General features: G+C 39.4%; 1 protein-coding gene across 4 annotated transcripts; it reads left to right on the forward strand.

Annotated features, from left to right (window-relative positions):
- Positions 1–28,104: 28,104 nt before the first annotated feature.
- Positions 28,105–115,082, forward strand: OSBPL3 (oxysterol binding protein like 3). Of its 4 annotated transcripts, none has more exons than XM_039711621.1 (24): positions 28,105–28,294; positions 47,091–47,210; positions 69,357–69,599; positions 75,912–76,031; positions 76,228–76,281; positions 76,481–76,594; positions 77,335–77,505; positions 81,176–81,302; positions 82,152–82,255; positions 82,400–82,492; positions 83,104–83,260; positions 85,635–85,765; positions 88,441–88,548; positions 91,315–91,449; positions 92,120–92,213; positions 95,221–95,471; positions 97,300–97,437; positions 100,149–100,212; positions 103,207–103,285; positions 105,405–105,549; positions 106,827–106,971; positions 107,644–107,770; positions 108,306–108,428; positions 109,622–115,082. In XM_039711621.1, exons 3-24 carry the CDS (start codon positions 69,507–69,509, stop codon positions 109,716–109,718), a joined length of 2,670 nt encoding a protein of 889 aa, XP_039567555.1. In that variant the 5' UTR covers positions 28,105–28,294; positions 47,091–47,210; positions 69,357–69,506; the 3' UTR covers positions 109,719–115,082. The 4 variants fall into 4 exon arrangements, with proteins under 4 accessions (XP_039567555.1, XP_039567565.1, XP_039567573.1 ...); XM_039711631.1 differs by having other exon boundaries at positions 75,915–76,031; XM_039711639.1 differs by lacking the exon at positions 88,441–88,548.
- The last annotated feature ends 9,009 nt before the right edge of the window (positions 115,083–124,091 follow it).

The raw sequence follows: 124,091 nt of genomic DNA on the forward strand, positions 1-124,091 counted from the left end.
TTAGCAGCATTAAAAATTATTATTTACCGGAAGGCAAGCTCTACTTTGGCAAATATTTCAGTGAATGACAACAGCTTCTTCAATATTTCAAATAAAATGCATTGACAGCTGGTTTAGGGCAGCAGGTCTAAAAGCATTTAAAATTACAGGAGTGTTCCTTAGTATAAAGAATTGTTATTGCACAAATTTTCTTCATTTTAAAAAGACATTTTCTTGAGTGTTAGTGTATACTAATGTTAATATGTAAGTAAAGGCACCAATGTGTCTCCTAGCTAATTATGTTGCTCGGTATCTTTCTAAAATACAGGTTTTGGGTGGGGGGCAGGGCTGGGGGACTGTTTTGCTTTGAGTTTTTTGGTGTGTTGGGTTTTGGATGGGTAGGGTTGAGTTTTTTGTGTCACCATAAAAAAGGAAACTTATTCTACATTTTGCTACTTTGTGACTTAAAATTTTGCTTACAGTTGCCTAAACTTTGGGACTGGGGAGGGTTGTACTTTTTCCTTCTGCTTCTCCTCCATCTTCATCTCTATACATGAGACCTGAAAATGCTCATAATTCCTTCCTTCAGCCCTGGCAGGATTTGTTGATGATCTCTTGTTTCTATGTAGCCTGCAGTGAGTCCTGTCCTAGGCTGCTGCCACTGCCACTGCCATGCTGAGGTTTAGCTTTTTTGACATTATCCTTCTGGGAACAGTAGGATAGATTTCTTGGATTGCTGCAAGCCACCTATCTGAATAAGAATATACCACTCTGCAGTTCAAAGACTGGTATTGTTTTCTGAGCCAGGAAACCAATATTGATAATATTTTTTTAGCTGTTTTGACAGTTATTTTCTTTCTCTTCAATCTCATGATTGTTAAAAAGATAGCTGCTATAATTTTGATTTAGGGCAGCATCATTCAATGTTTCAGAAAATCAAGATCAATTTTAATTAGTCTTTTTGAATTATCTTTTACTTACAAGAAAAGAAAATCAGAGTGGGTAGAAATGCTATTGTTTCTCTGAGGATTTCTTGCTTACACATTTAAGGCTTGATTCTCTTCTGTTTTATAGTGAAACAAATGAGGCATAAATGTTAGGCTCAATGTAAATGTAGATTGGTGTAAAGCAGGGGGGAGGAGAAAGAATTTGGGCTTAAGATGGGCAAAACAGAGGATATTTAGATGCAGGTAAAGTGCATGATCTTCAAAGCAGAGAAGGCAAAGACAGAAAGTCCATGAATCTGAAGTGGACAGGAATCTGAACTCAAATCCTGCAGGGAAGTATAAGAGGTAGCTGGTTTGATGCCCCTTCCCAGTCCTGTAGCAATTATTTGTTTCCAAATTGGCCTCTTCAGACAACAAGATGTACAGGTAAGACATTTGACAGACAGAATGGGCACATAACCATACCATGCAAGCCTTCCCTGCAGCTTCAGGGGCTGGGAAATGAGAGGAAAGGCAGACACGCTCTTTCCATGTCTTATTTAGTTCTGCCTGTCTGCAGAGACCAAAGGCACCTTGCCATACCTAAGAGAACCCAGGGGGTTTCTGGAAAACAGGAGAGCCTCTCAGCAGCTGCAATGGCTGAGGTGCTGCAGAGACACCAGGACCTGCCTTTGCTGTGACCAGGCCTGGGAGCAAGTGGCATAAGGGAAATTTCTCTCCCAGGCAATTAGAGAAGTCATGCAAGCCTCATTTGCTGTCACCAGATCTCAACAGAGCCACCAGCCTTTTCTGTAATGGAGCTGGACACTCTTGCTGTCATATTAAAGAGGACTAAAAAAATGAAGTTTAAAGAAATTTGAGAAGAAAGAAGGAAAGTGAGCAAAGTCAGGGTAAAAATCAAACCTGCTTCTCTGTACATTACAGAGAGAAGAGTGGGGATAAGAAATCAGGAGTTTCTGGAGGGAAGACAGAGGGCACTATGCCAGTTAACAGTGGGAACTGGAAGTGCATGGAATATTCACTTGTTTGCTCACATCTAAATTTCTACTAATGTTTTCAAGAAAAATGACCATTAAGCAGCAACACATATAATACACAAAAGCTGTATTGTGGGAATGGTCACTACAGACCACCCTGTGGCACTAAAGAACTGCCTGAGCAATACAAGGAGCTGCTTCCTCTGGCCACCTACTGGCACTGGATGCATGTGTCTGTCCTGGCTGCCACTTACTAACAGAGGCTTTGGCATCCCTGACCCAGCTGCAATGTCACCAAAACAAGCAAAGTTTCCTTGAGTCACTGAAAAATTGACTACATAATTCTCATTTAGGAAGTGTATGGAGGGGAAAGAACAACTTATGCAAGTGTTTTTGGTATGTTCCATATCCAGAGCCTAGATGGAGAAATGCATGGGCACTTATATAAATGGATGAAAATTCAGTTGCAGAAAGGAGTAAGGGAAATGTGGAAGGGACTGAGGAGCTGGTGAAGAGGCTTTGTGGTGGAAAGAAGGTCCCCAAGATTCCTGTTCTTCAGGAAGAAGGGAACAAAAGACTGGAGATAATCAAGGGAAAGGAAAGCTGCTGAAGTGCTCACACAAAAATTAGGGAATCAGACATGATTACATTCATCAGGGAGACAGCACTGAAGGGAGGACAGTCATAGGAAAAGCAGGCAGCTTTAAGAAGGAGCAAAGCAAATCCAATTTAAAAGAATGAAAGAATTTCCATTAAAAGAGTGAGACATGAAGAAGACTACAGAAAGCTTATCTAGACATAAAAGAATGGTGGTGGAGAAAAAGAAGGTAAGAATCAGAGTAGGACTAGGATGTTATTGACTCTGATTTATTGGGTGTTTGGCCCATCAAGCATTCTGCCCTGTAAGTGACTAACAGCTTGCTTCTCTCCCTAGATTCTACTTCTTTCTATACAGCCTACACCATCCTCTTTTTTCTTCCTTCTGAAAAGCTGCCTGATCTTGCACTCATACAGCTGAAAGTCCATAAAAATTCAAAAAAAGTAATCTTACAGCAAAAAGCAATATTACAATAGTGAATTGCTGTGCCTCCACAGGCAGCAGCTGCAGGAATGGGGTCTAATTTTCACTCTGATCAGCTCTTCAGCTGAGCATTTTCACATGCCTATGGTCTCATTCTGTGCAATAACTGAGAGGTAACAACTGAAAACTGTGGAGAAGCTTCATATTATTAATTATGTAGTTACTTCATTAGTAATAGAATATACATAACAGGACTACATATACACTGAAACAATTGTAAATTATTCAGTTGAAACCATACTTACCAAAATGCCTAGGCAAACCATGTCCTATTTCATATGATTTTATCTTATTTGCCCATAAAGATATGAATCCTCTAATTTCTTTAATTTGTTCTTATACAGAAGAAAAAGAGCACCCATGATTCCCCTTTCTTTGGAGGAATTTCAGAGCATAGAATAGTACTGGTAGCACTAAATAGCTCATTTAGCTAAGACTTATTTGCAAACTGATAAAATAATAGCAATTTGTGGAAGCATCTTTCATTGCTGAAATTGATAGTCCTGTAGTGTCATCTTCTGATTAAAGTTGTTTTGGAAATATGGAGGAGGAAAATTACTACCCAAGTTCTGTTTGTGTTTCTTTTAATAATATTGGCCTACATTTCAGTAATAACCAAAATGTTGACTATACATAAATACACAGAAAGTTTCTATCCTCTGATAATAAATAAAAGTCTAGGACTATCTGAAGCACAGGTTTAATTTCAACTGGAAATGAAGTTTTAAAGAGGTTTTTGTGCCTGACAGGCCAAGAATATTACTTGGTCTTTGACTAGAGTATCTTCATTTCTGATCAGCTTCCTCTGTTCTTAAATGTGTGCTTAGGAAATGGCCTGGTTATAAAGGATGTTTAGCAGTCAAGTAAAAGCTCCTTTAGGAAGCAACGTTTCTGTACTCCCAGGTGGCAGCAGAAATGGGGCTTCTCTTCTGCTATTCTCTTCCATTCTAAGCCTGCTCATCTTTTCACTCTCAGAGGTAGGTGCACCTGTGCTGTACAAACATTTTGTTTGCTGTACAGATTTTCAGGCTAATTCTTACTGAGCTATCATTGGCAGCAAAGAGAGAAGAGCTGCATTAGCAGACAACTGCATCAGAGCCAAGTCCTTCAGCTGAGAAACTGCCCTGGATGCCTCCCCTCGTTTGGCACTTAGCATCACAGGCAGGCACTGTGTCCAGGCATGGAAACACAGGCAGTGTTTCTGAGGGGGAGAGCACTGACCGCTTCCCCTGGTGATTCACCAGCTCAGCCTGCCTCTTAACAATCCGTGCCTGGTGTTCCATGGCCTTCCAAAGGACGTGTTCAGCCATGGGTGACACACTGAGGCCAAGAGACCTTTGCATCTTTGACCCCCCACCAACTCCTCCAGGAGAGAAGAGGCGGCGGCTGCCTGGGAACATTGATCTGAGTATTGACTGGTTTTTTCCCTATTGACTGGTTTCTTTCTTTTGCCTAAGCAGAGCAGGATCCCTCCTTTCTAAGGGAACTGCCTGTGTGAGGTCCTGAAGCAGCAGCATGTGTCAAGTGCTCCTGGGAATGCCTGGGAGGCTCTGAAGTCATTATAGTCAGTGTTTTGTCCAGCACCAGGAACAGTGCTATTGATTTTGCTCTGTTCTCTCAACTTCAAGCTGAGTCTAGGTTCCGTTCTTCAAAAAGCTGCATTAGAAAAGTGTCAGCAAAGGCTCTCCTGCACCTCCACACGCTGTTCAGGGAGCTCATGGGTTTAGCTAGGCCTGATGTGGTAGGACAGTGTATCACCTTTCTGATTGATTGCTGGAAATCTGTTGTTATGCCAGGCTCTGACTGTCCTGAGAAAGAAGGACTATTGTGCCAAGTTTCATACTGTGTGAGTGCAATTCTATAAATCAGCTTTAGTGCTTGGCTTATTAGAACCAGAGGCAAATGAGAGGCTAAATGAGCAATCCTGGTATTTAACTATGCATGAGATATGATTCAAGCAGCACAAGGCCTGCTTGTTGGATGTACTGTCAGTGGACTCAATATTGAAGCTCTTTACAGGGAACACTCACCTTCCTTTAGCCAAATGACAAGAAATGCTTTTTAGCATCATATGACTGCGGTACTGCAAGTTTTGCAGTGCAGAAATAAACTTGAGAATCTAATTTAACACTGAGCTGATAACTTGCTGGTCACAGGCTGTTAGATTTATCTTTAGGTAAATCACCTTCCTCTAGACAACAGCAATTGATGTTTAGACATAGTGATATAATGGGCAGTTAAAAAAAAAAAAAAAGAGTAATGTCTTCATCTCCGTGTCTCATAAACTCATTGTCCAAAATAATGTAGCTCTACTTAACCTTCACCAATGTCCTCTGCAGGACTTACTGCAAGTTCCAGACATTTGCTGCTTAAAGAATTATCAGAAATATGAGATAAAAATGGTTGTGATTTATTCTTGAAGCTGTTTGTTGCAAGATTTGGACCCAGATTCAGCCCTCCTTAGGGCAGTTTTGTGCTGCACCCTGGGCAGAGTGCCCTTGAAAAGGGCAGAGCTAGTGTTGTGTTTGTGGACTACACTCCAAGGTGTATTAAGCAGCAAAGGTCGAATTCTGCTTGCTCTGTGAACTTATTTTTTAAAAGTCAGAAAAAGCTAAAGGCAAAAAAAGAAAAGTACTTAGTCTGTAAAGAAAATGCTGTCTAAAACCTGTGTTGAGATCATGTTTGTTAAACAGTGCCTTAACAAGAAATCAATGTGATTCCTCCAGTAAATCTGAAATCAGACCTTATTGTTGAAAAAGAAAAAAAACCCAAACCAATAAAAGAGGCAATAAGCCATTCTAGCTATGTTTGCACTTCAGTACTGATGCCAGAAGTGCCAAGCTGCCAAGCTGTCACTCAGAGTCCAGCTTTACAAACAAAACTCTACCTTTTACCTTTTGCTGAAGTGCTCTGTTACATAACAGCATTCTCTTTTTCTTTTTCTTTTTCTTTTTCTCTTTCTTTTTCTTTTTCTTTTCTTTTTTTTTCCTGAGAGATGGAATTTTGTCATCCTAGTTTTGCTAAGAAAAAGAAAGACTCATAGGAAACACCATTATGTCCACTGGCTTTAGCTCATACCTGAAACTCATTTTTCTTCTGCCAGTCTGTCCTGTCTGCATTCTCCTTGCTCCCATCCCACTTCCATTTGTCTTCTTCACCCTTCTCCATCTCCTTGAGCAGGTATGACCGTACACCCCCATGACAGCTGGATTAGAAAGCTCTGCTTTAAAGAGGCTGAATGCTAATGCCAGCTCACCAGATTTCGCAGGCTGTGGATTTAACCTAGCTGCAAGGGTGCAAGGAGGGCTGCAGCAGCACAAGCCTCATTTTATCTCCTGCGTTTTCACATTGCTGTCTCTACATTATTTTGTTTACGCAAAAACACAGTTAATTTCTCATTGACTCTGACAGTTCTTCTTTTCTAGAGACTCTTTTCAGACCTGCTGGGATGCAGCCACTGGATGATCAGGTAAGTGCATCAGTAAGGATTTCTGTCTCACTGCTGCTAGACCAGACAAATTCACCTTGAAACATAGCAAACAAAGTCTTCTTTCCTTTTTTGTGTCTTACATACACAGACATTAATACCTGTATAGCCTCCTACCTGATGTTTCTTATCCCTTTGGTCCTGATTATCACACCAGCAGGCTACAGCATGATGGAATGAAGTTTCCATTCCCATATGATTACCTTGGCCCAGTGACATCCCACCCCATGAAAAACAGACCAGATCCAGAGCATCCCTCACAATTTGTGGCTGAGAAGCCCCACTGTGCATTGGGACTGCCAGCAAATGTTTTATTCCCCTGTCTGTAAAGAACCTGTACATCAGTGTTTTGCCTGAATTATCTCACTATCTGTCTTAAGGACTGAGAAGACTGTGGTTGTTGAACTCAGCACTCCAAACTGTGTGTCACTGGTACTGTCGTTCAGAGATATTTTTATGCTAGACCTGTGCATTCACCTGGCCTCCTTTACCACCAAAGTTTGCCCAGCACTTGCCAGACAAATATCTTTTACTTAGAAATCATTATATAGTTACATAAGAGCACTGATAGGACACTTTTGCTTGTCTATTAGAGGAGGCCAGCACAGCTGATCTGCAGAGCCTGGGGCCTAATTCTTCAACATTAATGAAGCTGAGATGGAAATATCTTCCCACACTTCAGCTCATGCAGAAGTCAGAATGCAGAAAAGCTTTGCTGTGACTGATAGCACAAGTAGACCATAGACAACCCCAAGCTGCAGAAAATGCATGTTACAAGATTGGGTAAGCATGCCAAAAGAGTCAAAGACTGAGGCAGACTATATGGTTTCTATCTGTGTCAGAATTTTTGCTTTGCTCATTGGAAAATAAATGCTTTTGTATTTTCTTCAATGGAAGATTTTAAAATGAAACTGAAGCAGGTGTGCACGTGTCAGGAATAATCCCCATGTTCTCCTTTCTGCCAGTGTCCTTGGAAACTGAGATTGGATTGAGATTTTCCTCCCTTAATTATGTCAATTTTAATTTGCTGGCTGTTCATAAGAAGCCACTGGCCTGGAACAGCTGCTGGGGCTGTGTAAAATTACACAGGCATGTCCAGGGTCTAGCAGACGGGTGCTGCTCTGCACAAGCTGACGCATTTGGTGCTGACATCCCATCCCATCTTGAAGCTGAATGCAGAAGGCTGAAAGCTGGATATGCCCTGGAGATCCACATGTCCTGCCTTCCTCTGGCTTTATCTTCTTAGGCCTTGCAGAGATGGATTTGTGGGGGGAAATCAGGAGGAATGTAATTCTCCTCATCTCTAAGTATTGCAGTGTGTTTTGTGTCAGATGGGGAAGTGCCCATGGCAGGGATTGCTTTTTCCCTCAAAGCATTATCGTGATTCTCTTACAACTAAACTAACCCTGAGTGGTGAAATACCTTCGGGAAACCCTAACTCTCTCCTTTCCACCCTAAAGGACATAACAAAATTTCTTGAACTAAGGGCAAATCTGCCCTGGCTGGCTTACTGCAGATAAAACACAAGGTGATTCCTAGGTGGTGAAGGTGGCTTACCCTGGGATCAGTGTCTTGCATGCTGCTGGCCCAGAGTGGCTACCTCTGGGCTTTTGCCTAGAAATTTTTATCTCATGGCAAGTCAGGTTTTTGCCCTGGTTTTACCTGTTCTCTGAATTATATTATTCAGCCTCCAGTGCTCCCAATAGAGTCCTTAGCTGCAATTTTCCCAAGACTAGTTCTGTCCTGTCACTCTAAATGTTCATGTTTCAAATTAAGGTTGTGTTTCATGGGGAAAATCAGCAACATCATGGTGAGTCAAGGAGAAGTATGAAGTCAGTTGACATAACTTGAAAAGGGAGAAACCTGCACATTTAGATTTTATTCTACAAAATGCCTTTGAATCAATTCAGAGCACTCTTTCATCAAGGAATAAATCCTCAAGGATTGAGGACCACTTTAGTCACATTAGGACCACTTTAATCCCAAACAAGGACAGCCATTTGGGGCTTTAATGCATGTTGATTTTCCACGGACAGATAAATTGGCTTAACTTATTAAAGTGTGTCCCTTTGCTTACAAACTCCAGGTCTCCTTTGTTTTGCACTTCTGCCGTGTCCTACAGGAAAGGACTGCTGCGTCACGGCCGCTAGCCCACGTGTGCACAATCCTCTTTCCTTCTCTAAGTCACTGACTCATCCCTTCCGGCAACTCTTGACTCTCTTTGCAAAGTTTTGTATGCTGCAAGCTATATAAAGAAACAGATTTTTTTCAACTGTATTAGCAAGTAGCCTGGAGGAGTTTTTATTTTGGGAGGGGTGAAGGGGGTTCTGTACAGAAACCAGTTTTCCCAAATCTCCATACTTTCCGATACACTTGACTCACATTCCTGAGTTGTCAGGACTACTTTGTGGTTGTGTTTTACTTCTTCATTCACTGTGTTCTTTATTCAGAGCTGATAATTTTTCCAAAATTATTTAAATTATGCTACAATTACCATATTTCACATAGAAATAACAAGTCCATCTATTCCCTCACTGTAATTAGAGAGTAACATAATGCATTTGAAAATAAATAGCCCAGGCATGAGGTGGTTTTATGGAACAATGCAGAACAAGTGGGTGAACAGGAATGTGGAAATAAAGCCAGGATTTGAGTGGTAAAAATTGGCTCCTCTCCATTAGCTTTCCAGAGCTACAATAGCTTGAACTCTTGCATTTGGCAATGAGTGGTAAAATTATAAAAATATGTAGTATCAGGAGAAACATGTCCTTTTAAGCTTTCTTTCAGTGAATTTCTGCTGGCAGCAGTACAGCTTCAGAACAAATGATCTAAAGTTAGATTTCTGTAGTTGCACTCTTGGCTATAACTCGTGGAGTTACAGCAGAGAAGCTGTGTAGAATGGGGGGTGTCTCTGTTATAGTTGGAATGACTGATAATATGAGATTGCTCCATATTGTAGAGAACTGAATGACCAGAAAATACAACAACACAGACCAACACTTTATGATTTGTAATTTTATGTCACTGACCAATGGAGAAAAAGAAACATTGAAAAATTTCTTTGATTTTCCCCCCTTCTTGCTAGCATTGCAGCTTCTTTTCCTGGAGGGTTGTTTTTGAACACAGAAAAAAAAAGGCTATATACCTTTAATAAAAATCAGGGTACAGGTTTCAAATTCAAGGTGCTGCTGGATGTTGTATTCCCACCCTGCCAGTCATCCCTAACTTCATATCACGAGTCTCCTACAGCACAGCTTCTGTTTATAGTTCCTTACAGGCAGATTTGTGTAGATTTGGTTCATCTCCCTTGGCATCTTTCAGGAGATCATAGCCAGTGCTCAAAAAAGAATGCAGCACCTAAAATCTGCTTCAGCCATCATATTGCTAGCATTAGGAGGAGAAAATCAGATCTTTGTGGCCCAGCTTTCTGGTGCAGAATCTATGGATTGAAATGTGCATTGAAACAAGACCTTATCTACTTGTTTGTTGCTGCTTAAGGAAGTCAGGTCATTAAATCCAGTTATTCATATCAATCTTTACTTGAGAATTTTGTTTGTCTATTCTATTTTTCTGTAAGTTAAAATATGACAGCTTAGAAACATGTGGTCATAGCTGTGCTATATTTATTAGTTAGGAGTCTTGATAAGATGTGGCCTTATGACTCTCCAAATATATTCTTCCAATCTTATTTATTTGCTGCTTCTGAATGAAAGCATCCCTTCAAATGACTTAACATAGCACATAAATATAATGAATTTGCAAAATATGGAGCATCAAAGAGAAGAATTACATCATACTCTGTCCTCCCTTATTTCTCAGGCTAATATAAAATGTCATATGCTTATGTTACTGAACTGGAAACAAGTTGTTGCTTTTCTTAAAATTTAGGTTATGATAAAAGGCTGAACTCCTACACACTTCCATGGGAAATATCATATATATGAATCAACATCACTGCATTTTCCTCCTCCCTGATGCTAGCTGTGGGATTTCTGATGTCTCCCAACAATGATATTGTGTTTGCTGTCCCACGCCTGGTCTGATGGCTGGGGTTGTGATCAGTAAGTGGCTTTTACAGTTGTTGCCTGAGTTTCACACCTACACTACTCCTATCCTGAAATTAGCAAAAGTATTTGTGTAGAGCTCTTAGAGCTGTTTGTTTTGTGTGGCTGTCTCAGGTTCCCTACAATGACTGATCCAACGCTCCTCTGTATTGCTACCCATCATGCTGAGGTAGATTGCAGGAGTATTGGAGGACCAAAATTTGCCCAGATTTGTTAATACTGATAACAGCTGAGATATCTGTAGCCTTTTAGATGACATCTGCAGCTCCTGGAAGGCTGTGTATGGAGAAGTCAGAATTGAGACTCTGAGAACTTGCACGGTGCCTCCCTCCTCAGATGATAGCTGCCAGGGCCTGCCATCATCACTTGTCTGCAGACAGAAGGACGTGAGTAGTGCTCTGGATGTCACCCCACACCTCCCCCGCTGCAGAGCAGTGCTGCTGCTGCTGCAGCTGAGCCACAATCGCCCCCTGGAATCCAGGCTGGCAGCAGGAATGCAGTCCCACTCACATTTTGTATCACTGGGCATGAATGACACTTTGGCCTTGCTAGAAAGAAATACAGAGCTGAATCTGAGTGTTCTTCCCTAGATTTTTGGTAGTTCTTCTCTTACTTGGAGCAGCACACACCTCCTATCCTTCACCAGGTTCTCACTTCTGTAGGTTCTCCCTGTCCAGTGTATAAGGATGCCAAGTGTGCACATGCTTTGTGGGTTGTTTTTCTTATAGAGAGAAAGAAAGTTGGTTTGTATTTTTCACTGACTCATCTTAAGGAATAAAGTGTGTGTCAAAGAGGGATGGCTGAGCAGCCACCTCTGAGATGTGAAGATCTGACAGATGACTGGATGGAGCAGGAGAGAGAGAGCAGCAGGGGGAACTCAGATGAGGTTTCTCTCTGACAGCAGCTGGTTAACCAGTGACTGTGCCCATAGCTCTTCATACCATGTGTTCATTTATACTCATTTGTGCCCAGCAGAAAGCCCAAAGACTGTAAATAATGGATATAAGTAGATCTTTTGGTGCTGTACCAATAGCATGAGGGACTGCAAGAAGCGTTTGAGGTGAGGAGAATTTAGGAGAGACAAAGACTGGGGACATGGTGATGGCAGTACTGCATGAAACGCGGGTGAGAGATGGATTACTAATACATGTTAGGGCTCAGGAGACACATAACACACATCTGTAGCTTGTTAGATTTAGTTTGCTTTCCTGCTAGTGGAATAAGTTATTTCCCTCTTTAGTCCCAATTGCCATAGCTTTGTCATTGTATCAGCTCCCCCATCAACAATGACTAGGAATGCAGACACAAACCTCCACAGCAGCTTGAAATTTTTGCGTGGCAAAAAAGAGTGTTTCCTAGCCAGGGAACATCTTCTGAATAACCACAGTTAGCAGATGGAAGAGCCACAGCTCTGAAGTGTGTGTATGCTTGTGTCAGCACTGGTTCTCTTTTTTTGGTGCAGCAATTTCTACAAATTAGAGGCAGAAGTCACTACAGAGCCAGCTCATGAAAGCAGAGCTTACCCAAAGTGTAGTGTTCAGCACCTTTTCCTACTCTTGGATTTCTGATGTGTTTAGTGTGGGTGTTCTGCAAACATGGATAGGACTTATCAAGCTGTGACCTTGAAAGAGCTGCTGCTATGCAAGAAACCAGATTCTGTTGTACAATGCTTGTGGAAAAGTCACTAGCAGTCTACAACGGAGTAATCTGCCATTTCCTTGGTGACTAGAGTTTTTTCACTTGGCAGCATGCCTAGTTCAGAGTTAGTACCAAATAGAGACCAAGTCTTGATCTTTTACCTACTTCCAAGAATACCACTTGCAATACATCTTATCACTGTTCCCTTTGTCAAGGTAGTGGTATCACCCTTTTGCAGTTCACTATTATGTTGTTATATGACTTGAGTTTTCTTGAAGTCCTAAGGCAAAATACAACAGCAATAATATTTTTGTGGGCCTCCGGGGAAATAGTGGGATACAAAAAAGTGAAAAGACCTGGGGTAATTACCCCCAGATTTCCAGGATCTGTGTTACTCCTCATATATGCGATTTGATGTAAAGCATTGTGGAATTTTGCAGGACCTGTAAAAGAAAGTGTCATTCCTTGTCAGGAAACCAGTGGCCACTGGAAAGCCTGGTGTCAGACAGTAAATCAGAGGCTTTGCATGGTATTTTTTTCACTAGGCTGAAAGATGCTGCAAGAGTATTCTTTGTAGATAGAAAATGGGCCCGGTCTGCAAACAAAAATGGAATAGAACATAAAAAGACCACAAGTTTACTCTGCAAAAAACAAGACAGACAGGATTTTTTATTTTCCTAATCTAGGACTGTGAAGATCTAGCAGTAAAAAGTGAAATGGAAATTGCATGCCAAACTGATGACACCATCTTTTTTTCTTCCAAGAGTTCTATCACAGTCAGAGTTCTCACTACTTTGCCTTGCTGCCCTCACTGCCCTCACTAGTAAGTTTCAGAAACTCTAAGAAGATAATTTTTTGCAGCTTTTATGATTGCATCACTGGAATGCTGTCAGAAGAAAATGCCTGCCCTGAGCAAGGTATTGAGCTGCCAAAGAAGGTGGCTTTTTGTAATCAAGGAACAAGAGATCTCTGACTTTTCTCAGCTCTGCTTACATGACTTGGTTGAAAGCAGTGAAAAAAACTGCTGCATCCACATGAGCAGCTTAACATGCCCTTAAAGCAGATATCTGACCTTCAGAAAGAGTTATCAAGAACTTGTTGTGGAGACAGAGGAGAAAAGAGAAGCAGATTGCTAATACAAGGCTAGTGCTTATTATCTAGATGAGCATTAAACAAGGGAAGACGTAGGATGTCATTGCAGATCTCCACTGCTTCACTTCACACCACAAAAAGGACTTGGGCATAGTCACTCAAGAATATTCACTGTTAGATGTGGGCAATTTCTTTGAAAAATAAATATTACTATGACTCAGCCACACACCAGTCAATTTTATTGCACTGTAAATCAATTATATTCCTGATAATTTAATTTTACGTGCACAAATTTTAACACTTTACAGACTCCTTAATATTGATGAGTTTCCATATTAGATTTTTTTAATTGCATCCAAAAAAGACCCTTTCCATGCACACATACTTAAAATACCAGCATTTTTTTTAATCAGACCAGTGTCTACTTTTCATGCTGCATTACTTTGGTTCAGGTGCCTGCTTTCAAGGTTAAAAGTGTCAGTGTTCCTTTCCCACTGAGAGGTGTGCTTTGGAGTGCTTTTGTACCAGCTGAGAAATCTTTGGAGGAAAACAGTAATTATATGACAATGTTCTTTTTTTGTCTTTTGTATTACAATAGCAAAGAAATGCACAAGAGTCACAAGACCTGACATCATCACTAGCCCTGGAAATTCAGACTGCTTTAAATAAGGCAATGTCATAGATGAGACAGAGCAAATGACAACCCACCATTGATCCAGGAACTAAGCATTACTTAAAACCTGACAAGATTCAAATTTTTACCCTTTTTAATTATTTCATATACTCAGTCCTACTGTCACCTCTGTGTTGTGTCCTCTAAGTCTCAACTTCACTTCCCAGCAGGATCATCACTATTCAACCAGCAAGGCCATCCCCTGGCATTCACCTACACACAGCTCCCAGGTCTCTAGGATTTTCCTCCATGTTCAGGATCTTTCCTCCAGCCAAGATTTCCTCCTTTCTTTTTGCAGACCACCTTATTTTTATTGAGACTTCTTCTTATTGGGAACATGTCCTTTTATCACCAGCTCTTTACAAAATTCGAGGATCCCATTTTCCCTGGTCTCAGTAGTCTGAAGCACAGTGCATATGATCAGCCTTGTAACTGGTGGTTCTGTCTCATGTCTCTTCATTAATTGCATTAATTGATTCAGAATGTACCACTTCTGTTTAATCCAGGTATTACCAAAATTTGCTATTAGCCTGGACCAGTTGCAGTTTGTAGCTGGCTTCTAGGCTGAGCTTGATGGTGCAGAAGTTCAGCTTTAGACATTCTCCCCCATACACATACACCCAAATATCTCTCCCCTATAACTTTCAAAATTTGCCATTTTTTCACCTAGAGCAGACAGGACAGAGATTTTCTACCTTCCTCACCCAGTGTTAGCTTGGACTAGGATTAAATTCTTGGGGCAGATGCTTGAGGACAAACAGATACTGAAGTGTATTCTGGCTGGGGAAACACTGCTGAATCCTGCCTGGATTCTACTGGAAGAAAGAGACTACTTGAGAATAACTTGTACATTTCTATCTTTTCTGGCAGTCCTTGAAGGTCACCCTTAGGTTGCCAAACCAGATTCAGCAGCACAATCCTGCAAAGTTAGTCAGCATAATCCTGCAAATTTAGTCATTTGGGAGGTGTTAGGAGGAGCTAGACTAGACAATACCAGAGTTAATAAAAACACTGGTAAAAATTGACATCAGCACACGCCAAGAGTAGACAACTCTGCATTACAAGGCTTTTCCAACTAGCCTAAGCTCATTGCAGTAAGTCCTAGAGTGCATCCTCACGAGATCATGGCTGTATTTCTTCAAGACTCAGCCCAGCTCACATGGAGCCCCTGGGGACATCTCCACACTGTGAGCAGAGTTACCATGCCACCTAGTTAATTCTCCACCAGCTGACTAGGAAACTGTCATTATTTTGGGTTTGGATGGGTTAATATAAACTAAAGCCCACTTCCCTGTATTTCATACAAGCTAAAAAAGACAAAGACTGTCATTATTTTGGGTTAGGATGGGTTTAGTTTATATTAAAACTAAAGCCCACTTCCCTGTATTTCATACAAGCTAAAAAAGACAAAAATTAATCTGGTGTCTAGGATGATATTATTTTACTGCAAATTTGCTCCATATTTGTAGTACTTCAATGTAGATTTTATTAGAGATTCTTCTGCCTTTTTCTTCTTCTGCATTTCCAGTAGCTAATTTCTATTTGCAAAGTTATTTCAGCTGGATCAGATAGCTAAGCTTCACTTCATTTAATATGGCTGAAAATTATTTAAGTCTGTTCATTGTGAAAAGAGGTCCAAGAGTGTTGGGCATTTACAACAAAAAACTATTTTTAGTCTGTTTTCTTAAGGAAGCAATGCCTGCTCAGCCAAGTTGTTTGTTCACCCATCTATCAATTTAGCTCTAATAACTGTGAACATCAGACTGATTTCAGGCAGATTTGGCAAATTTGCAACATTCCTGCAAATTGCATAAAAACCCTGTAGTTATGTAGGAAAAGCCTATTATTTCCTTCATGATGGAGGAAAAGGAGGCACTCAGGCACTGTTCTTTTGGGTGAGAGCAGGCTGACCTGTTCATCTTGTTACTGATTGACTAGATGCTGAGCTTGAATTCAGCTGCAGCACATCTGGCCTCTTCCCTGCCTGGTAATTAGAGGACCTGGAGTGAGGTGAAACTATTGTAGGAAAGCTGAGGGACATGTAGGTAAACTTTTCAAGATGAAGGGAAATCCATAGTTATTGAGTAGAGCTTTGTGAGAAATTTCTTTGTGAGAAATGTAGAGAAACAAATCTGTAAGACAGCAAACTTCTTTTGTTCTGCTGCCCATATCATACTGTCTTCCCTTTCCCCCTGATGTTCCTTACTCTGATTTTTTTTCTTCCATTTTTATTCTGAAATCTCACCTGAGTGATTCAGATCTTTTCAGCTGCCAGTTTGATGATGTCTGTCATTGCCATTGAATCTACATTTGCTGAATAAAAAGACAGTCACCTTTCTGGGGACCTCCTCCCTGAGCTGCTCAGGCTCACAGAAGCTCGAGCAGCACATCCATTCTTTGCCCAACACTTTGTGTCACTTTCCTTCCTTTTATTTTTTGGGGAGCAGATACTGAATATGCAATTCACATTGACACTGAGGACCTTATATGATGACAGTTATGATTTGTCATGCTGGTTATGTCTGGGTAATTTTCTTTTAGGTGGGAGATTTCAAGAATTGAAAGCATAGAGATTTTTAGCAAAAAGGGCTTTTCAAATTCACCCTCAAATATGGAAGTGGTAGGATGGCCACCTGAGGAGGTGAGAGGGGGGGAAAAAAAAAGGAAAAATAGCAGAAGAATTGTTTGGGTGTGCACTTAAGGTATGTGTGAGTCTGGTGAAGGAACAAAAGAGAAAAGAGAGTTGTGAAGTGAGGGAGTGGAAATGCAAAAAGCCATACAAAAAAAGCAATGTAGGATGTCTTTGAAAAATGCCTTTAAGTTTCAAGGGCTCTGATGCAGCCTGTTGTTAATTGACAAAGTGAAGACCAAAAGAAGGCTGCATGATATATTGGTTTGTCTATTACCTTTCATTTTCTTCTTAAAAATGTTAATACTTCACTCACTTCTTGACAATTGCTGAACACTCAGCAGATGTCTTCGATGAACTGACAGCATGCATTTGCATCCTGAGCACCACAAATTGATTTGACAGCTAAACTGGACAATTTAAACAAAAAGTGGTTACAATCAAAATTACAGTCTAACTTCTTGTCAAAAGAAACCCTGGAAAACACTGGTTCATTTGACACAAATATTCCGTTCAGCCTCCAAGAAATACTTTGCTTAGAAGAAAAATAGAAGAAAATTTAGTCTAACCCTTCAATTTTATTGTTCCTGCTTCTTCAGTGAGTAAGCATGTGGTGGGAACCCTAACCTCCTGTCTAAAGCATTTTCTGAGAATTAAGCATTTCCTGACAGGAATCAAGGCTTTTTTTTGTGGGGGAATACCACTAATTAAACACACTGGATTGGTAGAGGCATTAAAGCACTGCATCTTCTTAGGAACAGCTTAATCACTGCCAAGGTCAGGGATTCATTCTTTTCCTTTTTATTCTTCAAGGAAATGAAACAATTCAATCTGCACCCTTTGGCACAGCTCACGCTGTGGTAGCCCTGTGGCATTCCCCCATGACGTGTGGACTTCCCTTACAGGAAGGAAGGGAAACTGGTTCTCATGCATCTTTTCCCAGTGCTCCAGTTACTACTTCACTTTTTTGAATCTGGCCCTTGACATTTTTTGGGTCTTTTCTTGCTGAAACTATTTGGCTAGTCAGTTCATATTTGCAACAGTCTCAAGATGATAGCAACCACACTGGCAGTTCTACTGGTGCTGTTTCAATGGTCTTCCTGCCTGTTGTGCTCAGGGCTGTCCTTGGAGCTTGCAGTTCAACCAGAGCCCACTGCACACAAGTAGATTACAATTTACACTGCTTCCAGCAAGCCTTATCTTGAACTTTCTTTGTTGGTGTCCTGATTTTGGCTGAGACAGGGTTAATTTTCTTCCTAGTAGCTGGTGCAACGCTGTGTTTTGGATTAAGTGTGAGCATAATGTTGACAACACACTGGTGTTTAGTTGTTGCTAAGTAGTGCTTTCTCTAAACCAAGGACTTTTCACTTTTCCATGCTTTGCCAGTGAGGAGGCACAACCAAGTTGTGAGGGAGCAGCACAGCCAGGACAGTTTATCCAAACTGACCAAAGGGACATTCCCCACCACGGAACATCATGCTCAGTATATAAACTGGGGGGAGATGGCTGGGAGGGGCAATCTCTGCTCAGGGATGGGTTGGGCATCATTCAGTGGATGGTGAGTGACTGTACTGTGCATCACTGGGGTTTTTCCCTTGAGTTTTATTTCTCTCTCTCTCTCCCTTTTCATTATTATTATCACTAGTAGTATTAGTATTATACTTGACTTTATTTCAATTATGAAATGTTACTATTTTAAACCACAAGTTTTACCCCTTCCCAATTCTTCTCCCTGTCCCACTGGGGTGGGGAGTGTGTGAGTGGCAGTGTGGTACTTAGTTGCTGCTAGGGTTAAACCATGACAGTTGGTATTTCATTTACAATTATATTGCTTCCAAACGTTTATAGTAGCTTTATTAGATCCATCTGGTATTCTTCATAATCCTCCCGAACTGTGCCAACCCCAAATAATCTGTATCAGAAGCAAATTTTACCACCAGACCATTCATCCTTTCAGACTCTGAATACTGCACAGAACAGCGGCTCCAGCCAAGGTCCTTGGGGCCTCCTGCTATTAACCTTTTTCCATTTTAAGAGGCAGTAATTTACTCTGTCTCTCAGATAGTTTTTAACTCGTGATATGACTTTACCTTTACATCTGATTCTCAAGTTCCTTTACAGCCTCTTGGAAAAATACTTTATTGACAGTGTTTCAAGGCTCTCAATTAATTTCATCTCTTCCTCCTTCACTAGCCAGTATTTTAATACTGAAATAATGTTTACATCTCAGAAAATAAATTCTCTTCCTGCCATTAGTAAGTGACTTCATTTTGGCTTATCTAAACCAGTGCATGGGAGGAATATTTGCTAGTGTTTCTTCCCCTATTGTTATGACTGTTTGCTTCCAGTCTATAATAGTCCCCCAGCAGCCTCAGAAATACACCTTTCATTCTTTACCTCAACACTGATTAAAAATCTATAACCTGTGTGATTCCTAAAATCAACATGAGTTCCACTTTAGAGAGTGAATACTGTTTTTTCATTTTCTCCTTGCAAAGTAAATGTTTGTCATGACACATTGTCTTAGCATTTTGAGGTCAGTTTAACAGCCCATTTAATTCAAAGGCCATTTTTCATTTTGTGGGATGGATTTTTTGAATTCAGATGCTTCTTATTTTAGTTCTTTCTACACATTCTTATGTCACCTGCTCCCAGTTATGTAATGTGATTTAATTCACCTTTCCAAAGATGTCTCCAGGAGTCTTTTGCCTTTATTACTTGTAAAAACCAAGAAAACCTTGAATTCCCCACACACAGTTATTTCCTGCCATTTGATTTTACTAATTACTGTGATAATCATAGAATCTATAGGCAGGAGAAGGCTTTTAAGATCAACCATTAACCCAGCACTGCCAGATTCACTAAACCATGTCCCAAAGTGCCATATCTACATGTTTTTGAAATACCTCCAGGAGTGGTGATTCCACCACCTCCCTGGGCAGCCTGTTACAATGCCTCACAACCCTTCTGGTGAAGACATTTTTTCTAATGTCCTATCTAAACCTCCCCTGGTGCAACTTGAAGGTGTTTCGTCTCATTCTGTAGTTTGTTACTTGGGGGAAGGGGCTGACCCCCACCTGGCTACACCCTCCTTTCAGGCAATTGTAGAGAGTACTTCAAGATGGAAAGTTTTGCCCACTGCAGGCCTTGGAAAAAGAAAAAGTTTTCTGGCACTTTTATAGTTGATGCCCTTCATAGCCTTAGAAATAGATTGCACATTCTGTCTGCAATTTGTCCATGTCCTCGCCCAGGTCATTGATAAACATACTGAACAGGACTGGCCCCAGTACTGAACCCTGGGGGATGATAAGTGTGCATAAACAGATCTGTGTCTTTGCCAAGTGTTTTCCTTCTTCAGTTATGAATGGAGGACTTGGTGTTTTTAAAGATTATACAAAGTATAAAAGGTATAAAATATACAGATGTATACTTTTAAAGTTCACCCTCAGTTCCTTCAAATGTATACAGACCAATCACCTCAACATTTTTGGTATAATATTTGCTGAACTTTTGAAAGGGTTTGTTTTTACTTGGTTTTGTTGTTTTGTTTTTTGTTTTATTCTATTTTAAAAATAACTGTTTATTAAAATAAAAATCTTAACAGCTGGTAAATATTTGTATTCAAAAAGAGATTTTAGAAGTGGCTGACTTTACACAGATATCTCTTTCCAACACCCCTTCTGGAGGCAGAAAAGTGGAAAGGCAGCTGCATATCTCTGTCATGGCTGAGACTGAACTTGTGCTAAGTAACTGAGCAGCAACTGAGTGGACTGAGATGACTGAAGAACTGGCTAGACCTGGGCTGCAGGTGAGTAAACTTCCTTTCATACCTTTTGCTCATGACCTCTATATTTGTATTTGCCCAAGGTGGACTGTGTGGGAGGTTTGCTTTTCCTCTATTTTACTTTGTCAGCCGGTTGTGTCAAAGTGTGGCTTTAGTGCCATGAATACTCTTGTTCTTCTCTTTCTCAGCAATCACCTTTGAGTTCAATTAAAGGCTCTCATTGCTTTATTATTGTCAAAACTTTCTTAACCACAGAGACCAATTCTCAGCAGCAAACTCTTAGAAGAACAGCATGGATGAAAGGATGCATTGAGCCTGTGTGGCCCTTCTTGCCTCAATTATCATGAGGTGATAATGGGGGGGAGTATTTTTCTTCCCACAGCTGCCTGGATTCTCATCAATATCTTGAGATGCAAGGGAAAAATCACAGCCACTCAACATTTTGACCCACTAGGTGAGGCATCTGACACAAAACTCATTGAACTTAAAGGATGATTTTTCCACTGATTTCAACAGCTCTAGATATGATCTGATGCTGCTGCCTGGAACAGTAATGGTTCTTCAAATAAAGCAGAAGATTTAATTTCTTGGATGTTCCTTCTGCCTGGAACCATTGCTGACCTCTAGCAAATAAAAAAATAAAGTCTACCTGGACTTATTGACTTGTTTTATGTGGAGCTAGGGTTATGGTGTCTGTGAAGACATATTTTTCTGTCAAATAAGTCTACTAGCAGCAGTAAAAGTGGGAAGTAAGCTTACTAGTATGCATCTGAACTGTTTTAAAACTCAGACCATGACACCAATGGCTGCAGTACAGAAAGAGGAGAGGCTGCCACTGTACTCCAGCAGAACTCAAACCATCTGGCTTAGTTTTTCCTTCAGTAACTTAGCTGTCAGACTGAACAGTTTTCCTGATGGAAATCTCCAGTGCACGTGAGCAGTTCATTCACAGCAGAAACAGACATACTTTCTACAGTCATCTGGTGAAATTCTGACCCAAGTACATGTGTCTAACAGCTGCGACAGTGGATAGTTTTGCTACATTAAGCGTTAATGAGGTGCAGGTCTGGGGGGTTGTGTTTGTTTTAGCTGGGGTAGTGCTAATTTTCTTCACAGTAGCTAGACTTGGGCTGTCTTTTGAATTTGTGAACACAGTGATGATAGAGAAGATACATTTTTGTTATTGCTGAGCAGGGCTCACACACAGCCAAGGCCTTTTATGCTTTTTATACTGAATGCTGGTGAAGGGACTGAGGGTGCATGAGAGGTTGGGAGGAAACACAGATGGGTGACTCCAGTTGTCCAAAGGGATATTCCAGACCATGTGACATCATGCTCTGTATGTAAAGTGGGGGGAAGAAGGAAGAAGAGGGGGACATTTGGAGTTTGTCTTCCCAAGTGTGTGTTGGGCATGATGGGGCCCTGCTCTCCTGAAGATCATACTGAATGCTGGTGAGGGGACTGAGGTGCGTGAGAGGTTGGGAGGAAACACAGACAGGAGACTCCAGTTGTCCAAAGGGATATTCCAGACCATGTGACATCATGCTCTGTATGTAAAGTGGGGGGAAGAAGGAAGAAGAGGGGGACATTTGGAGTTTGTCTTCCCAAGTGTGTGTTGGGCATGATGGGGCCCTGCTCTCCTGAAGATGGCTGTGAAAGGCACCTGCCTGCCTTGTGAAAGAGCAAATTCCTGTTTTTCTTTGCTTGCGTGTGCAGCTTTTTCCTTGCCTATTGAACTGTCTCTCTCTCAACCCATGACCCTTCTGGCTTTTATCCTTCTGATTCTCCCCCTGATCTCACTGGTGGGGCAGTGAGGGAGTGACTGTGTGGGGCTTGGCTGCTGGCTGGGGTTAAACCATGACAGGGTGAGAAGTACCAACAGGCACAAACTGGGTGTAACAGTCTGAGAATCAGGAGACTGTCTGATCACTGGAGCAGGAACAGCTCCTTGGTTGGAGGCCAGAAGCGTAACTTTCAAGTGAGTATGAGGAGAGTTGGTTCTCTGTTCTTCTGTTCTGACGCCGGTCAGGAATAACTGTTTGCTAAGTTTAATGTCTGTAAAGCTGGGCTTGCACACATTGTCGAGGTCATGCTTGTTACTGCCATTATTGACACTTGCTGAGTATCACATGCACTTAAATTAAGTACTAGCAATTTCAGGGAGTTCACACAATGGAAAACTTTGTTAATGCTGGCAGGAAATGTACCTTGTAGGTTCAATTTACAAGGTTTGAGCAATATAATTTATTTTCCTTTGAAGCTAAATGCAAAGATATCTATCCCATGGTCTTCTAGATAATAACTCAGTGTCTTATCTTACCTTCTCTGTTCATGGTCCCAAAAGAATAAAATAACTTGCCATCAGCAGGTTTTGTGCACTAGTTTTTCTGCATTTTTTTCTTCCTGTATGTATGCAAAGGAAAGGAACAGCAAAGCTAATACTAATAAGAGAAACTGGAATCCTACTCTCAGAGCAGAAAGCATGACAGTCATCAAAGATTAAAGAATCTGTGTACAGATCCTCTGAGAAAAGAACAGAGACCTAAACTGTGGATTTGAAGTGCTCCATGCTGTGTGCAATACTTGAAGGAGAAAGAAGAACACAAGAGGTGTGCCTGGGCCTCAACCAGAGCCCAGAAAGTAAGGAGAAACTTTGGTTGCAATAGACAGTATATTAAGTCTTCCATCTGCATCTAGGTGAGACTCTAAAAACCTGAAGGACCCATGGGTGTGGAGTATCTGTGCTAGTCCTTTGTGCTCCACAGGAGGTTTCTGTCTCTCCTACTCCAGGCAGAACCTCTCAATAGCAATCTGAATAACCAGGCCTGCATCATCAGGGAGGGGTAATCTGGCCTGCAGTGCACTGAATTCCACTGTTGCCCAGTGGCTGCATTGCCCTCTGCCAGCTGAACAGCGTCTGGCTGCCAGATTCTGCAGAGACCTGTATCACATCTCTGTAAACATGCTTTCTAAATATGGTAAACCTCCATGTGCTCTGATGGTTTTTGCCTTAAGTAATACAAAAAAAAATTAGGACTAATTTTTTTTTTCCATCTGACTGCCTTTTAGATAAATACTAAAATCCCAGAACACTGGGACAAATGAGTAATAGTCACCAATGAGGGGGAGGAGGATAAATGTTATAAAACAGCATCTGGTATGTATGAAACCATCACAAGACTGAGAAATCCAGAATCTCCAATTGCCAGTTTGTTTAACTTCTCTTCTTAAGGGAAAATGCTGCTATAAAAAAATCAGAATTACTTTCTCTTGAAAACCTTGAAGTTTCCTCTCATTTCCAAGGCAGTATTAAGTTACTGCTTGAAAAATGTCCTCGTCTTTGTGAAGAAGAAACTCAGCGATTCTTTATTCCCTGTTTCTCTAGAGGTCTCAGTGTTAATTTTACTCATCTACCACACAGTGACCACTTGACATTTGAAATTGGCTCTCAAATGCAGTAAGCCAGGGAGCCAGAGCAAATGCAAGTGGGCCTTCACAGTTTCCCTGGAGCTAAGTAAAATAGACAAATAACACTCAAATCAACAGCAAGAAAAGTACTTTTAATACTCATGATGAATGTTACTATTTGGAATTCAGTGATTGCCAAGTCCACAGATCGTACTGTGGCTGGTAATGCACAAAAACACACACGCTCACAAAATACAGGGTTCTTGAGAGTCTGAATTTTTGGCTTTTGGGTCTTTTCTGAGCAACATATGTTGCATGCCTTCTCTATTTCTTTGGTGTGCACTGGTGCCTTGTGGGACAGATCAGCAGTGTTGTGGAAAGAGGCTGTGAAGCCATGTTATGTTATCATGTCATGCTATGTATGTCATGTCATGTTGTGTATATCATGTCATGTTACACAGGTACACACTATGCATGGTCATGGCAGCCACAGGAAATCTGTGTATCTTTTTAATATTTGCTGCCTGGTTCATCCTGTCCAGCTTTGCAAATTTTAGACCAGGTCAAACTTCTTTGACCATTTGGCACAGGAACTCTCTTCCTGAGTGCCCAGCTGGTGGATATTAATTCCTTTTCAGTTTTTCATCTTCCCATTTTGACTTCCTTCTGCCCACCCACCTGCTTTGCCAACATGGAATGATTACAAGCCTTCCTGCTCTCTCTCTGCCCTCATCTGAATAAGTAAACAAAAATCAATATAGCAGTTTGTAAGAAGAAAAAGAGTAAAGGATGCTGTGACAGCAGGACTGCTTTCCCCCACAGTTGTAGAGCTTTTATCACCATACAAATGGTAAGGCACAGTCAAGATTGCTAAAAGTATTGCAAAAATTAATTAATTTTGCAACACATATGATATGCTTTTTACCTCAATTTATCTCAGAAGGGCTCTGAAGGGAATCTAACGAGGCTAATTCTAGCTGGGAAACCAGACAAGTCATGGAAGACCCAGTAACCATGGCCATGTGAAAAAAGGCCTGGGCAGCCCAGGGAGATAAGCATTTAGAATTACCAGCAAGAAAGACACATGAAAGGTGCTGCCAATAGGTTCCATAATACCAGCCAGTAAGTGCAACAGGACAACAGCAATGTTTGCCAAAGCACTGTCAGTGGGATAGAGGCTCCTCTTGTGACCAAGAATAACATAGAAGGTACTGGCATAAGGACAGAAATTACATCACAGGGCGGGCTGGTGGAAAGAAGAAAACTCTCAAGGACAGATTTATTTTTGTGCATGAAGAAAGATGTTTCTGAATTTCAAGATAGATGAATCCTGCCCAGGACTGAAGATATATGTGCATAGTCATCAGAAGAGTTAGACAGATGAATCCAATAACTTTGCAATGTGCACAACTTGTGCTGCTCACACCTCAGCCACACAAATACTGATAAATATATCCATCTGTTGTAAATGTAGAAGCTTTTTGCAAAACTTATTTGTCTGTTTAGCTCAAACTGCAGGACAAAATTTGTGTCTCATAATGAGCATTTCTCTTTGTGGTCCATATGCATGGAATGGAAGCTGGCTCACTCACCAGACTAAGATTGCTTAAACATGAAACATCACTGCTTGTCTTTGAGTTCAATAGGGATGCAATAATTATTCTTACCTAATAATTAAAGGAAAAAAAGTCAAGCTGGAAATCAAAAGACAATCCTTTTCATTGCACCACTGGAAACATTATTATGAAATGTCTACAAAACCATAGGAAAGAGCAAGCTGAAAGAACACACATTTTGGTAGAGTTTTAATTCAGACCATGTAATTTAATTCTGAATTACAATAGATCAAAGGGAAACTGAATTAAAAAAATACCTGTTGGATTATGCAGAATGGAGTTCCTCTTCTTAATAGCTCTGAAAAGATTACTGTGTCATGAGGCTGCATCAATCAGAAAACCCAAAGAGCAAGGATAAATCGAAGGTTAAGTGCATGTTGCTGGGGAACACCCTAACCACCTTCCTTTTATGATTATAAACCGGATGAGTTTGTGTTGATGGATCTATTAAGAACAAAAAACCAACAATCTATATTCACACAGAGGCTTTCTGCTCATACATTTCCCCCAATGTGTACAACCACATTGTATCTTGCCATCTCAGATAATGAACTGTCACAATTTCTCTGTGTGTTGCTTTTCTAACAGAAAGAATGACCTTGCTCTCAAAAGGCTGGTTATTACTTTGTTTCTAAACTTTTCTTTAGCACAGGAAAACAGAGCACTCCAATATTTTTTCATTGTTTCTGTGTGACAGAAGGGAAGAACAAAAGGAAAGGAAATGAAGCTCTAAATCCATAAGAAGATCAAACTCCTTCCTCATGTAACTCCAGTGAAATAATGTAATATAGCCCATGGATGCACCCAGTCCATATTTTTTTACACAGGAACCATAGAAGTTCTAAATATTTCAGGAATCTCAAACAGGGCAACATCTGTACAGCAGGACTCAAGATGGAGATTTTGGTCTGGAAGAGAATTTTATTTTTGCAGTTTGTGTCTTTTTTATTGCAGGATCTGGAGATTGTACATTTTCAGGTAGACACACAGTTACTTTCTAAATAAAGAGATGGTCTGAGCTTGATTTCAGTGGAAGTTGGAAGAGGCCACGCATGCATAGGAAACATGCTGTTGCCTAACAATGTGCTATTACATCATGGGTACACACTAGAAAGGTATACCATCAACATATTCCAGGTTTCTAATTTTTCCTTAACTGATTGGATGCTGCAGGCTGTTTGGTGCCTTTAGTTCAAAAATTGTGCTCTTTAAAATGACAGGCACTGCTAATTTTGTCCTAAACCCGGGATTTATAAAATCAAACTTTTATAAAATCTGAAGCCCAAGGTCTTGCTAAATGTTATTGTTAAACTCCACTTGCTTGCAAGCTGATATATACCCTCTGACAATGCCTGAACTCCCATACAGCAGCGACTTGGAGCTACATTAAACAATACTATGAAAACTAAAACTACTTCTGTTGCTTTTCATTGAGTTTGGTGCTTGATGCTGACTAAAAAGTCATTCCTTGAGCTTTCATTTTGTAGGCAGCATCTCCTTAAGCCATCGTCAGTCTGTCCAGCTGCAGTCAACAGCAGGAGCCCTCCCTGCTGTAGCATCACACAGGGCAGCTCTGAAAGCAGCTTTCAGGGTGTTTGGGTCACGCTGCTGCTGATGGTTTGGGAAGCCTACAGTGGATACTGTCCTTACTAAGAGTGATATTCTGCAGCCTCTCTCAGGCCCTTACAAGATTTTGTTCAAGGTGCTATGTACTACTGTGCTCGGTTATGCTACCTCAAGTTCCAATCTGTGAATAGCATTGCTAACTTTCAGGATGTCATTAAGCTTGCTCTTTTTTAATGCTGTATGAATGGTATTAATGAAGAAGAAGGTTTCTGTTTCCCTCCAGTCGAGAAAAGCAACGAGTTCTGAATGGAATTGAGAAGCAGCTGATCAGTTTTGGGCATGTGAGTCTGAGTAAAGAAACCGGGGTGGTTCTTCCCGCCTCCCTCCATTTCCCCTAAGTGTGGATTAAATCGCGCTTTGTAAGTAAAGACAGTGTGAATGGTGTGCCAGGTCACATCCCGTCTATCTCCTCCCAAGCAGTAACAATTTCTGAAAGATTTAGTGCACACATTAAGGGCTCATGGAAGCCGTCCAGCGCACTTCTAACGGCTTGGATCTAATTAGTCATTCAAGATGTTTATTTTTAAATAAGGTACAGAGAAACACGATAATTTTAGGATGCCGGTTCAGGGAAGGGGTAGCGGGGGAAGCGGGGAGGGGTGGTTCTCCCACTTCCCGAGGCGGATGGCGAGGTGGGGCGCGGGAAGCGCTCGCCGTGAGCGGGAAGTGATGCCCGCAGGCTGCTGTGGATGCGGCGATCCCCCGACAAACCGCGGGGAGCGGCGCCCTGGGGACCAGGCTGCTCAGGGAGCCATCGCTCCCGAGGCTCCCTCCGGGTCGCTGCGGGATTAGCTCCGCGCCTGCCCTGCCCTGCCCTGCCCTGCCCTGCCGTGCCCGCACCCTCCCCGCCCCAACTGCTTAAGGCGGGCTCGGGGGCTCAGCTCCGGCTTAGCTTAGCCGGGGGCTCCTGTCCCCGCGTCCCCCGGGGGACCGCTCCCCACCTGTCGGCGGGCGCTGCCCGTGACATCATGGAAACATGGAAACACCCCTTCCCCCGCCCGCCGGCCGGGAAGGCGGGCGGCTCCGGGCGGCTCCGGGGCGGGGCAGCCGCGGCTCCTCCCGCTGGCCGGCGCGGCCGTCACTCGAGCGCGGCGGTCCCGCCGCCGGCCCCGCTGCCGGGTGTTCCCTGCCGGGTGTTCCCTGCCGGCCGGAGCGAGCGCTCCCCGGACCGGCCCTTTATGCTGGCTGCCGCTGCTGCCAGGCTCTTTCCTTCCTTCCTCGCTGCTGCCTGCGGGGCGCCGCTGCGCGGGGCCATGGCGGGGGCGCCCGGCGGGCCGTAGGTGTGGAGCTCAGGTGGGTGTCCGCCCCAGGGATGGGATGGGACGGGATGGGACGGGGTGGCCGCTCCCTCGCCGGGGCTCGGCGGGACGAGGGGCGGCAGCCGAGGAACTCGCACGCGAGGAAAGTGCGGCTTTGGCGCCCTGCAAGCGCCTTTCGCGCCCGGCTGGCAGCGAGGGCGCCCACGCTGCCGGGGCAGCGCCTTATCCCGAGACCCTCCAGCCTCCCGCTGCGGCCCTCGGGTCTCCGCCCGCTGTCACAGCCCCCCGGGGCTGTTCCGGAGCGACAGCCAGGTCAGACACCTTCCGTGCTCCGGGAGGGTGCTGTGAGGGGTTTGTTTTCCTGCCGGTGCGCTCCGTGTGGCACCGAGCCGGAGCGAGTTCCAGGTGAGCCGGGACGCACCGGGCAGCCGCTGCCCCGGGGATGGGCTGCAGCAGCTCGGGGGAATCGCCCGGCAGCCGGCTGGCTGTGAAATCCGTGGAACTTCAGAAATGTTGGGCGTGTTTGCAAAGCCATCGATCCCTGCTCAATCTGTGGTTCTCTGTGCTCATGTAAAATAAAGGGGGGAAAAAAATCAACCATTATTATTATTATTATTTCTTGCCTCTATCCTAAATAGGTTAATTAAATCCAGCTTGTTTCTAGGTTGATTTAATTTCCATTGGAGGACCAATTAGGCAGTATGAGCTTTTAAATACTCCATTATTTGAAAGCTGTCTGGTGTACAGTACTTCACAATTCAGTGACAGTGAAGTACTCTTCATTGAGACTATTTTGTTTTTACTAGGAGGATATTTAGAACAGCTAGAGAAAAGGACATTTAATAAGTGTAAGGTAATTTTCTGCCATATGTTTTTGTCCTAGGCCGCTAATGATGGTAACCAAGTTTTTCTTTCTCTGTTTTCTTGAGAAGGGACAAAGGGAACAGTTGCTTCATCCCTTGACTTTCATCGATTAATCATAGAGTTCAGAGTGTTTCACTCATAGAGTTCAGAGTGTTTCACTCTACTTAATTTCAACAGAGCTTGTAAGTCCGGTTTGGGTATTTAAAGCGTGTGTTTTCATGGACATTTTCTGTAAAGCCCTGAGCAGTGACAGTTTGTGAGATGTGGTTTTTTTTTTGTTTGTTTTTTTTGGTTTTTTTTGGTTTTTTTTTTAAATGTTTTTTAAAAAGATATCTTTAAATTATACTCCCCAGTCTGCACTCCCAATACCATTGTGGCTCCATTTTCAAAGCAACAGCACTCACAAGTCTTGATTCTCTTTCTCTTTGCTCTTATATTGCTTTTCCCACACATTGCATTAGGCCCACTTATGTCATCTCTTTTATAATTTTGTATAGTATCCGGGTTTGCATGCAGGAAAGGTGGGAGGGGACTTTTAGGTGTTGGAGATGTTCTCTGTGTGTGCACTGAAGAGTTGTGGTTGTGCTGAAATTATTAGTGTGTTCACCAAGGACAGGAAATGATGGTAAGGCTCTGCTGGAGTCTGCCTGTTGCAACACTCTGTGTGTGGCTAGCTCATTCACTGTTGCAAATGTAAGTGTGCTGTATTTTATACAAAACCTTATTTGGGTTCTTTAAGTAGATGTGTGTACATTGTTGCAAAGAATTGGGTCTTGTTCAAACCACATCTATTATAAACAGATGCGTGTCAGCTTAATTCCCACGTTTGTTGCATTCTCTAGATCTTGTTACATACTGAGGAGAAAATAGAGTCAAATGTGGCATTTCCCAGACCTTATGGTTTCTAATTGTAAAGCTCAGTTTTCAGTTTCTGCAAATGGTGCTCTTAGCTACCAAATGAGAAAAGCCTCACTATAGAAAAGTTAATTCATATCTAAAGTACTAATATGTTTTAGGTTTAAATTGGATTTGCTGCAAAGTGCATTTCAAAAGCATGCAGTGATGAACGAGGCCACAGAAGGAGTATATTACTGTGCATGGGGTACTTTTACTTGTCAGAAGCAGTGTACTATCTGTGTCAGCATATTTTGATCTCATTAAACTTAATCTACTTTAGTACAGGTAAGATTTGACTTACCGAAGTAGCAAAGTTTGCTGGTAAAAGGCTGCGGTATAGATACTGTGATGCACTGCTACTAAGGTACCAAATAAACTTCTAGGAGAATCTAATTGCTTTTTTTCTGTATCAAGTTTCAGATAATAGGATGCAGATACACTGAGATCTGACAAACAACTCTCTGGACCGGGACTAATATGTTTCCAAATTTACCCTGCTCTGCTGTTTGAGATGCTGGATTTGCATGTCTGTCTTCTGCATTAGTGATTATGTTCAAACATTATACTTTGGGGGACAGACGCTGTTTTTGGGCTCCTGCAGCTGTCACTTGTGCAACGTCCTTGAATAGTGTGCCTTGAAATACATATTTCATTGCTTAAGTTTGTCATTTATCTGAAGGACAAGGAGGTTTTGGATATTGTAACATTCTGTCCTGTTGTGGGTACTTGTCTTTATTCTACTAACATAAAATGTATCTCCTCCATGTTAATTTCTGATTACCTTAGAGGGAAGTTTTCTGTCTGCCTTCAAGGTTGAGTGATGTGGGTGTTGATGCTAATGACTATGATAGCCTAGGTAAAGCTGTAGGCATGATAGTTAAGGAAAGCACAGCTCTGGGTCTGACCCTGGGAGGCAGGATATCTGCAACTCCTTTAAATCTGTTTTAGCATGTTACTTACTGGTGCAGAGTTCTTGAAGATGCTTGTGGCTTTCACATAGGGTGTATGTTCAGAAATAGATTCAATCATATATGAAGTTATGACATGAATGAACAGCGTTGGGGTTTTGGAACTCTGTCAGCATGAAGCTCATGCACGTTGTTGCAAGTCACTTGAAACATTTAAAAATAAAGTTGAGGACAGCCTCAGCTGGGGAAGAAAACTGAGAACTTGAACAAATTATTTCTGATTTTCTGTATATAGCTGTTGCAACTGAGATAATTTTTAAATGATTAGAGCTGTTGTGGCTGCTGAGTTTGTTTGTTTGTTCGGGTGGTTCGGTTTTGTTTTGTTTGTTGTTTTTTTTTTCCTAAAATACAAATTCAATAGCAAGTCTGGTACCTGCCTTGCTACTGAAAGCAGCGAGGACTCTAGGAATGCTGGCTGAAACTGGGAAATGTACTTGGCCATTGCAGCTCAGCCTCTACTGTCCTGCCTGTCTGGTGTGCCTGGCTCAGTGCAAGCTCCATAGGGTAGAGGTCACGTGTTGGTGTGAGGCACTGAGCACAGCAGGGCCTAATCCTATTTCAGTGTCTGGGCACTCCATGATGTTAACCATGAAAGTAAAGAAATAGAGTTGAGCTGCTTTCAATCTGGCAGGTGCTGAGCAGTTTTTGCAATGTCTGTTTGCTATTTGCTAATGATTCTCAGTCTTTGAATGCAGCTATTCTAGACATGCCTCTTGAATTGTGGAAAATACGTACTGATAAGCAAGACTTGACAGGAATCCCTGTCATGTGCAACAGGAGGAACAAATAGAGAGAACTGACTTTCACTGACATCTAAGCCCTAAGCTTAGGGAGTACACAGGGAATTGCTGTGTGCATCTAGCTCTTAGAGATATCTCTAAACTAAATAATTGTACATCTGGCTGTGACACAGACATCCTGACATAAAGATAGTGGCTGTCTAATAGCATCTGGTAAGTCACAGGAGAAAGGCTGCAGATAGGATGTTTTATGTGTCTCTGTTGTTTGTCAATGTTGTAACTGCTTAGACTGAATATGAAAACTTGTCCTTTGAAGTCATTGAAAAGCATACTAGACAAGCTCTGCATTCCTTGTGGAGCCATGAGGTGTGTGTGTATATATCTGTGGTTTTAGATTTGTCATTTTTAGGTGCAGTTGTTAAACTACAAGTACCTGAACCGAACATTTCCTCTAGTCTTTAAGTTGTGGGGATTTGATACCTGAATCATACTTAGTTTGGCAAACACAGCTGCTGCCATGTCAACACTTAATTATTTCCTTCTGAACATTTTCTTTGGCAATTATATTAACATGAATGTGCAAACAAATCTCCCTTTCCTCTGCTTTCCAATGTAACACACAGGCTGAGAATTAATGACATTTTTCTTTTTATTCATCTTTACATATTAGCAACTTTTAAATTGAATCTTCAATTCAGAATCTTCAGATTCTGCCTCCATGCTAGTTGAACTTAATCCTGAAAAAAATCACAGCAAAACCATGGTAGTATGTGGTGCTACAGTTGTCAGTAATTGCAGTTGTATGTAATTGCTGTACTTAGAACAAAGACAGTAACAATACAAAGCAGTAAAGGTGAGAAACTCATCCTTATTTGTGTTTCTGTGTTTAGTGTAGTGGTATCGATTGAATTTCAGTAGTGACTTTTTTATTATCATTAGGGGAAAAAAAGTATTGGACTTTCTGGCCATCCTGTGTATCCTCTGATGAATGTTTTCAGGGTAAAAGTCTGAAATATTTCCCTTACTGGATGTAGTCATACTTTTCTCCCATAGTTTTCTTAGTTACAGCCAATTCTTTTATTATTGCTAATGATGATACTGTAGAGTCTGTTATCACAACTGTAATCTCCTATCTCTTGTGCCAGTCACTTGGGTCACTTTTAGGTCACTTTGTCTTGTCTGATGCCACTTACTCTCCTGATTCTGGAGGCTTTTCCTCGTCACAGTGAACACTTTTTTACTGTTCCAATTTTAGTCTGTTCCACTTTCATATAGTTGTTGCTGAAAATGAATGAAGCTCCTGGTGTTCATGGTTCTGATAAGGAGCAGCTGTGTGGATATACTCCATTTGCCTCCCGTGTACACTGTGCCCAGAGAATAGCTGAAACCCCTGGAGAGACAATTTCTGAACAGCCTGGCAATCAGGGAGAGAACCATGTGTGCCGGAGACTTTATCCTTCTCAGTGCACAAGCCCATCTGTGTCACTGTTAATTCTGCTTGTTACAGAAGGTCAAGTCCTGCCCTTCAAGTTTTCATGTGAGCAGGGTAGGATATAGGTCTCTGGTACTACTTTCTTCCATCTTGCCAGTCACGCATGTTAAAAACATTTTGTTGCAATGTCTCCCTCTTCTCCAAGATAATTGCTTTGTCAGTGTGCCTAGAAAAACAGCCTTGAGGAGGGATAGAGTTACTTCATGCTCATAGTTGCTGAAGTGAAATACACAATTCTTATTTTTACAGGACTTTTTCTGTCCTGTGTGCAGTGAGAACACATGACTTCGAGACCAGTCTTGCTAAGTGTTTCTGTCACAAAGGTTCTGGTGCTACCTCAGGCTGTGAGGCATAACCATGGCATCTGCCCTGAATATGATGTGAAATGCATCTTGCTCATACTGGCAGCTAAGACTACGTTGGCTGTAACTGTGCTGCCAAAAAAGAAGTTTGTTTAATAGTCTGATAAAATACTGTGTTCTGAAGGAGGGTGAATGATTCTATTGTTTTTCAATATCTCTTGCTTGTGACAAATACAAGTGCTGAGACGCCCTACAAAGCTTTGACAGCATAAAATCTGAATTCAGGTGCAATTTATGATGGGAGGAAGGGAGGAAGTTTCACTATGAACATGATTCAGTCACCAACAGTCTCATATACCTTAAAAAAGGAAACAGCAAGTGTCTGTTAATCTTCTGTAGTAGTGCTTGACTGATTTAAAATAACAATGTGTAAATCATCAGTAGCAACAGCGATCCTGAAGACAGGCGTGTGATTATGTTCTGTGTGTTTGGGAGCAGATGAGCGAGCTCCAAAGGATGTGGGCTACTGAGTCTCTGCTAGTTCAGGATGACTGTGGTTAGGAGTTTGTGGTGGCTCTCTCAGGTTCACTCCCTGATACCTTGCTGCTTGCCAAAGGAAGGCAGGCTGGGACTTGCTGAGAGATGCCTTTCCACAATTTGGTAGCTGTGTGGGGTTTTCCCCTTAACTGCATGTATTTGTATGTGCAGCACAGAGGCACGTGAGCTCTTAGTTCATGGGAACTGTGCAGCCATTTAGCTAGCAGGTCCATGTTTTTAGCAATGATTCACCACCTCCAAAGAAGGTAGGCCACCTAGAGTGCATCAGGCTGTTTGGAGCTGACATTTTTGCTGAAAGATTGAAGGTATTTGCTTATGAAATAAGCAATATTGAAATAAAGGAACAACAACAAAAAAAAAAAGGTGTTAAGACTATGTCTGAAGAGCAGGCTTCTCCCTAACTTATTTTTTTTTTTTTGCTAATAAGAATAATTCATAGGACACTGTGGTCTACCCTGGGAACTTGTCAGAACTCCATCTTACTTGCTGTTCCTGTTAAATAGAGTTAGCTGAATCATTCAGAACAGCCATGTTCAGTTTCCTTAAAAAATAACATTCTGATAATGGTTTTGTCACTATGTGAGAGGACCAGAGACAATGGGCATTGAAACGGGGGAGGTTCCATCTGAACATCAGGAAGTTTTTCCTTCACTGAAAAGGAGGGTGACTGAGCACTGGCACAGGTTGCCCAGGGAAGATGGAGGTTCCCTCTTTGGAGATGCTCAAAAGCTTTCTGCATGTGATCCTGGATAATCCATTTCAGGTGATTCTGCTTGAGTGGGAGGTTGGACCAGATGCCCTCCAACTGGGGTGTCCCTTCCAACTTGAACCATTCTGTAATAATTTTACTAGGGTATTTTGAAGCTCAGCGTGGTGCAATACTGCTCTTCAAAATCTTGGACAAACAAATTAATTTTTAAAAGCCAGCTAGAGTCTTGGTGGATTTTCTAGTCTTGGCTGTGCCTTAAAGTCAATAAGCGACCTTGTGGTTGGGATACAGGTCATCTCTCATACAACAGGGTGCATTGTTGGAGCATTCCTGTGGAGGATTGGTGATGTCTGTCTGAGATGATTTGAGTTTTAAAAAGAGCTAGAGCTACTGGGCTAGATCTCATCCTGTTATTGAGCTCTAGTAACAACCATGCTAGGAAAAGAGAGTTAATATTTCTTGTTTGCTTTCTGATTAAGGTCAAACAATGGAAGGAAAAGAGTTTAGGTGTTGGTCTGCAGGATTTTGTCATGTCTTGGCAAGAAAGGTACTGGTTTTTAATATGTGAATTCAGTAGGTGTGCTCTTGCTAGTGTCAACAAGTACTATTTAGTGAATAGAATGATGGACAACAAAGATGTATCATGGATCCTCATTTGCCTACAACTGTGGTATCTGTACCACTTCTAGGCTGAGAAAGCAGCCAGGTGGGTTTAGATTCCAGGAAAATTTCTGTGCCAAAAATATCAAGCCAAAGTATTATGATTGATTCTTGTCTTCCTTAAATGAATGGTACTGGTATTGTTTTACTGAGTGACCTAAGTAGGAAGTTAACAATTCATAGTTCTTACACTACTGCCACAGCTGCTGAAATTCAGGAAGTATAAAACACATTCATTCTTTCCTGTTGTTCAAAAAGAAAAAAAAAGGGTATATGAGTGAGTTCACGTGCAGATTTCTTACTGTCTTTCAATTCCAGCAATTTCAACTGTAAGACATTAAAGCAGAAGCACTCATAATTATAACTTTATAAACCTTATAAAACTAAGGCTCGCTTATTTAATATCTCCCAATGCTTAGAGAGTATCAAATTGTTGAGGAAGGAGAACTTGCTGAGGGAGGGAAGTGCTGCTGTGGATAAAGTAAGTTCTTGCCTTTTAGCTGATAGCCAGTTTGTTTTGTTGAAACAAGCTTTTCTAACATCCTATTTCTTAGAATAAGAATACAAATGCTTTGCTGAAATAATGTTTTTTCACTCACTGAATAAATATGGAACTTCAGATTCAGAGATAAGAGGTTAGACTTTTCCACAGGATGGCTGAATCATAGTCTTCTCTCCACATATGGACACAATTTTACAGCTTATTTTCCTGTGTGTAATACTATATTGCACTTTACTACTTGAAGTTCAGCAGGATCAATGCTTGCACTTGAAAATCAACAATAGAGCCATTGCCAGGATAACACTTTGGCTGATGACACTTGCTGTTTGTTGATTTTGAAAGAAGAAAAAGGAAGTAATGTCAGGCTTTGACAAAATGGCATATTTGATAAGTGTGGTTTATAAATTTTTTTTGTTCCTTTATTGCCGGAACACTTAAGTATACAACATCACTTTCTTCTGCCATGCCATGTGTGTGCAATTGCTGGTGTACTGAAGATCCCTTGCAGATAATATTACATTTTAAAAGATCAGGTTTCAAGTAATGGGACACCATTGAGTATTTTTAAATGCATGCAAGTAATTGTTTCCACCAGAAAAGTTTAATAATCTGCTTTTAGTCCTAGTTGATTACGTTGATAAGCTGAGTAGGGAAAATGGAAATTCCCATTTATTTCTGGCTGTAGTGTCAGCCACCTCTGTTTTTAAAGAAGTGGTTTTCTTAATCTTATAGTAATTCAGTGCTAGAACAGTGGCTGTATCTCAGTGACACCAAGTGACTGTTCTCACTTTGGGAGATAAGAGCTTCCTATTTGAAGAGGCTTGGGAAATCTTGGTTTCTGGGGCACAGCTCAGCATTTGAAAACATTGGTGTTTTCCTGACCATGGATTTCAATCCTGCCATTCCAGACATGACAGGTCACATCGAACTACCAAACACTCCTTGTCAAGTGAGTTTGCATTATTTACTTTAATATGACTAGAATGCATGGCTAGCACAAACACACCCTTCTATTCAGTGCAGGATGAGAGTTGTTTGCTCAAATTTAAATGGTAGTCCAGTCTCCAGAGCCCTTCTACAAAAGGATCATTTTTGCTTGCTGTTAAGTGAATTTTATGTTCTAAGCTAAGAAGAAAAAAGGTTTGTCTCTTGACCATTAGAAAGATGCGATGCCTTTCTCATTATGGCCTGTCTCCCAGCACTCACATCTTGCAGAACTAAAATTCTTGAGGGATTTCTTTCTTAATATCAGTTTGTCTCTTGACCATTAGAAAGATGCAATGCCTTTCTATTATGGCCTGTCTCCCAGCACTCGCATCTTGCAGAACTAAAATTCTTGAGGGATTTCTTTCTTAATATCATTACTCAACACTCTGCAAGTGCATTGCTTCTTGATTTACCTTCTGATGGCTTACTTAAGAAGAGAGATGGTATAGGCTGTGCATTTGTTGTACATTAATTTATTGATAAGATCGTGTCTTATATTAGCCCAGCATAATGCACTTAAAGCTGAGAGGAACAGTGGTATTCAGTAATGGAACTGGGGATGAAGGGCAGGGAAACAGGATTTTCTATTTTTTTCTTGAATATTAATGTACAAAACTTAAATTCTTCTCTTTTGATTCTGGTTTACCAGCTGCTTTTTTATTTCCTTGTGGGTTTTTTTGGCCCTTGAAAATCATGAGAGTGGTTTGAGTAAATACAGCCAAGTCATCTTATGAAGCTGTTTTGCCCAGTCTTTGAATGCCACTGACACATTTGCATGCAAAAATGCTTTGTGAAATGTAGGAGGAGTGCAAAAAAAATTGTGAGGCATAGATGGGCTGGATTTGTGCTCGGATTGACTTTGAAGAAGGGAATTGTTCTATAATCTCCTACTTCCTCCTTGCATTGAGATTCTGAAGTGCTTGTTTCTCTGTGTCTGGGGAGTGTAGTTGTCTTTGGAAAGGCAAGGACATGCAAAGCATTGACATCAAATCAAGAAGAAAATATGCATAGCTTTCATTGTCAGAATTGATGTAATTGAAGCCACCTATGACTGAGAGCCTAAACACAGATTCTAAAACATACCATTTCCTTGATCTGCCACTTTAAAAATTATATTCCTTAAAAAAACCCCATAAAGACACACAAAAACCTTGCACAGAAGAAATACATGTAAGCGAGTAAAGATGAAATAATTTATTTTTATTACATCTGCCACTTTAAAAAATTATATTTCTTAAAAAAAAAACCCCATAAAGACACACAAAAACTTTGCATGAAAGAAATACATGTAAGCGAGTAAAGATGAAATAATTTATTTTTATTAATGGAAACCTAAGAGTATTAAGGCAAGGTCAGTTTTCAGCCCAGATTAAATCAGCAATAATAACTTTGGCAAGTGATGTATAAAGATTTCCTTGCTGAAGGTGGCTGTACTGGCACATAATACAACTGGGAGAGAGTTCCTGGATTCTCATGTTCAATATTTATTGTAGCCAATGGATTTGTATTTTGCCTTTTGTGAAGTTCTCAAGCATCTTGAAGTAGTCAAAGCTTGTCTCATTAACAAATTATTTCAAAGTTTACGTGTTTGGACTAAAACTTTATTCCAGGATTCTGGCTAAAAGTACCCACAAACAGCTTGTATGTCCAGTTGGATAAAATTGGTATTTTCTCTTGATATTTATAAGAGCATTTGCACTCTTTGTAAAGCAGTTTTCTCTCTGTTGGTGTAGGGGAGACTCTTACCCCCAGTCAGTGTGGGAGACTTGCATTTAGACTTGAAGAGATGCAGGGAATCTTGTGATATGGCTGATTAGGTATGCTTATGGTACTCATTTCTGAACAATATTATGCTGTCAATCTTCCTTGCATAAACTTACATATTTCTCACCTGTGTCTTAGGTGCTATTTTTAAATTTTCTGACCAGATTAGATACTGGCAGTGCCTTTTTTTGATGCTTCCCTACACGGCTCTGTAGGAAGTGCCTTAATTTATGTAATGGGTAGCTCTTTTCTCTTTTCATACCTTCATTAATTTGGTAATGAGTTGATCAGAATCGTATTCCATGCATGTGAGTGCCTTCCTCTCCTTGATCACTTCCCAGTGTCTCAGCAGAACTTGTGCTTGGTTTATTCCTTGGACCCTGACCTTGCCTCCAGGGCTGACAAACTGCATTCCCTGTCACTGCTTCTGTTCATGTGGCTCCTCTCACCTGGTGTCCTAGTTGTTCAGTGCATCAGATGTGCCTCTATACCTTTTGTCAGCAGCAACTTTTGGTAGACCCCTCAATTCCCTTGACAGTAGTAGGACTATTAAATAAAACTAGCTCCAGATAATTCTTGGCAACTTCTTCTGGTGATCCATGTCCAGCCAGATAATTTTTTATTGTCTGTGGCCACCCAGTCACTTTGCAATTCGTCTACCAAATAAGATCCTTACTAACTTTTTTAAAAAGCTTTTGTCAGCTGTTGCAATTTTTGCAGCTGTTGTCAAGTCCAAATGTGCTCTAAGATTTCTCCTGTCTGTTTTTAATTTTTTGTAAAAAGTTACTCTGTTACTATTGACTGCATGGTACTGATTGTAGTAGGGCTGATGTATTTTTACTTTTTCCCCTCTGTTTCAACTCTAAAGACAGGTATTCTGTTGTTCTCCTGCCATCATCTCCAACTGAGTTTTTCTGTCGGCTTTAGAAATACAGATTCTAGGTTTTAAATTATTTTATTGGCTGAAGTAGACACAAAAGAGGTGAAGCAGACACAAAAGCTTGAGAATACATCAAAGTTTTATTTGCAACTCTATATACAATTTAATCTACTGCTTTTTTTTTTTGTTTTTTTGTTGTTTTTTTTTTCCAGAAATCTGTAGTGGTTTCTTCTGTTCACACATGTTCAGGAAGATGTTACTTTTAATTTTATGCTGGTTTTCATAATTTCCAGGTCTGTTTCATAGTCGACATCCTATATTTTTTTCTTTACTAAGAAATTTTCACTTCCAGGTTACTACTTCACATAGTTTCTATGAGGTGTTGAAGAATTTAGTTTCTAATATCTTTTAAATAAAAAAAAAAAATTAAAGCCATATTAAGTTAACTTTATTCCTGTATTTTAATATCTGAGGTGCAACTTCTTTAATCAACTTGTTCTCTGCCTTTTGGGAGCTGTGGTGAAGTGCTTATCTAGTTGGGGCTATTTCATCTTTCAAGTTATGTACTGCATGCTGCATCCCATGAGGCATTTCCAGATTTGTTTATGCACATTTAATGAAGCAGCAACTCAGCATTTTCAGTTTAGAGAGTCTGAACCCCTCAATCTACATGACTACTTTAAATTTCATGTGAGTCATAAGTTAATCTCTTGTAATGCGCAACTCACTGGCATATTTTTCATTCTAATAAAATAAAGTCTGCAGCAAGGCTGGTTTCTTTGAATCTACTGCAGACTCTGAGCAAGGATGTTGTTTTTAAGTGTGATTGGTTTTGGTTTGGTGGGTTTTGCTTTATTTTTGTTTTTACTCCGTCAGATTCTATAAGTTCTTTTGCAATGGTGTGTTTGGAGTGTTTTGTTTTTTTTAAAAATCTATCACAATATTAAGTGGTACTTAATATTATTATTTGAACACCCCCTACCTCTATGGGCTTTTTTTTAATATCATGTGCATCTCATTATGTTTTAGCCACTAAGATGCTGTTGTCCCTATGATATTTAATTCAGTGTATTAGTTTTGTAGTGGAGCCCGCTTTTTTTGTAAGTACAGAAATGCTTTACAATGTTTTATCTCGTCATGCCTGTTTACCCGGGCAGACTACTTGTCTGCCTGAACCCTGTTCTAATCTGTGCTAGGACTTTCAGCCCTTTATCAAACAATCACAGATAAGAGTCCTTCTTGGTCACATTCTCATTTTCCTTTACTTGTGCATCAAGGCTGGATGTGGAGGTTGTGTGGTGCCCAACAACTCTCACTTCTCACTTTCATCTGCAACTCCCTCCCTGGGTGTGTCACCTTGTCCTTCTTGGTCAGTGTCCTTGTCTCATAATTGGGAGTCCTTGAGCACGAGAGTCCTGCTGAGTGACTCTGAAATGCTGAAATGGTTCACCCATCTTTCTCTCTGCTCCTTGTTTTAATACGTCTTTATCAAGTCACTTGAGATATAGCTGGATCAATTGTTTGAAGTCCTGCCATAGAAATAATCTCTAGAGTCTGTCCCCCCTCCTTAAGTAACCTTGTACACCCAGATAGAATATAGCTTTTAATTAGCAGGGAAATACATAAAGAGCAGAGGAGAAGGGGAAAGCCAATATATGTGAAACTGTTCACTTAAATGTGACTTTTTATATTTTATAAGCATAAAAAAAGCCTCATTTTGCATTTAAGTGAGTATAAAGAATAAAATGAACATTATTATATGTAATTTTCTTTCAGTCATAAATACAGTAGTAGCTGTTGCCAAGGTTTATCAGCAGCTATTGCTACAGCTAAGGCAAATTTGCAGGTCATCAGATGTAGAGGAAAACATCTGGTAAAGAAATGGATTCTGGAATTTGTTGACATCTTGACTGGTCACATCTGTTTGATTTTTTTCTTCTTTTTTTTTTGTTCAAGAAAATGTCTCTGAATAAACTTACTGTGATTAAGTTGAAGCTGCTGCAGGATGGTATTTATTTATTCTGGCTGATGTCATATATTTACTGTGATGGGTCTTGTCGTTTTAACATAATTGCTTTTGAATTAATGCTTTCATGACAGTTTTGTGAATATTTAGGCCACATTTGTCCTGACCTGAGGCTGATAATACCTTTTTTTTTTGTGTGTGTGTACACGTGACTCTTAAGAGGAGAAGGAATTACACTGTACATGTTCCAGTTTTGGAGAGGAGAACAAAATCTCTTCAGTATTATGGATGACGAGAAAACAAATTACCTTTTTGTGGTATCTTTTCTCTCCTGCTGATCCCAGATCCAGGTTTAGAAGCATTGTGTGTCTGCCCACCGTAGCTGCACGCTTTCTGTCCGGTCTGCTGCTGCCCTTGCCTTGGCTGATCTCCACTGCTCCTCCCTCCTTTCGCTCGCGTGGGTTTGTCGCTTTTTTCCTTCAAAGGCAGCATGTGGTGTGTCCCTGCTCAGTGCACCTCACATGGTGGTTCCAGGTGTGGGGAGAGGCTGTTTGGTGCTCAGGACTCGTGCAGCCCTGGCTGACAGGCTGCCTGCCCTGCCCCTGTCTGGTTGCTGCTGCCTGGGAGCAGAACAGCTCAGCTCGGACGAGCCCCATGGAGTTCTGTGGCACTGGGCTCTGATTCATGGCAGCTAACACAGAGCTGCTGCAGGACTATATTTATCCACAGTACACGCATGATGTTTTGTACACTTTGGGATTTTTTGACCTTCATTTGTTCCAAATAGTCTGTTGTGATCAGCAGAGTTTTAAAATAAAAATGTGTTCTGTAACAGTAACCAGATCTAGTATACAGAGTGCCTCCAGTACTCATCCCTATTTTTGATGCTATATATCCACACTTTGATTTGTTACTTCAGGAGGAAGAATTTTAATGGGAATGAGTGCCATGATTCTGTGCTTTACAAGAGGTTGGTAAATGAAGTCTGTGCCTGCATTGACAGTAGGGAGCCTTTCAGTTCTGGGGCAGCTCAGCTAGCAGTGGAGCACAGATTTCCCAGTGCAGAACAGCATCATGGAGGCAACATGACAGGAGGCCTGCTTTAAAACCTCTCCTAAACAGCAGACAGACATAGTTTCTTACACCTGTTCTATTCAGCCTGCTCTGCACCTCAGAAATGGTAGGTCAGAGGGCAGAAAATCAGTGGCATACTACCTTTGGTCGTGTTCAGTGTAGTAGGTACTTGTTGGCAGCCCTCCAGGCAGTGTTTCTAAAGTGCTTGCACAGCTCTAACACAGGCAGTCCTGGAGTTTTACAGCTCAAGTGAAGGGCCAGGTAATGTGGCATTTGGTGATTCATATGGTCTGGTATATACTTTATTTTCCATAAATAGCATTATTCTTCTTTCCCCCACTCAGTAAAGAAGGGGATGGATGAAACCAGAGAGAAAATACTAAGATGGTCAGATGATGGTTTGGAGTGGAGAGAACAAAGTTTGGAGTTCTGGCCTGAGGGAAAGTGGGAAGACTTGTCATTGCAGCAGTGGTTACTTTTAATTTAACTCCATGGATTGTAGAAAAACTGTGAGCACTTTAATTACATAATGACCTCTAAAATGAAGGTGAACAGAAATGCTGAATTCATAGAACACATTCCTAGCTGTCAGCCAAATTTTCTGAGTGAAACCCGTTATCAGCTCAGAGAGGGGAAAATGAAGCTTGCTATATGGAACTTTTCATTACATTTTTTGAGATCTTTTTTGGGTATTAGAAGGCAGAAGAGAGAATTTGTTTCATGCCTTTATCAGAGTGCTGCAGTCTCAGCTGTTCCAGCAGATTTTGGACCCTCTCATGTAAGCTGTGCCAGTGCAGTGGCTGCAGGGAGGGGGCAGGCTGTGTATGGGTGTGTAGCCTTGCTCCTCTTCCTGCCCCTTGGTGCCCACCAAGGTGGCACAGGAAGAAGTGCGTTGGCACCATGGCAGCTTGCTGGCAAAGACATCATCTTTGACTGGAAGCAGAGGGCAAGCAAGATTTACAGTCTGCTAATAAAGCAGCAAAATGGCTTAGTTTGTAAAGGTATGCGTGCTTCCATCACCTGCTGTAACTGGAAGCAGAGTGGTGGAACAGGGAAGCATTTGGTCTCTTGAAAAACAGGAGTTCTGAATGAGTTGGAGACTAATGTAATCATCTTAATGGTTTGCTTCCTGCTCTGCTGTGGTAACATGCCACTGCGTATGCCTGGGTGCTTTTTCTAACGAGAAGATTTTTCCCTCCTTGAAAGACAGAAAAGCTGAGGGGGAGCTATTAAATGCTGAAAGCTATATTTAGCTGGGAGCAATTAAAGCTAGCACTGTGTAATGACACTTGAGACTAGCTTATCCATCAGGCAAACAGTAAGATTTTAATGTTTGGTTTCAGTCAGACTTGGCATTACTGTTAACTTTTGCTTACATTCATTAAATTATGCATTTTAGAAGGTGTGTCTGGTGCAGGTTGTTCTGGAGAAGTTATTTCCTTGCTTACTGTTCCCACTTTGTTTCTACTTCCATTTTCAGTGTAAACCCTGTAGTCCCATGTTGCTTTTGAAAGAGGTAGTTCTGCTCTACCCTCCAGTCAGCAGATGCCTGGTTTGCTCTTTTCATCATCTTTATGCTTGCAGCATGTTGGTGCAGTGAAATGACTCTGCAAACACTGTGGCTAGAAATTTGGCTTTTTCCTTCTTCAGTTATTAATGGAATTAATTTTCCACTCTAATTTCTCTCTGTAGTCATATTGCTACCAGCTTTAGTAGAACTTGCTACGTGGATTAATGGCTAACTTTGAGAAGGGAGAGAATTGGCTGGTTCCTCCCAAGGGCCCAGTTCTGCTTGATGCAGTCTTACACCAAATTGCAGTCTATTGCCAGGCTGAGTCTTTGTTTCACTCCTGGTAGGCTCTTCTGGAAACGGTTAGAAATATTAGTCCTTCCTTAGGACTAATACAGTACAAACCAGCTTAATTAATTGCTGTAGATTTGTTAAAAGGTCACTTATTCAATGTTCATTCTTTGTTTCCCTTGGTACCAAATAATTAATTTTCACCATTTTGCATTAAATGAACATCCCTCTATGATGCTCACGTGATCTATAGCCACCCACTGTGAGACATGTTTATTGCTGAGTTTGTCCTTCTATTCCAGTGCATCAGGCTCTAGAATTTTTCTGGTCTAATGTTCTTGAGTATGTCTGTACAACTAGGGGTTACTTTTTTATTACACAGGCACAGAAAAAGTTAAAAATCAATCAACAGTGTATCAAGCTGATCTGGATTTCCCACATGGTTTCAGAATTTGTGTACCCGTGTTGCAAAATATTCAGAAACAAAATCATAGGAGTGCTTCTCTACGCTCACTGATCAGAAGAGATCTCTTGGGCACAGTGGTTTGGGGACCAAGGGGGAACATGGAGCCTTTTTTGGACCAGCAAAGTGCAGGGAAAATTTCATTTTGGAAGGAGGAAAACTTGATGTCTATGCAAAAATGTGGAAAGATAGTGGACCAGCAAAGGCATTGCTTGGCTTTATGGGGTGACTAAGTGGTTGATACAAGCCTTGGCTTCCTGAACTGCTGATGGCCTAAGGTGCCCAGTGAAGGCTGTGTCTCCTTATAGCTGTCACTTTCCTTTAGGGTCCTTTTAGGGACCCTGTTACTTCAATATGATATATAATACACTCCTAGTGACTAACATAGTTCTTTGTAACCTGTATCAGATAATTTTTTCCTGTTTTTCTTACAGTGTTCATGCAAATAGCACAGAGAATTAAAGGCACAAAATTTTCAGATCTAGCTTGTTGGGTTTTGGGGTTTTTTTGAAGGCTTTTTATAAGGTTATTCTGTTATATTAACCATTAGAAGTTTTTTATATATTATTAGTTGGAAGTTTCAAATGTAGAACAGCTTAATTTTTGAGTTACTGGGAAAAATGCCAGCCATAGATTTGGGAAAGTCTGAGTAATAAAATCATAAAGCTGGTTCATCGCTCAAATATGTTGTTATTTCAGCTGCCTCTGCCCACTGCATGTTCCTACAGGCTAAAAATGTCAATAGGCTCTTATATTAATAGCTATTTTAGGACTCTAATCTTAAAAGGCAGTACAATGAAAGAACCTTAGATTAATCAAAAAGTTGACACTTCAAGTGTTCTTTTTTACTCTAGTTTAAAAAATTTCTGCCCTTAATACTTAGATTATTAAAAATACACAGGTTCATGTGTTGAATTATCCTAAAACTAAATCACAGATGTTTAAACTACAAACCAGATGGGGACAGTGGCATTTTTAGGAATTGATATAGAAGAAACAAGAAATTGAATGTAAAATGTGAAATTAGGAGATATCAAATGTAGACAGCTGATAGGAGAAGGCAGAAGTATAGCTCAAAACTCTGAGTTGAAAACAGGGAAAAGAATTTCCTTTTTCCTTGGAAAGTATGCTAACACTAAGATTAATATTAAATAAGGGCAGTAATGTCAATTCAAGAAATGCAGAATAAATTAATTTCTTTACTGAATTAAAGCTGTAGTCTGACAGCATGTAGAAGTAATAGCTAAGAAAAAGTTAAATTGCAACAGTAATATAAATTCAAAACTGTTGACACAAGTAATTTGAAGAATTCTATGATTCTCATTCTGATTTTAAAGAAAGATCAGGAGAGCCTCAGCCTTAGAGGAAGCTTAACAATGTGCTAGTTTTTACAAACAGTATGTGGTAGTCAGACACTGGTTTGTCTGGGGCTGATTGATTGCAGACTTTTGGAAAATTTATCATCAAGCTGATATGGGAACTGACTTGGGGCAATAGAAATTCAAATCTAATAATTGGAATGAAGGACCATGCAGTCCATGAATATAAAGGCAGAATAAACCATTGTTCCTTTTTAGCTCAAATGGAGCATATTAAACTTTGTCGTAATTTCTTTTTTGGTAGTGTTCACGTTATACAGAGAAGTCTTGCAGGCTGCTAAAACTGTAAAATTTGATGGTCTTCAGAAAAAGTGCATTTGACTAAACATCAAAGCCGTGTGTTAGTTGCCTCAAAACAATGGCAGAATAATGTTACAAGTTACCAATGTTTCCCTGACATCTATTTCTGTTCAGGATTCTTCTTTCTTGTTTTTGTGCTGACAAGATGTTTAGGTGGGTTCCCCACAGCCTCAGCAGAGTTACACACTTGTGCAGAGTTCTGCATCTTTGGAGCAAGAAGGGTTTCTGTTACAAAATGCGTTGTTCTCACACTGTATTAGTAGACTAAAATTCAACTTGCTTAATTATATGGGAGAATGTGGGCAACCTGAATTTTTAATGCATGTCTTTCAGAAAAATGTCAGCTGTAGATGCTGTATTTTAAGGACATGTTTTGGGAGGGGAGAATGTACAAAAATCAAGGCAGAAAAAAATTTCAGCTCTTCGTATATCCAACTTGTTACTTCCCTTGTGCTTCTCAGGTATGAAAGGACAATGCAGCAGGAAATTTTATTTCTCATCTGATTTTTTGGTTTGTTTTTCAGATCCAACACAAGACTCATGTGAGCTTGCCGCATCTTGCCTAATGGAATAGCTCATCCTTGCACTTCTGTAAGAGAAGAGATTTGGATTCTTTCTGGCGGCAGTGATCCTACCCACTCAGTGTAAGTCAGTCATCCTTCTCTCACGGCTGTGTTGCCCTCCTTCTGGAAAAGCAGAGGTTAAATTGGTGTGGAGCCTGCTCTCACCTAGAGAGAGCATGATCAAAGAAGCTGTGTAAGAAGCTTCCTGGTATGAAGAATCATTCAGTCAATGAAGAATGGGAGAGCTCTGCAGTATAGCTGAGAAGGGGCAGCAGTTCATTCCCATTTTGGGATAAGTGGTGCTTAATTAGATGTCTAGAAGAATAGAAGAAAGTAACAAAGAAATAGAATAGGTAAACCTGAAGTTGTGCTAATGTAACCTTTTTTTCTGCTGAGACAAGGGTAATTGTTCAAAAATACCTCAAAGCTGTGCTACTTTTGAGGGAAATGGGGAAAAAATACCATTTGTTGGATTGTACTGTGTTTGGGTTCCCTTCATTCCAAGGCTTTGGGGTTTCCACTGATCACCCACTGAGCCAGGAAGGAGCATGCTCACCCATTGCACCACTGGACTGTGTGGTTTGTGTCTCATTCTGAAATGTTCTCTCTGGACTGCAGCCAAATACAGGACTTGGGCAAGGCTGAGATTATGTTATGGGTGACATTGAAAAACTTCTTGTCCTGCTGGTGGGATTTTTTGCCTGAGTGTTCACTAATTGTGAGATCTAGCATTAGGAGAAAATTCTGTCCTGGGTCATATTTCCATTCATGGCACTTGTGGCATTTTATCTTCTCTAATGGTATGTAAATAGCATGTAAATGTAGTCACAATGCATTCTGAATACTTAACAATTTCTCTTTTAGTGTAGGAATGTTGATAATGTATTTGAACTTTCTGGCTAGCTGCTTTTGCTGCATTTTAACTTTTTAATGTTTGTACTTGTGAGAGTGTTTATAAATATATCTATTCTTGTCCTTTTAAACCTATAGGGACTATATTAGTATTTTAGAGCACATAGGATGATTAGGGTGTTGTAGGCCTTATGTGCATATAATTTACATATTTGATTGCAGTTTTGGAATGCTGGGTGTTCTGAACTTTGCAGTTCTTACATTCCTGTGTATAAATTGATGTTTTCAAAGTCTGTCTTGATAGACTTATGTGGATCTTATACTTGTAAACCAGAATAGAGCACTGCTGTTTGCACTAATTTCTTTCTGTATTTGCACCTGTGTTTGTATAGGTTTAATCACTGTTTAAACTTGGTGAATTTTTAGGCTGAATCTCTGTTTCTCTTGTGAGCATGTAAAAGGTATCACTAGCTCTGTGATGCCCAGCAGGAAGTTTCTTTCCTCTGGGAAGCTGCAGATGAGTCATGAGAACTGAAGTACGGAGCAGGCACAAGGACTGAATCTTTGCTAGGTGTGACTGCTGTAAAGCACGTTAAAAACCACATATGTTTGCAGCTTCTCTAAATTTGAAGCTGTAAAGGTGTCAGTGGAGGAGAGCAAGGAGTGGAAGATACTTTCACTTGGTTATTTCTGTTGGTAGGTACTGCCACACTGCTCCAATGGGAGGTGCCCAGTTGCTGTAGGGCAACTTTTACCTATGAAGATAGTGGAGCTTATCAACACTATTACAAAACAGCTCGCTGATAAAGTTGGGAAGTTTTATGTTTAAGTAGCAAACCAAAGTTTTTTGATTGCCTAATGACTTTCAAAACATTCCTATACGAGGCAGAAATGAACACAGATCTGCCCCACCCCAGTATGCAACATGTATGATTTTATTTACAGAGGGGTTTCTGTGGAGCAGATAGGTTTGTGATTTCACATGGAGTCATGCAGGGAAACCTGGGAAAAAGTCTGGCCAAGATCTTATCTGCTGCTCCTAATCTTTCTAATGTTCACCATTGAAAGGCAACTTTGATAGCAAGGGTGGTGGATTTCCAGGGATGCAGAACTGACAGCATTTGAACAGTTACCAGAAAGAGGGAATTTTTCATTGCTCCTCTAACCAGAAGACTGAAATAAGAATTAGGATTTACTTTAACAGTAATACTTCCATTTCCATACTGATGTAGTACAATCCTGTTGGGGTGTGTTCTAGGAATGCATTAATACTTTGTAACACCCTGGTTTTGGAGATATGATAAATCTCACATTAACACCTGGTGTAATTTCAGTGAATAGCTCTGTATCTTTTGAAACAGGAAAGAAACAGTAGCTGGTGCTCAAGTGAATTCACCTTAAACCTGTCTTAAATTCATTTTTACAAGCTTGAAAATTGACTCTATGGCTGTTACAGAAGCAACTTCCATATGTCACTGAACCTTTAGAGGAATTCTTTACTGCTGTCCTGAATGTAGGAAAATACAGTGAAAGAAGGGATCCTCAGTCCACATAATTTTTTTTTTAAAGAAACTTCATTAAAACCTTGTCTATTCTGGTCTTTGTTGGTATTTTCTGTTAGTTTTGCCAACCTAAAATTCCAAGCTGTACCAAAGAAGTTCTTTGGTACAAATATTATGTACATTGAATCTTTGGTTTTATCTCACTTGTGAAAGGTATTTAGTTTTACTTTTTAAGCTGAATAGTGGCAGCTCAATGCTGTCTGCTGGCTCTTTACTAATAGTGCTATATGAAAAACTCTTCATACAGAACAAAGTTCTGTGTTAAAAATATGTCATTTAGTACTTCCTCTGAAGGAAAAAGAGGCCAAATCTTAGCATGCATAAGCTTGTAAATGCAAAAATAATGAATGTACAACCCTAGCTTTTGTGTACAAGCTCAAATTTAAATTTAGTTTTACTTTTTAAGCTGAATAGTGGCAGCTCAATGCTGTCTGCTGGCTCTTTACTAATAGTGCTATATGAAAAACTCTTCATACAGAACAAAGTTCTGTGTTAAAAATATGTCATTTAGTACTTCCTCTGAAGGAAAAAGAGGCCAAATCTTAGCATGCATAAGCTTGTAAATGCAAAAATAATGAATGTACAACCCTAGCTTTTGTGTACAAGCTCAGGACTACAAATTTAAGCCACTTCTCTCAGGTGTTTCTTTTGGAATTAGCTATGAATATTTGTACTAACTTGTCCAGTGAATAGTAGCATAGGTAAACCCCCTGGGGAAAAAAAAAAGTGAAGTAGGGAAGAAAAAGGCTGTTTGTTCACTTCTTGTCTTACCAGTTGCTACTGAAACAAATTAGTTTTGTTATTTTTTTAACACCAAAACAAACTGTTACATCTGAGTATCATGGATGTCATCTGTGGCTGGGAGGGGTGAATAAGCAGGTTACCAAGAGGGAAAAAAAAGGCTGTTTGTTCACTTCCTGTCTTGCCAGTTGCTACTGAAACAAATTAGCTTTTTATTTTTTTAACACCAAAACAGACTGTTACATCTGAGTATCATGGATGGCATCTGTGGCTAGGAGGGGTGAATAAGCAGGTTACCAACCTCATGGAAACAGAATTTGTATCTTTTTGTTTCAACAATAGATATTTTGATCTAAAACAGAAAACACCTGCTTAGACAGAGGAACTGTTTGAAACAAGCAGACTGCTGATTTTATGTGATCTCAGAATAAAGTCATTTTTGGGACTTGTTTCAGTAGAAAATAAGTGACATTACGAAAAGGTGGATGAAACATACAGGCACAGTTTCATTAATACAGCATGATATTATTTATCATTTATATGATTCTTTTAGGGCTAATTGTTGCTTGTGCCAAACATGTCAAGCTGAAGTTTGGCTTGAGGTGGTGTGACAAGGTTGTGAGCTCCTCAGCCCTGTGGTGCCAAGGTGACAGACCATTTTCCCTGGATTAAGGGCAGAGTATGCCACACACATGCAAATTCAGGTATTTTTAATAGTTACTGCTTCCTGCTTTGGCAGAGACTATGAACTTTAAGTGCTTGAAATAGCTAATTAGCATAGCCAAAAGTAACTTAGGAGATCATGAGTCTTGTCTGCTGTTATGGAAACTTTAGATTCCTTAAGCTTAAATGCAGAGAAAAGTAGCAACTACTGTGTGTCTGGTTGTTCCAGAGACAATCAGCTGGGTCACCCTTCCCAAGGGGTGAATAAGCAGGTTACCAACCTCATGGAAACAGAATTTGTATCTTTTTGTTTCAACAATAGATATTTTGATCTAAAACAGAAAACACCTGCTTAGACAGAGGAACTGTTTGAAACAAGCAGACTGCTGATTTTATGTGATCTCAGAATAAAGTCATTTTTAGGACTTGTTTCAATAGAAAATAAGTGAAATTACAAAAAAGTGGATGAAATATACAGGCACAGTTTCACTAATACAGCATGATATTATTTATCATTTATATGATTCTTTTAGGGCTAATTGTTGCTTGTGCCAAACGTGTCAAGCTGAAGTTTGGCTTGAGGTGGTGTGACAAGGTTGTGAGCTCCTCAGCCCTGTGGTGCCAAGGTGACAGACCATTTTCCCTGGATTAAGGGCAGAGTATGCCACACACATGCAAATTCAGGTCTTTTTAATAGTTACTGCTTCCTACTTTGGCAGAGACTATGAACTTTAAGTGCTTGAAATAGCTAATTAGCATAGCCAAAAGTAACTTAGGAGATCATGAGTCTTGTCTCCTGTTATGGAAACTTTAGATTCCTTAAGCTTAAATGCAGAGAAAAGTAGCAACTACTGTGTGTCTGGTTGTTCCAGAGACAATCAGCTGGGTCACCCTTCCCATTTTAGCAATGGGAACAAATTACCTTCTTACTGATATTACAGTGAGCATTTCATGAAGTGAGATTCTGCATTTTGCTTACTGAAAGTGATACAGATAGTCCATATTCCTACCAGTGAAAATGTTTTCATCACACCCTCACTGAGCAGAAGCATGCACTTTTCATGAACTCAGTCCTCTGATGTACATAATTTTTTGCTTGGAAAAGCCAAAAGAACTTGCCTCTTCTTTTAAGAGTAGCTTTAAGAGACCATCTCCGTCTTTTAGTGTATGCTTGAACATATGTTTCTGCCAACCTTATCTTTTTGAAAAAATATGGGGTAATTTTTTCCTGTCTTTGCTCATGTAGACTCTGGTAATTTAATTGTCCAACAGCTGAAGAATGGAAATAAAGCCACAGATACATCGGAAGGCAGATTTGTCATATTTCAAAGGTGGCCTTAGTAATTAATTGTGACCAACAGCTGCATAGTTGTATAGCTTCAGGGCCCCTCTTTTCCAGTTGTGCCACAGCAAAGGTTTTGTGTGCAAGAGAAATGCAGGAGAGTGGAAGAGAAGGTTGCAGTTGTTGGTGGGCTCCTCTAGTGTGGTAATGAGGATGTGAGACTGAATCCCCAGCCCTGCCATGTCTAACAGTGAGTGAGGCATGGCTTTGGCCTCTGGTCACTGTTGCTTATTCACTGATTCCTAGTTTATATGCCTTATATTCACATTTGCTTCAGAGAAAAGGTCAAATTCTTATTTTGGTTCTCGTAGCACCAGGTACTTGAAGATAAAATGAAAATGAAATTGTTTCTTTAGGTTGGAAAAGTTTCCTGCTAAGCAGGAAAATATTATGATTATTGAAGTAGCTACTTCTCAAGGAGAAATAAATATTAAAAACTAAGTAAAAGGTTAGCAGTACAATTTGTTTGAGCTATATGTATAAAGCTGAGCAGCTTCTTCAGTTTCAGTCAGCGGGCTTCTGTTTTCATTAATGTGTTTTATTTTATCCTCGTGTGCTTGCTCAAGAATGCAATACCATAGATTTTTTTGTTGCACCTCTTATCCAACCACATATGAGGGATGAAACTCAAGTATAATTATCAATAGTGATGAATAAACAGATGTTTTTATGAAAATGTAAAATTTCTAATATTTGTTTAATGAGTTTTTTTAACTTATCCAACTTTTATCTCATTCTCAAAATGTCTGTTTTGGAGACATGTCCTTCTTAGTGACAAAACCATAGCAAGAACTTCAGAATAGAAGTACATTCTCACATCAACTTATCTTTCAGGAGCATTAGCATTCTGAGAGAAAACCAGGAAAGGTGTTACCTGATAGGGAGTAAAACACACAGGCTGGTAACTTGGAGGAACAATCATGAGTATCAGAGAAATGATGAAAATAAATTGATGACAATAAAATAAAATTATGAAAAAGCTTTAAGAAGCCTAAGTGCAGCAGCATGTTTTACTGTGACTTTCCCTGCTCTTCCCTTCAGAGAAGGCCTGGTGACTTTTCTGTCTTCAGATCTGGAGGAGACCTGGGCTCTGCTCCTCTATTTTTGGAGGATAGCAAGTTATTAAAGAAAAGGAAAAGTTTTTGATCTAAGACCAGATTTCATATGATGCTTTACCTTGAAAAGTAGCAAAAATTATCTATTTTCCCCTTAAGTTCTGTCCATGGTATGTTTGTCCCCTGGAGTTTTCTACTTCCAGTGCCTAAATATCTGAACAATTTGATGACTGTCCACAGGTGTGCTTGAATGTGCTTCAAGCTGTACTTTATTTTAAACAGCAGGAATTATGCTTTCAGAAAAATCAAAGAAATTCAAGGTGTTATTCTACTTTAGAAGTCTAATAATAAAGGATTAATCAAAATGTTGACACTAGTCTTTCTGCAGCACAGCATTTGTTTGGAACTTCTAGCAAGCTGTCAAATGCTCCAAAAAGAAATAATTTTAATTCTTGGGGGCACTTACATTAGCTGAAAGGCAGAAACTCTCAGCTGCTTTAATGGTCCAGGGGCAGCAGTGCTTACTGTGGAGACACTGAAAAAGCTGTGTGTTTCTGGTTGAGGAACACCAATAGAATTTGGTGTTGGTGATGACAAGGAGGGCAAATTGTCCTGTCCCTTTGTTTTGTGTGTGATTTTTTTTTGCCATGCCAACATTTTTTGGGCAACAAATCTTTGCTTCTGAAGATTTCAACTGTTAATGTTGTTTTTTTTAACACAGTGTGATGAGTCATGTGCCACTCCCTGCCTGTTTTTTTTTGTTTTGTTTTTTTGGTTTTGTTTTTTTTTTTGCCACCTCTGGACAAGCTCATAGTAACAGGTGTTTAGCAAAGCAAAATGCACCTTAGGAAAAGCTGGTCTGTAGTTTTACCCTTAATACCATTCAGCATCTGGGCAGCAGCTTTTAAGGGAAAACCTTTGTTTCAGGAGAAATAGGAGATGCATTCATTGTTTAGCTCAAGCTTTGGGATTCTGAAGGGAATTGTCTCACTCTATGGAGTCAGACAGGCTGCAAAATTGAGAACTTAAAAGTTCAATGGATTTTGATTTGTCATGAGGGCAGTATAAAATAAACATCTTCTATGCCTGTAGCTGGCTGTTTGTTCTACTTCCACAAATTATGGTTTGTACTTCACCTTTAACATTTTTACATGTGGTTTATGTTTTGAGCTAGAATTGTCTGTTTTTTGTTTGCTGGGTTGCCTTTTTTTCCTCTTTTTGTTGTTTTGTGGTTTTTTTTGGTGCCATATAGCTATTGAGGAAATCTAAAAGAAGCCACTAATTAAGAGGTGGTGCTAGCTAAGTAACAGCTGTTAAAGGCATGATTCAGCATCTGAATAGATGCTAGCTTCCCCTAGTAAGTTGTGAAATCTCTATCTGTCCTGTATTTGCAGAATCCTTGGTAAAGAAGTGCAGGTAACCAGGGACTGCCACAATGGCTGTGTGGTGGGCTGACACCAGGTGCCACCTAAGCCACCCTGTCATCCCCTCAGCTGGGTGGGGCAGAGAAAATATAGTGGAAGGCTCGTGGGTCAAGATAAGGACATGGAGGGATCACTCAGCAATTGCCCACTCATGGGCAAAACAGTCTTGACTGAAGGAAATCAATGTAATTTAATGGCTGTCAAATATGGGATCATGAGAAATAAACCCAAGTCTTAAAACACCTTCCCTTCACCCCTCCCTTCTTTCTGGGCTCGCCCTCCAAATCTGCTCCCAGTGAGCAGGGAGTGGGGAATGAGGGCTGCAGTCCCATCATCACACATTGTCTCTTTTCTCCTCTAGGAAAGGACTCCTCACTCTCTTGTCCTGGTCCTGTGTGGAGTCCCTCCCGTGAGAGGTGCTCCTCCAGGAATTCCTCCTTTCTGGGTGCTGTAGCTCATCCTCAACTGCTCCAGCGTGCATCCCCTGTGGGGTCACAGAATTTGTGGAATACTGCTGAAATGGGATTGTGGCTTTAAGCTGGAGGCGCTTTTAATGGTGTCTTGTAAGAAATAAGGAGCCACTAATAGCATCTTTTGCCTGGATGGCTGGCTCTGTGTGGGATGCTCCAGCTGTGCTGTGCAGGCTATTCACTGAAGACTTGGACTCAACAATCCTTGTGGGTCCCTTCCAACTCAGAGTATTCTGTGATTCAGTTGTCACTTGTGGGAAGATAAATTCATGGGTTTTTTTCAGTTACATAACCATGCATCACATTTCATTTAACTTATAGCCCAGAAATCTGATGGTAATGCACTCGATATGATGTCTGCATTTAAAACAGAAAGGCACTGTCATAGAGAAAATAAATGTGCATATTAAGACTTGATTAAAAAGGGATCATTAACACTTGAACAAGGTGCTAGTATCACTTCAGATGCATATATAGAATACATGAGTATCAATATGCCTATACTTTGCATAGGTATTGGAAATAAAACAGTTTTATGACCATCAAGAGTTATGGGGTTTGCCATGGAAAGTGCAGCACAAGTTCTTGGGCTGATGGATGGAACAGAGCTGGTGAAGATGTATTTGGTAGAGAGGAAGGCTGCAGTCCCCCTGAGTGCCCACCTGAGGCAGATGGCAGCCTGATTGATCTGAGCACAGGGCCAGCTCAGAAGGCTCTGAGCAAACTCTGCAGGTGCTGAGCAAGATGTCCAGGTCTGAGTCTCTGCAGTGAGTCAGAGCTCAGGGGCTTCTGCCTTTGCTTCCAAATGTGCTGCCATCAGTCTGGTGTAATCTAATAGGCAATGACCTTTAACTGCCTTTTGGCCTTGTGGCATCAAGCTGCTAATGCCACAAATGACAATTAGTAAAATTTCTCTCATTAGACAGCAGTGAACAAGAGCTAACATGATAGAAAGTGCAGGGTAAGGAAGATGTATTTTCCTCTATAAAGAATATTTTATTACTATCACAAAAGCATCCATATGACTGCATGTGTTTGAATTTCAGAGTATTCTGAAATGATTGTGAAAACTAGCTATTTTCTATTATTAATAGAAATAGCTATTGCTATTTTCTTATTTAAGTTTGCAGTTGCAAAGAACTTCTGGTTCAGTGTGTTAAAAGGAGGATCAAATGGAAGACTGTTTATTGGTTTTGGATAAATTATGGCAACTCAGTTTGGACTGTTTGCTTTCACCTGATTTATTTAATTTGTTACCTGTGAAATACCCTGTTTCTGTCCATGTGCACATGGAGGCTCATTAATGTTGTTGGGATAATGTCTCTCTGCTTGCTCAGCTGAAGAAAAATCAGGCCTGCAGCATCCATGAAAGTGGTTCTGAATCTAAAAAACAGTGGTTGTTTATGTACAAAATGTTAATCATCACTCTGCTCTCTTCAGACATAACTAATGTGTGACTTAATTTAGATATGTTAACTATAATCATTATGTTCACAGGGGAAGTAACGCATTTGTCACATGTATTTACTTTCTCATGCTTAATGCATAGCATCCAACTTGACAATTCCTGCACTTGTTGGTGAGTTTAAGCTCCTTAGATATACTGTGTAAGGTGGTTAAGCTGCTGGTTTTAACTTCCAAATGCCTAATGCTTTTTCCATGTCCTCAGTATCCCTGGCATGGGCAACGGGGCAGGGAGGAAAACAGAGGGAAATTGAGCTGTTAGACTGGTAAAAGGAGATGTGAACTCTGAGCAATTAGTGAAGTCCCCAGGCAAAATTAATATAAAGTCAGATTCCTGTGCACTAGGCAGCTTTATTGGAAGCTTTCATTATTTTAAAGCACTGTATGCTGGATTTGTATTGACAATCTGTAAGAACAAATAACAGACTTTTCAAAATTAGTTGCTGAATGCCATGGGGAGTAGAAGCAAATTTACATTCCAATTTTGGCAATAATACTGAAATTTTGACTAGATTGGCAGTTTGTAATAGGTCAAAATTTGTATTTCTGGGAATGCTATCATTTATGTGAAAGAAAAATGTGAGGTGTGAAGGCTTTTACTGCAGGTTTGGATCTAAATGAACTTCACCTTAGGGTGGCTGTTTTAGGAAGCACAAAGATGCAGTCAACTGTCACTGGATGCTGTTCACAGCCTGGCGTGGGGCTACCATTTGTCCCATTTTCAAAATCCTTTTTCAAAACCTAATGTACTAAAAGGAGAAAAACATAAGGAAAGAGATCAGAATATTCTTCTCCGAGTAATTCAATAACTTTTTTGTACTTGTCACAAATATAAATTATTGACATTTTTATGTATGCTCTTCAAAAATGAACTGTTGTGTGGCTCTAGTAGTATTTTAATTCAATTGTCCAAAATGACCTGTTGGAATACAGCACCAGGTCCCCAATAAATGCTTTTTGTTGTACTGTATTTTCTTTCACCTTTTAAAAGTGTGATACCCATTCAATATGGGAAACAATCTATTCCCAAAATCATCTCTTGTGATGCTGGTGGGTGGCAGGAGATCCTGCTTGTTTTGTCACTGTGTTTTATAGTTTAATAGTGACTTGAAGCAGTCATCACCCTCACTGTGCTCTGCCTTACTGGTATTGTAAAATCACTCTAGAGAACAATTTTTTGCTCTGTCACCCTGGGAACCATATGGGGAGAGTTTCAACAACACCTCTTTTATTATTCTCACTGTTAGTGTGAGTGTCCTGCTCTGGAAGGTGCTGATAATGAAGGGATATCATGGGGCTGGTGAGCAGTCAGGTGAGTAACAGGTTAGAGAAGAGTCTGAAACAGGAGCTGGGGCACTGCCAGCTCCCATGGCCACCTCGTTTGTTTGCAGCTAGAACAGACAGTGGATTGATTTTCTTATTTTTTGAGTACAGAAGGGAAGACTGTCAAAATTCAAATGTTGATGATGTGGCTTCTCCAAATGCCATACTTCCAACTGCCATTGGCCATTCCCAGATTTATTTTTAAAGGGATGTTGCATGTAAATCCTTCTTATTTTAGTGTAACAACGCTAAAGATTTTTGGGTTTTTTGACATATTTTATGATGTGATCTCAAAAACAGTATAACATGGTAGGAGAAAAAAGTGGGTGCATTTTTGTATGGAAGTCTTAGGGGTTTTTTAATTAAATTACCAGTTTTTCATATTTCTCCTCCACCTCCTCATTTTCTACATACATTTGATTTTTCTACCTTTTCACAATTAAATGTGTAGAACAACAGAATGAAAATCAGTTCAATGGTTCTGTTTTAACTGCCTGTATTGCACAGGTGTATTTTTTTCTACAAGGCAGTGTGAGTTATGACAATGCCTGCAAATGCCATGTTTTCCAGTCAAGGCTGGATGAAAACTTTGTGCATAGAATTTCAATATTGAACAGCCTTTGAGAAGATAATTTTATGTGAGAAGTGTAATTTTATGTCCTGAGCTTTGTAAAGGTGTTTTCCTTCTTTATGCATTCTATATTTTATATTGATAGAAATATGTTCTTGAACAATTATCTCAAACCTTTAATGCTAAAAGTACTGCTTGGTAGCAAAATTGTAAAAAATGCATTAAATGAAAGATTAATATTAGTAAAAGTTAAGGAAAAAAGATGTAGGTCAGCATGGGTGAAGTAGGCGTGAGTGCCATCTGTTAGGAAAATAGCTTGCAGTATTGTTTGCTGCAACTTCATGTGTTGATGTTTTAGTCATTTTAGACATTTGTATTAAAAATCTCCAAACCATTTAGTGTCTTCCTCTAAGAAATTGCTTTGTTCTACTTTCCTTTTCAGAAATTCATCAAGAGAGTTACATGAAATAAGACTTGTTAAGTATTGTCAGAACTCACTTTATGCACTATCCACAATCAGCCACAGCTCTGATTTGTTTTTGTGTTGCATGGTCTAGCGAAGCCAGTGCCATATGTCAGCAGTTTAAAAACTAACACAAAACTGATGAAGGATTGGAAGGAGAGTAGAGAGAGAGAAGGCAAAGACTGGTGGAACTCTTTTGATATTTAGCTGTTTAAGGGGAATCTATATCACTTGTGAAAACTTATATTTATTGCTGATTTTATAGCCTGTAATTAAAATCCAGCTTATTAGTTGCTGTTCAAGCATAACCAACCCCAAGAATGCTATGAAGCAACCAAAATGTTGGACTGTACACATTACAAAACTCTTCATGTTGTTGTCTGCCATCTCTATGGCCTGCTTGACTGGAGCTGAACTAAAAAATTACACACTACTAAGAAATATGGATAGTTTAGTTGTACCACCTTTTCACTGAGCTCAAATAAATTTCTGTGTGAATTACTCATTCTCATTTATTGCTGAGGCATCCTAATTAAAACCTTCCATCTTTTAAACCTCTAAAAATACTTGAGAATGAGAGCGTAGCTAAAGCTTTTTTTAATCACGGGGTATTTCATTTGTATTTAATTAAATTCAAATAGATAGCTGCTAGCTTGCACTAACCTGAATCTAAATGTAAAACTGGGGACAGAACTGTCTGAATCAATTGAAAATAACACTGCTTCCACTTTCTTGGCCACCAGCTGGTGATGATCATCCCAAACCAAAGTGTGTGAACTACTTGCTGTGACAAAAATCTTGCTCTACTGAAGTGGATCAGGGAGGACTCCCGTGACTTTTTTTTTTTCTTTTTTCGTCAAGGAAACTGCTGATCTCCAGGAAAGGACAGTAACAAATTGCTTGGGAGCAAGAATTTCTTTAATTACTTTGGCAGATTTGAAAATTAATATGATTTTGAGCTCTAACCCATCAATGGAGGAACTCTGAACTGCTATTGAGACTCATAAAAGTTCTCAGCAGCTTTGTATTTACTCTGAGCTCTATTGCTGGAGACAGGCCATATTTTTACATTGGGATGTCATGTTGTAGTAGACTTGTATAAACAAACTTAGTGCATTAAAACTCTTTGGGTCTTCCTTGTTCTGGACTGTCTGTAATAATTACATTATATTCAGAATTTTCTTTTTTTGGCTAATCTCTGAACTTGCTTTTAGATTTTATACCCTTGTAGCTAGGCAGAGGCAGGGCAAGATCTGACATGAAGTCACTCACTCTGAGATGGACCTTCTGATCTTCCCAAATATAGGTTTGCAACTTCTGCAGCTTCGTGTTTAGTTTCTTCCCTTTTTGAGGGCAGAAGTTCCTTTACCAGCTCGATCCAAGTTGAGTCTTTGTGGTTGAGCCCTGGTTGGATTTGTCTTCCCCTCCAGCATTTCAGAACTTGAGGACATGATGGTGAGATTGTATCATCTGAGGTGGGGAGAGGATCCCCTTTGTGGTTCTTTTCTGTTCAACAGCTGCCCTGTTGAGCAGTCAGAGACCCTCACTTCTGGCCTGCATCTTTTTTTGTCTGACCCAGCTGTTGTGATTGATACTTTCCCATTTCTTATGAATTAGGCAAAGCATTGCATGTAGTCATTCAGATTTATAATCTGGATTCCCACATCTCTTATCTCTCTGCATCTTGGTCTCTTTCAGTTCATCTTTTCCCTATGCCATGAAGACAATGTTGCAGAAAACTTGATCCCTGGAACCGCTTTCCTGGTTCCCATTGTCAAGGTGTTCATTACAAGTATAAATATGAATGGATTTAAGAGCAGATGTGATGCAGAATCTTCCAAGAGTGTGGTTCTGGCATCTGTGACTCATGGTTCCTGTCACCAGCATGCATGTGTGTGGGTGATATGTGTTTCCAGGCAAAAGGACAGCTGCAGGCATCCTCCTGTCTGTCCTGCAGAAGCTCCTGCTGAAGCCTGAACAGTTTTAATTTGTATTTAAAATGAACATGTCTCTGAGAGGTGAAAATTAGATATTCAGAAGAAATTCTTTACTGTGAGGGTGGTGAGGCACTGGCACAGGTTGCCCTGAGAAACTGTGTGTGTTCCAACCCTGGCAGTGTTCAGTGCCAGGTTGGATGAAGCTCTGAGCAACCTGGTTTAGTGGAAGATGTCCCTGCCCATGGCAGGGGGTTGGAACTGGGTGATCTTTAAGGTCCCTTCGAGCCTAAGCCATTTGATGATTCTATGGCTCTCTCCATACTTTTTTCCTTCATGCTGGCTTTTTCTTTTTTTTTTAATTGAAAACTTGGAATTAGCAAACTCTTACCTTTTGACATTAATAATAAAATTACTTAACACTTGTAGTACTAATTGTTCTCAGGATACTTTATATGTTTTTATTTCCTACAATGCATTTCTAAAGTGTTGATGTTTGTTTGCACATTGTGTGTTTAGAAACGCAGTATTAAGAAATTAGTGGCCTCTCACCTAAGGTAGTGTTAGAAGGAGTTAACACTGATCTGCTAACAACTACCTGACCTTGTTCAGAACACCACACACCTCTTTGTGGTTTCCAGCTCTCTTAATATGAAAGACCTTCTGTAAAAAAAAAAAATCTACATAATATTTAAAAGAAAGCTGTAGTGCTACATGTATAAATACTAATGTTGTAAAGTACATTGAAAAAGGCGTCCTGGAGTGGACTTAGAGACAGAAGCCTCTGAAGTTATGTTAAGTTGATCAAGAAGAAATACAAGATTTTTATAGCAGGTCATTGTTGCACTTTATAAAATGTGTAAACAAATTTCTATGCATCCTAGGAAGAACTGAATCTTGTTACCACAGTTAAAGTTAATAAGATTTAAATTTTGAGGTAGTAGGCCTGCCTACAAAGGAAAAATACAAAACATTCTCAAAGGGAAGTGCTGGTTCCTTTGTACATTTTTTCTTTTAGCAATTAGTGATATACAGGACAAATGACAATTCCCATGTATCATAAAAAAACAGGTTTCTGAGTGGGGGATCAAAATTTTTGTTCAGTTCATTTGGTGGTTTTTTGTTTGATGTATTTCATGGTTTGTTTTGGTTTGGTTGTTTTTATTTGCCGCTTTTTTTTTTAATTTAGGAAGTAGATGATGACAAAGTGTGAAAGGTAAAAGAGCACATCAAAGAGGACAAAACAGGGTTGTTAGATCCTGACGCTCTTTAATGAACATGTCTAGCTCTGCTGCATGAGATAAAGGACATGTATTGTGTTTGCTGGTCATAGCACCCTCATGATATTTTCCTTCAGACTTTGGTGAGGATCATGCCTGGGCCACCAAAACTCTTCCAGTATTTCTGTTTGCTGTTCTACTTGAAACCAGAGGTGGCTGGGTTTGTGTTTCTTTTTCTGTAGTTAAACCAGTTAATGTCAGCTGGTTTAATAAAATATATTGTTTTATGTTGGCCTTGATGGATTTATGCATCTTACAGCATTATGCAGTTCATCAGGTCACAAGGAGCCAGTCTGATTCAAAGTTACACTGATGCCTTCAATGATTTGACTGAAAAGTGGTGTCTTTTGCTTGATGTGCAGACAGTTCTGTCTTAAGATCTTGATCTACTACATGCTGGCAGACTGACAGATATTTCCAGAGCTAACATTGTGCCTATCAAAACTGAATCCAGGACAACAAACAGCGTGTATTTCAGTAACACTTCAGCAATAATGACTGCAGTTTTGAAAAGGAATAAGCCTCAGGGCACAGTGAAATATCTTTGTTTTAGTGAACAAAGCAAAGCTTCAAGTAGTAAGAGCAGAAAAATGAAAGACAACCAAGCTCCTGCCAAATGTTTCCCACTCAGGGATGTTATCACTAAGAGATGGGCCTTTCCAAGGCTCTTAGTACAGGCTGTAAACTGATACCATGTGCCTGTTCTTTCCCTTACTGAAAATTATAATAAGCCTGTCTCTCTCTTCTATTGCCTGATCATCGTTGGTAAGGTTTCTCTAGCTGAGCAGCAGTTCAGTGCAAACAGACTGCTCCTGGTTTGCTGGTGAGCAGAGGGAGGACTGTACCTTGTCAGCACTGCTGTGTGCAGGACTCGCCAGGGTTTGATCCCAGCTCAGGAGCTGTTGTTTTGTGCTCCACCCTCTTGGCAGGGAGACTGTGGGACCCTTCTTTTAGTGGATCACCAGTTGTTTCTGGTGGTCCCCCAGACTGGTCAAGTGTTGAACCATGCCAAGAGCTGGCAGGGGCGTGTGCGGTTCCCTCGGTCACGCTGGTGAGCCCTGAGCTGCAGGCAAGCCCTTGGCAAGAGTCCTTCTGAAAGGGGCAGGGAGAAGAATATTAATTGTTTAGGACCTGGCTGTGGGCTAGGTTAGACCTGTTAGCTATGATTCTCAACTGTGATTGAAAGTTGGGTGGAAAAAGCAGTTAGACAGCTGATTAGTTACTGTAAAAATGCTGCTAATACCACATGTATTTTCTGTATCACTTGTCATCAAGACTTTTAACATGTCTATCTAGTTTATATACCCAGTAAGTTTGGGTTTTTGGTACAAGTGCAATCTATCATAGATCTCCTGGGGGGATGGAAACAGTGTCAAGAGTATGCATTTAAAATTAATCGTGTCATGTGCAGTATTATAGTCAGTTTCTGTGGTGGATGTGAGGAAAAGGTGGTATTTTTATATGTACTCATATTTCAGGATGCTGAATGACCTGTTTCTAAATTTAAATAAGATTTTTATAATGTAAGGATTGAATTATCTTTGATATCTATAATGTAAGGATTGAATTATTAGTGAAACAGCAAATATTTGCTTTCCTTCTGGAAAGCCTAATTAGACTTGTCATCAAAGTATGTTTTTTTATGTCTTTCTTGGGATGTATTATACTGGATTGTTTCTGGGAGTTTGTTTTGTCGTTTGTTTTCTGTTTCTGTGGTTTTGGGGTGTTTTGCTTTCCATGCACTGGAATGTACAGGATTTTCTTTCATCAAGTGATGAAATTTTAGATGACAAGCAATCTCTTGTTAAATCTCCTGTTAAATGCAGTATGGTTGTTGTTTGTCTAGCTTTTCCCCTTTCTCTCTGTCTGTCTCTCTCGATTAGACAATTAGGAGAGTTTTCATTGAACTAAATTTACTTATTTTAGGTCAGTGACATAGCATGATTAAATTACTACAAAAGCCTCCTTAAGGAGACAAGTTAGATGTTTCTTTGCATCAAAGACACTTCCAAGTAGCATTTTTTCATGGCTGATGAAAACATCTGCTCAAGAGAAGTTGTGATTTGGGCGAGCTCTTATCTGATGGAAGGCAGCTCTGAAATGCTTCCTGTTATTGTTAGTCTCCCTAAGCTGTTTGAACCTTTGCTTCCAAAGCTAGGTTTAATAACCTATCAGTAAGAGTTGTTTTAAACTGCTTTGTGTTTTGTTTCTGCGAGTTTTCTTTAGTAAAGAGAATAGCTAGTAACAGAACAGGATTCATGTGCTTTGACCTTCAGTGGTGTGAATCTCACAGGAATTGAGGAACAGCAAATACCTGCCTTGAAAAGACATCTCCTGTAGTTGTGCATGGTGTACCTGTAGCCTACAAATAATTCTTTCCTATTTTGAGCCAGATAAGTCACTGGGATAGATTAAAGCTGGCAAATTGAACTATAACAGAGAGACATGAAAGCAATACTAGGAAAAGACTATTGCTTTGTTTATCCAGGCAGATGTGAGTGAATGTAATTTAATAATAGCTGCAGAGCAAAGGTTTCAGCACAAAGTCTTTGTTAATTCTGTGAAAGTCACTTAATATTGCATGCAACTCTGATTTGGATTGCTGAGTTCCATGCTTGCTGTATCCACCTGACTCTCATCAGTCTTTATGTTGTTACTATTCTTCTGTCCAAAAAACCTTAATTGACTACAGAATGAGATGTACACTTCCAGTTTTGCTTCTCAAAGTCTTTAGTGTTCCTTCACTGCTGAATCAGCTTTGAAGCAGCTGTTAAGGCTTTACTTTTCATCCAGAACCATGGCAAAAATAATTGCATTATGTTGATTTTTATTTTTTTTTACTGCAGTTATACATAATTTTTTTTCTGAATTTCTCTTCTCTTCTTTTGTGAGATACAAGAAATCTTTGATTTTGCTGTAAGCTTATTGTTTTCAGAGTTGTGAGAGATCTCCAGAACCATGGCAAAAATAATTGCATGATGTTGATTTTTTTTTTTTACTGCAGTTATGCATAATTTTTTTTCTGAATTTCCCTTCTCTTCTTTTGTGAGATATAAGAAATCTTTGATTTTGCTGTAAGCTTATTGTTTTCAGAGTTGTGAGAGATGAAAGGGTACTGCAAGGCTGCTTTGAACCTGTGCATTTTAAAGGTTTGAGAACAATCTGGGATGGTAGTTTTTTTTTAAAAAAAGAATTCTATTCCTGTTTTATATATTATCATATGTTTACATTATCTTTAATTGATGTATAATAATAAGGCTGTTAGTAGCAGATGATAAGTAGAGAAAAGTGCTGTTTATCATCTTACGGTGTAGTAGCTCTAGCTAATATTTGATGCTCATGTATTCTTAATTCTTCAAAATACACCTGGTGAGGCCATTTGCAGAGGTACTCTTGGCCTACTTTTGCGGCTGTTGGCTTTATAGAAAAGAATTAGGGCAATACTTAGCGCTTGTGAAAATTACTGTCCTAAATTTATTTGGATTTGCCTCAGCCTCACACCTTGGAGTTGACTTTTTGGAGTAGACCAAAGTTAGTGACCCTGTGAAAAGTAAGTGCTCCGGAGAAATGTGGGAGCAAATACAGTTCTGAGGCCATCCTGTGGCATGGAAAGGAGCAAATTTTAATGAATCTGAAGCAATTGTATTATGAGTACCTTAAAAATCAATTTGAGTTGCAATCTTTGCTTCATTAGCATAACACTGCTTTTTATGCTTGCTTTAAAGTTGTAATTGCTCTTATACCTGGTGACCCTAATTTCCACAGGTATTGCAAAATATCATTTGCCCTAGAGAGGCCCAGTCACTACTGTTGAAAGCCAGTCAAGTTGGGATGCAGGATCAGTGTTTTCTCACCTTCCTGGAAAAATAAGTGAGTTATTGTTGAAGGGCAGCCACAGTTTTCTTTTTTTCTCTTCTAAACTTGAAGAGAATTTTTAAAAAGGAACCCAGAGTTGTTGCTGGAATGCACAGCAGTTTTTACAGAGGATTTGGAGCCATGATAGTTATTCACATACACTTTTTCATGCTCAAATCTGGAAGTCTCAAGGTAATAAGTTAAATCATTAGCTGGGAAACAGCAATAGAATAAAGCACTTCAGACAGAGGACACATTTTTCACTCCTGAATTCTTCAGGGCTGGTAAGAAAAGTCTTTTGTCCAGCCCATGCAGTAACTCATTTGAAGGAATGAAGGAAAATTCAAAAGCCAACTTCAGAAGCAGACTGACAAAATCCTTCAGGTGCGCTCTGCCGGATTTACCTCACCTGTCACCTGCTCCTTGTTCAGCACCTCTTGTTAGGTAGTGAGTCATCTTCAGCTCGTTTGAGTTCTGGAAATGTGCCCATCTCGCTCTCTCTGATTGCAAAAGGACAAATGACATTGCTGTAGGAGATCTTAAGTACTTTCTTAGGGGGTGTAAGTCTGTGTCTTTCTGACGTCAATGTTAGCAAGTGGAGCAGTGCAGTAGAACTGGATCCTTGTCAATCTCTTAGAAAGAAGACCTAACATCAGCCCCTGCATAAGACTCGTCGGGACTAGCTCTAGGCTGTGTTGTGGACTCAATGCTTTGAGCACTGGATGCTGTCCTGGAGCACATTTAATCCAAAAGGGATTCAGCCTTCATGTCCAAAACTGCCCTGCAGTGCAAACCTTGTTATTACAGGAGATTTGCAGAGGAAGTACCCCTCTGCTCTGTCCTAAAATATTGGTGTAGCCAAACCTTAAGTTCATTTAGACTCCACACCAGAAACAAGATGATAGAAAGATTCCTATGATTATATGGCTTCTCTCTATGTTGAAGTCCAAGAGACCTCTAGGGTTTTTTTTGGTTACTTGACACTTCTCGGACATGACAACTATTATGCTGTGTTTGAACAGCCAAAGGACATTGTATATTTTAAAAGTAGTGTGTCCTGGAGATATACCCAGTGCTTTTTGATGTTAAAGTTTCCAGTGCTTTTTGCTGCAAATTAGAGTCTGTTTCTTGCCATGAACTCTGCCAATCACTGCCAAATGCCAGATAGTCACCCATGAAAGCTGAAGGTGCTCCTTCTGAACAAGAGCAGTGAAGAGAACAGGGATTTATCTGACCAAAGTCTGTTCCAGAAGCAAAACATTTGCTGCTTGGTTTCAAGGGGATGTCTGAGCAGTGAGTTTGCAGGAAGAGAGTTTCTGTTCCTGTTGAGAGCATTTGACCTCTTCTTGTAAATACAGACATTACCATTAAACTGTTTTGCTGAATGGAGCTTGCAAGTAAATAAGAAAGTTATCCTTTTAATTTACTCCATAGTTAGAAACCTGAGATGCTTGTAACCTGCTTTAAAAAGAAAATGAAATAAATCTAAACCTGTTAAAAGTACTTGTTCTTAATGAAATGCCATACAGATTTAGCTTCCAGATAGAAAGTGACCATACCTTCTCCAAAATGCTCCGCTCCTAATTTCAATCATAACTTCAGTCTCAAGTCCATGTGTTGGGCCCAAATCACATAGACCTTGCTTGTCATATTGCTGTTCTGGGGTTTTTTTTGGCCATCATTGTGCTCACTGTCTTTGTAGCTCTCTGATGGTTCCTGGAATATTTACCAAGCTGACTCATCTTCACTCCTGGAAGAGCCCCAGGAGAGTTCATTTCTCACCCCACTTGTGGAGGTTGGGGCTGGATAACAGATTTGTTCTGGGGTATTTCTAACTAGGTAAAGTAAATGCCATAAGGAGAGATTGTGTTTCAGGTGAAAAGAGGGCATGTTGATTGAAATGTTACAGCAAACTATATTGCCAGAAAGTGCTGTAGATTGGAAAAGGTTTCTGTTCAGAAACTGGATGCTTCAGACTCCAGCTGCAGGGAGAGAGGTTTTCTGCTGCAGAGTGGTGTCTTCATGTTAAATATAACACCTAGTTTTAATTTTGTGTTCTGGTTGGTTTTTCTTGTCTGTGGCTTTTGAGGTATTGTTTTGTTTTGTTTTTAAGGAAAATGAATTCTTAAAATGTACAAAATGCTTTACTAGGGATCTGAAATTACTGCTTCTCTCAGAATTTAAGGCTCTTCAAGGAAAAAAATGAATGGCAAACTTCAATAATCAGTGATCCCAGCTCAGGACTGTTGTGACAGTGCAAGTGAGGAAATTGTGAAGTAGTGCCTCCCTGTTTCAGCAATGAAATCTCTCTTTCTAAGGAAACTTCCTTACCTTTATCACTGATTTTTCTTGGACTCCTCCTAATTATGAATTCTTTGCCTGAGGCAATAAAATTTGAATTGATACACAATTTATACGGCCAGCTCAAGTTTTGGAAAGCATCACTCTTTTGTAATGTCCTCTGTTGGTTTTGGGTTTTGGTTGTTTTTTTTTTAAGGTATTCAGTTACCATGACAACTTTTACCCACGCTGGAACTCTGTTACTGGGAGTTCCTGGCATGCCTTGTATTTGCATGTGCTGCAGGGAGCACTGTTATTAAACAGACTGTTAATTATTCTTCCAGTCACTTGCTGAGACAACTGATGTGACAGTAGATAGAGCTCTCTGATTCCAGGTGAAAGTGCTCATGCACAGCTCTCTGCAGCTAAGCTTTCATGATCACTGCTTTTAGGAGTTACTCGTCTATGTAGAGGGTTGGTTTTGGTTTTTTTTTGTTATAACATGAAGCCATGCTTAGTTGGTTAAATTATCAAGGAACAGAGAAAAAGGGAAATTTATTTAATTACACCATCATTTTTTGGTAGCATTTTATTGGATGTTTGCCTCTTTGTTTGGATATATTTTGGGCCATTTCATATAGATATTTATTACTTTCTTTGTGAGTTTCTATTATTTTTAATTAATTTAAATCTGTAAAAATATGCTTGATACTGTACTTTGTCCTCTTAATAAATAGCAACAATTAAAATGTTTTTAGGATTCAAAATTTATGTAATTCTTTTTTGAGACTTGCAAATTTATCTTAAAGTGTTTGTTTAATTTATTTCTTGTAAAATGCAGTAATGTGCTTAGCTTGTATTAATCAAAGGATTTATTATGATTCATGCTAGAATATGGCAGCAAGAGACAGCATCTGATTATTTGGCTTCTTTTTTTTTCCCTTTTAGGAGTTTCCATGGGGTACAGATCATGCCACTGGACTGCATTTGGGTAAAGGATGAGTTCAGTGTTTCTCTGAGGAGTCTTCCAACACATTTTCCAAATTACCTTTTAATGGTTTTCTAAGTGAGCTTATGTGGAACAAATAGTCCTGGATCATGAGTGAAGAAAAGAACTTTGGTGCATCCCAGAAGATGCTGTCTCCTTCAAGAAGCACTAGCAGCTGCTCCTCCAAGCAGGGAAGTCGACAGGTACTTTTTCACCAAGCTGAAAGCATTGCTAAGATTGGCTGTTATTTTTTTATTTCTTTGATATCTGAAAATCTCTTAAACCTGGTTTTCCTGTTGCTTGCTTGTTTTATCACTTCTTTGCTTTCCTCTTTCTCTTCTTTTTTTGTTGGTAGCAGCATCTTGTTTTGAGTCAAATGCATTAAACACATATTACTGAATAGCAGGCATGCGTAAAACTGGAATGTTTATTCTTATTGTATGTACGGTGTCTTTATAGTGAAATAGAGCTGCTGTAGCATCTAGGTCTCAGTGGTTTGATCCTGAAATACCAAATCTTTTCTGTTAGGCACCACTTTTGTGGTAGAATATTGTGTAACTGCTCTGCTTATTTCAAGTTTCCAAGGAAAGGTGTGCATGCATGTGTGAAAGATAATTTATTTTTCATGAACCTGACACAAGGCTTCTTTGAATGTCCGTTTATGCTTGTTCTTGCTGTAGAACCATAGATAGAAAAATGAGCATTTGTGTAACACGATGCTTCCGCGAGCCAAACGTGAAGGTTGCTTTGTTTTCTGCTAATCTTTAAACCTCACACTTTCAAAAGACCTGGCTACAAGTGTTTGCACCTGGCAGGTGAGGCTGCTGAAGATGGCTTTGTGGGCAAGAAATGCTGACCTGCAGCTGCACTGAGAATTAAACTTGAATGTGCTCGATTCATGTTTGCAAAGTCATGAGCAAAGTGCTCAACATAAACTTTTATCTGTACAAGTGCTGCCTTAGTGGAGCTCTTGGAAGCTGCCTCAGGCAGAAATTTTAATTGGAACTGAGCATCCCAATCCCCCAAAAGCTTTGGAGTCCTCAGCTGCGTTTTGAAACAGCACCTGCTCTTCTAGGACTCCTGGCCGTGTTCGTACAGTTGGCAAGGCAGACAAATGTCTGAACAATTTATGACTTTTAAAGTGCTGCACTTGTGAGAAATGCTGTGCATTTCTAGTATGCTGAACAATAAAATCCTTGCTCTCAGGATGTCTTTTTTGTTTTCCTGAAATATTATTTTTTTTATCCTCCATATGAGATTACCTTTGAAAAGTGTAATTTAAAAGATTTGGTATTGTCTGTTCAACAGTTCATGTCTATCAAGTGTTATCATGTATTATTTAAATAATAAGATTTACATGAGTATGACTAAATCCACTGGTATGTAATACAGCCAATATAAGGAACCATACTTATGCCATTTATTTGCCCTTTCCATCTGTATATTAGTTTAAATTGCAATACTTTAGGTCTTCTATTAAGACATCAGCAACCATCTAAAGTTGTATGTAACTGTTAAGAATCCCCTAATTTAAAAAAGACCACATGTACAATAACCTTGAGGAGCTTTTGTTCGTTCGTTTGGATTTGTTTTGGTGTTTGTTTCAAAATCCTGGTACAGAATAGCGGGATGTAACACTGTTACTGATACTTTTTTCTTAATAGTATCCTGCAAGTTTAAATGATGTTGCCAGGTGCTGTGCAGATTAGGGAGTGACATGCTATGATTTTGATATTCTTTTCTTCACATTCCAACTCCAGGGAGGGCTTCTTATTCCTCCTTCAAACACTTGCATCTCCTGTGCTCGTGGCTGGTGGGTTAGTGACAGATCTTCCTGACGGGTGCTTTTCTCTGTGCTGCTGCTCTGATGCTGTACTTTGAATCTGATTAAGTAGAAAGAAGATCTGAAAATTGTGGGGGAAAGAAGAGTTGGAGCAGGGTGAAATTTTCCCAGAAAATAGCAGGATCTGAATTCTGAGCCTCTCTTGATTTCCTACATGCAGACAGTTGCTGGTGTATGCCAGCACCCAATAAGTGACCTGAGGCTGGGATATGGAAGCACAGTAGTGCCAGGCTGCTGGGTCTGCTAAAGTTTAGTTCCATGGAGGGAACTAAAGTTGGAGGGCTGTTTGTGGGGAGCATGACTCCTGTGATGCAGAAAATGAGCCACTGTGCTAGAAAAGAGTTGACTTAAGCGGGGCTGCAGGATTTTGAGGGATCCACTCCTTCCTTTGCTACATCTGGTGCTTGTTTCCAGCCAGATGCAGTACATTGCTGTGTGAGCTGAACAGGTGAACATTTAATCCTCTTCCAGTAAATTCACCTTCACTTTGAAGCCCTGTGAAAAGTTGGAGGCAACTGCCACTTCCAACCTCTTTGCTATTCTGTTCCCCTCTCCTTCAGTTATGGAAAGGGATCTCTGTTTCACAGAGACACAAATTTAGTTTTGTGATGAAAGAAAACTGGTGTTGGCCTTCCTTAAATTTAAATTGACCTGTGATCAAAAGAAGGTATGTTGTGCTAGTTATTTTTAAATCTAATATGTTAACTAACTTTTAAAATAGATCCACTGGGGAAAAGCTTTGTGACAGGAGAACTGTTTTAAAAAATCTCATGTTCCATAAAAGAAACTTCCTGCCAGTTTTATGAACCGTAACAAGTGCCTTAGTTGCAGCTGATGCCAACCCTTATCCTCCACAAAGTAGGTTTCTATTTTTGGCATTTTAAAATATTTGGTACAACTGACTGCATTTTGCACTGAAAGAGAGTGTGACACTCTCATCTGTTTTGTTCGGGGAGCTGCAACTGCAAGCATCAGTCTGAGAGCCATTCAGAATCATTCCTTCATACTTTCCCCTGAAACAGTTTGCCTTAAGGAGCTGTATGGTGCAGAATATTGCAGAAAATGAGAAGACTTTTATTATATCAAAAAAAGAAAATAAGTCCATTATTAGGTAAATGTATTCATCTCTTAAGACCAAAGTCTATGGGTTTTTTCCTCAGCTATAGACCAAGTGTGCACCAAGGAGCGTGTACAGAGGAATTTTTCAGTGCTGATGAGTGCCTCTAGACCTAAGAAAAGTAAAGATTTGGTTCCTTCCTTAGCCTCGAGTGAAATTTCTTCCTGAGCAGCAAAAGCAGTGTTGTTCTTTTGGGTAGATTTTGACCCATAATGATGCAAAAGTCTTTTGTAGTGTCATAATCTTAAAACACAACCAATCTAGACAGGAGAAATTTTGCTAGAATTGTTAATGCCATTCATCTGGGAGTTTTAGGGTCTTTTTTTGGGGGGAGGTGCCGTTGGTTTTTTTCAAGTTAGTGCCATGTTTTGGACTATTTCTTTCTGTTCCCTATTGTGGGGTAAGAATAAGCAAAAGGGAGTATCATCAGAATGCTTTCAGGAAATCTTTTGTCTCCAGTTTGCTCCTCTGCTATTTCAGAGGGATGAGTAGAGATGATAATCGACCAGCCTGATTCATTTGCCTTCATTTTAGAGAGTAAGCAGTTTTCTTTCACTTCTGCAGCTGCTCCCAGGAATAGCCAACTGATGCTTTTTCCTCATTCAGTGAGGTGTCAAATCTCTTGCAAAACAAAAAGCCTGGTCAAGATCTCTAGAGTCTGGGTTGAGCAAATGGATTCAAAGCCAGTCACAGCAGCAGAGTTTTTGAAAAATGTGAGAGTTTGTTCAGTTGGGAAAGGTTGGGTTTATCTGGAAGGACATATATGGAAGAGGAACAGATTCTGTTAATGCATCATGGCACCTTGCATGTATCCAGCAGGTCCCTAAACTGTTAGTTCTGTGAGCTTTTAAGAGGATCCATTTCTAATTCAACTCAGCCACGTTTATGTACAGCTGACAATTGAAGTGTGAGGTTCCCAGGGTACAGAGATGAGTAGCAGATCTGCCTTCTACCTGAGATTTGGCAGGCTGTCCAGCCTGCCTGAGGGGAAGCAGGGCTTCCACTTCAGATTTTCTTCCCATTTTCACACTTTTTATTTGAGCAGGCACTTTCTTAGGCCACATTGCTCACATTAAGAACTGTGATAAATATGACTTTCCTGCAGGAATGTGAGAGACACCTTGTGTCTGGACTGCAGGAGAGGTCCAGGCAAAATCTGAGTTGTAATGCAGGGAACATTGTATTCTGTACTAAAAGAATTAAAGAACACTGTATTCTGATTAAAACTATTAACACTGTATTTATTCCAGATGAGTCTAATTGGCTGAGCTGTTTCTCAGCTGCTTCTTTTCACCTCACACATCCAGTATCATGGGTCTGTCTCATTTCAGGAGTCCCTTTCTTTCTAAGCTTACCCTTAAGGAAGGATGAGGCTCCATGGTGACTCATTGCAGCCTTTTTGAGTACTTAATGGAGCATATAGAAAAGACAGAGAAGGATTTTTTACATCGTGATAGGAGAGTAGAGAATGGTCTCAAACTGAAAGAAGGGAGATTTAGATTAGCTGTTAGGAGATTTTTACTGTGGAAGTTGTGAGACCACTGCAGCAGCCTGCTCAGAGAACTTGTGGATGTCCCAGCCTTGGAAGTGTTCAAAGCCAGGTTGAATGGAGGCTCTGAGCCACCTGGTCTAGTGGAAGGTGTCCCTGCCCATGGTCTTGTAAGGTCCCCTCCAACCTGAGGTGATCTATGATACTGTAAATCTTCCTCTACTGAGATAAAATTTCTGCTGTCTCCTGCAATCAATGATATATTGTGTTTACGCTTAACCAAACTGTGGAAACTTGATCCCAAAGCTGGAGAAAGTTCCTGTGTTAGGTACAACACTGGAATATTGTAAAGGATCTACTGTTCACTACTACCAGATTAATTCTCAGTGGAAAAGTTATGTGCTTGGGTACTGCAGTTTAACATATTTTGGGAAGACAAGGGATATAGCTTGCTTGGTATTTGGGCAAAGCAGCTTTTAAGTTCTTCTGGATACTTTCAAGAAGAAAGAAACAAAACCATAAACACAACATTTTTCCTAATCTCATAGCTGCTCCTGTTAGTTCTTAATTAGAATTATATGACAAAATGTATTACCTCATGAAAACTTTGGTTAGGACAACTGCACTTCTGACTTGTGTTGAGGTAGTACAACATCATTGCATGGTCTGTAGGGTGTTGGTTGTCAGGAGCTGCTCAGCCCCACATTTCCACTGCTTGTGGCTCATTGTGTGGTGAGTGTGGCAGACTGGTGGCAGACTGAACTCAAAGCAGGAAAGCAGAGCAGCTTACCAGTTTGTTCTATTAAATGAGGCGCAAGGAAAATAACGGAGTGCCACCAATAGTGTGGTGGAATTGTTAGATGTCTTTCCAAAGGTGGCTTGTTTCTAATGCCTTATTACAAAAGTAATGAGCACATTACCTGATGTAATTTTTTTCTGTGTTTATAGAGGGAATTTTAAGGATTCTGAAGATGGATAAATGAGGACAGCTAGCACACTTGCTGGTTTTATTTTGTTTCATTTTTCTTTTATTTTTTTTTTTTTTGAGGCAGCCAAGTCTTTTGGGAATACTTCCCTTTGTTACAGGGAGCACCATAAGTACTTACCTACCTACAATAGCTCTCTTCTCCCTAATGTGCTTCATACTAGTCCTTTTTTGTTATCATACTCTATGTATTAAAGTATTCTTTATCTTTTTCAAATACAAGGGGATGGTGGTAGCACATACCATTTCCTGTCAGTTATTTATAATGCTGCATCTGCCAAATCCTGGCAATAAATAATTCATGAGAACTCTCATCAGAAACCTTGAAACTCATGTTACATTGTCATTTGTAGTTGTTCCATAAATAAAAGCTATAAAAATACTATGAGATTTAGACTCTTCTCTGGTTTGTTTCTGCAAAGTCTTTCATTTTAGAGTTCCTGGTAGCAAAAAAGAGAGATTCACTTTTAATTGGTATAATCTGATGACGGGTGACTTCTGTTTTTCTTGTAGTTTCCATTTATGTTATATTCCTCATACTACTTCCCTGGATTTTTATATTGTTTTTAGTTTAGTTTGATTTGTTTTATTATTTTTACTTCAGGGAGACTGCAATTTACACCAAACACAAAACCTTGAGTTACTGAGTAACAAAAGAGTTTTATGGAAAAAAGATCTTCATTTTTAGTGTCTTTTTTTTTGCTTCATAACCTACAAAACCTATCCTTTTAACATAGGACATTTTCTGTCTCTGATGACAGAAGGTTTTTTTGCTAAATTGTGACTATGCTATGGTTATGCATTGTGTGTATGTATGTGCAGGAAAAGATACATGTAAAATTCAATGAAGGATGATGTCATAAAAAATGTATTTTGTTTAGTGGTATTGTTTCTATCAAAATTAAAAAAGGACCTTACCTCTCTGATGATAGATAACAAAGTGTAAAGATGGATCCTTGGTTATATTTCAACATCAATTGGGTTTTGTCTTTTTTTCTTATAGCCTTCTTCTTCTTGAATCTCTCTTAACAATTCAGTTATTTGGAAGAAATAAGATCTACATTTGGATTTTCTGTTTAAGCAGGACAGCTGGGAAATTGTAGAAGGACTCCGGGGAGCAATGAATTGTACCCAGGAGCCACAGAAGCAGGAGGGCTGCTTGCTGAAAAAGAGGAAATGGCCTCTGAAAGGCTGGCACAAGGTGGGAAAGGAATGTGAGTCTGAAAGCTTGAGTGGGACTTACATGGTGTGGTTTTGTGACAAAAAGGTTGCATAAAAGCAGAGAAGGTGTTCTCCAGAGAAATGGAAGGGGGGACGATGTGTTTGTGCTATTTTTCTGTTTGTGGCTTTTGTGTGTGTGTTTTGTTTGGTTTTAATTCTCTACATTTCTGTTACAGAGATATTTCTTTTTGGACAGAGGGATTTTGAAGTATTCTAAATGCCGAGCTGATGTAAGTGATCTGAAACCCTTTAAGGCCATTATAAAGTAACAAGTATCCAATATAACAAGAATTCCCTACTGATGGCAGGAGAAATAGTTTTCAGTAGTTCTAAACAGTAGGTTGAAAGGGGAAGAAATGCTGATTTCAGAAGGTAATATTTATCCTTTTGCTTTCATCTGGAATGACTGTGGTTTTACTTTTTTTGCAGATAGAGAGAGGAAAACTTCATGGCTGTATTGATGTTGGACTTTCTGTCATGTCTGTAAAGAAATCAACAAAATGTATAGATTTGGATACAGAGGAGCAGATATACCACCTGAAGGTAGGTCTTCAAGATTGTTTTAACCTTGCTCCCAAATTACTGCCGTTAGCTGTGAAGTTTGGAGCACTTTTTTTTTTTTAATAGCAAGAGATTTGTGATTTGCACTAATAACTTTTTAGTCTCATCAGATTAGTTGGCACTTAATAATTGGAGAGGTCTTATTGTATTGTTTTAGGGCCCAGAATCAGTAACCCTGTCCTGAACAGAAGTCTCATGTTTGGCAGTGCTTTTTTCATTTCTTGCACAAGTGATTTTATTTTCAGTATCTCGATCCTTGTCTTTTCTATAAGAAGTATTTTCTCTGGTCAAGTATGAGGATTTATAATTGCAGAATAAATTGTTTTGAAATACATGAACAAAATCAAATTTCTGTTTGTAATTAAACACTGACATAGCTTTAAGTATGGCAATTAAGAAATTATATATGTGAGGGGCTTTATTCAAATTTTAAGGGTTTTTTTAGTCTGTAAGCTGCTCTAGTATTGTGTTCTTCATTGGAGGCATAGTTACTGACTGTAGTTTCTTTTTTTCACTGGCTTTATCTTGTGATTGATTTTCTGTCATGCCTTAGCTCATACAGTGTGCAAGGTAGGAGCATCCTTAGAAAAACTTTCCTGATACTTTGCCAGTAAGCAAGGCAAAGGTCATCCAGGCTAACTCTCTAATGAGCACAAAATTCCATCATTTCCCTGTTAGTTATTTTGAATGTGAATGTCATCCACCCTTGAAATTTTGTGTAGGTGAAGTCTCAGGAGCTGTTTGATGAATGGGTAGCGAAGCTTCGCCATCACAGAATGTACCGCCAGAATGAAATCTCCATGTTTCCTCACGACGCCAACAACATTTTCTTCCCTGTGTCTACTACCACGGACTCTGTCCCAGGTTTCTGTGATCCTACACCAGGTAGAAAGGTAATAGTTTTTATTTATAAATAATGAGCTTCCATAAGGGATTAAATTAGTCTAATTTGTGTTCATTAAATAAAGAGCGTAATGGAAATTTGTGGTGGTACTTCAGTTATGTTCTAAAATGTCAAGAGGAAAATTTATTATTTATTGATTTACACCCGAGCACTTTCCTTTATGATGTTGTTAAACTTTTAATAGTTTTCACTATTTTAATCCAGTAAATTGTACTTTCGCAGTGAATTTTAAAACTGTGTATTGAGTTAGAATCCTCATAATTTTTGGGACATATATCAGTATTTGTCTGATACGTGCTGGGGAATATTAGTCACAGTAGAGTACTCAGCTAGATATTTTTTTCCCTTTAGCTTTTTGCTGCATATCCTTTAGCTTATAAACCTTCTCCCCTTTTATATGAATGAAGCTGACTACTTCACTAAGGAGTATGTAGGAATTATGCAAGAAATTATAAATACAAGGAATATATATTATACATATATTGTATTATTTATATATTTATATTAGATGTATAAATACATTATTTATATAGATATTATATACACAAGTAATTGTACAAGAATTTATATTTTAACTATTTATATTTTAACTGAGGCAGAAGCATTACTCAAATCAATCCAAGGGCTGTGCTGTGGGTGGATATGGGGTTGGGAAGTGTCCAGTCAGCAGTGTACTTCTCTTTTGTAAAGTCTGTGAATTAGTTTCACAAATGGGCTGACAAACGCTCAGTCCAAACCCATAAATGGCTTCCTTGCAGTTTCATGGAAGATGGTGTGTGTTCTGTGCCTTCAGCTGTCTGTACATGGACTGGCTGACCTTCACCCAAAGCAGATCTTCTGCTCCAGTGTAGAATCACTGGTTGCTTTTGACAATCAAAAAAACTGTTCTGTGTTGCTACAGCTGAGATGTAGTAACTGTTTCTGTCGGCTCCAGAATGGCTCCTAAGCAGCAATGCCTTTCTTGTTCTCCTTCTTCCCAAGGCTTGCTTTTCCCTGGTGCAATTACTTTATGATCTGAGCAGGCTTGTTCCCCACTACCCGCAGTTCCTCGCTTTATCCTGTAACTGAGAGTGAGTTTCAGCAAACACAGACGTGTGTCTGAGCAGCTTTTTGCTGGTGGTGGAGCGGGAGGGAGTCAGTGTGAAGGAACAATATCTCACCCTGCGGTCACGAGGCCGTTCTGCAGAATCGTCTGCACGCATCTCTGTGCCAGCAGCAGCTCCATGGCTCTGACAGCCTGCTCTCCTCAGGCACTGTCTGCAGGGCAATGGCAAATCTCCCCTGCACATTTAGTTATTTTCTCCTGAAAGACAGCAGGGATAGAAGTGGGGGAGAATATCAAGGGCAGAAGTGGAACATTGCAAAGTCTGTGGTATGTTTATGCTGGTGCTCTCAGAAAAAAACCCAAAAACCCAAACCAAAGAAACCTATGTGATCAGCATAAAATCGAAAAATCTATTGCTTACTGTCAGGAAACTAACCATTTCTTCTTTGGCATGAAAGACTTTAATTCAGACTATTAATCCAGATTTGCACTGCAAAGAAGCCCTACTTATTTTCATGTGAAAAATAGAAGGGGATAGTTCTTAAGCTGCAGTTAATCACCTTAGCTGTGCTCAAGCTAAATGGAAGTCTGCCAATTTACACCAGCCTTAGCTTGGTGTTAGTTGATATCACTCCAGCACTTAGGTTATTTTGAGAAATATATATCAAGTGAAATTTGAGTTGCATTTTATTTGCTTTTAGCAACACCTGATTGGTTTTCACATCTCATTTTTTTTAATTGTTGTTGAGAGACAGCTGTAGGTATCTACACATGTTTATGTGGAATTCCTGGTTTCTAAAGCTTAACTGTGCTGATCCAAAGCAAAACTATGAAAACTGGAGCTACACAAGCTCTCTCTTGTCTGCTTCTTGGCAATCCCTACTTCTTTTCTCATGCTCATCTCACTTATGTATATGAGTTCTGGAAAAGCTGGTTAGGTGAGGCCAATCAATGAAGAGATAAATGTGGAATTGGTTCACAAAAAGCCAATATAATTGCCCATCATTAAATGCAGTTTAGTTGTGCTTTTAAAGGTGATGAGATTATTATTTGGATATATATGTTTGTGTATATCTATGTCTAAATATATGACTAAAGCTCAGACAGCTTTATGGAGGAATAAGCCAGCTAAGCTGCATTGATTAATTTTAAAACAAGTGTGCTCACTGATGCTTACTGCTATTGCATATTGACCAAATACCAAATGATACCACATGGATGGTGCATTTTATTTTATTCTGAAACTCAGGTTGCAGGTTATACTGTAAACTTAAAAAGGCCAGCTAAGAAAGCTGCAGCTGACTGAGATGTAGATGAAGTTTCTTATTAATAGATTTAAAATTAGTACTACTGGAGTTTCGATATAAAGTGAGCAGGAGATTGTAACCAAGGTTGTAAATTGTATGTTTCAGAGAAGAGCCAAACAATTTAGTCAGCTTTTCTCATAACCATAAGTAAAATGGCTGTGTAAAGGCACTAGGATGAAACAGTTTAAAACTGATTATTAACAAGATGTTGACAAACCATGTGATTTGTGCATCTTCCTGGCCTCAGTTTTGTTGAAAATTAAAGGTTTAGTAAGATGTACAAATAATTAGGTATTTGAGTGGCTATTATTTGTAGGTACATCAGAGAAGAAAACAGCATTATAGGCCACAATCAATTGGTAATAATACTGGGTAAAAATGTCTCCCCTTTGGAAGCTATTTAATTATGCCCTTCAGTTAGCTCTTAAGCAGAATTTCCATCACCTCTTGGAGCATCTGATGATGGGCACAGCTTCAATTGAATTAAGTGTGAAAATGTTTATTGAGGTGTTGTCAAAGGGTAGTCTTTAACCAGATAAGGTGTTTGGCCATCCCTGTATTAAGGACTGTTGAGCCAAATCCATGTTGAAATCATTCAGCCTTGTGTAAAATTTTAAATGACATCTAGCGTGAAAATTTTAAATGCTATCTTGCTTTTACACAGAAAAATAATGTTAAAAAATGTGTGTGTTGCATCTAAGTTACTTTTGGGGCTTCTTTGCGAAGTGTGGAGGAGGAACAGAATGTCTGGATTTGGTCCTCTTCAGATATGGTACTTTAATTATTTTACACAATTACTAGGTTGGAAGAGACCTTTAAGATCAAGTCCAACACAGCCCTAACACCTCAACTAAACCATGGCCCTGAGTGCCACATCCAGTCTTTTTTTAAAACGCATCCAGGGATGGTGACTGCACCACCTCCCTGGGCAGACCATTCCAGTACTTGATCTCTCTTTCTTTAAAAATTTTTTCCTAATATCCAACCTGTATTTCCCTTGGCCCAGCTTAAGACTCTGTTGACTTAATTTATGCTGAATTTTCCCTTCCTCAAAATTTAGTTTTCAGCAAATTTTCATGGTTCCTTGAGTTTTTCTACTGCTTGTGGACAGCAGTTACATTAGCTATCATGCCATTGCGCTCAATGACTATATACCTAGTCTAGATCATACACTTTTCCCCCTGCATGTAATTCATGCCTTCAGTCCTTATCTATGATCACGGTCCTCAACTGCTGGTTGTCAGAATTTGTGCATACAGCACTAAAATATTGTGTGTTAATACTTCACTTGCTCTTCTTTGAAACAGGCAGGCAGCTTGACCAAACAGAATTCAACGTCAACTGGAGGTAATTTGTCATTTTCTTTTTCGAGTAATGAGTCCAGGATTTCATCTTGGCTACAGTCTTCTGAAGACATGGAAAAATGCTCAAGAGGTAATTATATTTGAAGAAAATTGAAAGTAGCCTAATATTTCCCCTAGCTTTTCCTTAACAATGAGAGCATTATACACTAAGTAGTCATTACTGTTAGAATTTTCTCTGAAACTGGGGGAAGGAAAGATGTGGTTGTCGATTAAGTGGTTACTCACTTTTTTTGCAAAAGAACTGGTAATTTTGGATGTGGGGGTATCAATTGTGGGCAGCTCTTCAAGAAGCCAATGCATTTCAGTACATTTTCTTTTATATGGGAACATCATGTTCAGTAGTAACATTTGAACATCCTTAGGCTGGAAAAGGATGTTCAAAAAACATAGGATGTTCAAAACCTAGTAACTTAAAAAGTACTAAGTCTTTGTACTTGAAAGTCACCTTCTGCTTTCATGCCTTCCTAAGAGCAGGAAGATCTTTCTCATGTTGGCAATATCGATGTGATATTTATTTTTTAAATTTCTACCTACCAGTGAACTTCATCTCTAATGCAGAGGAGCCTCACCTCTAGGTCTGAATGTACAATTCAGTGTTGATGCCTGTGGCATTGTTAACCTCACCATGAGGAGCCTTCACAAATCTCAAACTGCAGAAATTACCACATTATTCTCATTCTTCTGCATCCAGCTAGGAAAAGATATCATGATCATTATACACACCACATAGATGCATTTCAATATTTTGAATTTAAACTTGACTATAGGATACAGTCATTTTATCCAGCAGTCTAATGCTTTTAGTCAATGAATAACTTAAGCTAGCTGCAATCAAAACAGGACTAACCTACAAAGAAAGAAAGCTGTCAGTGTGTCTGTTACTTCAGGGCAACTGAAAATATTCTCTTGTTCCAAACAGACCTCTCCAACTGTCACACATACTTACTGGAAATGAACCAGCTGTTACAGAGCATGGATGTTCTTCACAGGACATATTCAGCGCCTGCTATAAATGCTATGCAGGTTTGTTGTTTAAAAACAAAACCAAAAACTATTTTCCCTTACAATTCCAAAAAATAACCCCAAATCCTAAAGAATTGAGGTGTTTCTTAGTGTTGTTGGATTTATGGCAGTCTCTATTGTTTTTGTCCTGTGTGTTGTTAAAAGGTTGGACCTTTTGAAAGCCCAAAGAAGGAAAAGAGAACACACAGGAGGTGGCGATCCAGAGTTGTTGGGAAAGAGGCTAAAGGAATGTTACAGGTAATGTCAGTCCTTTCAGAGCCCACCTTCCTCCAAACCTTAGTTATTGATCACTTCTTGGCATGACCAGTTAAGGAAACACAAATCCTTTTTAATAGAGTCCTGTGTTAGCTCATTTTAAGTGGCAATATATCAGACAAAACACAAATGTTATGTCATGGATATTTGAAATAGAATCTGTTCTGATTACCTTCAGGACACTGGCCATGTTTTTTACCCATTGTCAGTCTTCTCTAATTTGTTGGGTTCTTCTGGTTGGTTTTTTTTTGTAATGAGTACAGATTTTTGCAAATTCTCTCGATAGTTTTGTGCGCATTTGCATCCAGAAGCCATGTGATTAGATACTTATAAGTGGGGGGAAATAACCTAGCATATGTAACAGCTCTCAATGGGTTTGGGTTTTTTTTTTGAGTTTGGCAATCTCCCATTATGGCACCTTGGGCAAAGTTGTATCTCTGGTTTCATTTGCCAGGTGTCATCCATTCAAAGCTTATTGATAATTGACAGTAACTTTTTTCATTTTTGGTGTCTCCAACATGAAATCCAGATGGGCACAATAAAACAAAATTTTCTTTTGTTTATAAAATTACAAATTACTATCCTACTTACAGGTGCCTTCAGTATTTTCTGCCCCTATGAGACTGCATGCTTCCAATCCAAACTTATCTACAATAGATTTTGTAGAGGAGAAAAATTACTCAGATGGCTCTGAAACATCATCAGAATTTACTAAAATGCAAGAGGACTTATTTCACGTTGCACATAAAGGTACATGAAATTGTCTTTTATAAATGTTTAGATAATGATATGACTTCTGAGAATGCTTCCTGTTTATTGTTTGGAAAACACCATTCCTTTAATTTCCTTGAGAAATTGCAAGTGTTGAGATCTTGAGTAGTTTGAAAGAGGTGGCTTAATCACCACTTCTTACAGTTTTTTATTTAATAGAGAACTACCCCTTGTTTTATGTGCTAAAAACATGTGCTAGATTGTTTTATTTGTTGCCAAAAGGTAAAATACCTAAAATCAGTTGCTAGAAATACAGCAGACTTTACTCTTTTGTGTTTGCACGCATATTGTGCATATGGGCACATTTATGTTTCTATATTCTGTGTGCTTCACTGTAGTTCAGAGTCAACATTTGTTGGTGATGCAAGGGTTGCTATGGTAGTAACCTATTTTTAGTGAATACAGAAGAGTAAATCATGCAAAGCAGCCAGAGGGGGAGCTTGACTAGAAATATTTCTTCCCTCAAAATCATTTTTCATTAGCAGTGCTCTGTTCCATCACCCTCGCACCAGAAACATTTTTATTGTTTAAGTGATCTTGGTGAGGAAGGCACTTAAGCATTTATTAGCTGAAAGGCTTTTGGGAGTATTGGCTTTGTCCCCTTTGGCACATGATAATGGTTGATGGTATCAATAAGCATTCTCTGCTTGCTGTTCCCCTTTAGTGCTGATGTGTCTTGATTCTGTTATGTAAGGAATGTATGTAAGTAGTAAACTTCATAAAGCCAATTATAGTCAAAACTGACGTATGTTTTCCAAAAGAAGAGAAGAAGTGAGGGTGGGATGCAGTGGGAAAAGCTGCTGTTAAGCAGACCAAAGACATCACCTACTCAAGATCATCCTACTGGAATTGTCCATGACAGAAATTTTGGTTAGATTGATCCACACATTTGAAGGGACAATTAACTTTGTTGTAATGACTGCAGAATCATTTTACTAGAAGGATAAAGAATTTTTCTCTGAAGTTACTTCATAGCACCCCAGTTCCAAGAAAGAGCAGTGGAGAAACCTCTTGTGTCACCTTTTTGATACAAATTGAATAAAATGTAACACTAGTCATTTAGTAGGCAATAGTTCTTGAAATATAAAGTTAGTATACAATGTATTAAATGTCATTGAAGGTCACTGAAGATTCTGGTCATATTATCTACATATAAAAGAAAGCCTAACAAAATAGATCACAGTGGATATATTTCCCTCTCCACCCTGTGATGCTGCTGAAGATTTCTTTGGATGGTATAAGAATTAGCTTTGGTAATGGTTTGCAGTGTTGGAATATACCTTAAGAAGCATTTTTCAGAAGATTAAATTGGGTTACATAACTATTCAGTGAAATGGTGAAGATTCAGGTTAACTCACAGTGGATGATTAGGAGAGAGAAGTACTGGGAATTTCTTGTTGTTTGCCCTTTTCATGCATCCATGCTCAGATTTTCTATCTTCATTTCCCTGTAAATGGATTCATTTTTGCATTGGCAAGTCTCATGGCTGTATTACAGGCCTTGATTAAGTCCTCAGAAGTCCCGTAATAATTCAGTCAGATGAATGTTCAAAACCTGCTCAGACAAGTACTGCTCAAATAAATTTTTATTCCTTATGGTTAAAGAGAAGATGCAATGTCGTACTGGTGAAAAAAATTCTAAAAGTGCATTTCCCCTCTAACACCCTCTATAGTGATGTTAAAATTGCATGATCTGTTGTCTGGTTTAAATGTATTGGGCTGGTGATAGTGCCTCAGGAAGCAGAAGTAGCAGCACAGCATGCACATCATTCAGGATCTGACCCTTTGAGTCACTAAGTTATCCAACAGGCTGAAATTTCTCTATCACAGAAAGAGATAACAAAACACAACACCATAGCTGACTTGCTTGTGGGGAAACTACTAACCCTATATCTGTGGCACAATATGTGTTATAGCTGCCTTTTTTTGATGATTTTTTTCCTATTTGATTTTTTTTCCTTTTGTCTATTCTTCTCCCCCACTGGAATTTATAGAGGAATATGGAATAGAGTCATGACCGTCTGAAGATTCAAGCTAATTGGGAAACAAAAGCAAGTGAAGAGCAGATGTGGTTAGTTAGCTGTGTTGCCATCTGTCACAAAGAATCAGAGTAATTTTGACTGTGGCTAATATAGTCAACACAGTAGCCTTCACCATAAACATGTCTCCTACAAAAAATCTACCCTATAACCTTGATTAATATTACTTGTTTTTAGTAACCCACCCTGGATCTCTCAACCTAAATTCTTGTTTCTGTCACCATAAATGATGCTTTATTGGAGTTTTATGTAGTTGGTGTGTATACAATTGGCTGCAGTTGTTTTTAACTGTCACTTTTTATGAAATGGTTCTAGTTTACTTCACCTTGAGGTCAGCTTTCAGCACCATATCTACAGAGAGAGAAAAGCTGAAGCAGATGCTGGAGTACGATGCATCCTCATCTCCATCTGCACAAATAGTGGGCTTGAAGAATGCCTTAACATCTGTAAGTGACATGCTAAAGCTCACCAAGATTCATTGTCATCAGATACTACTTTTTAATTTTAGAGTAGTTAATTTCTGTTTCTTTAGTGTCAGCTGTGTGCTAAAATTTGCAGAATTTAATCATAGTAAGTTATTATAGAACATGTTTTTCAGAGACTTTGCTAAATATAAAAGGTATTGTCAAATCATTGGAGTTTGATGGATTGATTTAGGTATGTAGTCTAATCTGTATAATTTGAGATGAAGAATCAGAGGGCTGCTCTGTGACTATGAGTCTGCTTTCTTGCTGAACATGCTACTACTCACTTCTGATGGGTTGCAGGTTTCCTTTTCCTTTCCTTTACCTAAGCAGCACTCAAATATTCCCTGTGTGACTTGGCATAAAACAAAGGTGAGGCTGAATGTACTCAGCTATCCCTTCTAATGAACTAGAGCTTCACCATGCTGCACCAAGACACTGCAAAGCAAATTCAAATACAACTTGTTTATATTGTCTCTCAACCTCAATTATCTCTCAGTCCTCTAAAATCAACAATGGAGCTATTAGGGCAGAGTTCTAAATGACAAAGATTGTGCTCTTTAAAAAGGTGGGGGGTTGATTGGTGTACTTTATTTTATTGGTAGAGATCAGAACTTTTCAATTTGGTCATGTTTAAAAACGTCAACCAAACTGATCTGATTCCAGGGCAATGAGAACAATCATTATCTTGGCCTTAAAATCACAATGTTTATTGCAAACACCACACCAAGGGCAGAGGAGACTCTCTGGCACTGATCACTGTGATGTAGATTGTCTTAGAATTATTTCAGTATGAAAACTTCCCTTTGCTTTACAAAAGCTGCATGTGATCACAGTTTTTAAGAGTAAGACATGCCTCTTTGCCTGGACCTGTAGAGGCTGTGATATGTCCACATTGTTTAGAGAAAGTTGAAGCTGTGTAATAACTGCACTCGTTCACTTGCACTTCTTTTGGTTTTGGCTTTCAGATATTCCACTTCTGATATTTGAATAGGTGACTTATTTATATTTGTCTACCAGTTTTAAGATTGCTGAACTTAGTAAACACTCAGCATGAATTGTTTTCTGGGCAGTGAAATGTGGTTGTCCATCTTCATCCTGTACATGTCTAAAAATAGTTCTGTTAGGTGTCATCTGATGCTTAATCAGTCTTGTAGCCCATCCAGAAGTCATGTGTGAACCTTGGCTGTTTCAGCAAGGTAATCACCTATGAGAGCTCTTTTTTTAATCTGTAGATGTGTAATGTCATGCCAACAGAAATTTTCTCACCCTGTACAGCAGAGATCCTGTAGGAGAATTGAATGAACTTCCTTTGAAGACATTTAGAAGCATGGATATGATAAACTTGACATATTTTTTTAGACTTTCTTGCAAGAAAGAGTCTTGTGTTAATGACTTTGGCTTAGTGTTTGTTGTTGTTCATTTTAGTTTGTTTTCTGTACAGGAGGAACGAAAAAAAAATCACAGGTTGAAAGCTATTAAACATAAGTCTGTTTTGCTCCCATCAGCCTGGCAGTGGAAGAAAAATGAGCAGATTTAAAGTGGATAAACCACCACAAAACTAGCATATCTGCCTCTGCTTCTCCCTCATTAAGACAGTATCCTTGACCTACACACATTCTAAGAAAGGGAAATACAGAATGGGAAAAGATATAATATTTCTGGTTTGGGAGGAGGAAGAAGACAGCAGGAAGAAGAAAAGATTTTGTAGCAAATAATGAAAATGGGAAGTTGTCATTACAGGAGATCTATTTTGCACTTGCCTGATGAGGATTTAACACAGTGCTGAGCATTTGACACAGTAGGGATATATATATCTTTATGGCAAATTCAGACCACATATAGGTTAAGACAGAAATAAGTTTTCTCCCCTCCATCATCACATTGAGCTTACTGGCTTTCCTGCACCCAAGAGAATTTTCAACACAAATTACTGCCAAAAGCAGAAGCATTTGTGGGATAAAGCGGATGTGTAAACAGCAGGGTTCTCCACATCCTGGTATTGATTCAGATCACTAAAATGGGATGTAAGTCTTCAATACTGTTCCAAAATTAATAATACAATCTTTTATTTCAGAGACATTTTCGTTGCAGGGTTAGGCTCTCTTCTCTACTCTAATTGGCATCTGTCTATTGGATATACCCAGAATAAGTAAACAACAGGTAACAAACATGAGTTTGCAGTAGAGGCTTTCTATTCTCACCATTGCCATTACAATCTGACAGGACATGAATTGTACCTGTTACCTGTGTGAATTCATGTCTTCTTTCTCTGTCATTGAAAGGCAAAGGAAACTGCCAGTATGGCAAAATCAAATGGTTTTGGATGTGGCAAGAACTAACGTTGAGAGAGGCTATCTTGGAGATGGGGGTGCAGAAGGCAGCTTGAAAAGAAAAATATCCTGCCATCTTTGACTTTTTTCCTCTACTGATGTCTCTGTTTCCTCACACTAGGAAAAAACAGTTTTAATTTGACAGAGAAATAGTAAGGTTTGAAGCATTTATAATAAAGGATTCGCTGAACCAGTAAAAAAAAAGGATGTGGTGGTGTTTTATATTACACTTTAAATAGTCTTTGCCCCTTTTTATACAATAAAGCCACGTTCGAGTTAGTTGAGAGAACTTTATATCCCCAATATTTTTGTTAAATATTCCAGGCAATAGCACAAAACACAGATCTTAAAGACCGGTTACGCAGAATACATGCCGAATCTAAGATCATTGATTCAGCATCTAATGCAAAATCAAGCCCAGATTTGGTGAAGGTGGGTATGGATTTCCTCTGTCAGTGACGTGCTGTTCCTCCAGCCCCTACGTGCAGACAGTGCTGCGTAGCTGCCTCTTGTCCTGTTCCCGTGTCTCCCCCGTGGCGTGGTGTGTTAGCAAAGCCAGTCTGCTTTCCTGGTCGTGAGCCATTTCTGGTGATGCATTGTGTGGTGTTTGATTTCAAAGACTTGCCTTGTGAGCAGGTTTCCTGAGCACATCTTCCATTGCTTTTTGCTACTGGTTCCTGGTGTTCTCCCTCGCCTGCTTCTCATTCAGCATGTACAGAGCTGCCACCTGTCACCCTCTGCCACTGTTTCTCTTGACCTTTTAATCCTTTGTTCAGTTCTGTAGATCTGTTGTCACCCATCTAAGTGCTGTTAGCCCAGAATGTTGGCTACCAGTGTGGATCATGTAAGGTTTAGAACAATTACCAGACATTTCCATGAAAGGATCAAAGTTAATGGGGCATAGAAGAGCCCTTTCAGCCATTTAGTCTTCTTCGTGTGAAGCCAGGGACTCTTCTACATCCACTCAACCAGTCTGAGATTCCACTGATGTTCAGACAGTTTTTTGGCTGGCTGCAGAATGCATGTGGATATGGTGTAATTATAGGTCATCAGATGTAGGTGTTAATGCTGTTAGTGAGGGAAGCCAGAACTGCATTATTTCTGATGGATTTTCCTAAATGTTAACTCATACAGAAACCTCTGCTGTGCTTGTAGTATAAATCTTTCATTAGAACTTGAGTGCATGTAATACTGGTGCTTTTATGTAACTAATTATTTCCTTTTATTTTTAAAGACAGTTTAGTCATTCCGGAACAGATTCCATCTGTTTGCTTCTGGTTCAGTTCTGGTGTAGTGGAGCTGTGTTTTGGTCTTATTTAGCTGTTCAGTTTTGGGTTTTTTTCCTGTAGGTAGTTGATCATTCTAATGCCTTTTGCTTTAAAACCCACAAGAATTTGAACAGCCCTTGAACTGCTATCCAGAAAAGCACTAATGCATTGTTACTTAGTTTCGGGAGTTATTTTCTTTTTTAGTGGAGGTCCTTGCAATGACAATGGGTTATTTCTGAATCTTTTGCTATGTGCTACACACACACAAAGAGACACACATGACAAAAATAGCTTTCAGAAGGTCCTTTGGAGGTTGCATTCACAAATTCCCTCTGGCATGGCCTGGGATGGAACTTAAGGATGAAATCACTTATACTGGAGAAGCTTCGTTTTAAGACTGTGTGAGGACTGTGATACAGTAGTGCTGCTTTGAGGAAGACAAGGCCACTGCACAAAACTTGTCACTAAATTATACATTGGGTGCTGTGATCCACCAGTGAAAATTGAAGCAGTATAAAATAGGATCTCAAGCCTTTGTATAAGGTAATTTAATTGTAGTTCATTGTGCCAAAGTGGGAATATGGAACAAGAAAAACTGAAGCTTATGTGTTAGATATAAAAACCTGATGTTCTTTTATGAGTCTTTCCTGCTCGTTTTCCTTCTTAGATTTAAAATAGTATTGGAAATAATCCCAGTAGCAATGCTTATGTTTGTAAGGTTGTTTTGTTTTTTTTTACTTGTAGGCTAGTGTAACTGCCTTCCTCCAGGAGGGGCAATTCTGAGGTTCTGTTTTATCCCTGCTGTAAAAGGAGGGGTTTTTCAAGTCTTTTGTATAGCAGTTTTTGTTTCCATGTCACCATTATCAATGGTGTACCAAATAACATTCCATATGATTGCAAAACCTACCAGCAGAAAAGCTTTGAAAGAAGGTTTGTCAGCTTGATTCTGGGCTTGTCAGGTTGTTCATTATGTTGTTCTGAAAATAAAATACTACAATTCCTGCAAAATTATGATGTGGAAGTCATGGTTATGAGATAGTAAAGCACCTTATGCAGAAAATCTTGAGAGCAGCTAATACACTCATTTGGGCCAGCACAGCTCATTTCCTTTGCATTGGTGGAGTTATCAGGGAAAACAGTGGCACACAAGCTTCTCCAGCTTCTTTACTGCCACCACAGAATGAGAGAGAAGTCTCACTGGTCACCCCACCTTTGCCAGGTCACCTATTGGAGCTCTGCTCACACCAATGATCTGCAGTGCTTCCTTGGGAGGGGCTACCAGGATCTCTCTGGCAGTCCAATGTGCAGCAGCAAAGGCAATTCTGGTTACGTGGCTTTAATAATATGTTGGTTTTGGGTAACATGGAGATACCTCAAGTGTGGATATGAAGGAATAATTTCCAAAGCACAGCGTGGAAAATCAGTGAAGAAAAAGAGCTAGGAAAACATACTATTATGAACAAAGCAATTTTACCCCTCTGAATTTTGTAGGCTGCTCTGCAGCAGACTTTGCATTAAGCAAGGCTTGGAGAGGAAAAGATGAATTAATTTGCTAAGATCAGGAAGGGATGTGAATCTAGGGTGTAATATAAAGAGATGGGAGTTTTGTTATTTTGTGGGCTTTGTGGTGGTACACTTGGATATATCTGGCTAAATCATTCAAATAGCAAAGCATTTTTATATGCAGTACCTTAGGTGTTTTACTCAATATGCATTGCTTTATTTTCCTTTTTCCTTCTCTTTAGTCTGCTTTACTTTGGTTTTAAATCCCACTTTGAAACACATGCTATCTTTCATGTAAATTGAAGAGGAGCATGTGCAATCTTCTCCCAGTGTTTTACAGCCCTTCAGGTTAGGAGACTGTGGAATTGCATGCATGAATGTTGTTTGGGCTACTTCCCTGCTCAAAACTTTTTTTCCTTTTAAACAGGAAAATTCAAGAGAAGAAGGCAGAGGTCTGGTTCACCAGGTCTCCAATGAAAGCAGACTGTCTATCGCTGACTCTCTCACAGAATTTTTTGATGCACAGGAAGTCCTGCTGTCTGCTAGTTCTTCAGAAAATGAGGTCTGAGCAAGAAGATTGACATCATTCAGATGTATTTTCTTATCTGCTTATTGACAGGCAATCTTTCTGGGTGCTAACTGTACATTAGAAGACTGCCAGAAAATTTAAATTTTCAAAACATTTAGAAATTAATATGCCATTTATATTTATTTGTTGTCATTGTCTCTTCACTGTAAAGGGTACCAAGTCTTACACACTTAGTGAGGGAGATGGCAATTAAGTAGCTTGTATACAGATACTGCAGGCATTGTAGTCTGCCTTGAGTCATACAGGTGTCCAGGGAATTGCACCACAAAAATACTTATTCATACCTGTCCTTGTGGTACCTGTAGGTACCTTGAGGCTGATGTCATGCATACTGAAACTTGTTAGATCTTTGTTTCCCCTTTGGGTTCCATAAAAACCTTGGCTTTTGATATGAGGAAAACCTTCTTAGTTGTGAAGCCACAGAGAGAAAGCATGTCTCCTCTCAAGTTAAAACTTCAATTATAGCCATCTCTCCCAAAGTCTCCATTGGACTTTGTAGTACTTTTCTATAGTACTGAAAGACAGCTTAAACAGTTCAATTATATTAGAACAACAATTGCAACTGAAAGTAATAATGTCCACATGCATTTGGGATTTTTTTAATGAGTGCTGTATCTTGGTTTTTTCCCCACCCCACACTCAGGTATCAGATGATGACTCATATGTAAGTGATATCAGTGATAATGTCTCAGAAGATAACCTAAGCAATGACATGGAGAATGAAAGACAAACTTTAGGTAAGTTCAGTGAGTTTTTTATGCCATGTTTTGAGAATTTTGTTTCTGCTTGTTTTGGGGTTTTTTTTCTTCTCTTACTAGATAATTTGATATTTTGGATTTTGAGATGTAAAAAGCCTGTGTTATTTCTTGTATAGACTGAGATTGGTTTGGAACAGCAGATTCTAGCTAATCTGCTTATGTGGGCACTGTTGATTAAGCAGGATGGTGGTTCTGTATCAGCAGGGAAGCACCTCTTTTCTTGGCTTCTTTGATGCAACTCCCACTCTCTCTCAGTTTCTCATGGCCACAGGATTTTTTCAAAGTAGTAAGGCCCAGCTGCTTTCATTTTTTCAAAACAGTTTTTTTTTGTCACACTATTTTTTCAGTCTGCAATTTAGCAACTGCATTCAGAAGTCCTGTTGGTTTAGCAGAACCCAGAGTTTAAAGGAATATGAGAAATAATTACTCACTGGCAGCTCTGGTGCATCACCATAAGAATTTCTTTCTCGCATGTATTACTCGTGATAATGTTGTTAGTACCTATGCTAATTTGTCCTCCTAATGGAAAGAGTCATAAAAAAAGGAGAAGAATTGGTCATTGCAACCTAATTGGCTTTGTGCCTTCAACTCACTTCAGCTGACCACAATGTTCTTCCCAGTCTAACAATATATTTTTATTTTCAAAAATGCTGAACAGTGATTTCTCACTAGCAGCTGTTTCCTGATGATCTACAAGAACCAGCAGATTCCTATGAACTTGGGTAGCTTGGTATGTATTCTGTAACTGTTCAAAATGAAGAAATTTCAATTTTTTCCTTTAAGATATGAAAGAATACAAATGAATTTATCTCATGATCTGGACCTTAGAAAACTGTATTAATGTGGCAGTTCATCTTTTTTTAACAAAGACTGTCACTGAAGCTCCTCAGTACAAGAAGCACCTCTGCATGCTTCTGGTACCTGCTATTTCTGTGCTTTGGGCAGCCTGCCACTGCCATTAATAGAAAACTGGATGTCATTTTCCTACAGGGCTTTAGCTGCACCATAAATTGTGGGATTATGACAAAATCCTCTGGCCACGGTAATGTGGAAGGTCAGATCAGATGATGATAATGGTCCAGTTTGGCCTCAAAAGTCATTGACTCTAACTGGAGGTCAGATATCTAAACGTCCTTTGACATTCATTCTGTCTGTCACAGCTCTTACAAACCAGAACTGCCTGGGTGTTTCTGTAATGGAGACTAGGCAAATTTCACTGCTTAGAAAATTTGGTATCTGAGTACTGAAGTTCTTACTTCACTCTGTTTTTTCACTAGCTTACCTCAATTAATGGACTGGTCCAGAATACATAAATGAGCCAATTTTTATTCTGTTTTTAATCAGAAGCTGTCAAAAGACATAGCCAAATCCCATTTCTGGGAGCCCTTTCAAACAAGGATAAGTTTTTAGCATTTACCTCATTTCTGAGGTATCTAACGGAAAATCCTTCTTTTTGTCCTCTTCTGATATTAAATAAATTCTTCCGATAGGGAAGTATAGAAGTCAGCTCCTTAACTCTCAACAGCATAATTGTTTCAGGTAGATTTTTGGACTCCTAGTTCCCCTGCCATTTTTAAGCAAAAAGAAAGATACAGGCAAGGGGTTGCAAATAGTTCACCTGACCTTGTTAGAGTAACTCAGTCTTACGAGGTATTAGGACTTGGAGTTTGCCAGTGGCAGGAAAGATGGAAACTCCTTCCTTAAAACTCTGAGGCTATTGTCCTTTAAATGTTCCACGTGAGGCATGGGCTGGGAGGCATGGCAGGCATGGAGAAGTTTGTCCTTGTGGTCACCTGTCACTGCAGTAAGCGCTGCTGATGCCGTGCTTATGGCAGTGGCAGAGAAGAGGAGGTGCTGGCTGGGTGCACCTCAGGGCAGGGATTCTTCAGGCATGTGTAGCACAGAGAGAGATGTGCAGCCCAGCATGGGTTTAATTCCTTTGAGACAGAGCTGTGTGAGCAAAGCCAGAAAAGGACAGGGCTTGACAGACTGAGGCTATGCCTGAATGTCTCCAAACTGTGACTGGTCCTAAGGCAGGAGCTTCCTAGGTGCTCCTGAGGACGTGGAAAGATAAAATATGTTCTTGTAGTGGCAAACACATTCCTCTCTGAAACAAAGGTGATGTACAGCTAAGCAATATAATCACTTCAGACTAGTGCCTGTTGTGGAAGCTTGTAGCTCTATTTGGATTTTGCTGCAAATCCTGTCATGGCACACTTAGAGCTATTTATCCTGTTCTGATTGCTTTGATATAGGAACACAGGTATTCATGTCAAGTCAAGGACTCTTGACTTGAGTCTTTTTTATTCTTTTTTTTTTTATTTTAGTCTTCAGCAAACCCATAGCTCTACAGTTTCTTCAGCTTTTGCATCCTCAAAACACATCACATCTCTGTCAATATATGGGTATATCCCAAAGTAACATCGCTAAGTTTTAAAGCTATGGGGAGCAATGTGGAAAAGCCTGAATGTAAATTCATGGTACAGTAAATTTCCCTGGTAGGAGTATGCAAAGAAGTAGGAAAAGATCAGTAGGAGTAGTTATTATCCTTGCATCTGTAAGTTACATCTTGCCTTCTGAGAAGTGTCAACTTAATTGAAGCTCTGTCAAGGAAGGAGGTTTTATGTCCCCTAAACAGATAGGAATCCATCTCTGTTACAAATAAAATACTTATAATATTTACTCTTTCAAATTCAGTGGAAAGTCTGAGCCTTTTCTTATAGACTTTAAGGGAAAAGAAGGTAATTTTTATGCATCTCTTGTACTTGGCATTTTACTTCCGTTAATGTACATAAAATGTGATTCTTAATTGTGTCATTTTTATAACAGGCTATCTTCAAACCACAAGTGAAATACTTAAATGAGTCGTGGGTGGAAGGAAGTTTTGACAGAAGGAAAGATGGTTGCATTTTAATGTGTGTTTGCAAAGGAGGATGAAACTAAGAAAATGTGAATGTATTTGTTCTGCCACTTCCTTCCTTTTCAGATTGTATTTCTGAAAGCGGAATCGGATGCAATTCTAAGCGGAGAACGTGTTTGCCCGCTCCATGTCCTAACACAAGTAACATCAGCCTGTGGAATATCCTGAGGAATAACATAGGAAAGGATCTCTCCAAAGTGGCCATGCCTGTGGAGTTAAACGAGCCCCTGAACACCCTGCAGCGCCTCTGCGAGGAGCTGGAGTACAGCGAGCTCCTGGATAAGGCGGCGCACACACCGAACCCCTTCGAGCGCATGGTAAATACCCGATGCCAAACACTCAGGAACATAAAGCAGAATTAGAATAGAGTAAGCATAAAAGGAGTGCTGAAGAAGTGAAGATGTTCTAGTCCATTGTTGTGTTTCTCTCAGCTGAGAGGCAAACTCTCCAAATGTCTGTACATACTCACATAGCCACTATTTTTGACTCTTCTGTTCCATTTCTGTTGCTTTTTCCAAAAGTCTCTCTCTCCTCAAGTACCTTGCTGTGCTGCAAGTTTAAACAAAAAAGGAGCTTAGTTCTGTTTTGCAGTTCTTGCTCTCTAATATTAAAAATTTACAGCAAAAAGGGAGGAGGGCATTGAACTTGGTTCCCTCTCAAAGATGAAAGCTACAATATATCTTTTTCAAGGGTGTCTGATATGGTTACACATTTCTTCATAGAGATGCTGGATCTTCCAGCCCTACATGACTGTGATATCTTTGTCTTAACTAAATGAGCTCCATGGTTTTTTATTAACTGGTTTTCTGAAGCTTTTGTGTTTATCCAAAATGTTCAGCATCTCAAAACCAGGATGAATGCTCTATGTTGGGTACAATAATGATGTCATCCTCTTCCAGTGCAGAACCCTGAATTCTGCATTTGGCAAAAGAACAAGAGAGAAATGCATTGGTTGTTCTGCTTCCAGGTGTACAAGAGCCACTTAATATGCAAGCCCATAAATAAAGGATTAGAATAGTCCTCCCTAAATTCTCTTAAATGGAAGATACAAATTTTCTCATAAACTGAATTAAGCCTTTTCAACTCAATGTATCTTATCTCAAAATGAGGTTATTAATGAGAGTAGGTAGTCATGTAAAAAATATTGCTTGAAAAGTCTCTTTCCTCATTCTAGAGTTGCAATTTAGGGTGTGTTCCCAGGCTGTGGTCATTCACAACGGGTTTCAATCCATAGCTTTTTTTCTTCTCTTGAGAACATATGCTAAAAGGAAAAGGAAATGAGCAGTAGTTCTTCAGAAGGGAGGGAAAAGAAGCCTTATCCCTCCTCCCCACACCCAAGCATCTGGAAATTACCTCAGACTGGTGTATTCTTTGCCTTTGAGAAATTCCTGAAGCGAAATTTAATACTAGCTATTGCATAGTAATTGCAATAGTTCATAAAAGAGCCTATCCTCAGTGGATTTGTTTTTTGAAACTGAAAAGAGAGTATCTACACTTACACAAGATGAAGAAAAGGGAATGAAAAAAGGAAAAAATGTGTTACAAAAAAGACTTGAATCAAACAACCCTGAATTCTAATTTCTCATGTTATGTTTGAGTTGACAGCAAAAATTTGGAAGGGCTACCTGTGTGTCAGTCATAATCAACAGTTTCATGATTAGGTAATAGAACCCAGCAGATAAAAAACAATTTATGTCAAATAGCATTAGAAATAGCAAAGTTGGTAACATATCATCCAATACTTCCTGTGCCATGTTTATGAAAAGGATAGGTGGAAAATTTATGGAGTCACAGATGTAACTATAAAAACCAGTTATTATACAAAATTTAACAGTGACTTTTAAGGTTACTTCTCTGAGCTGTGTTGCAGAATGCTAAACTGTTTCAAACACTTTTCAGAAATGCTGTTTTCAGTTGATGAAATTTGCAGTATCTGACCCTTACAATTCTATCCCTGACCTATTGAATGACTCTGAAAATTGAATAATCCTCTAATGTATGAACTAGGGTTCAGCTTGCAGGAGGCGTACATGGCTGTGGCCTGCAAATGAAGGGGAAAATACAGAATCAGGATAAAGCTTGCTTTTATTTGTTTTTTGTCTGTTGTAAATGAATTAATCTAAGTCCCAAATATGTACTTCCCAGGTGTACATAGCTGCCTTTGCAGTCTCTGCCTATGCATCCAGTTACTACCGAGCTGGAAGTAAGCCATTTAATCCTGTGCTTGGAGAAACCTATGAATGTATCCGTGAAGATAAGGGTTTCCAGTTCTTTGCAGAACAGGTATTGTATGCTGCAACCCTTAGAATTGCTACTCGATACACTGCTGAATTCTAAATGTGTGGCTGGAATTCTCTAGAATTACTGACAAAATACAAGATTACTCTACATTACCCGAGCCCAGCAAAACCCTTAGCTGAATTATAAACAAAGGGAATTGTTTTTTGAGGAAAGTCTGCTAAGTCTGGTGTGGAACATCACAACCAGCAGCTGACACTGGAGGAACAAAGGCTGGCAGGCTGCCTGCTCCAGTAACAAGATACCTTGCTTAAGTAGAATGCAATTCCCCATGCTGAAATCTGATCACAACTGCAACAAAAGTTTACATTCTTGTCATTTTCTTTTGTGTGTGATCTTTAAAAATACTATATCTTCAGCTGTTTAATGTCTTCTTTTATAGCAAATGTATCCCTCATGTGAGTCAATCAACCACAAGTGTTTCCAATGGCACCATGACTCTTTCTGCTTCCTATCCAAATACTTAGCAGGCTAAGCCTTTCAAATTTGCTACCACAGCTGAGCAGGTGAAGGATGAACACAGCACATCATGGTCTGAGTGTTTATGAAGATAATGCCCCAGTAGGAGAATAATTATTAAGTATGGGTGAAAAATACTAAATTTAAACCAGCCAGGCTACCAAAATTGCTAAACTTGAAGTGTATGTTAAAAAGAGATAAAACTCAAATACCTGGTGCCTGGTAGCAAAGTAAGAAGAAAAGCTGTCCTAGTCTGTCTAGACATAACAAAAAAATACAAAAAGTGCAAGTGGGCAAAGGTGTGCAACCTAGAAAATTGATCAGAGAAGGAGTTCTGAGAGGCCTCCTTCAGGAAATGAAAAGTGCTTTTGACCGCCTGTGAAGGTACAACATTTTGCACATTATGTTTTAGAATTGACAGAAAGGAATGTTATGTGATCTTCCCTTAGTCTCAGGAAGTGTCACAGGCAAGAGTAAAAATAAGGAGGGAAAAAAAAACCCAACAGAAAGTAATACAGTCAAAGCAAGAATCAAATTTAAAGTTCATATATCTGGTTCATCACTGTGCTACTTCAGTACTAAAATTATGTGTATAGAGCACTGCAAGTACCAGCACAGCATCAAATTTGAGTAACAAAGTGGTGAATAAAAGTTAGTACTGAGTTTAATGTTACACTGAATTAAAGGAAGATATTGTCACTTGACTATTGGGCAAACCAGTACAAAGTTTATTTTTTATAAGGAAGAATTTTACTGCATGAGAGGGCTTGTGCTATGAACAACTGTTGTTCTAATATGAGAAATAAATGAGGTGAATTTAGAGTGGTAAAGTTACTGTAAGAATATGGGGTGGAGAAATATTAGGAACAGAGGGCAGTATAGGAAGAAAGAAATGTAATGCAGCTTGCAAGCATTAAATATTTCTCTTTATATAAGGAACAGTGGCATTTTGATGCTTACTCCAGATGCCTTGTTAATGCAGGCAGAATGTAATTAATGGGATAGACTGACAGAAGCACAAAAGTAACAAATATTCTCTTTTATCACTAGAGGGAGTTTAGAATAACTCCTGTTAGCACCATGACCTTACTCTGGAATTATAACAGTTTAAGTGAGAGCTAAGTTTAACCCATGTATTATAGTGACATCTGGGGTTAATCTGGGTACAGTATGCAAGAGAGAGAGAGAGAGAGAGTGTTGCTCTTGCTGAATTAGGCCATAGCTGAAAGTAATTAGTGCTTTTTTTTTTTAACCAAGTAGAGGATGTTCAGTAAATAACTAGATGTTTGTGGGAAAAAAATGCTTAGTAAGAGATTTGTGAAATGAGTAATAAAAAAATAAAAAAGTGAAAGTTGATTAACTTTTTTGAGTTGATTTTTCATAGTGAAAAATAGCAATTTGACTTGAAAATAAAGTTGTCCAAGGAACAGCAGGCATGACACATCTTAAGAGCTGGTGCTGGTCAGTTGTTAGCTGTGTTCACCCAGAAGAGAGAATTCAGGTTGAGGAGGAGGGGTTGCTTTCACTTTGTGCTTTTTTTTTTATTTACTGTTTCATTTTAATAGTCTGAATTGTTTATTTGCTCACAGTCCTTGCTTTGCTAGTTTGGTGGTTGCCCTAATTTCTGCACGTCCTGCCAAAGCTGATGAAATGCAGTGCCTGTGGCTAGGGTTTCACCAAGAAACACCTGGGTGTCACTGCTGCAGTAGTAGGGATTGCTGGGTGGAATTTCCTGGCTTGATTTCTTCACCCCTGGCCCACTTAGAGATGCTGATCACTATCTCCTCCTTCATACTCAGAGTTTTGTGGTTATTCACTGTAGAGAAGCTTTTGGCCCTTTGCTGTGTTTTTGGTTTTTTGAACATTTTTGTTTGTGCACTCAAGGTGTGGTTTTTGTTAATCTTTTGTTAATGTTAAGAGGTCCTAAGGGTAAATTTAATTATCACCTTAGAGATGATGTACAAAGTATATATCTAGATTTTCACTCGAACTAAATCTCAGGCCTTTAAAAATAAATGTTTCCCATTTCTTTCAAGGATTCTTAGGTCTGAGAACCTTTATTAATCTCACTGCCTCCCCCTTCAGGACACAACTGCGAAGTGAAAACTAATGTTCAAATTATAAATGCCATATGGGAATGAAGGAGAAAACAAAACAAAAGAAGCCAAACCAAAATGACTGTTCAAGTGTTCATATGTTAATCTTTTGTCCCCTCTCTTTTCATGTCTTGCTATTAGGTCAGTCACCACCCACCTATTTCTGCATGCCATGCTGAATCTGTGAATTTTGCTTTTTGGCAAGGTAACTCTTCAGTCTATCATTTACTTCTACAGTGTGCATAATGTTTTCATTGTTTGTCTAACAGAAAATATCCATAAATTAGGAAAAGTTGAAATTCCTTGCTTAAATTTGTATTAGAATGGTTTTATGAAACATTAGCTTACACTTACTTGCATGCTTCTTAATTGGATCTTCTGCTATTATAAAAGTTCAGAGGAGATTTTGCTTTGTTTGGATTTTTTTCATGAAACATTAATTGATTATTATTTTCATGTACAAATATCTGTTGTTCTTTAAAATCAGGTTTGTTTGGGGAGGGGATGTTGTTCTTTACTAAAGAATTGCATGTCAAGCTATTTATAAAACAAACAAGCTCAAAGACAGCATGAAAACACTACAAGTTAAATCCTGAACCTTGGCAAATCTTGTAAACCTGTTCTGAAAGCAATTTTCAAAAATGAGCTAACAGCAAGGGTAAATACATTTACCTTCTTTTCTCTGCTGGCATTATTACAGTATGTAAGATTTTTTGCTATTTGACTACTGTTTTTTTTCAAAAGATGTGTGTTGGAGCTTTGTTTGCTGTGTACTGCTAGTGAAGGTGTCAGCCAGTAACAGCACCTGTGTGATTAGATAATTTTGGAGTGTACACAAAACATAACCATGCCTTTTAACTCACTTAAAATCCTTCATCCAGGGGTTTGTCAAATCACAATGTAGCCATATTGTATTTTTTTTTCCTGATTGGCTCTGCTGACTTGATTATAGTTATTACAGATGGAGCCATACTGAACAGATATTGAAAGCCATTAGTCTGGGCTTTATTATTCTGTGTAATTCTTTGCTTTGTAAACAAATACAGGGACAGAAGAATCCTTTTGTTCATAGCCCTAAAGCTAAGATGACCAAAAATGTATTCAGTAACTTGAACACTGTATAAATAAGATCAGATAGCAGCCTGTCTTAATAAAAATACATGAGGCTGATTTATTTAACAGATTTTGACAATTGCTATCATTCAAATATTTTAACACTTCTGTTTAGCGAATGAAGTTCTTCTAATGAGAGCTGAGAATCTGATCAATGTGAGAGTCTGAGGTTTGGGCACAGGACCCATCAGGGTGCAGGAGGGCTTGGGGATTTTTGTTTGTTTTTAAATATGGCTGGCTGAACTTATGGGAGGGCTAGACAGTGATTTTTTTCCATTGTAAAGGCAATTTTTAAATGCTGTGACCTCTTGTAATGAGGTTATATTACTTACATGGAAAGATTAACACCAATTTAATCATAAAGGCAGCTTGTCAGCGAGCTCAGCTCTTTCTGTGTGCAAAGACCTTTTCACTTACTGTGTCACCGTCTCAGCTGAAAAGGAGACAGCAGCATTGCCAGGGTAGTGCTGTCATCCCACCAGGCACTGACCTTAGCTCATGTGTTCCATCACCAAGAAATCTCCTGATCACATCTTGTGAACTGAAGGCTGGGCTCTGACAGGGACCAATAGTTTGGAAATGGCTTTTCATGAGTTATGAAGCTGGCTCTGCTTTTGCAGAGGAGTGTCAACACAGGAGCAGTGGAAATGAAGGAAGTTTCATCTATTCCAGCATCTGTGCATGAATTATTGTGAGCATAACTTTGAAATAACACTTTGCTTTTTCTCTTCTGTCCTAAAATTATTGCGTGATGAAGTTGCACCCCAGCTCTCAAAATGTTTCCCACATGCTGATCTCTGTGGGACAGCTTTGCCACTTATGAGTATAGAATTGGGCACAATCTGGTGATGCATTTTAACTGTTCAACTCAGTAGGGTTTGTACCTTTGCCCTTTCTCTTCCATCCCAGTGCAGAAGAGAGAAAGCCAGGACAGAATTTGCCTCAACAACACCACACTGGAAGTAGCTTTGGAGCACTCGTGCAGTGTAGGAATCACAAGAGAATCACTGTCACTGAAGATGCTGACCCAGCACCAGACTCCAAAACCAAAAAACCCAAAAGGTCCTTTTCCCACATGATAAGAAAAGTAACTTCTTCGTGTGCAGAATTCTGCCCTATATCCCATTCTAGTCTTTGCAATGGTAGGCAGCTCAGTGTGACTCACTCCTCACTTGCACACACATCTCAGGAGATACCTGAGTAACTTCTTAGTTGTGGTTTGAGCATCCATCTCACAATTAGTGTAAGATTTCCCGCCCAGAATTGCACAGGAAATGGGTTTTTGTTTTCCTTCTGTTAGAACTAGCAACTTTTTGAGACTAGAGTTGAAGTTTCCCCTCTTTTTCAGGTTGGGCAGGGAATGGAGTTCCTAGAGTCTAAAATAGGAAGGATACTATTCCCCTGAGATCTGAAGTTACTATGAAAATTACTGCCTGATTATCTAGCCCAGTTTAACTGTACATGCATTTTGCCATGCTCTTCTCTGCTTCTTTCTCTTCCAGGTGCTTTTGCTCAATCAATTTGGCTGAACTTGCATTGAGTTTTCTTATCTTTTCTATATTTTTGAAGAAAAGGCATGAGACTCGGACATGTCTTTCTGTGATTCAAACAAGATTTCAAAAGACCAGTTAAACTTACAGAGGGAGTTGGACTAAAACCCTCTGCCATTTTGTGCCCTTGAAACCTTCTTTAGCCTCTTGACTGTGGATGTTCTTGTTGTATTTTTGTATTTGAAATTCTGCTTTTGTCTTTGAAAATGTCTGCATTCATTCACTAGCAACTGAATTGCAGACAAGTATATGCTGCCTATAGCTTATTTAAATTTCTTTATTTTGAAAATATTTTTGAGAAGACTGTTAAACATATGTTACTTTGCCATTTCAATAACCAATATTATGATGAAAATCAAACAAAGCAAACAGCAACAACACCAAACCCACCAACATGTATTTGAATGTCCCACAACATTCTTTGAATGCTTCTGTTGCACTTTATTTTGAATTTCTTGAAAATAAAGTAGAGCCCAGAAACAGCCTGATTCACCTACCAGTGACTAAACCTGTCTTTTTTTTACTTCTTGTTCCAGATGTCAGATGGAAAAACAAATTCTGGGGGAAGTCCATGGAGATTGTTCCAGTTGGCACAACGCACGTAACCCTTCCAGCGTAAGTGCTGCCGTTGGGCACTGCTGTTCATGCACAGGCACAGATGTTGCACACACTGAAACCAGCTTCATTCAGAGGACAGTGAGTTCTGCTCTGCCCTTTGGAAGGACTGGTGGCTTTGAATTCATTTAAAGGGAAAAGGGGAGGAAGAAAGACTCCACCAAACCAAAACCAGAAGCATAAATCAAAAGCACTGACTCTTTCAGAAGTTATGACAAACAAACAGTGAAAAAAACCCCTTTGCTTCTGTGTACCTTGAAAAAAGAAAAGTATTTTTCTTTTTGAAAGTATGAAAAGGTATTTTCATACTTCAGTTGAATTTCAACCTTAATGCATTTTAAACTCACAGGGAAAAACTGTAAAGGAAGGTATGAATTCTTTTGCTTGAGTATGGGTTTGGGGGAAGAGGTGGTGGTGTTCCTGTGTTTTTTAACTATATTTGTAGGGACCTGACACCATGGGGTGCTCTAGGCTGTAGGCAAGGCCAACAACCATCATCACTGCAGAAATAATGACTGTTAGTGATAAGTAGAACCAGTTACATATCTGGTGTTCATTATCCAAGGAAGCAGCCACTGTAGTGAAGTGTTGAGTATAGTTGGTTTGTTTCCTTTTGTTTTTTTAAATAAAAATCTGCAGTGTTTCAATGCTGGCTTGTTAGAGTGCCCATTATTGATGAGCAATTAAAATCCCTTAAAATTTGGCCTATATCCATCATGTTTGCAGAACCAGAGGTCTAAGGGTTGAGTATTGTTCCAATTAAATCTGTTTTCCAGTGAGAGAGTACAAAATGAATTAATCTGCCATCTTGGCATCTGAAAAAATAAAACCAACCAAAAAAACCCCAATGATTTCAAGAACCTAGCACTCATCAAATCAAGCATGCCTTTTTTTTTAAGTGGATAAAATGGTAGTCTGATAAGATAGTATCTAAAAGGTAGTGTATAAACCATGTTATGTTCATAGCACCTGCCCTAAGCTTTTAAATTAAAGGTTTCTAGGATGTGAATGAGTGCTCAGAGCCAAAATAATTAACATGTTAGGGCCTATGATGGGCTGATGAACTGGGAAGCAATCTGATTCATATGTGATCTCTATGTGTTGGTTTGTATCCCTGTGTATTTGATACAGAATTGGGTACAAAAAGGGTGCCAAGGCTATAGGGGAAAATTAAGCATTAGTATTAAGGTTCATTTTGAAACAAATAGATTTTTTTAGCATTTATGATAATGTAACATGCATAGGTAAGGGCAGAACAACAAACTACTGTGGGATGAATTGGCTGTATATCTGCAAGTCTGTACAAACTGTCCTTGTGTGGGCCCTTAGAAAGCAGCAAGTGAAAGCAAGTGATTAAGGGGAGGTAGGGAAAGAGTCCAGTAACTTCACAGGATGTGTGTGAGGCACTTGCTGTGGGGAAACTGGTGCTTTGTAAGTTTATATTTTACCTTACCTGTAGTGAGTTGGCCATCCATACCCAGAATGAATTTGTATTCATGAGACTTTCCTTTCCTTGATGCTTTATAAAGCTATTTTATAAGAGCATCTACTTCTTTCACAACAGGTAAAATGTTGTATTCTCTATTATATTTGTTTATCTCTCCATGTCTGCTGTTTCCCAGTGTGCAACAGCACCTTGAACTGCCTGGTGAGAACTTTTGCTCCTGCCTAAAGCACTTGTATTAGGTTCAGCATTGAGAGTTTGAGCCAAGCTTATTCCTCTCAGTACACGTTGGGATCCCTCTGGTGGCCAGTGTCCTTGTGTTTTCCATGGTCACTGTGTTACAAGCTTGGAATGAGCATCCCAGACTGTAGAAGATATCGGAATGATCACTTCTGGAAACTTAAAATTGGTTAGAAGGACAAGTAAATTGAGAGAAAACTGATGTCAAGACCAAAGTATATAGCAGAAGTGAAAAGGATTTTCTGGGAGGTGGGATTGTTGTCATAGGGTTTGTTTTTGAGAAGGTTTGGAACAAGAAGATGAAGCATTCTAGTTAAAAGAAAAAAAAAAGTTTGTTTGGTTTTTCTAATCAAGTTGTCTGCAAGTGTTTTTCCTCAAGCTTGGGCTCAGTGGAACATGGTGTGACAATTTTCTTGTGTGTATTTTTCCTTACAGTTTTAAAGACCATTTTGCATGGAACAAGGTGACATCCTGCATCCATAACATCTTAAGTGGGCAAAGATGGATTGAACACTATGGAGAGATTATCATAAAAAATCTTAATGATGACACGTGCCACTGCAAACTGACTTTCATAAAGGTAACCGCAGCAATGTTGCCTTTTCTAACAGGCACAGCAGTGGGAGGATGCTCTCTGCTGAAGCTCAGTACTTCTGCTTGCAAGCTGTAATTACCTGTGATTCCTTGAAAGCTGCAACTGTGAAGGAACTGCCACTCACTAGACAAAGAAGAGAAGCAACAGCTTTCTTGAGTGATTCTGTTGGAAAAGGAGGAATTATGGGGACAGCAATATCATGGAAAACCTACTCTAGGTTTGATGAGAGACACAGGCACAAGGTGGCTACTGACAGTGCTTTACCACATGCCTCCTACTAGGCTATGGCACATGCTGTGGTTGCAGTAATTCAGCAGCTGTAGCACCAGTGCTTATGCAGGGTGTTTCTCCTGATGCTCTTTTCTAGCCCTTTGCAGGTACTCAGAGGAGTTTAAGTAAGAAGTTGGGGTGTTACTCAAAGCTTTTGCTACAGTACAAGTACAATATATATGGCTTCTTCAGGAATTGTTGTCCTTATAACTGAAATTAAAATCAGGTTTTGGCAATAGATGACTTCGTAGTAAATGAAAATCAATGAAAATGTAAAGCAATGCTGAAATTTTTAACCTGAGAAATACTTTTATAAATCATCCTAAGAGACTTACCTTAACCTGCATTTTCTGTATCTGATTGATGGAGAAAGACTGTGCTTGACATAGAACACACCATGCAGATACAAAGAATACAGTACTTCAGTGTATCTATGCAGCATGGCATGCTCCCCAGCAAGTTTGGGGGTTTTTATTTGTCTTCCTGAAAACTTTGTGCTTTCTAAGAAGGTGATTTTTTTTTTCAAAATACTTATTTGAAAGTACTTTAATGTATTTTCAGAACTGCACTAGATGTTTAAAGTTCAAATATTTAAGACTGAGAGCCTGCAAATCTCACACCTTTGATATTGTAAAGTGTTTAAAGTGGAGATTAACATATGAGTTCCTTCTCCTCCTCTTCTGCAAATCTGGGAGACGTGTAGATAACCAAGTCAGGACTCAGGTCAACTGAGCTTGGGCAAAATTCAGGGTCAGCTGCCCCTAAAAAAGGCAAACAAATAAATACAATTCTCAATGTCAGTACTTTAAGAAGCTAACATACTAATAGGTTTGTATTTTAATGGTACTAACAGCAGCTGTTTGCATTTGGTGTTGTGATGCACACCTAAATGTACAGTTCTCATTGCTCTACAGCCTGGTGCTACTGGCATGGCAAAATGCCTGCACTTGAGCTCTTATGCACCTTCTTTCCCTTGTTCCTTTTAATTCTAGGCAAAGTATTGGAATCCAAATGCACACGAGATTGAAGGCAGTGTCATGGATAAATCTGGGAAAGTTGTGCATCGACTCTTTGGGAAGTGGCATGAAAGTTTATACTGTGGGACAACTTCATCTTCAAACTGCATATGGAGAGCAAGTTAGTGATCAGAATGGCTCATGTACACAAACTGAGATCTTCAGTATAAGCTTACTGTTTTCATGTCTTTATTAGGCCCCAATTTCTTGTCATTTTTCTGTAGAATATTAGATTTTTGCCAAGCATTTAAAAGCTAGGTCAGAAGAATATATAATTTAAATAATATGAGAACCTAATCCCATGGCTTCCTGAATTTTATCCATTCTCCCTCATTTTCATATTTGGGCATGAAGTGAATATTGAGGACTCTAGCAGGAAGAGGAAAAAAAAAGGAATAAATTCCTACTGCTCGTGCAGAGAAGTGTTGTTTATTTCATGTGTTGAACACTGGAGGACAGCCCACAAAGCTCAATTCTGTAATGCCAGTGATAGCTGAATTTCTCCCAAGCTTGTGGGGTTTTGTCTACTGTGTTTTGAAAAAACATTATTATAATAGCATGGCCTTCATCACAGTTGTGCTGTGATTCAGCTGAGAGAACAGAAATCTGTTTTGTTGCAGTGCAATTATCAAAGGGGATGTTCTCTTTTGTCACATTATTAAAAACCTCTTGTTCCCCCAGAATTGACACTGTGGATCAGGCATAAACAAATGACTGGAGGGAGCTTGAAATTTTCTTTCTCAATATAATAGCATTTTAATTGAAATTCTGAATGTACTTTTTCCTTCTGTAGATCCAATGCCTAAAGATTTTGAACAGTGGTATGGATTTACACAATTTGCACTGGAGTTAAATGAACTGGACCCACAAACTAGGTCATTACTCCCATCCACTGATACACGTTTTAGGCCAGACCAAAGGTAAGAAGCTTTAACTGAAATATTTTCCTTAAATAGTTCATAATCTTCTGTACACTCAATTTACCCTGAACTCAGACTATTTTCTGTGGATAACTGCAGTGTGTTTCTATTTTTACATTAATGTGCATCTGAAACAGACATTGTAATCACTTATTGAGAGATGGTCTAGTTGTTATGGAAGTGTGTCCTAAAATTGCCTCTTGGGTGCTTCTAGATAATTGCCTTTCCAAGGATGTTAAAACTTCAGTGCTTCAGGTACTTCAAATACATACAGTATTTAAATAACCAAACACTGAGACACTTGAAACTTCTTTCTGCAGTGAAATTTTTACTTTTTCAAATTTCCAAGTAGAAGAATGTAATGTAACTGTGACTCTGAGCTTGTTACTGAGTTAGTTTTCCTTAAGTGCTTTTTCATAGTGCAGTTGTCTGCAGAGGTAGCTGTTTACCTTTCAAACACTGTTAAATACCTGCTGGAAAGATTAGATTCTTCTGGGGGCAGGAGACCAGTTGTCTCATATCACTGCTGCTGCAGGTTTCTAGAAGAAGGGAATATTGAAGGAGCTGAAATGCAAAAGCAGAGGATCGAGCAGCTGCAGCGAGAACGACGGAAGGTGCTAGAAGAAAACAATCTAGAGCATCAGCCTAGATTTTTCAGGTACTGGATAATAATTAGCATATACTATCATTTATTGAAATTCTTATTATAGATCTGATTCTAAATTGCCATGTGACAGGCTCCAGCTTTTTCCAGGGTTCCCCTATATACTTTGGGTTTGTACTTTGGTGATGAAGAATACTCCTAACTTGGTTAAAAGTCACAGTTATGAATTGGTTTTTTTATTAGTGCATCCCTGAATTTTTTTTTTTTTTTTTGCCTTGATGGTTATTGATATTTGGTCTACATTTGAATTTGCCTGAGTGAATGCAGCACCTTTGATTCTTTGAAGCAAGCTGAAGTAGCTGGATTCAGCTCAATTACCTCCTCTGAAGTTCTGCTGAATTCAGTGGCATTGGCTGGTGTGGAAGTGTGCAGAGTTGGAGCCTTTCGCTTCCAGGGCTATTTTTGAACATGTTTCCTCTATTTTATGGAGAGAGAATCTTTGTTCTGAGGGCACTTTATCTCTTCCTGTTGTAAATCAATTAAACGGGAGACTTCAGGCATGGAAAGAGAAAAAGGAATGCTGGTGAGGATGTGGTCTTTTGCCCTCCAGCTTCTCTGTCCTCCTGCACTGAAAGAGTTGGAGCCAAGATGAATGTTGTAAGGGCCTATTTGCAGATCTGGGATCCTATTTTTTTCTGCATATATCTATACTGTCCTTCTGAGGAACCCTGGAATGTTTTAAATAGGTGCAAAAGGGAATGGCTTAGACTACTACATCTGACAAGCTGGTGAGCTAACTCATCACATGCCAGTCACACCTACTAAAGGGAAGGTGGATAGAGACAAAGTCTCATGCTTTGTGATTGTATATTCACAATGAGAATTGTGAATAAGAATGAGGATTTGAATCCTTAAAATGAGGATTTGAAAGTTGAGATTTATCCTGTAGATTTAAATGGTGAAATATAGAATTTAATTATTATATAGCAAAAATACTAGAGCAGATAAGAGTTAATGCATTTGGTTCTTCAATAGTGAAGTTGTCTGGTGAACATGAGATTGAGATGCCTCTCCATGGCCCAGTGCAGACACACCCATTCAGCTCTCCAAGCTGTTTGCAGGCTTCAATGAGCTCCTGCTCACCTGCACTGCTCCTGGGCTGGTTTGGTATCTGTGCATGGTGCTGCACTGCATTACACAGCATATGGATGGAAAATATCAGCTTACCTTTGTTTAATCTTTGATAGGAAATCCAGCGATGACTCCTGGGTGAGCAATGGAACCTACATGGACCTTAGGAAAGAACCTGGTTTTTCCAAACTGGACAATCCTGTCCTCTGGTGAAAGAGGAGCTAAGTGAAGATATTCTGTGCTGTATTCTTGGATCTGATTTAAAAGACATATATATAAAATATAACTATATATCTATATGAACACACATATATATACACACACACATACAGAATATGTGTGGTGTGAGCATATGTGCAAATGTGCATATCTCCAGAATCATGCTTAATTTAGAATCTGATAATTCATTTGTTTCCTTCACTCAACTATTGCAGTGATTGTTTGAATGTATAAATATCCTAACTTCCTTTTATAAAATATTTAATAAATAGTACTGAATGTTAACAGATGGAAAAGAGAGGAGCTTTCACACTACTTTTTCAATGTGTTCTGAGTTAAATTATGCCTTACTGAATTGCATTGGAGACAGTAGCATCAGCATCTCCTAGCCGTGCTGAGGAAGAGTGCAAGCCTTAGTAACTCAAACTGTAGGTGGGCTTCCACAGTGCAATGAGTAGTTCAGCTGTCTCTGGGCTGGTATAAATTGCTAAAACAGATTATCAGCTGGTGCTGGAATCTGACTATGATCTTTTGCTGTCTGCAGGAAAGATTTAAGTAAGCTTTTGATTCTATTAACTTTCTTCTTAGCTTTATGGAAAAGGTAGTTCTGAGCTTACGTTGGTGGTTCTACTGCCTTATAACATAAACTGTACCTGGTTAAATGTAGTGCTAGAAAGTCAGGAATCGCCAAAATTTTCCACTGGGAAAAATTTTCACTTCAAATTTATAGCCCCCAACAGGGCAAGAAGCGGAGATCATTTGTATATACTCCTTGAGCACTGACTAGATGAAGAAGCTCTCTCTTTTTCCAGTAAGTGAAATCTTATACAGAGCACGAAATCCTGTGCTTCCATAGCTTCATTTGTTTTTATTCACTTAAAAATTTCAACAGTAAGACTTTTTAAAAAGTAAGCAAACTGATTATTTTAAGCTAGAAATTTTTTCCTAGTATTTTGATATTTTCTACCTCTTAAGAAATAACGTATTTAAAATCTTATATTTAAAAAATTACCATCTGCCTTATGGAGAAGTGTATGGAGTCTTTGATCTTCCTCTGTTTGTTTGTTAAGTTCAGACAAATATTTAACCGTCTTGCACTAAATCAGTTGCATCCCTTTCCTGTAGTTTTATATGTATGGTTCAATTTGTGAAGCTACTAAACCATAGGTCAGAAATTTAACAGGGAGCAAATGTAGCAGAAGCCTCACTTTTGAATGAAGATTATAGACATGGGCAGTATTGTTGGGTTTTTTTCCCATCAAATCACAATGCCATAGTCATGAACAGACTAATTTGCATTACAAATTATCTGCAACCCAAGCCTCATCCATGGTTCTTCAAATCTGCTCTGTGTGTCTGCAACTCTCTGGCAACAACACAGTTTTCTGTGTGATAGATCTGCATCCTGTCACCACACCCTTCTCTTTTCTTTACCTGCCACTGTGAAGACACAAAATAAGCCCAAATGCTGGCATGTTAAATTGGCTTATGACTGGAACAACTGGACATGGTATGGATAAAGTAGACTCCTAGGAGGACAGACTAATAGCTTAGAAAAGCTTGCACTTTACTGCAAAATGTGCTGCATTGTTCTAGAGAAAATCTATTAAAAATGGATCTATGTATTATATGTAACATGAAGGAAATACTATGAAGGTTTTAAATTTTAAACAAAATCTGTAGTGTCAGATTACATGTATATTTGAACTTTGCTTTCTATTACCTTGAAGCCTCATTGTCTCAGAGGCAGATGAATGCTTTTTTACAATTTTTCATTTTGCCCAGGATCTCTCCCTCACGATCATTTCCATAATTTATTACCAAAGAAATTAGCATAATTATATCTAATTAATATGTCTTTGAAAAACTTGGCTACCATGGCAGAAGCTTTAAACAAGGCAAGGTTCACACTTATATCAAGACAAAATCTGGGCTTTGATTCCAAAGGAAGTCTTAAAATTTGGGGGCTGTTGGGCTTTTCAAGAAAAATGAGGTTCTCTTCATGCCTTGTTCCCTCCCTGTCTTTTATCCTTGTATTAACTGTCAAAACCTGCACAGAAATGAGCTGATAATTGCAATTATCCTTGCTGTTGGCAATTACAATTTATACTAAAATTAAAGTTCATTTAAAAACAAAAGAGGGTAGAGGAAATAAAAGCTTTTAAGAAAAGGAGCAAAATTTGTGGAGGCTGCATTAAGCTTGCTCATTGTCATATTTGGCAGCTACTGTGATACTGCCTGATCTGATTGCTGGGTTTGTATATTCTGTGTGTGGAGGGGATTCCCCCACACAGGTATTAAACAAAACAAGTCTCATATGGGGTATTTGAGTCATGATTTTTGAGAAATCAGACTGGCAGTGCCAAGTCTGATTTCTCTAACACTCCAAACTTTCCGAAACACATGGGATGAATGACAAGAAGCATTGGGGTGCGCAGTGCCTTATATAAAAACTTGTTCATCAAAATTTCTGTATCAAGAAAGTAAATTCCAGAATTTTAGCACTGTCTCCATAAAAATGACCGAGAATAATCCAGGGCGTTTCTTAAATGCACGAAGCAAAATCATTGAACAAGTAATTGCTCCTTTTGTAAATCTATAATACACACCAGTTGTGAATGATCCTCTGACCCCACATTTCCAACTGCAGTATAGTTTTCCCTGCTTACTTTTGTATAAAACAATTTGGTTTAGTTGTTAAACTTCTGTTAACTGTATATTAAGAAGTGGAAGAAGTTTGTCTTGATGTTAGTTCTGTGTATTTCTGCATGTAAATATATTCAACATTCATAAAGCTAATATATTCTATAAAGTTATTCTTGGTAAAATATGAAATTTTGGTAATTTTCTTGCCCAAAACTTCAGCTGTGTTAATGGGTACAAAATTTATATTAGCTTTCTGCAGTATAACTAAGGCAACTCTTATTCTTAATAACTGACACTGAGGGTCTTTTTACTCACTTTATTTCTGCCCTGAATGGTAAAAAAGAATGCATCAGGCAACTTAACTGCTTCTTTCACAGACAGCTGTGCTCTCCAAGGTGTGTAGCTCAATGGACCAGTCTTAAAATTTCCTGACCCTTGCCTGCTGTTATGGCTCTCTTATTTCATGACCTTATAAACACTGCTTAATACGATTTTGGAGGCCAGTTTGAGAAGCACTCGTCCAGCTCTGCCTTTCTCTGTGTGTCTCTTCATAAAGTAAAACCCTCGCTATAAACTTCCATCAAGGTGATGGAGCAGCTCAGGCCTTTGGGTCTTGAAACCCTGCTTCATTTTTCAAGTTGTAAAGCATAGAAAGAAAAAAAAAATCCAGGGAAACATAGGAACAGAAACCCACAGCTCTACTTTCAGATTTGCAGGCTTGATGCTTAGTTTCTGATTTTGTGTAAATCTGGGATTACAAAACAGCATCACTTGTTCAGGGGGTGACTCTGGGTAGTGTAAAATGCCCTTTAGACCAAGTGGAACTAGAATGCACCATTAATCACTGCATTCCTTTCTGGATCTCAGTTCTCTGAGATATGCCTGTTGTGGTAGTTTGCCAGCACTGAACTACTTCTTTTAGGCATTTTTTTGAAGTACAGATCCAGCAGTCTGTACTTCGGTTCTTTATGCAGAGCTTGGAAAGTCAGATGCCTGGAAGAAGGAAAAAAACAGCCCAAATTTTGATAAGAAAACATCCTGGAGATCTGTTCTTACAGCAACCAGGTTTTTTTTAAAGGACTGGAAACAGGATTGCTGCTTTCTTTTAAAATCTGGCCTCTGAAGGACATAATAGTTGCAAACACATTCACCTGTATTACCTGGTAGCTTAGTGTTGAGTCCAGATCATGGTACAAAAAACCACCAATTCACAGGACCAGAAATTAGGGCCCAGCCAGGGACAGCTTTCATGTTGCACTATGGGCCAGTACTGGTCTCAAAACAAACAACTCCCCACCAAAAACCCAACCTAACAAAAACCTCACCCCTTTCCATGCCCCCCACTTTCCCTCAGCTGTTTACAGTCCTGCTCAGGTTTTCTATGTGGTCCTTTATTCACTGTCCTATTTTTCTCTTTATTAAAAAACCTGATGAAAAGGAAAACAGTCCATACCAACAAATTATAAATCATACCTAGAGGCTGCAGTTAAATTCTTTTCCCCATAAATTCCTTCTGTATCTTTTCTTTGACTGTGAATAAGACTTTCTTACACTCTGGAGTCAGACCTGGTAAGGGTAGTGTGCTATGGAAATATGTATCTGTATCTGCTCAGCAGATCCTAATTACAAATATCCTTTCATCTGTTTTTGTGTGAATCTCTTGTGTTGTCTCTCCAAATGACCAGCTTGGCAGAGCAGGAAATTTTCAGCAGATCTTACTTTGTTCAGTATGGCTTCTTTTTTGTGTGCAACTCATGCAGAGGAGGCAAGCTGAAGAGGAGTGCAAAACTTGACCCATGGTGCATTTTAATAGAGAGAAGGATGACATCCAACTTGTCCACATACCTGAATACATCTTGGAAGGGCTAGAATAAGATGGTGCTATTCAAAGGAGTGACATTAAAATGACAGGGTTTTTTTAGTTGAGTGTGTTTTCATTCATGAATTATTCCTACAATAAATAAAATTCACAGTGTTCAATAACTCATCCTTTCTATTTTCTAGCTACTGGTGGGTGCAACTTACTCCAGCAGCTGTGGACTCATAAGAATTGCACATTATCTGGCTTACCTTTTGAAACTTAGTAAATGCTGTAACCTACCACCAAATGTATTACTGTACTGCTCAGTTCTTAGATACTGTTCTTGCTGCAGCTTTTTGAAAGCAATAAGAGAAATTTTCTGCATAAGTAGTTGCCATATGTTAAAGAATTATTTTAAATGGTTCATTTTTTAAAATATAATTGTGGATTTGGTGTTTTTAATGTGTAAAACAAAACTATATTAAAGCTTATGAGAATGTTTGGGATGCTGATCCACAAGAGGTGATGATGTCCATCAGCTCCAGACATTGGAGTTGGTTGGCATCCCTGAGATCTGAAAGACTTTGTGGTAACAGTATTTTCCTAGTTCCAGTATTGGAAAACCATCCCACATGTATGAGGTATTACATAAACAAAGCTGCTAAGTGCTGAATTTGTTGTTTGTTTTGATAGGGCATTAGTGATTTCAGATTGAGAAAAGGTATCTTATGTATTAGAATTATTGCTGACTTTCAGATATTTGAGAAGTCTGTGTAGTCAGGACCATCCCTGTTTTCTGCTTCACTCCAAAAATTTGTCATAACATTGGAGTACCTTGATGCACAACTTGATTTATTATTTTTGTCTCTGTAACCAATTTAGTTGGATGTTAATAAATCATACTTGCAAAAGGTCACAGAGCACCCTGACTTTTTCCCAGGGGTTGTAAGCATCTTTCTTCAAAGGTTGTTAGTGGCAGCTGAAACAAATCTCACTGCAGTAGTGATCTGTGCTTTTTACACTTTGCAAAATGGCAAGTAGGAAAGAGCTTCCATCTGCTAGAACCCTTATTTATCACTCTAACAATCTGTCTGGTAGTTGTGCAATGTTCCAGTTGTACTGCTCTGCACAGCTCTGCTGCACAGCTAAGGTGCCAGACACTGGGGCAGGAAAAGGGATGAGCTGACGGAATCCATTTACAGCTGGAAGTTTATTCTTACAAGCAGTTTTTAGCATACAGATGTGCAGCATAAATATTATGCTTTAGTATGACTTTAGAAACCACAAAGTAAATGTATTCCATAAAACAACTTTTAAAAACAAGGAAACATGGTATTTTTTGGTAAAATAAATAACTGGAAAGGAAGGATATCAATGTGGTGGTTTTTCCCTTAGAGATGGTGATGTAGGACAGCTCTGCCAATCAGACCTCAACAATGTCCCACAGTCCCACCATCTGTGTATATGATGCAACAGGGACAGACTAGGATCTTGAAAATTGTGGGAATACAGTGAGTATAACTCCTGACCAACGTGAAATTCCTGACTGCAGTTCTGCAGCACTTTGCAGCCTCAGTGTCTACAAAGATTTGGTGGGAGGGAGCATGGAGCTTTCAGGAAGAGCTGGGAAAACTGGATCTATACATTTGTTACCAGGCAAAATATCCTCCACTGTTGAACATGGCAAGATCAGGATAGAGGCCAAAAAGAAAAACAGTCTTTACAGTGGGCCAGAATCAGCTCCTGGGTTTTTTTTAAATCCAGCCATTTTGGTTCTATTGGATTAAGAACTTTGGAACTTTCTCATTGTGTCAGGGGGAATTACTTAATTGCTGATTTATTTCATAGATATCTGATACTGTTTAATTGGTATCTGAAATAACTAGCATTTAGTTCAAGTTGCTGGGAAAGTTCTGGTTCATAGAAGCAGTAGTATTTTTCTCTCATAATAGGGAGAGGGAGATTGCAAAGGATGCTCATTATTGGTGCCCCACTCATGAACACCCAGGGCAGCAGGAATTTGTCTTGCAAATCAATGGATATGGTGTGAATTTGTCATGACTGCCCCTCAAGCTAATAACATGTCAAGTGCCCACAGTGCTACCCAGACAAAACAGGCTGTTCTCCTCTACAGAAGTGCAAGATAAACTTGGCTTGTGTAGAACTTGCATTCAATTTGTGTTTAAGCTCAGTTGCCTTTTCATTTACAATAATCTCTATTTAAAACTCATTTTGCTTACTGCAAAATGATTCAAACCTTCATAGGATGAGGAAAAACACTGACAGCTGAGCAAAGCTTGCTCTACATAGTAACCAACACATCTTGGCTTTTTTGTTATTTTTTATGCCTCTATAAATGATATATTATATATATGATACATAATTATATGCTCCTTATATTCTTTTCATGTTGTAAAAGTTGCTCTCTGTGCTTGGTTTATTGATTTTTAATTTAGATCTCTTTGTTTTATGCAAAAGAATTTGTAGGGTTATTATCTGTTTTTAACTGGGGTTAAAAGCTGGCCAGAATCCAGATTCTGATGTATACTTACGAATTTGTATCTTTGCTTACTCTGTACCTAGGGAAATATTTGAAATTACTTTGTGCAAACTCTCATTTGAGGTAAATCAACATTGCTCTACTGAGTTGAATGTAACTGAGGCTTGAGTTAACTGAGAATTTGTCTCTGTGGGCTCACTGATGTAAGTTTTTACAGGCTCTTGAAACAGTAATAAATTCCTGGAACATAAGATGTTGTGTATGAACATCCGATGTTTCTGACTGTAATTTCAGACTCCAGGAATTATTGTCTTCCTCTAAATATGAGGGTACTACTTATCCTTGAGGATTTTGTGTGCTGATGTTTCACATGCTATTCTAGTAAAACCTGCTGTTAAAATTCAAAAGTACTTTTTTTTTGCTTGCTTAACATTGTTTGCCTTTATTAAAACTTCTTGATAAAAATTGTTTTCCAAAATTACAAATTCCTTACTTCTCAGCTTGTGTTAAAAAAAGAGAAAGGTTGCAGTAAGGCAACTTTGAATTACTGCAGTACTTGCCTTGAAAAATCCTCTCCTTAGGTTTTTATGAGGATATGTCTGCAATGCCTAGATTGCTGCCTAAGGCAACGAAGATTATGTAGATTTATCAATAGATGAGAACCTGTCTAATAGCTGAAAGAGATTTACAGTTTTGTTTACTGCAAGGTTTGTTATAATTTTGGCAATTGACAGACTGAAGATGGAGTGAAGTCAAGAGGTCATCCTACTTGTAGTCATTGTTTGCTACTTGCACTTCAGTCAGTGAAACAAACCCTGTAAAGGCAACAAGAGCTATATAGGTTTTTTGGATGGAAAAATCACTTTTTCCTTATAAGATTTAAAAGTAGTGTACCGAATTATGAAGTTCTGTGGTGGGGAAAATCTTTTACTAAGGACTTTGCCTAAGAGAGCACTGCAAATATGTCATTTAGGGCAAGCTTGACTTTTTCTGAGTTCTCTAGTTACTAAAGGATGGCGAGCCTAGCTCTTCCTTAACACATCTCCTTTCATTTTGGAGACAGAGTAAAGCTTCAGTTAAAGGTGATGCAGGGTAGAGAATTCCAGGATATTATAATCTCACCATTTGTGAATATCAGGAACTGAAAAAGAGCATGTGCCATATCACGGGGAAAAAAAAACAAACCCTAGTAAGAGCTCCATTGTACTTTATCTAGAACAAGAGACACTCTACATCCCCTCTGGGCAACTTGTTCCAGTGTGGGGTCACTCACACAGTAAAGGAGTTCTTCCTCGTGTTCAGGTGGAATTTCCTGTGCAGCAGTTTCTGCCCATCACCTCTTGTCCTATTGCTCAGCACCCCTGGGAACAGCCTGGCTCCATCCTCTTGGCTCCCTCCCTTCAGACACTGACAGACATTGGTGAGGATCCCTCTCAGCCATCTCTTCTCGAGGCTGAACAGGCCCAGCTCCCACAGCCTTTCCTCGAAACAGAGATGCTCCAGTCCCTCAATGATCTCTGTAGCCCTCTGCTGGACCTGCTCCAGGAGCTCCATGTGTCTCTTGTGCTGAGGAGCCCAGACTCGGACACACCACTTTTATATCTACCAATCTGTTTTTACCCAAAGCACCCTCTTTATGGTGCCTGCTGTCCTTTTGGGCAACACTGTTGCATAATATAAAAAGAGCTCCCATGAAATTACCAGCCCACATACTTTTTAGCTGCTTGCCAGCCCTTGCTCCTTGTTTCAAAAAGAACTGTGTTCCTTTTCCATCCTGTTCCCTTTTGTGGGAAAAACCCAGGTATGTTCTCATCCACTGTTCTTACCCCACTGCCTGTAGGATGCCGAAAAGCAAACACTTCACATGCTGAAATTAGGAGGAGCAATAGCAAGCTGAAAAATGAAGTGACTTTAAGAAGAAACATGAGACCTTCCTCTTGGTACCCCATGGGGCTGTCACTCCTGTGGGAAATAGGATGGGGTTTTAACTTCTGTCCTCCTCTGTGGTGTGTGTTTCTACAGCAGAAGATGCAGACAGCTCCTGGCAGCTCCTGCTGCAGAGCCCCTGAGAAGCTGCAAGAATCCTGACTCACTTGTAGGAGCAAAGCAGCCTCACCCTCCTCAGGATCCCCTGCAGCCACTGACTTCTTTGCTGTTTGTGGTCTTCTCCTCAATATATCTGCCACGTTTATGGGCCATGGTTTGCTTCAAAGATCACTTAACAAAATTCTCAATTTCTATCTTTGTGGGCATTTAAAACTACTTTTTTCTTTTTTGTTCTGGAGAAACCCCTTTCAGATTGTCCTGGAACAGGAATTTCTGCTGTAATTCCTGCAAGAGAGACTGAGCTGACAACAGGTAATGAGAAGGGGCATTATGGAATTGCAAAACAACTAGAAAAGAAAACAAAGAAGACACAAAAACCAAACGGGAGAGAGAGAATTTGTTTTAAATCACAATAAAGCTATTTCTACAAATGTAGTACATGCCAACATGCATCTGGTGTTACTGAATGAAATATTAATGTTAGCTTCTGAATATTTTGCAAGGTTTGACAATGGCCATGTTCCAGTTTTGCAGCAGCACAACACAAACACCATCGGGCTGGTGCCCCATGAGGGACTGCAATCACATACTGCCCGTTCTTCAGAAAATCCTGCCCAAATAATTTGCTCCCACAGGTGGATAGTGAGGGTTTATTGAGTATGCTTGTGCATACGCATTCAGAGGATGCAAAAGGAATTGCATGAAACATAACAAATCTGTAGAGCTGATAAAAGAAATCTTACAGCCAGCTTTTCTCTCTACAGGCAGCTTGAGCCATGGGCTCTTTCCCAGGGATCTTCTACCTCCTGTTGCTTTGCCAATTTTGTCCTAAATCTTCCATGTGTTCTTTAGATATGCTTTCCTTAGTTCTTCAATTCACAGTAGCTTTAAGGTTGTCTATAAACAACAAAATCACAAGGAACTGCCCTAATTTTAGGGTGACATTTTTTGAAAATGTAACAGTAAAATAATTATGAGTGATTTGAAAATGTAACAGTAAAATAATGATGAGTAGAAGTACAATTTATTAAAACAATGTATATTAGGTAAGCATTTACAATCAGTTACCTAGCTGTCCATAGTAGTAGGCACTGTACAACTCTGAATGGTGCCCTGTGCTACTGTACAGTTAGATTTCAGAGCAGTGCCAGAAACCCTGACAGAGTGCTTACAGTCTGAAAAGTGTACATGTGCAGAGATACAAAGATGAAGGGCTTCATTTTTTGGAGGCATGGTGACAGGTATTCTGTTTGCAATGTATTATTGAACAACAAAATTCTAGTAATCTTTATTTAAATACAGTTTGTAATTTTGACTTTGTCACTCCTGCTCCAACTGTCCAAGAATTAAACATGTAGAAAAGAGAAAAAAAAATGAGAAGCCTGAGGAATAAGCTAAATTTCAGATTTTCTTACTGATACATTTTCTAGACTTTTGAAGTTTAATGCTGAAGTTTAGTGTAGTCTAATACTTTTAAAATAACTGTTTATATAGGACCTACATGAAAGTTATTTGGGGCTCCTACACAATAGTTTGATAGCCATTCTTTTTGGCTAATTTATGAGCAAGTTTTACTACTAAATAGCTTGAACAACATAGCAACCAGATGGTATTTGATAAAACATTAATGAAACCAGATGGTTTCTAATAAACTATTATGGAAGGCTTTTGAGATGTGCAAGAAATGTTATCTATTCCTAAGTCTTCATTTATCACTGTTGTAAAAGAAATAAAGTTCTGTGGCTGCCATCTAATCTACAATTTAAAGTCAGAAGCACAAGTTCATGCAAATTCATGCAAATTGTTCTCCATATTATTACTGGAGACATCACAGAATCATTGCATGGTTGGACAGAAAGAGGGGAGCCCTGTGCCACAACCTGTGCACGGCAGAAAGGCAGGTGTGGCACTGCTTTCCCCCATGCCAACATCAGTGCTGAAGGCAGAGCTCTGAGTTACAGAAACAGGTTGTGCTGAACACATCGGTCTCCTTCTGCATCTCACCATGGCACTCTCCAGTGGTCCTTCCCAGGGACTGAAGATCCAGAAGTGAACTCTGTTTTCCTCATATTGGTCTGTAAAGGTAGCAGAGTTGAACCTGGCAATACAAGATAGCCTCTAAAGATGGCCAAACTCATCTTGCAGCAAAGTCTGCAGATGGTTAAAGATGTCACCTTCCCATCGTCAAGAGCAGAATGCACAGAAGCTCACATGAACGGGTAGGGAAGCACAGCAGAAGGGTTCTCTGGCTGTTTTGAACTCACACAGCCCCTCCTGGCTCACTGCACCCTCCCACTCATCTCCCCTTCTCAGGACACGGTCCCTTGCTAAGCCTGTCACTTGCTGCTGGCAGGGATGGTGACAGCCGTAACATCAGGAGAGGGAGAAAGCTGTTGTGTGCAACGGGAAATGTTTCAGAGGACAGAATGGAAGAGGCAAAAAGTACAGAGCATCCCAGCAAAACAGGACATGAATTTCAATGTGGAAGAAAAATGAGGCTGGTTAGTTGATTTGAAAGAAATGCAGAAACAAACAAAAACTGTTGCTCAGATCTTTCATTCTTACAAAAAGGAGTGTAGAAATTAATTCTTTTGCTGGTGATTTGGCTTGTGTTGCTGGACACCTTTTAAAAGATTTGCTCCCCCAAATATCATTCTCTTCTAAATAGAAACCCAAAATATCTTTACATTTTTTTCCTACTTCCTCCACAGCACTAAGGCCAGCAGAGCTTCCTCCAGCCAGCATGAGGGTTTTATTAAGGGCTAGCCTGCAGCAGCAGAGACCTTTGGATGACCTCTGGACACCTCAAAAAAAAAAGGCACAATTTTAGTGAGTGCTTTCTAGCCAGGCTGGTTGCAGCCTGAAACAACACATTGATGGCTACAAGGTATTATTTGCCATTAGTACTGCTGTTCACGCTGTGAAAGCATTTTTAGAAAATTTTAAGATAGAGTTAATTTTTTTAAAGCGGTTTAAGAAATTCTCCCTTGCAACTAAATTTGGACTGACATCATAATGTCAATGGTTTAAAAAAAATAAGGCCAGATTATGCCACCATAATACAAAAACAATTAAATCTAATACCAAATGCATATAGGATGCAAAAATCTTTTTTCTGGCAGGAATAACCATTCTGCAATGCTGACATCTTGTGGTGGCATGCTCAGTGATTTTTTTAAATGCTATACCTGAGGAATTTCACACAGCCATACTCAAAAAGCATACAACTATTTTGCTGGGGCCTTTTTCCCCCTTTCAGATTACTATCTTTTGTGTTATTACTCACTTATTATGTGCATTGCTCATTTATTTGTGGCTGTGAAGCCATTTGCCTCACTTCACTTATTTAAGAACTCATCCCATACTAAGAGCAGTTTGTTCCAGAGGCAAAAGTTTCTGGTTTTCTCCCTCTGCTCCTTCTGCAAGACGATCTTCTCATGCAGGATCAATGCAGAAGGCTCTTCTCACACAGCAGTGATGCAGTTCATGCTTCAGCTCAGGAGATGGAGGCTGTGGCTGACAGACCATGCTGAGATTGTGTATTTCTTTGACTCAATATTCTCCCTGCTGGCATCCCAGCTGGTCATGCATGGAGAAACCACGGGCTGGGAATTTTGACTGTCCAGGGCACCTGAAGAGCATTTCCATGAAGACTGAATGCTCAAGGTGGGTGTTCAGTCCTAAATGTCTCTCATTTGCAACCAGTTTCAATGACAGACTTTGAAGCCTCAAAGTTAATTGCTGCACAGCCCCAAAACTGTTTGCTAACAACCTGTGTTTCTGATTCTTCTAGTCAACGAAATGCATCTGAAAATTACCCTATATCAGCTGGTGCCACTCAAATGGATAGAAGATTTCTGTTGAAGATTTTTTCTTAAAAACATTTAAATATTCCTGGTGTGGATACCCTCTATTTGGTGTACATGCAACTGCTGGTAGTGTCCTTAAAATTACCAGCAAGTTTCACTAGTTTTATTTAAGTCCTGCCTCCCCAGTGGATATTTCCATAGCAATGTGGTTCAGTGCAACTTCCTCCCTGATTTCTCAAAATATGCTTTAGCAGACTCTTGCATTTGAAACAGATCACACATTGCCACTCCCTGGAAAAACACATGATAGCTTATGAAACGTGTGCTATTACTGGCCAGATTATTACTGGAGCTAGCAATTCTGCAGCTCAGTGCTGATCCTAAAAAGAGATCTCCCAAAGATGTGTGGGTACTTTTTCTCAGGCAGGGGCTCTAAGAATATTAGAGGCTCTAAGAGGCTCTTAAGAATATTAGACTTTATAAATTTCATTAGTTCATAAAATTTAAACTATCACAAATAGCTTAGTTCCATTCTGGCTATTTGTTCAAATTTCTGTAAGCAGATGCAACCCCAGAATGAAGATGTTTTATCATTGAATCAATAAGGATGTCACCTGGGGAAATCAGAAAGAGGTGATGGACAAATATCAGCTGAAATTCATTGGAAGGTTTGGATGCTGCACGTATCTAAACAGAAGAAATTTATCTACTCTACCTATGTGCATCTACTGGTACTTTTCATCCAGGACTGTTCATTTAGACATTAAGCTTTCACCTTCCCTTTGTTCCGAAGTCAGGGTGTTAGCCTACTAAGGTATGGTGATGTTCAAATCAAAAGGGAAGTACCCAGCCTGTGGCATGGTTCACTTGAAAAAGATTTATTTGATATTTATTATCGTGAAAAAACCACTCTTTGGGTTTTTGCAGACTCATCTGTTTCTCACCGGATCACTCCTCTGGCATCATAAACAACCAAGTTTTTTCACTGTGGTGTTTTCGGACGGCTGACATACAGTGACAGTGCCGAGTATTTCACACTGCGGTTCACCAAGCCACCCCAAGCCCCACTGACCACACTTCTCATTTTCTGCAGTGCTGCCGTTCGAGGTCCCTGGACAGGGCACCTTGACTGGGAGCTCCCGTTCGGTCCCCGGCGGCTTCACAAGGCCCGCAGTGCCAACCCAGAGCTGCAACCTCGCAGCCAAAACCGTGCCAGGGCTGCTGCTTCCAGCGGACTTCGCACCGGCCCCGAGCACCTGCGAGCACGGGGGACCGAGCCGGCCTTGAGAGGCTGTCACAAAGATGTCCTTATCACACGTGCCACGGAACATCGCTGTCACGCTATTACCTGGAAAGAAATGCAGCTGCCAGTGTTATCTGCCAAGGTGCAGCCATACAACACCGTCTGTCCCATCCCAGTGGGAATTCTCCAGCGCCACACTCACAGGGCTGCCCCACACCCAGACCTGCCGTGGGGGGCTTGTGCAGGGCCACCGCCCCACGCAGAGGTGTTATGAATAAGAAGTTATCTATTTTTTTTTTAAGGTTGCAGAGTTAAAACAAGT

The sequence above is a fragment of the Passer montanus genome, unplaced genomic scaffold, assembly GCF_014805655.1.
Source record: "Passer montanus isolate IOZ18808 unplaced genomic scaffold, ASM1480565v1 scaffold10, whole genome shotgun sequence".
NCBI lineage: Eukaryota > Metazoa > Chordata > Aves > Passeriformes > Passeridae > Passer > Passer montanus.

Bases quoted from the DNA above. Each gene is read 5' to 3' on its own strand.
- OSBPL3 (XM_039711621.1), top strand. From the start codon at position 69,507: ATGAGTGAAGAAAAGAACTTTGGTGCATCCCAGAAGATGCTGTCTCCT. The intron at 92,214-95,220 runs GTAAGTTCAGTG...CTTCCTTTTCAG, and splicing joins GAATGAAAGACAAACTTTAG to ATTGTATTTCTGAAAGCGGA. The intron at 97,438-100,148 runs GTATTGTATGCT...TCTTGCTATTAG, and splicing joins TCCAGTTCTTTGCAGAACAG to GTCAGTCACCACCCACCTAT.